This window comes from Poecile atricapillus, chromosome 6, assembly GCF_030490865.1.
Source record: "Poecile atricapillus isolate bPoeAtr1 chromosome 6, bPoeAtr1.hap1, whole genome shotgun sequence".
NCBI classification, from domain to species: domain Eukaryota; kingdom Metazoa; phylum Chordata; class Aves; order Passeriformes; family Paridae; genus Poecile; species Poecile atricapillus.
This window is the reverse complement of record NC_081254.1, coordinates 30208992-30318857: the sequence shown is the minus strand read 5'-3', so window position 1 is coordinate 30318857 and position 109866 is coordinate 30208992. Positions and strand designations below refer to the sequence as shown.

At 39.3% G+C, this 109866-nt stretch overlaps 4 protein-coding genes across 8 annotated transcripts; 1 reads left to right on the top strand and 3 right to left on the bottom strand.

Annotated features, from left to right (window-relative positions):
• Positions 1 to 7779: 7779 nt before the first annotated feature.
• On the bottom strand, positions 7780 to 40245 carry NHLRC2 (NHL repeat containing 2). The gene is made up of 11 exons (XM_058841371.1): positions 39890 to 40245; positions 37856 to 38008; positions 33797 to 34252; positions 31364 to 31485; positions 30140 to 30269; positions 20105 to 20204; positions 19441 to 19672; positions 18866 to 18988; positions 17587 to 17796; positions 16255 to 16480; positions 7780 to 15421 (listed from the first exon to the last, which is right to left on the bottom strand). The coding sequence occupies exons 1-11, from the start codon at positions 40050 to 40052 to the stop codon at positions 15156 to 15158; spliced, it is 2181 nt and encodes a 726-aa protein (XP_058697354.1). The 5' UTR covers positions 40053 to 40245; the 3' UTR covers positions 7780 to 15155.
• A 268-nt stretch (positions 40246 to 40513) lies between these two features.
• On the top strand, positions 40514 to 56557 carry DCLRE1A (DNA cross-link repair 1A). Its single transcript, XM_058842007.1, has 9 exons — positions 40514 to 41625; positions 43151 to 44620; positions 45953 to 46086; positions 47235 to 47353; positions 48869 to 49012; positions 49914 to 50059; positions 51039 to 51193; positions 54603 to 54744; positions 55383 to 56557. The coding sequence occupies exons 1-9, from the start codon at positions 41211 to 41213 to the stop codon at positions 55547 to 55549; spliced, it is 2892 nt and encodes a 963-aa protein (XP_058697990.1). The 5' UTR covers positions 40514 to 41210; the 3' UTR covers positions 55550 to 56557.
• A 7592-nt stretch (positions 56558 to 64149) lies between these two features.
• PLEKHS1 (pleckstrin homology domain containing S1) lies at positions 64150 to 81246 on the bottom strand. 4 transcript variants are annotated; one of them, XM_058841425.1, is made up of 16 exons: positions 81144 to 81243; positions 80652 to 80853; positions 79462 to 79596; positions 78949 to 79040; positions 78751 to 78857; positions 77246 to 77380; positions 76017 to 76092; positions 75253 to 75360; positions 74498 to 74593; positions 71360 to 71470; positions 70253 to 70368; positions 68770 to 68973; positions 68455 to 68556; positions 67935 to 68070; positions 67086 to 67176; positions 64150 to 65511 (listed from the first exon to the last, which is right to left on the bottom strand). In XM_058841425.1, exons 3-15 carry the CDS (start codon positions 79490 to 79492, stop codon positions 67108 to 67110), a joined length of 1383 nt encoding a protein of 460 aa, XP_058697408.1. In that variant the 5' UTR covers positions 79493 to 79596; positions 80652 to 80853; positions 81144 to 81243; the 3' UTR covers positions 64150 to 65511; positions 67086 to 67107. The 4 variants fall into 4 exon arrangements, with proteins under 4 accessions (XP_058697408.1, XP_058697411.1, XP_058697409.1 ...); XM_058841428.1 differs by having other exon boundaries at positions 71360 to 71467; XM_058841426.1 differs by lacking the exon at positions 80652 to 80853 and having other exon boundaries at positions 81144 to 81246.
• Positions 81247 to 82779: 1533 nt separating this feature from the next.
• On the bottom strand, positions 82780 to 104194 carry CASP7 (caspase 7). Of its 2 annotated transcripts, none has more exons than XM_058841962.1 (7): positions 104138 to 104194; positions 102840 to 102952; positions 87935 to 88083; positions 86948 to 87076; positions 86326 to 86501; positions 84851 to 84989; positions 82780 to 84333 (listed from the first exon to the last, which is right to left on the bottom strand). In XM_058841962.1, the coding sequence occupies exons 2-7, from the start codon at positions 102950 to 102952 to the stop codon at positions 84110 to 84112; spliced, it is 930 nt and encodes a 309-aa protein (XP_058697945.1). In that variant the 5' UTR covers positions 104138 to 104194; the 3' UTR covers positions 82780 to 84109. The 2 variants fall into 2 exon arrangements, with proteins under 2 accessions (XP_058697945.1, XP_058697944.1); XM_058841961.1 differs by lacking the exon at positions 104138 to 104194 and adding an exon at positions 103744 to 103791.
• Positions 104195 to 109866: the final 5672 nt, after the last annotated feature.

Here is a 109866-nt window from a genome sequence, read left to right as displayed (position 1 = left end):
TTATTTATTGTTGAGAGGGTAGGAAACTGATACATAATCACTAGAACTGAGTCCTCTTTTCTCCCACTACCATAAAGGACAAGACCTGACTTTGGCTCTGCTGTGTTTTATGACAGCTTTGGTTCTGCAGCCTTACATTCTTGATTAGAATATTAGTTGAATTAACCATAGGCTGTTTATTTTTTTTTAATCTGGAAAGGTATATATGTGACTCTCTTCAGACTGTAAAAGAAATACACTAAAGTTAGGGAATCTGGAAAATAAAAAGTTAAATCCTAAGATAATATCTTAATTTTTGTTGCTGAATTTTATGTGTCATAGATATTTCTTTCCCTAGTTAATGTCATGTATTAGGTGCTTTACACTTCAAGCTCCTCCATTTCAGAGAAAAAGATAAAGAGCACACTGTTCCTTCCAATATTTTCCTTAGATACACTATTACCTTAAAAGAAAAATCAGCTAGGGGAAGGTGTGAAAGAGTTAAAAAGGCAGCTTTTATTGAAGAGCTGAGCTCAGGATTCCACACATACTGGAAAGAGGCTTTGCAAGTTAGTTCTAATAAAACATCAGAAAACAAGGTTACAATATTAGACAGGAATTCTTCAGGATTAAAGGTAAAAATAAACCAGGCCAAGCAAGAAGATTTATATGTCATTGCAGAACTTCCCCCACAAAAGGGCTTTTGACCATCCATCTGTCAGGGTGGTTCCACTGGTGGTGCAGCTGGAATGCTCCCCAATTCCTCACTGACATGGAAGGATCACACAGTTCCATCTCAAGGCAAGGCTCTCCACCTCCTCTCATTGACCAGGAGACACCAAACCTGGCAGATTGCTGCTCTCAGAAATGCCTTTGTTCCCACCTGCCTGGGCTGCAGCTCTGCAATCCTGAAGGTGAAATCATCACTTATTCCATGAACTAAGTCTGGCAGTGACAGCAGCAAATGAGAGGTCATCACACCTTCCTTCCCTTCTGAGAAAGCTTCCCGTGGAAGAGAGCCCTCTAACTGGTGCTAACAGGGCTTTGACTTCTGCCTTTTTTCAGAACAACTGGCCTGTGGTCCAGACTGCCCAGAGCCTCTCCCTGCCAGAGGGAGCTGAGAGCCTGGACCACTCTGCAGGAGCAGTGGGAGCACAGGCAGCAAAGGTTATGGGAGTGATGGGAAGCAGCTTCTGATGCTGAGTGTGGAGAAGTGTGGAAAGAACAGCTTATAGAGAAGAGAAGGTCTGTGGCTGAGGAGATTGAATCCTTCTGCCTCAACCCTTCAAATTAAATCCAGGAAACTGTTTGTGACCTTCCAGATGCTCAGTGCCAAAAAGTCAGGTAGGTGTTAAGAGCAAGCATTGATCAGATCCTCACATAAGGGTAACAACCAGCAGTGCAGAGGACAGCCTGGTGCCTTTTCCAAAGCCATGGACTGTAGTTCTGTGGGAATTAAACACAGCCACAAAACTTGCCTCCCAAAGACTGCAAATGAGCCCTCTGCAGCAGCCCACAGAGGGAAGGCTCATCCCTTCCCTCACATGTGTAGGATCTGCTGTGTTTTGGAGGAAGTCAGAGGTCACATCACAGGATCAAACCCCAAGTGCAATGCTGCTGTGTTTTTTATCTGTTTTGATCAATTGTCTCCTCATGCAGTAGAGGAGAAGAAAAGCCAAGAAATATCATGAAGGCAGATGCATCTCTAGCCAATTTCAACATTTTTTCAGTATGTGATTAAACATCCCTATAAAAAGCATGATAAAAATCTTTGGATCCTTTAGGATTTGAACCTGGACAGACATCCAGCTCAGCTGAACTCCATGTGCCCTTCTGGAATTCCTGAACTAAGGATGAAATCCCCCCAGTTCAGGAAAGTTTTTTTAAAATTTATTTTCCTATACATTGCTTAAGCTTCAGTGGGACAAGCAATGGGAGATTTATCTACAAACACGTAGGCAAAATCAAGACATTGGAATGATGGAAGCAGAAATTAAAAATTTGTACAAGTCACCTATTTTATTCTTCTGTCTCCCAAATCGATTTAAAAAGCTGTTTTGCTAAGATTAAGCACTGCCAGGGAAATAAACCTGTCATACCAACTGTTATTACCATTTATATCACCACAGTTCTCAGGAAAAGCTCCATGGCACTGAGTGCTGTGTAAACACACGAGGAGAAGAAAGTCCCATGTCCATGGGAGCTTACACTGAGATTTTACAAATGATGGACACCACCAGACACCAAATGGCACAGAACAGCCAACAGCCAGAGTCTGACAGCAAACAATGAGATATTATTAGTGTAGGAGTGAGTGATCTTAGTCCAGGAGAGCCTAAAAGTTGATGACATTTTAGTGTTGTAAGAAAGGCTTTGCCAGTTCTGATGAGGAAATCCTTCTGAAAAATTAAGGGAAGCCTCAGAGCTTAGCTGTGCAATATTTGCAAGAACAATAGTGGATAATGATGCAGAAAGATTAAAAAAATCCCAGAGGCTGGAGTTGGTATCTTGAAATAGAATCTCACAAATAGGAAATGACCAGGCTGAGAGGCACAGTGAAATATGTGACTGATAGCAGCAAGCAGGGAGAGCCGGCACCTGGATTCTATAAAGTCACGTTTCAGTCACCAGCCTTTGGACTATGAAATCAACACCTGACAGAGTCACATTTGGGATAGAAAGAGCAGGCCAAGATTCTGTAACATGGTGTATTGTAGAAACTGAGACATCAGGTAGAAAACCTCAAAGGAGTGTTCAGATTAGAGAGAGCAGAGAAAAGGTGGGGAAAAAAAAATCTGCAACCACTCAGATACTGCCCAAATGCAAGGATCCAGTGTGCTGTTTAAACTGAATTAATGCTGAATGAAGGCTTGTCTGTAATCAGAATAATAAATAATCTGTAACCAGATTAATTGTAATCAAGCAAAAGATTGCTTGCAAAAGGAAAGGAGTAACATGAAGGAGTAATGGACAGATGATTAGGAGTTTTCAGGTATATTTGATAAAGTAGAAGGAAGATAAATGGTGAGACCTCTTTAGTAGAAGGAGACCACTCTGGGAGAGAGAGGGAGGACTTTGACTCCTCAGCACAGGTGGTTGAGGAACTTGGTTCCATCCAATAAAGAGACAAAATGTGCAAAGGGAGCAGGGAAAGAAGGGTAGCAGTCCACAGGAGCTTTCCCCAAAATGGAGATGGGAAAGAGGACTACTCAACTAAGGACATGATGAAGGAGCAGTGTCTAAAGTATGCAGAGTTGGAATAAAGGTAAGTACAGAGCAAAACAAAATGAAAATTTCAAAACTAAAAGACTGTTTGTGTGCATTGAAGGCAACTGGCAGGCCAAGAAGACTGAAGATGGCTAGCAATGGATAATTAGAAACCTTGCTGAGAGCAAATTCAGTGGTCAGCATTGAGACAGCCACATTAGTGGGATGTGGTATAGAGGTGAAATAGAGGAAGCAGAACCTCTTGCAAATAACACATCTCATGAGAGTAAAAAGAAAAGGGAAAGGGATGTACACAGTAGTAGTAATTTTTTTCAAATACAAGAGAAACTAAATTGCTTTTCTTTCGAGAGAAAGGAGCTACAAGCAGTTACTGGGCTGCAAGCCTTGGGAGAACTAATTACAGAGATGAATGGAGAGTGAAAAGGGTCATGTGATGGTCATTAAGAAAAAATCTCAGCAGAGATTAATGAGAGGAGCACAGCAATGCAGGGATAAATGCATCTATTTGCTGCCTGAGAGAAATGTATAAACTCCACTGCCCAGTTAGAAGCAGGAAAATTTATTCCACCTGAGGGTTCAGCCTTCATGTGGTTTATATCATAGAGTCAAACTTAGCAGTGAATTGAGTCTCTTCCCAAACTGAGGAGAGCTCAGTAGGCTTTAATGCTGAGATGTGCTATTGAAGTGCTGAGCTGGAACATAATTCCGGTGGATTTCCCTCACTAATTTCCTTAGCTGACAAAACCAAAAATCCTCAAACAAAGCCCAAACAACAACCAGAAAGTATGGGATTATAGAGTCATAGAATTGACTTGGGTTGGAAGAGACTTTAAAGATTATCTCATTCCAGCCCCCCTGCTATGGGCAGGGACACCTTCCACCAGGATCCATCACTGCTTACCATGGTTCTCACACTGTTAAGGTGAATAAGTCAGGATTGCTTTGGGATAACTTGATTCCTCCCTCTGAAAATTTCTTTGATTGACTGCAAACATTTCTGAGTTTAAAACACACAGGTTTTCTAGGTTAACTTGTTGGGATTTTTTGCAAACAGCTAATTATTTCTTTCTCAGGAGCACTTTAATTGTAAATAGAGTTTCCTATGAGACTGTGAGGAGTTGAGCATGGATTAAATCCTGGTAATATTTTGCTTGTCGCTGTACAAGGTAGTCCATAATCTTTCTGCAGGATAGGAGAAGGTGGAAAACAATCACTCTGACACATTCAGCTGGGCTAGGCTGTTCTTGGAAAACAGATGCATGTTGCTGTCAGGGGCCTGTAGCAAGGTAGTCTCTCTTATACTGTTGAGAAAAAAGCTGTGATATGCAGAGTCCCAGAGGGTGTCAGGGTGATCAGGCCACCACTGTGTGTGAAAGCAGGAAAGACCCTGTACCAAGTGTGTAAGAAAAACATACAATCTTGTGATTACAGCTGATGAACTCACATAGACCAGAAATGGGTCTCAAAGCTGCTGAGACCTCCATCCACTAACATTTAAACAAAAGTAGTTTTTAAAAATCAGCAAGCTTGCTATATATTGGAAAAAAAGACACACTTCTATACAAAATATACCATCTATCCTATTTCACTTCTCTTGGCTAAATTCTGTATTTTTTCTCTATTTTATGTACTTCCATGTAATCTAAGCCTCTTGTAAAGAGAATCATTCTGTTCAGCAGCCTCAAGTAAATAAGAATTTTAATCCCCTGCTAGTTTAAATTCATAACTAATCCAGTGATTATGATTCAGTAAATGTTTCATTTTACACTTAGCAGTGAATTTGTGAGGCAAATTTCTGTCACTGTCTGCTAGAGACTCCATTACACCCTCTGCATCTTCCTCATAAGCTCTCAGAAGTTCTGCCACATGCACGTCTGATTTGAGTCTATGATAACAACAGCACTTTATAGCACTTCCACTGCTAAGAGCATGGCAAAAATGCAAATTAAATCCATCTCCACTCAACTGTATAAAGGAAAGAAAAATTTAAATGATGGGTTTCTCAGTAGCCCCCAGCAAGTTTCCTTTGGATTTAACTGCCACTTAGGCATTGATGCACCACTGCTCGGTGCATTTCAATGTTATATTTCCTCCTGTGGTTGCACTTGCTGAATGTATTAAGATTCTGCAAAAAATGGTTACATCTCTCATTGCTGGTGATCTTTGTGTCTCAGTATCAACTCCAGATAACTTGGGAAACATCACAGCTTTAGTCAAGTGTGTCAGTGTGCACAAGCAGGGGGAAGGAAGAGGCACAGACCTTGATGAAACGACTGCTTACGCTTGCTGCTGACACACATCAATGCTTTCACCAGTGATAAATCATTATATCAATAAAAACATCATTAAACTGCTGACTCTGCTTTGCCCTGATTAGAACACGTCACACTTTAGGTGCTGTCATCTCAGACACGGGGTTCACTTCACTACAGAAGCGATGTGCTCGCCCAAGCCCTGCTGTCTAAAATAGATATTAAACCTGATGTGCTGCCTTCATGTTAGAAAATAAAGATGGTGTTAGAACAACTACTTAGTTCTCAAGGACAGTAATTGCAATGATAGCTTCAAAAATAATATTGCAACTCCATGGTGAATGGATTTCAAAAGTTATGCAGCACAAGGGTAAGTCTGACTAAGTATTTGGTTTTAGTGAAACAAAATCTTCATTAATATCTAATTACTCCTTAATACGACAGCTTTGATCAGTATTTGGAAAATATACCCAGAACTGACAGCCTGAGCTAGGAGCTCTGAGCACTGGCATTCCCATATACTCTGTTGGAGGAATGTCTGAGATAGTAAAATTATGGAGAGATTTAACTAAGGGTTATAACTTGCTAATGCTTTTCCAAAAAAAGAAACAGTATGTGCTGCTGTAGCAACACTTCAGAAAGCTACTCCTTACACGCAAAGGCTGAAATCCTCACCTCTGCTTTGATTTCTGTGCTTAAAGCAGAGGGCAAAGGAGCACAAACCCGCTCTAGAAATCCCAGCTACAGCAAGGGTGGAACTTTGCTACCTGCACTGGCATGTAAAATAGCCATCAGGTATTGCTTTCAGTTCTGGTGGGATTGTCTGCACAAAATACCAGGGTGACAGGCAGAAAAGATAAAATTCAGATGAGGCAGGAGAGCCGTGAGTTTGAACAGCCACAGGAAACTACTTCAGATGGGAAGGACAGGGCAGGGAGAGGAGCCATTTAAAGCCCCATTTACCCAATCTCTGCATAAATTGCTCTTGGCAGAAGATTGCAGAATCCCTTGCAATAACAAGAAAATATCCTGGTCCTATTAGTGACTTTAACATGAAAGGCTCCTTTGCCTTGCTTTTAGAAACAAACTAATTAATAGTTTCCTAGAGCAGTGACTTTGTGACCACAGAACTCTGCACCAGGCAGTGCCTCCTGGGGTTCTGGCAAAATGCACCAGCCCAGCTCAGTCCCACAAATGCCATTAGACACAAAAACACCCCAGCCTTGCTTGCATGTAGCATGTACAGGTCTGCGCTCACACAGGATTTCTGTTTTAAGAACATTTAGAAGTTGGGGGTAAAGGTGTCATTTCAGAGGTGACGACTGAAAGCCAGGCAGGGTTCAGCTTTGTGATCTGTGGCAAACACCCTCCAAGATGCTGAGAGATTGTGTGACCTGGCCTAAACTAGCTGAGTTTAGCTTGGCAGAAGCTTTTGATGAACTTTTTAGTAAAACAGAGAAATTACAATTGAATTTGAGCATCTGTCAAATCCAGACTTGCTGCATCAGGCTAAGCTGAATATATTGCATCTGCATGGAAATCAAAGAAAGTTAGCTGAGTTTTATAAGTAGTGTGTATAAATATTTTAAATATTTGAATAGATGAATAAACATGATGAATAATCTTTAGTGGGGTGGTGGAAATGACACAAATTCAACACAGTTACACTACAATTTATGAGGCTGACCTACAGTAGATATTCCAAAATTTTTGTCACACAGTACTTTCATTAATGAGAAATCATCGTATCAATAAAAATAAAACCAGCACAAATAAGAGACCATCTCTGTAGGCACGCTGGTGTCCATCTCCAATTGTACCAGAGCACATGACAACTTGCATTTTTATCCTGTACCCACAGGTTCTTGGTCAAAACTGCAAAGAAATATATCTGAGTAAAACAATAATTTTTAGACACTGCTGCTAAAATAGAGTTCAATCATAATTATAATTAAACAGGCACCCCACATGCTGCAAAGTGTGGCACAGTCTAACCACAGTAACAAACATTGCTTCAGGTGGAGCTCCATGCAGAGGGATCTCTTCCCGTAGCTAAATTTGCTCTGGGATCTCTGCAATAAACTGAAGGCTACAATCAGGCAGCCTGTGACTCATGCAATGCACCATTTCTAATGTCTTTTATGTGCAGAAATGAAAATAAAAGCAGATCTCTTGTTCCCAGAGCCCTGGAGGGGGGAGCCCTCACGACTCACACTGTTTTACAGACCCTTGGTCACTGAAGGGCCGACTGACACCCACGGCTGCAGAGCCTGTGGCAAAGGGAGTGGGAAACAAACAGCACTTCTTAACTCAAGTGTTTTATTCAAGCTGCAACCCCTCACAGCAGACACATTTCATAACTTCTAGATCTATGTTCACACAAAGATTGACAGAAAAAGCCAGCCTTGAAAGAAAACATGAAATCTTTTTAATGTTTATTTTTCCATGAAAAAGCTTTACAAGGAGAAAGAGGCTGCACGGGAGAAAGCGTACATTCTTTAATCACTGTTTATCTGTTGGTTTGATAGCCAAGGCTGACATTTCTTCTACAGTGTATTTATTTGTTCTCATAATATTACAGGACATTTACCCTTTATTTAAAAAGGATCATCATCTATGAATGTTGTTAAGAACAGCGAAGAATTTACTCAACCTAGATCAGCTGTAGATGCTTTCATTTTAATTCTTCTTATATTTTGTAACAACAAATGTAAACCACATTTTTAAAAATTCAGATATGTGAAAGGCTTTGCATCAAATGTAATGGAGAAACAAAGGTTTAGTGTCTCAAAGAACAGACAAAATTTTCCAATGCCTAAAAAACACCACTAAAATTCTCAAGGAAGAAAATAAAACTCCTGTCTTTCCCCTTAAACCACCTGGAGACATTTACTAAGGTGTTAAGTGCTCAAATGTGAATTTCCTCACTAGCATTGTACTGCTGGGCTTTTCAGATACCCCAGCACCAGAACCTAAATAAGTTACAGGTTTTCTGTGAGATAACCTGACCCTTCTTGACTGCCCCCCTACACACAACCTTCTGCTGTGTAAAGCATCTTTGCTGATCTGTAGAACAGATGAAAACAACTCCAAAGCAAAGACCAACTCTCCACCCCTCAAATACCAAGAGGCATCACCTCTGCCCCTTTAGATCAGTGCATGGATTCGCCTTCCATCTCGCTCAAACCACAATTCCAGCAAGCTGTTTGAAGTCTCCCTACCACATTTGTTCTGGAGTGTACAAAAGAGGTAACAATAGCTTCAGAAGTAAGCTCACAAGATTGAGAAACAACCTGTTCCGAAGTATTTTGTAAGAAATGGAGTTTGACAAATAAGCACCTTACTTTCAAATTAATTCAATAACATGATGGAGAAGGAAAACTCTTCACAGTTTCAGAATTAGTAGAATTAAATCCTTCTGAAGCTTGCAAACCACGAAGGTTAAATACATTATTTCAATCAGTACTCCAGTATTTCTGTAAAGAAACACTTTCAAGTATTGCTGCAAAAGGCACTGATTTTTTTTCTTCAGCCATCAAGATGTAATAAAAACACAGAATTTCTGTCACATTGGCCAAACTCCTGGCCCTAAAGATATTTGCCACTAATCTTGGAGCATCTGGATTTCACCCAGCCACTGTTCAACCACTACCTTCTTTTTCTTTATTGATTTTCTTACAAAAATCACATAGATCCATCACAGGTTTAATGATACAATGATTAATGGTACATAAATGGTAATGACAGAGAGGAGAACGTCTTAGTTGTTCTAATGCTATTTTAAAAGTGAAAATGGACACTTCTAAAGTGAAATATTCAATAGATAAAATATTTAGCAATTTGTTTCCCCACTTTAATACCAATTAATTTTTAAAATCTGGAAACCAGATTTGGACACCTGATTCAAGCAACTCTCAGGACAGATTCCTTCAATGTATAAACCTGGTATTTCAGTTTAATCAAAAGCTTGGAAAATAGGCTTCTTTTTTTTTTTTTTCCAATGGATTTAAAATCAAATTGGGAATTGCTGTTTTGCTTTCTATGAAGTCTGACAATGGCCAGATGGGTTGAATTTCTCAATCTGTAGTCAAAATGGGAAAGAATACACTGTGGAATATCTCCTGAGGCATGCTGAGTACAGAGCATTAAGTTAAGGCAGATGTATGAACAGGTTTTCTTCAAATGGGATTTCTTTAGCTCAAAATTGTCAATGTTTCAAAGGAACTAGGCAAGACTTACAAAATATTTGCAATTCTTTGGTTAGCCCTAGAGCCTGCGATTGGACAGAATTCCCTGGTATGCTTGAAAGCAAAGGACCACCAAAGAGGTAAATGAAGCAATATTTAATTATAGCTACACAAACATTCCTCAACTCACACCCAAGGCTTCCAGCTTCTCATCTGCAGCAGGAGTGCATTACCTGACAATAATTAAACAACCTGCAACAGAACAGCAAATTACATAACAGGTAAAATATTTAACCTATAGCAGCTAAAGTATTTAATCTGTAGCATCAAATATTCCTGAAACCAAGAGCCATCAGAATTCCTGCACAGGCTACTCAAGTTTGATGGGATGCTCTGAGACAGCTACCAATAACTTCAGGACCTCAGTGGACAGGGCCAGAGGTAAAACTCCTGACAGTAGCTGCATGAGTGCAAAGCTTGATGAAGCAGACCTGAGGACATCATCTTACTCTAATGCTATCTAGAATTACTTGCTGTTTACATCCCCATCCCTGAAGCAGGGGAGGGGCAAGGAGCTGGTGGAGGGAATTATTCCTGCTTGGATCCCTCCACGGTAGCAAGATATGGGCTGCATATGTTCACTGTAGAAACTACAGGAGGAAAGGACAGACCAAAAAACCCAGCTAAAATCCCCCACAATTATATAACAAAGAAACTAAGATAAACTTGGAAACTCAATCATAGGTGTGATGAGTCCTGAACAGGAATGAATCCTAATCCTAAATGAGAGTAGTGACTTTATCTATAAAAGTACAAAAACTATAAAATATAGATCAGCTGCTTCTAATGGAAGACAGTAGTCAGATTTGGTTACGTGAACATAATGGAATGTAAAATACTAGAATATTGTTTCTAAATTAATGATCTCTTGTTGAATGCAAAACCAGATGTTGTGATTTAATTAAAAAATAGCCAGGTCTCACATTTTCAAAAACTACCTCCATTGTCACCATTCCTATACTTCGTTTGCTTGGGGCAGAGAAGCTCCTCTAATCCCTGACAAACCAACTTCAATAAAAATTATAGTGATAAATTCTGAATACTAAATGTTGGCTAACATAAATCAGTAATATTAACTGATTATATGAACAAGTGACCTGGCAGATTTCAGTGGAGAATTTCTGGGGTTGACTGACGAGCTGCTGCGTGTGGAAAATTCTCCTTAGGTAGCACAACTGCAGCCTGGAGAACACAATGTATCACAGCACATCTCACACATTCTACAACAAAGAAAATTTAATTTTGAGTTCACACTTTTGTGGGAGTGTAGCCTCAACGTGTCCTTGAGGTAAGTCAATGAATACCAGTGATTTAAAAAATTACAGATCTTAAGAATGTACATAAATCTCTGCTATTGTCTGCTAAACTAAAACTATTTAAAACAAAATCTATCACTCATAACTCTACAAAGTCAGACATTTAAAGCTTCCATGTACATAGAAAACTTTTTTAGCAAACAAAAATTCAAGACAATTTGTGGTCAATAATACCTCCATCTTTGCTAAAATAAATAGTCAATAATTAAAGGAATGAAAGGACATAGCCCTACATAAGAAGGAAATTCTCTTCATTTTCATCATCCCCCTCTTCTGAGCAAGAGGTAAGGAATAATTTTTTCTTAATGTTCTCTCAACAAAACAGTTTTACCCATGGTTTCAATTACAATATTTTCCTACTGAAATAAAATCAGTGCATTAAGAATATATACAATATACTGGAAGCCATATGCACCTTTTCTCAGGATAAGCAGATAAGGCATTTACCTGATGCTATAAAACTACTTCCTCATGTTTACTCACCTGGTCTGTACTTGCTTGGTACCACACTACCACAGCATTATACCAACATAATGCTCTACAGGTGGAAGATAGGAGAGGCCAAACACAAACTGAAGAACTGCATCTAATAGAAAAGCTTAAAATTATGTAAGAAATACACAAAAAGAAATCAACTAAAAATATATGCATAAAATATGTGCCCATCAATAGGTTCACACAGTCATCATCCCTACCCTTCCTTCAACAGAAGGGAGCAAACTACAGAAAAATATTACTGGATTCAAACAACATGAAAGAGCTATTAAAACAAACTATCCTCCCTCTTCGAAACCACATAATCTTTTTTCTAGTCTAATAAAAAATATTATACTGCAATTGAATAAAATTATTAAAAACATCTCATGGAACTATTAATACATCCATTCAAAACCAAAAGCTGTCCCAGAAATGCAAACACTACAACTAAAAAACTTTAAATGCCACTGAACTTGTTTCCATTTTACAAATCAACCATGACCAATACTCTTTAGAGACTTGCTATAGTCTTTTAATGCTTCATTAAGGTCTGCTGCAAAACCTGTTAAAGCCAGTAGAAAGTTGTGTTTGGAAAAGGCCTTGAATTACAAACTTTTACTGTGAGACACAAATCTGGGAGTGCTAAGCCATTCCAATCTGCTTAGAATATTTGTATCAGGGAACATCAAAAAACTTAGCTCCCATACAAAGAGGTAGCTGTCATCAATATATCTGATTTTTTTTTATAGAATAATAACATTTCCTATTTTTCTGCATCATATTTGGATACTTTCTGGTACTTAAATTAATTTCTTGTAGTTTGTACATCCTATTCAGTTTGCCTGTCTGGTGAAATTTATGGCACTTGTTGCTTTGCTGTAAGAGCAGCTTGTAAACCCCGGAAGAAGAAATGGAAATAGTATCCCTAAATATCATAAGCTCTAAAAAAAAATCTGTGCTTTTCTAATCACAGAACATTAGAATATCTGTACACTCCAAGTGAAACAGAAGTAGTGACTCTGGGAATGTGCATCCATATTTCTTGGACAAACAAAACTTTATGTTAGACTATAGGATTAAAGGCCAATCACGCAGAACACAGAGACTGAGCAAGGAGAGAACATTGAGATAGAAAATGTAACTACAATATTGTAATAAAACATTATACACTTTAGTTAAATAAAGTGAGGAATACAGTCTTTCCCCTACAGCAATACATTAATTGAAAGTGTCAGTAACAAAACAGATTTTTGATTTTTTTCTTTAAATATTGGAATATAGGCAGAATTTGATGACCTGATCCAATTGAAATAGAAAAATATAATGTCATTCTAGCTGAAAGTTTGAGTTGGGGTTGTTCAGCCTGGAGAGACCTTCTAGCATCTTCCAGGACCTGAAGGAGCTACAAGGGCTGGACAGAGACTTTTAACAAGGGCATATAGGGATAGGACCAGGGGAACGGCTTCAAACTGAAAAAAGGCAAATACAGATTGGATACAGGGAAGAATTTCTTTACTGTGAGGGTGGTCAGACACTGGCACAGGCTGCCCAGAGAAGCTGGGGATGCCAGATCCCTGAAAGTGTTCACAATCAGGCTGGGTGCAGCTCTGAATAACCTGCTCTAGTGGAAGGTGTCCCTGTCCAACGCAAACCATTCTATAATGTGACAAAAAGATCCACCTGATGAATTACACATTCAAGGTAACTGTGACAGTTCAGTTCGGTATTCTGAACTTCTGTACCTAATGCCTGCTTTTTTCAGAGAGCAACAGAAAATCTGCAGGCTGTCTAGAAGCTGATTGAAGGTTTCCTGGCTACTATCCAAAGGTAAACAGACAAACAAAAAATTGTGAAAGACTGAATTTCACTAAAGTGTAAAAAATAATAAATGCCCAAATTAGTTTCTTTATCTTCATCCTTCCAACAGCATTTGCCATCTGTGAACAAAGTAGCAAAGCTTTTTCAGTCTTCAAAATGGCATGTGAGAATTGAGAGGCTTACACAAAGGGGCCGAAACAGTAAATTAGAAAAGTTGCTTGAAAACCAAACATAAGAAAAAAAACATTTCAGCCCTTGCTCTACTGACAGGTGAGATAACAACCATTTCTGGTGCCACAAAGAACTCTCAGCTAGACTGGCATTTCAATGGAAGGAAGAACCACACCAGTCCATATGGTTTCCTTAAACAAAAGCCTCTTGGGTTCATGACCAACATTTCAGTCAGCGCTTAAGTAAAAAAAAAGCAACAACTGACAGAGGGGATTTACTAACAGGTGTCAGGAGTAATTGTTTTAGAAAAGACTATATAAAAAAAAATTATTTCACTACTGCACTTTCTAATATGTGTGACAATACTATCCTTCAACTTAAAATCTTTACAGAACTGATCATCATGACCAGAGCACAGGGCCTAACCCAATTACCACTTAAGCATGATGGAAACTCCTCCAGCTCAAGTAATAAACTTCCACCACCACTATCACCCTGCCCCTACTTATGGCAAATGGAGGGAATTTTATTTGCAAAACACTTAACCACCAAGGACAGAGTTTTGCAAGAGAGTTTTAAAGCGTCTTACTCAAAGATTAGGCTACCAGTGTTCCAGCAAAAGATCAGAAGCTCTAAACATAAACGTTAATAATCCATTATCAAGTATACAATTCTGGTTCAGTGGCCACTATAACAAATCCAAGGACTAGCAGTGACTTCAAAAGACTCTGAATCAGACTTCAAGAGTGTAATATTCTTCATAATATTACGTATATGCAAGACAGAAGTCTTCAAAATAGTCTTTGCAGAGAAATCATAAAAATGGGAGTGAATCACCCTGCTTGAAATGGTTGACATTTAATTTTTGCAGTGTAGATATTCAACTATTACCTACCACTTTCTATAAAATGTAAATTGGTATGTATCAGAAAAGCTCCAGCATAGCTTTGTGGTGGTTATTTTATATACATATACACATTGCAGAGAGGCACATTCTTTGTTAAAAATCACCATGAAATTCTTCTGCAGGATCTTGAACGCTTCCTTTCACAGAAAACTTCCCATGAACCTTTGCTCTTCATGTAAGGCGGTCAATGTTGAGTTAAAGCAAAATACTCAGCTTCCATAAAATTAGAGCTGCATCTAGTTTAAGGTGTATTTTCAAAATAGTCTCATTACAGAAGAATAAGAAGAATAAGCAAGATACCTCTTTTATAGATGGGAGAAAGAAACTTCCTTTTGACATTCTATTAAAATGTAATAAGGGCACAGAAGGAATTTTGAAATGTTAGTCCAAAATTATCTACTATTACACCATTTACAGTGCAAAGATCTTACAGTAACATCACAAAGTAACACCAGCTCTTTCAAATGGACTCTAAAAATTGTTGCTCACTTCTTAAGAGTGGCAGACATCCAGTATGTTCACACTTGGCAAGAGTCTACAGTATTACAAAGTTATTGCTGCTACTGTTATGTAAAGAAATGAGGTTGTGATGATAAATTTTCCCATTAGACTGTAGGGAAACTACTTCATTTTACCAAGCATATTATTTCTTAGCATTGTCATAAGCTCCAGAAAAAAACAGAGCGAATTTATCTATTTGTACTTTCTCCCATAGAAATGGTGGATAGCAAAATAAAGTGTGAGATCAGCTGGCTTTGTGTTAGTTGGTTACAAAGGTGTGTATCAGTTCCACTTGAGCTGAGCTGCCTTGGTCTGTGCCAGTGACCTGCAAGGGCTGGCTGAAGGAGACTCCTGCCATCATACAGGCACTGCTACCTTTGCTGCAGTAGTAGAGGCACGCTTTGATGGCCAGGATGGCTTCAGCTGACACACAGCTCCCAGGCAACTGAAAAGGAATGACAGTTTGACAGGAAACATCCTTTATTTCTCCTGTCAGACACTGTTCTTGCAGCAACCAGGTGTTATCTGCAAAAGAAAAACAGATATTATCATTAGGGTATTTAACACCATGTCTGAAAGCTACAGAAAACACTAATTCTACCTGTAGGACAACAAGGACTTTCCACATGCAACATTAGAGGAAATTTCCTTCCTGATTTTTCCAGATGTGAACAGAAAAAAAACCAAAAAAAAAGGGAAGTAATTTACAAATGCTTTATCAGTCATTTAAAGAGGGAGAGATCCATGGCTTTGCTTCAGCACTGTATGTGTATCTATACAGTACATCTTATTTAAATGCAATGGAACTGCAATTACTCCTATACACTCTTTAAAGGATATTAAAATTTATTCTGATATGCACAAGCAAAACTTGTTAAATTAATGGCTACTATATATTAGCATCAGAGATCTAAAACACCAGGTATGATATCTGCCATAAATGCATTAAACTGTAGGTAAAATGATGGCATTTCCAAACAGCAGTGTTGGTTTTATAGGTGGGCTGGTGCAATTTAGCAATGCTCAGGCTGACTGTTAGAATGAAACTTTATTTAAATATTTGAGAGTATGTGAACTAAAAAATGACCTGTACACTACACACACCTTACTCATTGCACTGAGCCATGAAACAATACAGCATGTATTAATTCAAGCAAAAAGCAGTCTACCAGGTGTTTGGCTTTTTTGAATCTTTACACTCCAGCTGTTAAATGCATCAACTCTAAAAATCATGTACTGGATCACAAGGTCAAACAGGAACACAGGATGGGGAGGGACGTCTTGATTCATCAGACTGAGATATCTTGCACTGCAGGATGTGCTGATATCACCCTTCCCATCCTAACCAGGGACTTCACCTTCTGCTGTGATAAACCAGGCACTGGGAGCTTCTTCATTCAGTTTTGAATCTGGAGGAAGAGTCAACTTTAATAAAAACTGAATTGTCTGGCCAGGAGCTACAGTTAGTGAAGGAAGTTGAACATTTGGTGCAGATTTAGGCAGTCGTGGAAGGTTTGTTATTTTATCCTTTTTCACAGGCAGGTTATCTGGAACATCACATGCTTCTGGCTTCTGGATAGGCAACTATCAGTAGAAATAAAACAAAATATTTATTTTTATTAGTACTGAAAATAAATGGACTTTCACAACACAATCACAGTTTCAAAGTGACATCATATGGCTATTGGCCTAAAACTTTCTGACAGCGTGCAACAATACTAGGACAAAACAGAAAAAGGGAATAGAAAAAGGGAAGGACAAAATGTCTTCTTAAAATGAAAAAAGCCTGATTAAACCAATATAAACACAAAAAAACCAATATAAACACAAATAAAAGCAATATTTACTATAAAAGCCATAAAACCCACAACTACTTTAAACTATCCCTTAATTTAAAATCTTTACAGTTGGATTACGTTTTTGCTTTAGATCAACTGTAAATGTATTTCCTTTTAGTTCCAGTGTTAAACTGCATGCTTCACTAATAAAATCCAGGATTTTAACTACGCACATTGCACAGTAAAATAGAAGAGAATTTCCCAGAAAAGCCACCAACATGTTACATGATATGAAAATTTAAACACACACGGAAGCTGTGTATTATTAAATTCTAGAAACATATGAGAATATATTAGGATGATTATGTCATAAATATATGTATATATACATTTAAAAAAATCATTAAGATAAAGTGGCATTGTAAGGTGGGCATGAGCACAGATTTGTTTATTTACAATCAAATAAAGCTGTGCTCAATTTTGACAGTGGTTTTGATTTGACAGCTTGAAAGCCCTTTATATATCTTGCTTTAAGTCACTGACCTCCCAAAATCATCTCTTACAGCTTAATTACAGGGCTTGGTAATTGATTTCACTTCCTTTTTTTACTAAGTGAAAATGCTTTTGAAATGCTTTTCAAGCTGAAAAACTGGGCTGTACATTTTAATTAACCTTTTCTAGAGGGTTGCCACTTTCTGCTTCCCATGCAAAAGTTGTCTTTCTGAAGACTGAGGCTTTCAACAACTGTGCTAACAGGCAATGTTTGTTTGCCTGATCATCACAAAACATCCTCTGGATACAACTATTATACCCACAGTTAGCTGTCTCATTTTTATCACACTTGCTGAAGCCTGAAATAATAATTTATATCAAGAAACACCACTATCAGCCTGTTTAATAAGTATTACTTGCCATGGAAAGAATTTTTGTTTCCAAATCCAGCACTTTAATCTGATGATTATTTGTGTCTGCAACATACATCAGGCGGCCGTTTTCTTCAACACACAAACCTCCTGGTTCATTGAAAGCTGACTGGGTAAAGCTGGAACCAACAACATTGCCTGCTTCTCCTGTGCCTGCCAGGGTAGCACAGTTCTTCATCTTGGGATCCACAACCTTAATCTAGAATCAACAGAGGCACAGAAAGCTCCTCTGAGAAAACCCAGCTGGATTTAGATGTTCTCTATTATCTTATGTCCCACATTTCCAGTAGCCAGCACTGCTTTTTGAGTACCTCAGAATCCAGGTGTGCATCCTAGATGCTGTGTTGTCACTCTTTACCAAGTGACATGTCCCATCTTCCCCCACTCCCTCATGGATTTCACTTTTTCCTTTGGTTATCATTCAGGGTTTCCTTACATGATTTTGGAGGTACCTAACTCTCAGCTATAAAAGTATGCTGGATGACTTGTTTTTCTAAAGTTTGCTGCCTTTCTAGAAACATTTGCAAACAGTGAGAGAATAACAGAATTGGCAAGCTAACTTCTAGATTATTTTTCTTCTAAAAATAGATGGATTTTTTTTTTAAACAGAAAAAAGTTTATAATGTTTTATTCAAGATATGAAACAAAATATCATTTGCCTTAAAATTTCAATAAGCATTTAGTGTTATATAACTTACTCTTCAAATCAAACAGATTACTTCTCTTTCAATGCATGTAGTTAGCGTACAGTTAAAAACCTTCTAGACATGAATGTTTATATAACATCATATTAGAATAATCATGCAAAACAATGTCTCTTATGCCAGAGCTCCATGGAGGTAACCCATAATACTTCTCAAAACTTAGATGTCTTTTTTAAGGGAAAAACAAGTTCTTTTGTCCTCTCAGTTCTATCAAACATGCAATATTCCTGAAAAAGCCCTTCTAGCTCTTTTATTGTAGTTCAGCATCTTTGGGAAGGTACACAGAAAGTCTTTAGTCTGAACTGTAACTTGGCACTTCAAATTCACCTTCCCCAAGAGTACATCATATCAACACAGAAGAATGTGACTGCAAAACAATGGTAAAGAGAAGGACCAAGGAAGGAAGGAAGGAAGGAAGGAAGGAAAAAGAACCCACAAAGGAACTTGTGTAATTAATTTCCTCAGTTTAACAGGACCAAGCAAAATCTGTCTATGTTACTAAAATAACTCTTTGTAATAATAAAAATTTTCAAATCTGTATATAACAAGTTACTGTACACTTACCTTATGATTATAGGAATCTGCCACATAGAGCAGCTTCCTTTTCTTGTCCCATGTTACTCCCAAGGGATGCTGCAGCTTTGCATTTATGCCTGCTCCATCCACATCACCAAAAGCAAACAAATTCTGAAAAATTATTTTATTTAATTAATAGATTTGATTATTCAATGTGGACATGAATTTAAATGATTTCAATTAAATGGAAATTCACTGACTTTAAAAAAAAATCAAGATAATTTCAAAACAAGGATACTGAAACCTGGAAGCGTGGATCCTAACCACAGAAACAGAAACTCTCACATCTAAGTTATAAATATGAATCCAGCTGATTTAATGACCACACAATGCTGAATCAAATTGGCTATTTTAAGAATAACTGAAGTAATTTCTTATCTAAGGAGCAACAGTCTGCACTACAACCTGAGCATCACAACTGCCACACATTTGCATTCCAAGCAGTGAAGTTAAGAAATTGATGGCCATGGAAACTGATTTACCCTCTCACCCCAAAAGTGGTTCCTCCAGGTCAGGCTTGAGGAATATTAGTAGGGCAGTGTGGGGAAGTTTGAGGTGATTACCAATGGGTCTCTCTCTCCTCCTACAAGGTGCTTCACTGCCCCGTCCTTGAGCGAGATGGTTCGCACGGTGCTGCTCTCGCTGTCGGCCACGAACAGGCAGTTCCAGGGCTCCTCTGGGGCCAGGGAGAGCCCCGAGGGCTGGGCAAACCCTGCCTTGTGTGGGTAAGCGTTGTTCCTGTTCTCCTCGTTCCCACTCCCAGCAAAGCGCAGGCAGACTCCTTTCTTTAAGTCACTAAAGGCAAATAGCACCCAATTTCAATCATAAATTTGAAACAGCTCAGACAAGATGCATAAACAGAAGCTACAGAACAGGCACTTATGAGTTATAAAACCAACTGGAATGCAGCAGTGAGGAATTACTCAATGCCTTTGTGCTAACTTTTATATCACCTCAGCACATGATTCATTACTAGGTAACTCAGCAAATGCAAGGAAAAGTAACATTCAATTATATGAACAAACTTTACCAAGTCATAGCTGTATAGCTAAAGTAGCATCTTTCATTTCATCTAACACATGTGGGAAAAGGAGGCAGACTTTTAAGCATATAAACCTTTAAACTAAATAATTTTGAGTTTAATTTGATTGTCTCTCTCTTTGGGATTGGAAAGCTGTATATCAAGACAAGCAGCAATTTCACATTTCTCTTAGTCCAGTTGCTTACCTTCCCTTTGGTAGTTTTCCACCTTCCAACATCAGTGCCCATATCTGGTGAATGCCTGCCATTGCTATCCATAACACATCATCTTCCTGCGTCCCTGAAACTTTTAGAAAGGGACACAGAAAACCAGATTAAAAAAACCCCACTTTGGAAATGTTTTATAACATGAAGAAATCATCAAACCAATCTGCTATGTCATCCCCCCTGCCCCCCCCATCTTCCCCACAAGGGAAAAAAAATAAAACACAAGCAAAAAAACAGAGCAAGAGAGAAAGAGAGAAGTTCTTTCTTCTACCAAAACTTGCTATTTTTCTCCTTTTCTTGCTATTTTATTCCCAGGAGTTTAAAAATCGTGGCTTTAATATTCCTACCTGATAAAGGCAATGTTTCAAGTGAGATTTGCTCTTTGCAACATTTTCCTATTGTGTCTGCTTCACATGGTTTTTTTTTTATTCACACTAGCTAACAAATAAGTACCTATCTTTGCTAACCATGGCTTTGGGGGATGCAATCTTGATTTTTTTTTTGCTACACTAGTGACAAAATTAGATACTCCAAAAAACTACTGGGAGTTGTTTACAGGTTTTGAAAGAAATAACCGTGGCAGTACCATTGTACATTATATACAAAGGACATCATGTTTTAAGCTAAGGGTAACTGATGCTTGCCCTGGAGAGCATCAACTGCAGTTTATTCAAGCAGTAAATGTGACCTGGGCGTTTCTGAATTTCCCCCTCAAGTAAGCACCCAGTTTCCAAGTTGTTCTTCCTCGGCATATGTAAATGTGCTGTCACAAATGCAAGATGCAGATCTGTGGAACAGTGACCTTCTGATCAAGAAGTGTTCAAGCATGTGTCAAGCAGCTATTTTTTTTCAACTTGAAGTATAAAACTACTATTCAGCAATCCAAATCTATAAATAACTACACAAAGCTTGCCCAGATAATACTTCACAAAGAAAATTATACAAGTGGAAATTGAAGACAATATACACAATATACTAGTCAATAGCTTTAAACATAATCACAGTACAGAAATAAAAAATGCATGAAGACAGGTTGTGAAAGACAATGAAAAAACTCCCAACAACCCAAAACAAAAGAAATTTACATATCTTAGTCTTTCCTGAAAATCTTAAGGAACAGAAAGTTAACATTCAAAAACTGCATTAAAATGAGGACAGCATTATCTTTTTAACACTGTCCCATGTAGTTATAGACAACATCAATATGCTTTTTTCTGCATAAATCTATTAAGTATTGGAATAACCATCAGCCACTCAAGAGAAAAATAATCTAATTGCTCAGAGAAATTTTTTATTCACATGAACTTGTAAAACATTGTGCATCTCACAGCTGTTCCTGAAAACAATATCATGGATAATTCCATCCTCCCCACCCCCTCAAAAAAAAAAAATTTGGAGTTTCAAAATAAAAGCAATGTTACGTGAAATGCTTGCAAGCACTTTAAATCTGACAAGTTAGTCCAAAAAATTAAATTACTACCACTCCCCCAACTGAGATCCTGCCATTCTTCTAATCCTAAATCTTTTCTACACTACACACTACAAGAGGGGAAAAGTGGCATCCTTCTTTCTCCAGAATTAATTTCCTTAAACTGTGAGCCCTCTTCAGAACAATACTGGTATGATTTTAACAGAGCTTTTCTTCAGTATTTTCTGTTTCTTGGATCAATATACAAGTTCCCCAGACTGTTATCAAAATAACTCTGGTGACTTTTTTCTGCACCTCCCTGCGGCTCCATGTTTTTACACAAACTAGAGCTCCAAAAATGAAAGTCAAACTTGCAAAGTTCCTAAAAGCTTTTTCTTGATAAAAAAAAGGTTTGAAAATTGAGTTGCAAAACACACATTTTATAAATTATCAGAAATGCTACCTAAGTACCAACAATGCCAAAACCACTCCAGTATAAAAAATGAAAACAACACGTCCCTATCCCAATCATTTTTTGATTAGAGTTCATTTCTAAGAGATTTAAATTGAGAAAATGGATTATGAAATCATTTTGCTCTTTCCTATACAGTAACTTCTCAGCTTCAGGATTTTCTATTTCCATTATGCAGATTTTGCACTTTGAGATGTTACTATTCTAAGTACTCCAGAATGAAAACTGTTAAAATTACTGGTCTATTCAGAAAGTGAGCTTTTTTATCTTGCTATGCTATGCAATTCATTCTGAGTTATCTCAGAAAGTTAATTATTTAATATTCACTTTATCCACCAATTAAATGAAGGAGTAAGACTTGAACTGAGTACTGTTGAAAAATCTGTTCCATTCATCTATCCAGTTCCCTGATACCACAGACTGAAACTCCCCTGTGACACATGTATGTTGAAAAATTGAAAAGGCTTCTTACTCGAATTCTGCACCCAGCAAGATGTATGAAATATGAGACAAAACATCAATATTAAATTCAAATTTTACTGAATATGTAAGATTGATAGATCTCTTCTTCAACTAGAGAATAACGCAGTAAAAATGGGTAAGAGCTCTCTAACTGTCATAAATTTTAACACAAATATTTTCTACTGGATGGCTACTAGAACAAAGAGAATGGATGCAAACATGGAAACAGCACAAGCTCTTTGTGAAATTCAGAGTCAGAGCTTTAATAAAAAAATTACACAACCCCAGAAAATGAAAATGAATGCTACATAGCAAAGGTATTTTTTCACACAATAGTCCTCACATGGTTTAATGCTTTATGTTCTGACACAAATGACAGAAAAACATTTTCTTTCACGATAGAACAGTTTAAGAATATCACCATTGTCATCCTTGTACAGTTCTCACAGGAGAAGGGGGCCAGGAAGAGCCAGAATGCTAAAGTTATGGTAATGTCATCATTATAACAACTCCTTATCACCCATGAATGGAAAGTATTTATTTCTAAAGAATTCATTATAAAACAACACAAGAGAGCAAAGCAATTCTCTTACATTTATTCAATTAAACGCCACATTCCAACCCATCTTGTGCTGTTCTAAAAATGCAGAGAAGTTTCTCCTTATTAGGGTATGTGCTTTCTTGTCTCTGGTGTCCCTGTATGCAAGTGAGGTATGGCTTGTAAATGGGATATCCTCGTGTTTTACACATTCACTAATAGTGAGCTATAGCTCTGAATGCACAAACATTCCCCATTAGATGATGCCTCAGTTATTGTACAATGCTGCAGCTCCTGAATCTGCATTTGCTATATCTGCATGTTAAGAATTCACAGTACTGTCTGTACACAGGCACATCTTTGAACAATCAGAACACTGCTGACCATTACTGGTGAGTCAATCTGAATGCACAGAATTACTTTGGCACCAGTGAGGAGCAGTATCTGTTTGAAGGGATTCCATTCCCAGGACTACCCACACTTCCAGCTTCTCTGTCTGGGACTGCATGCTTACTTCCAGACTGGGAATTAAAAGCCTGGGAATCAAAGTTACATTGTGTGGCTGGCACCACTGACATTTTCTAAATAGACTGAAGTCTGAAAATATTATTCCTGTCTACTAATTTTATCTTTGAAGAAATAAAAAGAACCAAGGAAGAAGTCTGTTGGTACACTCATCCTCTGCAAATTCTCAAGAAGCAAAAGGGGCTACACACCACACCCTGCAGTTCACAGACAGGCACATGCACAGTGAATCCATGTCTCACCTGCTCTTCAGTCAGTAGAAGTTCAGCAAATTAAATGCAAATGTGACAGAAGAATAGAGAATCAGTGTTCTTCAGTGAGACACAAACAGCAAAGCTCCACAGGAATGCTTTATCTGTGAAGCCTTTACCACGCACACATCATCCTATCTGGATAACTAAAAATCAATATTCTAATTTTTTATTTTTTTTTTGTTTTGCTACCTGGCACTCTTTCACATAGTGTTGCATCATGCAAACAGCACAACCCTTTATGAAACAAAATGCTTCTGGAATTTTCCTCCTTAGTTAACATACCTTCCTTCTCATTAAGGGGAATCCTTGGATTTAGATACCAAGGGGGTTTCATACAGTGGAGGTAATAAGGAGCTAGAAATTATGACTGTAATGAAGTAATTTTTATTTCTTTCCCAAGTTTTCTAACTCAGGTCTCCTAACTGTAATGGCAGTAAATATTGTTTTTTTAAAAATCCCAAGCAGAAGAGATAGTATTTGCAAACATGAAAGAACTAATTTGGACATTATAACTACAGAAGGAGTCAAGTCTGGTTATGTGTTTTACTCATTCCTAATTAAGCACAGCAAACACACACACACACACACTTGAGGGTAGTTCAGCACCATGGTGTCCCTCTACTTCCAACACCTGCGTTCCATATTCAAAAGCACTTCCAGCCTCAAATGGTAAAAAGTTAAAAAATGTGTCTCCTGATCCCAGCATGCCTGACAAAGCCTAAAACGCGTTAAGACGGGTATTTTCAGCAGTTTTGCATCTGAAATTAAGACCTGATATACCAACTATTCTTTAGAAATTTGATTTGTATTTTAAGTTTCTTTATTGGTGAACATAAATTTGATTCATAGAATCAGACTATAGTCTGTGGAACAAAGAGAATGAGAGCCATCACTCCATGTAAAAATATAATACTTTTTTTACAGAAGGCAATTTCAAGTCATGAACTTCAAAACTATTTTGACACCTCTTAGCAAGGCAACTCTGCTAATCCAACTGCTTCTTTTTTATTGCAGAAAGTAATCACTATCATTATGTATTTTGTCAAAACATAGAGAAGTCCAACTTAGAAAAGCAGCCTGTCAAACTAAATTGAGTAAGATCACTGTTGAATACTCAGTCACTACTCCCATTATATCCTTATGTCAAGACTTCAGCCTTTGTGTCACAGGCATGATTATACTAAAATATTGACATAAGTACCTCATTTCTTAAGCTGTTTCTATAATGAACACGTGAAATACTAATCAATTTTGTTACTATTACTATTCAGCAATATTCATAAACCCAAAGTAAGATGGGGTAAGGCCCTGCTTCACTGCAATCCTGTCCTGTAACTTCCCAATTTCTTATTTCTCTGAAGACTTTTTTACCTAAAACAGTTCTTACACAGGAATAAAACCTATCATAACTCTTTCACTTTACTTCACCCCTCTCTTTAATGAAGTTACTTCTTTGAAACTCCAAGAATCTAAAATAAAAAATAATGGCTATTTACAAGGACTTTAGGATCCAGTTCAAAAGAAAAGAAAGACAATGCAGTTTGTGTCAGTGATGTCTCTTAACCATGATTTTCTGTGGAACTAAACTTGTACAAGGGCAAAGCCAAACGGGGTATCTTTGAATTTGCACTTTGTATACAAAACTGCTGAAGAGATGAGCAGGCTCTTTGCATTCCAAGTAAATCCACATTGCTATATCATGAAGTCATATCACATATGCAACAGATCTTTGGAAGAATTCTAGCTTTGCTTTGTCCAGAAAAATGGTTCCAAATTAAACCCTGATGATAACAAAAGCAGCTCCTTTATTTTCAGCTATTACCCAGGAAAATTCCTGCCACAGGACAGTGACGGCCAGAGCCTCAATGACAGAATGAGACCAGATTAGAAGGAAAAGGGATGACATGTAGAAGAAAGCATCCCTTCAAGATACAGAGTTCAGATATAAACACTTCATGTATGATCCTGAGCTCAAGCAGGAAGTGCTAATAGCTTACTGCTTAAGTGATTTTTAATTTTTTTTTTACATTATGAAAGAATCACCATGAGTAATACAGGAAAAAAAAGTGTTTGCTCTGGAATGCAGTGGTACCAAATAACCCCCTAGCAAAAACAAAGAGAAGGATGAAAAATATCTTACATACTTTTGCCTTTTAAGGGCTATAAAAGTTGCACCAGTATGATACGGTACTGTACTTTCATTTAAATCATATCTACATAATACTTAAATTGACGTAAAAATTTCCAACAAGTTTACTGAAAGCATGGTCAATACTGTACTCAGGAGCTTCTATAAATAGATTACAATCATGCAGTTTAAGGCCAGATTTTGGAATGTGAAACACACGGTTATGTCACCAAGCACAGGTCATTGTCTTGCTCCTTCCAGCAAGAATGCAGCTATCAAGAACATTTCATGCTCAAATCAACTGTGCATTAAAGTATCACTTGCTTTCAACACCCACTAAATAAAAATAGAAGGGCACAACAGAGAAAGCTAAAAAAGCACACAGTAATTTTGTAATGTATTTTTAAGCTGCTGTCCCTCCCCTCCTATTTCCCACACAATCTATGTCAATGCAAATTTCAGCACAACCTCAGCAAAGCCAGAATTTAATCCATGGAGTTCATTCAAGAATTTTAACAGGAAGGTAAAACACAAGCTCAGTAGCCACAACTAAAAAAATAAAAAAGATTACAAGGAAGAATACTCTGTCTGAATCCTACCATCTGTTTTGTCTCCATTAACTCCCCCACCTCAAAGGGAGACATTTGTGCCAAATTTTGTTTAAATGGTGTTTCACACTCACTCAATCTCTGTCTCAGATTTCAGTATTGGTATAGAACAGGGCAACAAAACCTACTTAGGAAAATATTACATAGACACTTAAAAGAATGCTATATAGAATAAGTTCTGTATATTAACTCAGAATATCCACCTCCTCAAAGTTTTTCTCAGTATTTTCCATTTCTCAACCACCTACATATTAAGGTTTTAAAGATTTTTTTTTTTTCAGTTGGTCAATATATACTCTAAGCCATATATAGGAGTAAACTCGAAATGTCAATGATGGTGGAAAAATCTTTCTCTCAAGAGGCAACCTTTGCCCTTTGAGACTTTGAAAAAGGTCAGCATAAGCTGTTTAATACTATCCAGTGTAGTACATAACCTGCTTAAACATTTCAGCTTCCTTTTTCTCCCTTTCATGCTTTGGATAGCAGGGCTTGGAACACTGAAAGGAAACTCCTGGAAGCATCACTTGTTTAAAAATTATTAAATCCATATTTAAAAAAAAAACAACTACAAATCTATCTTCTGAAACTGCACAGAGTTTAAGCTACTAAGATCTAAGAAAAATGGGAAGGTATGGTGTTATTTCCCACATGCCACACCAGCTAACACAAAAGCCAAACTTCTAAAACTAGTAATAATGAACCTATGTTCGTTGAAGTGCATGTTAGCTCCTGCAACTTGCACAGAGATATAGGGATATGTAAAAAAAGGGACACTGTTGTGTGGGTGCAAACAGAAATATTTGAAACTCTCATAAATTACTTCATCCATCCAAATGCCTAAACAAGACACTGGCAGACCAGTTTTAACATTTAACAACAGGGTATAAGCACTCTGAGAGGCACAAGTGAACTCTATACTGCAGAGTAACAGAAGATCCCATTATGCTCAAGCAAGTTGCAACTCAGCAATTTGCAACTCAACAATGCAACCTTGGCAAACTCTGCTGCATTGCTGACACACTATGATGATGTATATGAGAAACTATTTGATGTCTGGCAACAAACTTAAAGAAGTCACTGCAGCTTATGACAGTACAAAATGCTTGCTAGACATGCACTGCAGCCCTGGTTCCTCATGCTCCAGGATTGTTAACAGATTCCTGTTAACATTCCATTCAATAACTCTCCACTTTTACAACTCTCTCTGGCTATAGTTTTCTGAAGAATTTTAGAATTTTCTGCTATTACAGTAATGTATATTTTCCCTTAGTTTATCTAATAGGTTTATTACCCTCTCAAAAAAAAAAAAAAAATTAAATTTATTTAATCTCTGCTTAACTGACAGTTTATTTCATATTTTGTGGCAATCTAAGCAGACAACTGACTAATAGGTTCTAATTGAATATTAAAAAAGGCTGCACCAGTCTGAACAAAGTGCATTCAGAAGATCTGATTTCTATGCAAATGCTTATTAAAATTCAGCCGTCAGTGTTGAACAGTATGGATGACTAATCCTCTACAGGTGACTAACTCAGTAAATACTATGTTCATGTTGATAACAATTATCATATCAATTAACATTTAACAAGCAGAGCTCTCAAAACCAAAAAAAATCATCATATATTTAACTACTGACAGAAGCAGAAGAAAGCATAATGAAAAATTAAAATTATAGGATGCTTTGAATAGTTCTGTTAACCAGCTCAAGTTTCTGAAGCAGTGATCAGTTATTAGTCTCCTCTTTGTTGATCTGTGAAACAGCTCTGCAATAACATCCCACAGGGATCAGCTTTCTGGTTCAAGATCTCTTGAAAACTACACCATCTAGTCACACAAGAGTCCTGGTTCACGAAAGGAAAATCAGATTGTACCAAATTCACTAAAACTCATGTCTGCATTAGTAGCAGCTCACATCCAGTGAGATTCTCTTTCAGGTGCTCCTTCTTGCTCTTCCATGTAGGATTCTGTATGCTTACACAGCTTGTAAGGGTTGCTGACCTTTGAAAAAAGGCACTTTTTTTGTGCAAGACATGTTAATAGAAGTGTTAAATCTGAAAACATATCCCAGTTGCTCACTCAAGTACTCAAGGCTGCTGGTTGTACTCTGTCTATACTGACAATGTATTTGTACCAGAAGATTCTACACTATCAGCATTTCTGAATCAGCTTCATGAACCTGTTGGACCAAGGCCAGAGGAGGCCACAAGGATAATTCAAGAGCTGGAGCAGCACCTCTGCTATGGAGACAGGCTGGGACAGCTGGAGTTGTTCAGCCTGGAGAAGTGAAAACTCTGGGTAGACCTCACAGCATCTTCCAGTACATAAAGGGGCTAAAAGAGAACTAGAGAGGGACTTTTCATAAGAGCATGCAGTGTTAGGACAAGAGGAAACGGCTTCAAACTGACAGAGGACAGATTTACACTAGAAATTAGTAAGAAATTCTTGACTGTGATGATGGTGAGGAATTGGCACAGGTTTCCCAGGAAAGCTGTGGATGCCCCAACACTAGAATAGTTCAAGACCAAGCTGTATGAGACTTTGAGCAACCTGGTCTAGTGGAAGATGTCCCTGCCCATGGAAGGAGAGTAAGAAAAATGGTCTTTGAAGTCTCCTCCAACCCAAACCATTCTGTAATTCTATGTCTCCTTATATATCAGTGTCTTTTCCACCCTCATAACTGACACAATATTTTAACTAATGCTTTCACACTAGTAAAATGTTACTAAACTCACAAAGTGCCGCTAATTTCAAGATATTAGAAGTAAATCGTGCTCCTTCCCCACCCTGCTCATGTGCAGATTAAAGAAATCCCAATACTGGAAGTCAATTTTTCATGTCTGAGATACCAACCTAAGGGGTTTATACCACATCAAAGCATTGTTCTGTCATTGTTAATAAACTAGCATCTGCAACTTCTAAATTAGATTGAAATGGAAACATAAGAAAATTGTGTTTCAACTCACAGTCAGTAACAGCTGAAAACATGGCAGCTATGGGATGCCAGGCTCAGGTGTGTGCTAGGTGAATTGGGAAAGAAAGCTACTTAAGTCCTCAGGTGATTCTTGCATCCTATTATGCAAAGATTTATTTTACCTCCTGATGCTTGCTAGATTTGTGCTGAGATATTTCTCTCCTATCTGACTGACTCAATAGTGATCTTGAGCCTAATGATTTTGTGTCACCTCAACAGGAAGAAACAGATCCCAAACTAAAATTATTTTTATTTCCTAAACTCAAATATTTACAAGTGGTTGGACATGTCTGTATAGTCAAGGAAAGGAACTTTCAGGCAATGCTTGCTTCCTGTAAAATGTACCTGCTTCTTAAGTCATCCTGGCTTAAGGTACTGGCCTAACAAAAAGCAATCATAATTTCCTTCCGTGTTCGGATCCAGTAACTACATAACTTGATACAAAAGAATTTTTCTTCCATCAAGTAACATTTCAGGATCCAAAGCAGAACTGCAGTTACCATTTGCAATAGAAACTATTGTGGTTTAGACTCAGTTTTACAGTAAATCCTTACTTCTTCTATCTCAGATTAATATCAAAACAGGAAAATATTTAGCAAACAGTCACACGAGTAAATATGAGATGTTAAAGCTCAACTGATACAGTACTTGAACTTCCAAAGACCACATCCCACGGAGAGCTGATGGGCTGTTCTTCTCCCTTTGCTCCACCTTCCTTATCAACACCTTGTACCCCAATGCCTGCTACAGTGGTCACCATCTGCAACTCCAGGTCAATCTAAGTGGAGCAAAATGACACATTAAATGAACATATGAAATTAACTTGACCAAAACTGCAGGTAACTTGAGATAGATGTCCAAACCAGAGAAATCCTAACAAATATCAGGCATTTGGTTTTTAGGGGGAATAATCAATTTTACCACAATGCTTGTTGAGGGAGTATGGGTGTAGGGAAGCAGCAGACAGCATGAAAACCATGTATGTGGAACTCTATTCCATGTACAACAAAATTAACACTGCTCTGTCAGCATTTGCTCAACAGCTGTAGAAGAAAGCATCACAATTTTCTGGATAAATACCTAGATAAATAATAGATGTATTTTTTTATTTTAAACTCATAGAAGAATATGCTCTAAAAACTCACATACTGTCACAGTATTTCCCATCTCCGTATAAAAGAATCTGTACAAAGGAACCTCAGATGCATTAAGGGTGCACCTCCTCTGATCACAAATGGGATATTGGTGAGGACCTGACTCCAAGATCTTCTGAGATACACACAATGCTTTGAATAATAAGGCAATATTACATTGCATCACCAAACTAAACTTCTGATTATCCTAAATTTGACCTAACCTAATGTAAGATACAATTCCTACATGCTAAAACTTCACAAGTGTTTAATCAAAAAGAATACACATGCAGCCAATTCTGGTATCAGGGCAGTTACCTGGATTTGAGAGGCCCAGACAGCCAACGGAAGTTTGGATATTCACTGCACCACAGCACCACAATAACTTTAGATAAGAATCTGATACTACTGGAAGTGAAACAAAACCAGCTTTTGCTTCCAGTACTAACAATAGATATTTCTCAAAACAGGAAAGTAAGAGTGACTAGGAAAAAAAAAACCAAACCAAAACCCTGTTATGCTATAAGGAGTAGCCCACCTCATCTGCATTTGAAAGGAAGCACAAAAGCATATGCAGCCCTTAAAAAAACCCTGCACAAGTGCATTTCTTTACAAGATTGTGGACCAAATTTCCTTTCTGACATTATTTGGAGAGTAATTCATGTGGTGTACATTTTCACCTGTATAAGTAAAATACAGTCAAACAATTAAACTTTGAATTTCATTATGGAAAATTTACCTTTCTAATTAGGTGATTTTCTGTATCGGCTACATAAATAACATTATTTTTTATAGCGATCCCTTGTGGTGAGTTGAAAGCCGCCTCTGAAAATCTTCCATCTCTCCTTCCACTGTTTGGACCTACAAGTAAAACACATCAAACTCAAAATTTTGGAAAAAAGTCACCTTAAAAATAAAGTGTATACATTTAAATCTCTAGAAGAATTACATATTCCAAGAGCTGCTTTCACAGCACCTTGTACATTTTACATTATTACTATTTGGTGTAGTCTCATTTTAGTCACTGTGCTATGTAATCAAAATAGCCTGGTGCTATTAAATTCTGAACTCATTCTGCATCAAGTTCTCTGCTTTTTTAAGCTCATATTTTAAGGATAGGTCTTACTAGGGTTCTAAATTGCACTAAAAGACAACGGCAACAATGCACGACAAAAAATTACAGTTTTTTTTTATTCTTGACTACATCAAAGCAAGCCAGCAGGAAAAAAAAAATTCAAAAGCTCAACTCCACTGCATTGATTTAGATATTGGTGTAATCACAGATGAAACTAAGATTTGATTATCAACATTTTCTCATTAAGAAAACTAATTAGGAAAAAGATGATATGGAACTCATTACACAAAAAACTAAGAATGATGGAGTGACAGTCTTCTGCATACAACAGTCAGGAAATAGGAACATAACAGTTTGAAGGTAAGCACTGTACTTCAAAGCAGGTAGCATTTAAAGTGCTTCAGAAGGGTATGGCAGAATATATTTAGGTATGAGTTATGTGTGTACCATGATTTATGATGCAAATAACAATTTTAACCTTTGTGCATGCCCACATTTATTACCGCATTATCAACTTCATTACATTATTTTCTGCCCACTGAATCATTTAACTGAGTCACTGAAATACAAAAACTTTTACAACCTCCTGTCAGGAATCAATTTAGACCTCATCAGAGACAACGGATTGAAGTACTGGTGTGTCAGATTCCAGCAGCTCCCCTCATAAGTGAGAGGGTGCACATGCCCAGGGAAGGGAATAGCACACAATGCCACAGGAAGGAGGGTACCACTGGGACTTAGGACACTCCTGAATTCCTGTTTAATGACTGTCCCAGAACACTAAAGGGCAGCTTGTAGGCAGAGACTTCCTCTCACATATCAAGCAGAAACCAAATTCTCTCATATCTGTCATAAGAAGTTCTGTTTGCATATCCATATAGGAGAAAGGTATTTAGATTACTGCCTTAACGATAAATCAGATTTACTTGAATAAATAGCCTGTCTAACCAATGCAGTGTCACTTCAAATAGCAAGGGAATTTTTCCTCCTTTTTTTAAACAGAAGAGTATTTTTATGAGATTTTTAGGATCCTGCCCTGGGGCAAGCATTAGTCAATTCCAGACTAACTAATATAGGATACATCAGCACAGAGGTCCTGATTCTGAGACATAAACAAACCATTGTTTTCAATAATTTGAGGATTCGACCATTTCCTAAATCTGTCTATTATGGTTGTCCTAACAGTTACATACTTGCTGCACAAAGATGTAACTGACCATTTTAATAGGTTTAAAAAAAGAACAATTTCACTTGTAAAACAGTAAAGCATACAAAGAGTGTGCAAATTGTCTTTGTCTGCATTATAAAGTACATTGTTGTTTCACAAAAGCAACTATGGATGTTAGTTTTCTAAAGCTGAAATGTTACTTATATAAACTTTGCAATAAATATTATTATTTAAAATTTATTATTAAATAAATTTAAAACATTTTCACTATTTTCATAGCTTGTTTCTATGTTATCATCTCCATTTTGATGAGAACCCAGGTCTTTTTATATGTACAAAGGCAACTGCATTTTCAGGTTCCTGTGTACTTACTGGAATGCCACTGCTCTTAGTAATTCTCCTCTCTGGTTTTGAAACCAGAGATTCTAAACAGGAATGCTCTTCCACTGAAAAAACTCAACAACCAAACAAAAAACACACATGGAAAACCTCTCCTCACAACACCACCACAACAATTCAACGTTCACTTCTATTGGAAAGGAAGGCATTACAGTCTGGTCTTTTCCCTACCTTGATGCTTAATGTGGATGTACATCCTTTACACCTAAACCTATTTGCAACTCCTTCAGAGGAATACAAAACGCATTTTTGTAATTCATATTGGACATCACATGAAAACATGAACTTTAGTCAATGAAGCAATGAAAAACAATTAGGCATCTCCAACCATTGCATTAACAGTCTCCCACTGATGGTCTTACACCATATCCCCTCAAATAGAGTAAAAGTGATTTTAGTGCAAAACAATATTCTGGCAATGCTTACAAACTGCCAGGTCCTGTAGGAAAAGAATCAGCCCAGGAGGCACAGCAAACATACTCTACTCTTAAAATGAAATTGCTGTAAAAAACTTACATATACATCCTTACCTCCAATAGTGTGTAAAATTTGTCCATTTTTATGAGTAACCAAAATCCTGTGGTGTCCAGTGTCTGCTATGACCAACCTTTCTCCTGAATTGTCTACAGTCACTTTGCCAGGAAACAGCAGAGGAGAAGGTGGAAGGGAGTCTCTGTAAAGCTTTATTCCGATGTTGTTATCTTTGATTTGTCCTCTTTCCTTGTAGAATTTCAGTGTTATAGAAGTAAATAAAAACAATTTCTCTCTGTGTCCCTCTCCAACAAGAGAAAACAGCATATTTCCACGAGGCCCAAGAATGACCAGAGTTGGCCAGCAGGACACTTCTAGATCATGCCACAGTGTTGCATCTGCATCATTTACTACAGGGTGGACGATATTGTATCTTAGAATGGCACTTTTAATGTTATCCAGAACTTTTTCATTTGGGAATTTTGCTGAATGGACACCAACAATAACCAGACCATCTGCAAAGAAAAAAGGAAGTTGTGCACTGAAATACATGTGAATAATAAACAAATAAATTAATGAATAAATTAATTTTTTTAAAAAAATTGAAAAATCCAGTTATCTCATAATCTGACTGACTGCTTCCCAGAATGAGAGAGGACTTGAACAAACAGAAAGCAATTACATCTCAGTAAGAATATAAATAGTTATGTATAGAAAATCCTGAAACTCAGAAATAAGACTTAGGTAAAATTACCAAATTTTAGGACCCTTACTTCCCCAGCTGGCTGACATGAATTGTTCTCAGTTCCTGAACCTCTACATACTAAGCTAGAAAATACTTTAAAAATAAATGTGGGTAAGTTGTTGCTGTTCAACTGACAGTTTGGAGTTTTTTTAAGATACTTAGGACACCTCCTTGTTTTCTGATTCCTATATACAACCATGATGTTTTAGAAAATTCTTTTTCACAGTTAACTAGAAGCCAAAACTAACAGCAATTGTGAAATTCCATAATTACCTGGACATATCTACCCCTAGATAAACAGTAAAAGATATTATGAATAGGCCTCTGAAATCAATACAGTATTCTGTATTTCAAATAAAAATGGCAGCACTGACAACTATGACAAAATGACAAACAACAATCATTTCAAACAAGGCAGGTTTGAATATAACAATTTCACAATTAAAACGTCTGATAACTGATACAGTCTGTTGGAGCAGAACATTGCAGTACCAGACAGACGAAGTTGTACAACCATTAACTGCTGAAAACCAAACAGCAGGTCAAATATTTTAACTGTAAAGGGATCAGTGACAGAGCTTGTGTCTGTCCTTCAAAAACATCATTAAAGCTAGAAAGACAATTCTATAGTGAACACCTCAACAGCACAAGTAAGGTACAACATTCCCTCATGAGGAAAATTCCTGTGGAAATGATGGATGCTATGCTCAGAAATAACAATATGCACTCCATTTAAAACACTTTGAAGGATTACAGCAGAGCACAACACTGGATTTATGCCAAGCTATTTCTGAATATTAAAAAGTACTTCCTCTTATAGAAGTAATTTCTGGACTGCTGATAACATGAACTGAATATGCACTGGGGTTTAAAATAACTTTCTGAATGCCACTTGAAACACAGAAATAGCACCACTGAAGATAGCAGTGAGAGTGTATCAGATAATGACGCTGGGCGACATTCAATCCTATGGAAAGCAGTCTTCATTCTGAAACAGATCTCCTGAAGTTCCAGACAATAGAACTATGGGACATGTACTATAATATTTATAATGATTTATGATCATTAGCTTCTTATAATGTTAGCTGTAAACTTCTACTGTCTGCTGATCACACAGCTGAAGTTTCAACATGCTCCTTGTAAGGGCATTTGAACCACACTAAAAAAAAGTCATCAAAGCATTTATGAACAGAGTATGTATGTACACAATGTCAGCTAGATCAAGGTTTGTTCTTGTAACTGAGGAAAAGTAGGCAATATACCTTCAAGTATTCAAATGAGACTGGAGATCCAAATGCATTACGGGACAGATGCTTTACCCAAGCAAGATGTTTTATTTTCAAACTTTTATCTTTCTCAGCGTTCTCAAGTCAATAACTCTCCCCTCCCCTTTCTGCTAGTAATTAGTAAATCTTGTTTACCTTGGGTTAAGAAGATGCACACTGATATACTACCACGTATTGAAGAATTTTCTATGGCTTAAAAACCCGCTACCCTTCCTGCCTCATATATTTATATACATTACAGTAATGTTAAGATTTAGACATGTAGCACAGCGAAGAGACATTAAATAATCCTGAAAGGGCTGACAATCAAGACATTAAAACAGCAGTAAAGAACCAAAAGGAAGATCTACAGTGGAAAAACCCAATGTATTTTTCTTTTTGTTTGAACTATCAAGCACCTTAATGTCTTCCTAAATCCAACTGCTATCCTCTGCCTCCTAATGGTTTAAATTTAAGATTAATGCTCCACACACCTGTTCTTCTTTCTTTTTACCTCTACTCTCACCCCAAACATCTCTTTTCTCACTCCAGTTTCAACAGGATAGCTGAAATAAAAAAAGAAAACTTACAGGGGTAATTAAAATACAAAAATAATTTATCACCCATCAGCAAAGTAGTAACTCCTGTCACAAAAGTTTAATACAAGTCAAAGGAAAAAAATATGTCTCCAAGCAGACCTTTAATTCAGAGTGCTGCAGCCTCTTCTACACCAGTATAGAGATATTAAAGCACTTTTAGGAGAAAGCTTGTGGGGAGAGGTTGTTAAAATGAGTATTTTGTTATCAGCTGATTTAACAACTTAGCATTAAAAAACAGATTAAGGATATGATAGCTATCTTATTACACTCAAGTATACTATAAAACAGTTAACATTTAAAGGTATTATTCATTTTATGCCAATATAATCTTCCAAAATCTGTATCTAGAGCTTCTTCCCAACATGCTTGATTCAGAACAATCCCCTTATCATTTGCCATTCACCTTCCACGTAAAACTGACCCACTCACAAAAATTGCCACTAAGTTTTTATCCTTATAAGACAAAGTTCCTGTTATTTGAAATATTACCCTGCATCTCTAATTTCTCCAAAGCAAACAGCTAAGCTTTCCGAGGCAGAAAAATTAGTTTGAATCTCCAGTGAAGTACTAAGTAACCTATCTAAAGCACTATGCAAATTTCAAAGATTTTGCAATTTCTTTCTCCAGTGAAAAAGGTAACACATGAAAATAAACACTATCAAAATTAAAACCAATCAGAAACAGCAATGGAGAATCAAACATTATAATGTTATTTACTACATATATATTGTATTTAATACAATATTTTATGACTGAAACTAACACTGTTCTTCATCTTCCTGTTCAGTCTATTAAAATATCCCAAATAAGTGAGTAGCTGACAGACTCTGTGTAAGACTACAGCTTATCTCTGAAAGACCATCGTGAAAAGACACTGCATTCTAAATAGAAATTATTTTTATTTCATGCATTTGTATTCAGTCAGAGTGAGACAGATTTCATTTCAGATGTGACTTTAAAGACCATAATTCCCTCTCTAGAATACAGGGATATTAATGGTACACAACATGATATCAATACCAAAAAAATTCTGCATCAAGCTTACATATTTTGTTATTTCAGTTCCAATGAAAAAAAAATTAAAAAATCAATATCCTATTCTACCACCTGTCTATATCCATTTGACCACCTTTACTATATTTTTCTCAGAGCTGGTTCTTCAGTCAAAGGTAGAAAGTTACCTACTTATATTTATTTTGAGCCTATATCTCACATTCTTGAATCTTGAACTTTTTGAAAGTTGCCTTATTTATAGAGGCACCAGGTTTGGGCTTCAAGCACATATCCTGTTCGTGTAATTACACAGACACAACTTTATTTAACCCCATTTAAAAATGTGATGGAAGTACACACAGTCACCTTTTTTAGGCTACTTAAAAGATTAGAATACATTTTTAGACACCTTTGAAATACTGCCAGCAGTTTAGTAACCAGCAACAAAGTGACTCAGCTCCTCAGCCTGCAACAGTGCCAGGAAATTCTTTTCCAAGCCAGCCAAAGCACTTTTACCTTTATCAGAGTACTGGTGCTCTAAGGCGTGGAGGTCAGGCAGCAGGTGCAAGCAATTGATGCAGCAGTAAGTGAAGAAATCCAACACCACAACTTTTCCACAAAGGTCTTTGTGAAGAGAAATAGGACCTTCAGTGTTTAACCATTGCAAATCTGGAATTCAGAGAACAGTGATAGGCAGTTAGGGAAAGGGTAGGGAAAGGCACCAACACCACACAATGCTCCTGGTACTTTTAACTTTAAAAAAAGAAAAAAGAGTTTGACATCCCTTTTTATGCAAGCAGAAAAGCAAACAAAAAGTCTTTTATTTGTTCAACTCATCCTTATGTTCCGCAACTCTTCATAATTAGTAAATGAAAATATTATTAATAAGATTCACTGTAAAATGAAATTGTAGTTTATATCTTTACACAAGCACTTTTTAATTGAAAGAACATGTAAGCCTCAGAACAAATTTCATACATTTTAAAATATGACCTACATTATTCAACCCCCAACAACACCATTTGGGTAACAATCAATTATTTAAAATATAAAGGCTACTAAAAGTTTAAAAGTGTTTTACTGTTTTTTTCCAACAGTTTTGGAAAGAACTGATTTCAAAGATCATTGGAATATTCTTGTGCTTTTAGCTTTGATTGTGATTTTCAAAATTTGAAATGACAGGTATCAATTCCGTCACATGGGAAGAAACACAACTTTTTCAGATATGCACAACAGTACTCATGGTCATTTATTTTAACCACTTGACATAAGACAGGAAAACATTCTTTCCTCCTCTGATCCCTTCAAAGATATCAAGATAAGGAATAAATATCCTAGAATGTGATGTGCCAGTATTATCTCTTTATATTTCTGAAAACTGTAGAGGGAAAAGATAATTATGATAAAATGCAAAGCTAACTAGTTTTTGAACTTTCACTTTGACAGTTTCAGAAAACAAGTTCTTAAGGCTCCAGAAGTTATTCCAACTCAAGTCAGCAGGAGGCTTGTTTTGTGTTTCACTAAGAGGAGGACTGTTCTCTATCTCCATATATTTATAAACATAAATGGATCCATACTCATTTAGCTTTGATGAGAATAGTGAGAATAATTCAAGCACATGCATTACTCCCACAGTGTAAGAGCTTTTTCAAAAGAAAAGGGTAGTTTATATATTTCACAGCATTTCTCCCCTTTCATAGATGTTAGAAAATACCTTTCATAGATGTTGAGCTCTTTTTAGAGGAGAAAATAAAGCTTGACAGAACACTGAAACAATACAATGGCAAAAGCTAAAATTCCACTCAGGGCCCCAAATCTAGACAGAGAGAGCATTCCTTTTGCTCCACTGGTTAAAAATCATAATTTATTCCCAAGATCAGTGTGATTTTTAACCCTGAAGTTCACCCCCTGAGGTCTCTGTCTTGCAGTATGATGTGAGCTCCCACAGCTGCAGGGAGCCACTCACAGGTTAAAAAGACCCTGAGCAGGACTTGCAAGATCCTACAAGGCTTAACCTGTGATTTTCCTCTTGGCACAAGAAGAGACGTGGAAATGTGGGAAACCACCGCAGGAGGACGAATGACCTCTCCAGCAGAGTTTGTATTACCAGGGGCATGAAAATTGCCAAGCGCGGCTTGTCATGGGGACAGAGAGCTGGGGAACATTCTAAAGGATGCTCCGGGAAACCAAGAGAGCTCAGGAGAACGCAGGGAGAGTTAGCAAGGTTCTCACTATGACCGGAGGCGACACATATAAATATACAGTACAGACTGGAGGAGATTTAGAATACAGGCTTTACACAACGTGTTTTGGCCGCCAGTACCAGGGAGAGAATGTTTAAAGGGGCTCTGCCTTGCCCTTCGCTCCTAGTGCTTCCAGGAGCGGCATTTCCTGGAGGTACAAGTGCCATTTAAACAGCAGCTCACGGGGCCGGCCCTGCCCGGTCCCCGCAGGCAGCGGCACCTCCAGGCAAAGCCCACACGGGGAGAGCCGGGGCTCCGCCGCCTCTCCCGGGGACAGCCCCGGCCCCGCCCGGGCCGCGCCACCCACCTCCGCCGAGCTCGGGCACCGTCAGGTCCCGCTCACGGCTGTCCATTTTCTTCAGGTACTGGTAGACCAGGTTCTCCTTCTCCTGGGCAGTGTCAGCGTCGAGCAGCGCGTACTCGAGCTGAGTCTGGGCGGGCAGGAGCCCCGCCAGCCCGCCCGCCGCCATCGCCTCACCCGGGCGCTGTTTACCGGCCTGGCGCTTCACCGCCGCACATTCGGCACCGCCCGCGGCGCCAGGGCGGAAAACCGCGACTGAAAAAAGAAAAAAAAAGCACAAAGCACAGTCACGCAATAAGTCGTCTGTCTTAAAGATAGACCTCCTCACTTATTCGCTGTTTTTACGTATCCTTGGTATCCACAGCAGCACATTCCCAGAGGGAGCCCACGGTGGCGATTCCCGCGCGGCAGATTCAGCACAGCCCGTGTTTCCCGCCCGGCTGCTTTAGCGTTTTTAAGATGTAAAAATTGAGTAGCACCAGAAAAAGTCGAAAACAAGCTCCAGTAATTTAAACGATGGCATTTGGGCTTTTTTGGGGGGCATATAATGGGAGAAGCGGAGAAGTTGAGAGACAGCCGCGGTGACGAATCTGCGGAAGCGAATGCGCGGCCGCTGCAGGAAACGGGCGAGGAGGCGGCACCCGCGGAATCGGCGGGATCCGGACATCCCGGAGACCATCCCGGGACATTCGGGAGCACTGGAACGTCCCAGAGAGCATCCCGGACACTCGGGGACATCCCAGCGAACATCCCGCACACTCCGGGGCACCGGGACATCCCAGGGAGCATCCCGGACACTCGGAGGTACTGGAACACACCGTGGAGCAGCACCGGGACCCTCTGGAGGAGCATCACATCCCCCCCTCACTCCTGGGGGACGCTCCGGAGGAGCATCCCGGGACACCTCGACAACGATCACGTAGCTGAATTCTTCATCGTTTTGTTTGAAAAATCTTCCTGCTCGGGCAGGAATCTTTAAAATCTTCCTGTCCCCGCCGAGGCCGAGTGGCGTTTGCGATGCCGGGGGGAAGCTGAAGGAAATGGCCCACCCTGGAAGGCTTTGCAGACTCGGACCCCGTGTGACAGGAGAAATTGCAAATCTACAAAGAGACGCTCATTAAATTATTTTTGGGATAGGATCCACCATGCTCCTGTCCCGTCAGGGACTGCTGCTTGGTTTGTGGCCCAGTGTTGCTTTTTTGACATGGGCTTCTGGAGCTTTTCCTCAGATAGTGAAGAGTGGAGGGAAGAGAAAATATATTAGTAGGAGTAAAGGCAGGTCTGGGAACTGTTGCTTAAAAGAGAGCGGAGTATTTCATGTGTTGCCATGTCTGATGATGCTTTATTGGAAGAGGACATTTGGGAGTACAAATCCATTAGGAGACGAAAGCATCAGAGTAATTCACAGAGCATCTCTACTCCTGTGCAGGAAATAAGTGATGGCAAGGGCAGGCCAAAAAGAAAGAGAAATAGGAAAAAAAAATCCACAGAAAAAACTGATACACCTCAGAAAACCAAGCAGAGCTCACAGCCAGGTCAGGATGTGGATCAGTGTAAAGAAGACAGTAGTGTGCACTCCCAGGAAAGCGTGTGTAGCCTGTCAGAGCAGAGCTCACAAAATGCAAAGCGCATTCACGATGGATTCTGCCCCAGCTGCCAGATGCCTTTCTCTTTGCTACTGGTCCAGACACCTCAGTGGCATGTCTATGAATGTTTGGAAACTCCAGGACCCATTGAAAAAGGTATGAATAGGGTAAGAAAAAAGCCCTCAGAGAAACTTTGCAGACTTCTCATGAAACGTTGTTGCAAAGTTGGCTTTTTTTAATTCAGCTCAAAATCTGAAATGGTAGTTGGTATGATTTCTATCATGCTTTATTATGTTGTTGTCGATCAGTCCTATCTTTGTATGGAATTTTTGCTTCTTTGTGAAGAACATGGAAATCTAACATGAAAATCTCCTTTCAGAATCTAATCTCAAAACTCTGAGAAAGTTTCACGACTGTTTATCAAGTTTTAGTATTTCATTGAACAAACTGAATGTGCATGTTTAAGATAATGAAACCTGTTACAATTACTCGATGTCAGAAAAGAACCTTCAGGCACAAGGGTGCTACTTTTGAGATCAAGTTTCTCTGTAGATACAGATTTTATTATCGTGTATCCATGTTGATATGTGATTTGTTCAGTTGTGTATGGACATTTGGAAGCTGAAATATGCCAATTAGCTTGTGTGCCAGTATGGTTTAGAAATTTTATAGAGAAATAGAGATTAACATTCCTTTATCATAAAATAACTGTTTTCCTTTGAGCTCTGTGCAAGAGGAAAAAATTGACACATTCCAAATTCTAGTTTCATGGGGAAATACCATGTCTGAAAAGATTCAGGTATCCAGTTTATGTCCTTACCTCATAACTTTTGTAAAACACAAAGCATACAGTCAGGAAACATGAGTAAAGGCTGTTTTAGGTAATGCAACCACTCTCCTTTTTATATTTTGATAACTTTCCTAGAGTTTCAGAACAGTGAAATATAAGTCCTTTCACACTGATTTTGGCAGTGCTTTTAATTTAAGGCAGGTGTTTTCACACCTCATTTCCATCTTACTCCCATAATTAACAGGTGAAAAATCCTTCTAATGGGTCTATGGATTCACTTTAAAAGCCTGAAAAGTTAGGCTGGCAAGCTGTCAGTGGGAAGAGCTTAGGAAAGAGCTATGGATTTTTTTTCCTAGTATCTTAATGCTGAATGTTTTCTTCACATAGGCAAATACACAACTTTTTATTTTTTTATTATTTTCTTAGTGCATAATATCAGACAACTTGAAATAGAATTTCAGGTTAATTCAGATTTGAACTTTGGTTTATTTGTTACTTATGTTTGAAATGTACTGGCTGCTTTTGGTGCTACTTCTCTTGAGCTTGTTGCTTGAATATGAGACAGTTCTAAACAGGAAGCTGTGGTTACAGGAGTACATTATTGAAACAGGGTCAAGTATTCTTGTGGTTAGTATGCTGCATAGCTCAGACATAGTGCTGTTTGAGCAGCAGCAGTTTGATTTTAGGCTGGAAGTGTTCTCATTTCTCAGTGCAGAGCAAGAGGCCTTGGTAGCTTGAAAATTACTTTCTCCTTGTGCCTTTTGTCCTCCAACAGATGTACTTACAAGAAAAAGCTCCTAAATGTTATGTCACGTGTGATTGTTATTTTACCTGTGCCAACTATACTTGCAAAGGTATTAACATTAAACCTTTGTTTAACTCTTTCTATAGAGTGTCCTGATGGTTTACTGTGCACCTCCACCATTCCATCTCACTACAAGCATTACAGCCATTTTCTACTTGCAGCAAGCAGGGCAGGGGAGTATCTTGTGAACTCTACAGAAACCACTGTGGAGATGAAGGTAGCATGTTCTACTGCTGCAAAGCCCAGCTGTTCCCCAGGTTATGCAGCAGAAACCTCACGGAGTGCGAAACCCTCTACTGAAATAAAGCATGTCCCAAGTGATGACTGCGCATCAATGGTACGGAATTCAACGCAAATGAAGTCTCTAAATATAATTAGGGGGAGTACTTCCTTTTTTGCAGGTGTTGAAAAACCTCAACAGATGGCAGATAATTGTTGTAAATTTGAATTTTTTGATTTTGCATCCTCTCAAAAAAGTGAAACAGGAAAAGATCTGTGTATTGAGAAAAATACAAGTCAGCTAAGTCTGCTACAGTCAGGAGTGGACTTCAATGACTGTGAAATTTCTTATTCTCCACTAAGTACATTTGAGGAAAGTGAAGAGGAAGAGGAGGAGAAAGTAAAAGTATCACAGAATAAATTATTCCAAGTGCTGAACTCAGAAGGAGACTCTAGTTCTGTGGCATTTAAAACGTTGGATGGACCTCTCTTACAGAGGAAGCCTCAGTATGAGCATACAAAAACGGAAAATTTCATCGCTAAAAAAACCCTCTGTGAGGAAGAGAATACACTGAACCATCTAGATCAGCGAGGGGTGGTAGCCAGTGGGTCCTCTTTTGCTTCTAGTTGCAAGGAGGCTGAACAGCCAGAATTTATTTCCTCTGCTGGCAAAGCAAGAACCACAAAGTCAGAAGATGCTGGTGCTCGTGCTCTGGATTCTGCGTATGTGAGTTTTACTGAGACATCGTCACTGCTAGACAGAGAAGGTGCTGGTTCTCTTCTGACACAGAAGAGTAATGTTTTGAGGGAGCCAAGTAGCATTTTAACTCATGCTGATAAAATGACTGCCAGTACAATTGAAAAAACAGCTTGCCAGGAGAGTTTGCAGACAGCAGTGGAGAAAAAAGGAAATCTCAGTACAGCTGCTGTGTGCTTTCCCAGTCCCATCTCTTCTAAATCAGTGTCATCTCTTTCATTAGCATCTATGAACACTAAATCCAGTCCTGCCAAAGAACTTAAACAAATGGACATTGGTGTTTTCTTTGGGTTAAAACCCAAAGCAAAGGAGGAACACAAAGGAGAGCCATGTTTGAATGAGAAAAAGCAGATATCAGCTTCAATATCTCCTAATGGGAGGAGGCCCAGACAGCAAAAAAGGAAGGCTGAAGGGTCTGTGGAAGATGTGGAAGCAGTTACAGAAAGTTCAACTAAAAATGAAGCCATTGCAGATGTACCTTCTGGTGGCCAACGAAGGTGGAGAAAAAAATTTAAAGAATTGCCTGCTACAGGTGAAAAAACAAGTAAAAAACACTGCCCCTTCTACAAGAAAATACCAGGTGAGAGGTAGCTTGGTTTTTTGTAGAAGTTAATTTATTTTGGCTAAGGTGTTGTGGTTTGTCCTGATTTTGGACTTTGGTGGTTTTATTCTTGATAACTACTTGCTTAAATTATTTTGAAGATATATCTGGTTAATACATGCTCCTAATTCCTGAAATTAATTTTTTTGCATTGCTTCAGTTGTGCCTGAAAGTAGTGCTGTCAATACCAATCATTTCCTTAACACTAAGTTAAAACAATTGAATTTAATTTTGCATTGGAAATTGAATAGTATTAGGAATATTATTTATTTCAACTATGAAAATGAAGGAAACTGAGTAGAAGAGTTTAGTTAAGAAAACAGCCAAGAATTTCTCAGGGTCTCCTCACGCAATTAGGTAAATTAAAGGATAATGGTTCAGCATGTTAAAAAACCTCAGATGATCACACCACTAAAGTCAGTCTTGAGTCTGGTACCTCTCAAACACTTGAGGGGTTTTTGGTTAGGGATCTTTTGCTTAGATCAGACTGCTGTGTTTTTTTTGACTTCTAGCCTCAATTAAGTGTAACTATTTTTAGTTCTCCTAGAAAATCTGGGAAATTTGTGTAACATAAAACTAAAAACATTTGAATGCCACCAGCTGAATTAGTTCTGTGTACAGTTTGGTGGTTTTAAGAAAGTATAACCCAATGGAAAAGGACTGTTAATCAGTTTGTTTGCATTCAAAAAGAGGTATTTGCAGAGGGAATGGTTGTCTTCTATACATCTCTCTTTATGTAACATCTTTATGCAAACACTGAAAGCATATGATATCAAGTCAGGCATGTTTCATCTCAGCAGATAGGTTTGAAGACCCCAGCTTGCTTGCTTAATAATTGTTATTGCATGCTTTAAGAGAAAGATTAAATTTAGAATAATTGAAGAATTGTAGTTTGATTGCAAAATGCAATTCTGTTTAGTTGCAGTTACCTGGTTCTGCATTAAGATATTGGTATTAGAATTCAATCTATGTGAAATTTCAAAAATACCAGTTGAATGCAGATAAATGTGTCTTATTTTCTTAACCAGCTGCCATCTGTATAAGAGGGAAGCTGAACAACATATTTGGGAGGCCTTTGAAAGTATTTGTGAACACTTTGTGAAATTTTTATTTTAGTAAGTGTAAAGTCTCTTCTTGCAACTGTTGACTGGTACACAAAACAGGTTAATCTGTGAATGGCTCCTTCAATTGTATGCAGAGTAACTATTACCTTCTAGTTGGGAAGAAAGAAAACAGAAGCAACATCTGATTAAAAATTGGTTCTGAACTATGCATGTTTACTGACTGGCTTCTCTTCCCTCTTTGCTGTAGGAACTGGTTTTACAGTTGATGCCTTCCAGTATGGAGAAATTGAAGGCTGCACAGCTTATTTCCTTACTCATTTTCACTCTGACCACTACTGTGGACTTACAAAAAACTTCAGGTTTCCAATCTACTGTAATAAGGTAAGGTTTTTCAAGATTGCTAGATACCATCATGTGCAGCTGTAATCACTTTTGTACTGATGGAAGTAAATAGAAGATCAGTGGTTCTTTTATTTGGGTCAGTGGATATGTACATGGGAAAGTGCATTTTGTTTCTGAGAAAATCTTCCCTTATTTGACTGATCAAGAGAATTAGTGAAACTTCCCTGACTAGCTACCATGAAAAAAAAATAAAGTTTAGAAAGGCTCTCTAGAGGTCACGTAGAGTCTCCTGCACAATGTGGGTCTACCTTCAAAGTTAGATCAGACTTCAGGGAGTCTTTTGTCAGTCAAATTCTGAACATAGGCCAGATTTTACTATGTCTTCTTGCAACCTGTTGCAGTCCTTGCCTTTTCTGGTGTTTTTTCCCCTAATAATACATTTGAAATTTCTGGTTTTGCAGTTTGACATTGTAGATGGGTTTTTGGGTTTTTTTTGTGTGCATCATGGGGAATCTGGCTCAGTTTTTTCTGTAAGCATTCCAGTGATGGACATCTGAAATAGATTCTGCATGAATCATCTCTTTTCCATGTCAAACAAATGGAATTATTTTAGATTGATGCTTTGTGTCCTGTACAATGTGGCTGCTGAATGGCCACGACTGCCATTAGCTGTTGTATTTCCAACCAGCTCTTCTTTACTTGTAACATGGTAGGGCACCTTGCCTAATCAGCACATCCAGAGTTTGCATCAAAAAAACTATTTATGATTCATTCTGGAAGTTTCCTGAAATGCTTGTGTCCTGTGTTGCCCATGCAGTTGGAGTGACTTTAGTCCTCCATGATAAGATCCAGGGGCCTGTTACCTGGAAGCTTCTTCACTTGTTTAAAGAAGGTTTTACCCACCTCTTCCTCATGACTTGATAGTCTGTAACAGATCTTCTTCCCCCTTGCTTGACTCCTTTCTGATTCTAATCCATAGCCTGTTGACAGGCTTTTAAAAGTTTGCTATCTAAAGACAGCTTTTCTCAGTCTGCTTTTTGAGAAATAAATCCTGCTGAAAGGCTTGATTATACCCAGGGCCTTACAGTTTCTCTCTAAGCCAGACTGGCTTTGAGAGCTTTTATTTCTAAAACAAACACTGCTTCTTTTAGATTTTGTTCCTGTTTAAAATCCTTTCTGTGTTCCAGGTAACTGGCAATCTGGTGAAGAGCAAACTCCGAGTCCAGGAGCAGTATGTCCACGTGCTGCCGATGGACACGCAATGCGTGGTCGATGGGATCAAAGTGTTGTTGCTCGATGCCAATCAGTAGGTATCCCTGCATTTCTTGTGGAAAACTTCTTACAGGTAGTTAGCTTTTGAAATAGGTGAGTTACCTTCAAAAATGAAACGGGCTTTTTTGAATTTAATTAAGTTGTTTTTGTGTACATTGTGTTAACCACATGTAGTTCCATAATTTTTATGTTTATTGAGAGGTTGAATGATTTTGTAGTGGTCTGGATGCTTCCTGGTTTTTGGTGTCTAGTTAGGAACCTAGTAGATTTGATTATCAGATACATTAGGTTTCTGTAGCTGGAACTGATGATAGGGGAAATCCTGAGCTAAAGAAAAATGTGGTACTTTGGATCCTGTGAGAGACAGAACCTAGCTAACATTCTGAAACTTGAACTTTGAAGAAAAGGCTGTTGAAATCTGGACTGAATACTGAATTTTGTGATACAGGGTGAGATTTTGTCTTAGACTGGCACTATGTGGTAATGCTGGATTTAAAGTTCAGTAGCAGTTGACTTTCAGTCCTGTGCTCTTGTTGTTCTGTCTCTTGGTACTTTTTTGGCTGTGGTCTAGAGGAAGACTCCCTTCCCTACAGTACATATATTGAAATGCAGGACTGTGTCACAACTGCTTTGAACATTGCTTAGTGTAGGATGTGTTTATGCTTGGAGCAGTAAAACTGCATGAAGTCCTCTGAGAGCTCTCTCTAGGAATGAAGGAAGCCCTGCTGCTTATGTAATTTGTATACTTCTTATTTTTCCTGTTTGTCCCTCCGATTCTCTGCTTCAATTTAAAAGCCTTACTCAGCTACAAGTTCAGCTTCTTGAAGAGTTCACTAATTCTGTTATGTTAGCTGTGTTTCATGCCAGTTTTCCTTTTTTTTTTGAGATTTCATTTACCCTTTGCAGATGACTGATATCTAAATAGTTCCACTCAGGTTTTCCAGTCTGAGCTCTTGCCCTTCAGAGCACTTTGGCCAGCAACTGCAGAAGGCATGATGGGTTCACTGTCACCAGTAAGGGAGCTGTATTTATCAACAGGGAGTTCTGGATTTAGGACAGCATTTAAAATCTGCAAACTGAATTTAAAAGAAAATGCTCCAGTAAGTCCTGCAGGAAGGAAGATGAGTCTGCAGCAATACAATTCTGTTTCTCTTGAACAAGAATGCTGTTTCTCTTTGGTATGCTGTTTCCCCTTTGAATCAAATAGTAGGATGGTTGCAACTGAGGCAGGATCTTTGTTGTGCCTAGAAGGTGGGGTGTCCCAAAAAGTCAGTTTATGTTTGATTGCTTTACTGTTGATTTGGGTTTTTTTTCTTCTTCCCATCTCAGGTGGGAACACAAGTCAAGCTTGTGTGTGGCCATAGGCTTACCTGCAGAATTCCTTTAGAAATCAGGAATTTCTAGCTAAATTAGTCTGCATCGTAGCTATGATTTAAAATGCTACTCTGCACATGTTTCTACTACTGTAGTCTATCTCTTAAAGTAGGTTTTCAATATAGAGAGCTGACATAATTGTGGTTTTTTGTTGTTTTTTGTTTGTTTGTTTCAGTTGTCCAGGTGCAACAATGATCCTTTTCTACCTGCCAAGTGGAGCTGTTATTCTGCACACAGGGGACTTCAGAGCAGACCCTTCCATGGAGCGCTACCCTGCTCTGATGGGCCAGCAAGTTCACACTCTTTACCTTGATACCACGTAAGTTGTCTGGAAGTGGACTTTTTTGTTGTTGTTAATCTTAGTCTTTCCAGTTTAGTAAGGCTTTATATAAACCAAATAAATGAAAGTGTAAATGACATTGCTGTGGTAACACTTGTTAGTTCTATTTAGTGTTGAATAAAAGCAGATATTTATTAAGATCCATGTATGTGTCATTTGTTCATTGGTTATGCTGTTATATTAGAGAATGAAAGTGGGTGGTGGAAAAGATGCTGAAATATTTGCTTAGATCACTGTTTAGATTTTTTTATTATTATTATTTATAAGTGGTATTAAATTCTGGGTGTCAAAACTCATACATTCAATGTTCTGCTCTAAAACAAGAGGTCTGTGGAACAGTAATGTTCAGTGGATTCAACTCTGTTATGAAAAGAGGTGTGAAGGAATTCAAAGGTGAAAGAATGCCAAACGGCTGAATCAGTTTTGGGGATTTTCATTAGACCTTTCTCTGATTCATATATTTAAAATTGTTTTTGTGTGAATTATGACTAATGCCCAGCTGCAGACTTTTATTTCTGTTCCATGTGTTTCTGTGAATGAGTAATGATTTATATTATGGTTTGCGTGTATGACAAAAAATAGATGTAAGGATATAATCAGGATGGGATACAGATATCTAGCTTGCAAGAGCATTTGGTATTTATGAAGAAGAAAATGTAGAATTCAGTGTCAGTGAATAGTTGTAGAGAAAATTATATTCTCAGTGTAATTTTTGTTGCAACAATTTGGTCACCTCAGTGTTTCTAATAGACTGCGATTATATAGAAGAATAATGTCTTTTTCACTGACTGTGTACATGGAGTTTTGAGGGCCTTCATGGTAATTTCAGATGTCTTTTATCTTTTATAACAAAGTGATATATTTTGTTTCCATGCCCCAGATACTGTAGCCCTGAGTACACTTTTCCTTCACAACAAGAGGTTATCCAGTTTGCTGTTAACATTGCCTTTGAGACAGTGACTTTAAACCCACGAACTCTAGTTGTCTGTGGCACTTACGCCATTGGAAAAGAGAAAGTTTTCTTAGGTATGTAAAAGAAGTGTATTAGATTAAATAATTAATTTAATATATGATTATATAATAATAAAGCCACAAGATGGCTTTATTGAAGATATAAAAGGTTGTTTAGTCTGAATGTTCAGATATTGTGCAAAGAAATTAAATGTATTTAATAATCCTTCTGCTATTTTTTTAGTTTTCTAATCAGTAAGTTTTAACTGTCTGGAAGAAATAGTGTTCTGCTGTGTTTACAACCTTCCCCCCACACTGAATATACATGTGGCCCATTTAGATACTAACTCTATGAACCTCTTTAATTGATTGTGGTGAGAAAATTGCTAAGGGTGATTAAAAAAACTAAATAAATGAGGTCTTTATGACGTTTTTGTTGTTAATAATTTCATGCTGTGAAGAAACAACAAAGGGATGTTATTCTTAGACTTCTATTTTGAATTTTTCCTTCCAGTTTATATTATTTATCTTTTCTGACTAAATGAAGATCTTGTGTGCTACGCTTCACTCAGTTACAGCACCAGGAGCCAACATGATTGCCCAAATGTCTGCTTCAGAGCAGGCAGATGTGTACCATTTGTGCTTTTGTGTATATTCAAAATCATCAGTACAAGACTTACCCTCACTGAAATCTAGTCTGTCTTCAGTGTGGGCTGTATATCACATATTCCAAAACTGAAATGTTTCTGGTATCTTTGGAATAAATACCAGCTCACCTCAGTAGAAATGTGACTTAGAATTTATCAAGATACTTTTTCTTTGTTTTCAATTTGTCATACAAAATTCTGCTGCTAAAATGTGGGGGACAAATGTTTTTAGCACCCATTAGGATTCTCTTAATGTCAGAATACAAAACACTATATCCTGTTGAATATGGATTCCTTTTCTAATAGTCAAAATTATCTTGTACAATAATCAGGACTATCTCCAAAACAAGCCAAAAAAGAACTCTTACAATTTTCTTTATCTGATTTCTTCCTAATGAATCCTAAAGCAATTGCTGAAGTTCTGGGCTCAAAAGCAAGCATGTCCCGTGACAAGTACAAAACCCTGCAGTGCTTGGAGTCAGAAGCTGTTAATTCCCTCATCAGCATGGACTGGAAGGGTACTTTGCTTCATGTTCTTCCCATGATGCAAATTAATTTTAAGGTAAGTTCAGAAAACGGACTCTGTTGATGAACCTGCTAGTAGAATTTTCTTGACTCCTCCCAACCAGTGCTGTGTTTGGTGCTTTAACCTCTTGTCAGATTGTATTTATTTATTGGAGCTTTGACATGTAGCAATACATTGAAAATGAAATGCAATTAAACATTAATAACTTCTCCAAACATGATGTGGTGCTTGTACAAGATAAGGTGAGGCTTGTTCAAAGACCTGCTCTGTGCAGGCCTTTTTGAAGTAGATTTATGTAATGACTGCCTGATCTGTCCTCTTAGCAATTAATATATTGTGACGTGGAGTTCCTGTTTTCAGCTTTTTACCTGGTCCAGTGTAGGAAAAATCCAAAAGGTTTTTCTACCTGTGAGCCTCTGTTTGGAGGCAGCCTATGAGCATGGCTAACTACCAGTTCTCTAATATTTGTCACAAAAGCAAGTAAACCAGTTAATTTTAAAACATTATTTCATTTAAGTTGATTTCAAATGTACATTTGGTTGAGACTTGAGTTTTTGTTGTTGAGCATTTTTTCTGGGGAATTTCATAGTTTGGAAAGATGACTAATTCCTAGGTTATTCTAAATAGATTATAAAATACTTAAGGGCAGTAAGGTAAAGCAGCAGGCTCTAGATTAAAGGTAACCTGAAAGAAAGCAAAATATCAGTGGTTGTTTATGCCTTACAGGCTTGGATTCGTTTTCCTGTTTTGCTTCAGGCCTGCTGTGCCATCTCAAGCAAATCCTTCAGAGCAAGATGGTATTTAGCTGCAGGACTAGTCAAGGTCAGAGTTGACCTAAAAAGGAGTAAAAAATGCTATATGGTTTGGATGGAGCTGCAGGAGATGGAACTTAGTATCTTAATGCTTTAACTTTTTTCCATGATGTTTTCTGTGGTGGAGCAGAAAATGAGTAATGGAAATATGTATGGATTTATTTTTAGTGTGGTGTGTTGTCTTAAACAGTAACTTATTTTAGTTCCTTCTGCAGATTTCTGGGTTGCTAAGTCACCTGTCCCAGCATGCATGGATACTGACACAGCTGGACTTTCAGGGGGTGGTTCAACCCTCAAGGGCAGCTTTGCTTCCCAGAGGGAGGCAGTTGTCATGCAGGGTCTCACCTCTGAGATCAGGAGGCTCTGGACAAATCTACAATGTGACAAAAGCCATGCCTGGACCCTGAAAAGGGCCAGGAAAGCTGAAAGGCACAAGATCTAGTGGGTCGGAGTCCTGGTCTGACAGCAGGACCCTCTGTGCTGGGGCTGTGCCCTCAGGTGTGGAGTTGAGTGTGCTCTGTGCCATCATCAGTGATGTTGTGCCTGTGTAAGCTGGGGACACTCCCAGAGTGCCAAGCTGCCAATGAGGCTGCTTCTAGAGGAGTGCCTGGGTGGAATGGACTGTCAGTAAAATGTGGAGAATTTTAAATGCTTAAAGATGAAATCATATTGATTATTTATCTTACTTTTGGATTTGATCTATATTAAGAAAATTTAAAAAATACCACCCCAGAGATGTGGTACTTCACTGCAGTATTTGGTTTTACCTCAGTAAAATACAGGGATTGTTGTATGTGCTGACAAATGGCTGTTCTTGAAAAAGCCAGATGAGTTTAAATGGTGTTAGGGCTGGTGGTAAATTAAATATTTAATCATATTTGAGTCTTTCTCTACCTTACGGAATCTGTTTGTGTACACTGCTGACTTTAGTGACACTCTGAGTATCAGGCTGTCATGGTGATTGAAGGAGGTTGGTATAGCAGTGAAATATACTTTCCATTCAAAAGGATGAAGGTTTAGAACAGTGTTGGCTAAAGCAATAAATGAAGAAATTGGAATGTGTATTTAAAATGGACTTGCTGTGAGCAAATGCTGTAGTCATTTATTTTGGGGAAGGAGGCCATCTTTTCCAAAAATGCTTGTATGGTTCTTTCACAACAAACAGTTTTTTGTTACTCAAAAGTTGAGGCTTTTGGCTAATTTCACTATGCAGTGGAAGATTTCCAGGGAACTGAGTTCTGTGGGTCTGTGAATCTCTTCCACGTTGTTTAACTCAGCAAGGTCTTGTACTGGCATTGAGGTGAGACTTTCAGAAGTGCTTGTGATTAAAATGCACAAATTATTTTTTTGTAAGATTGAAATTGCATCCTTAGTGTGAATGTTACACACTTGATTGATAACAAAATTTAAAAGCAGATTAGCATTGTTAATATAATAATCATTGCATTTGAAGTCCTATATTTAGATTTCATTAGAGCAAGGGGAGCAAATATGTGAATAATTACCTTAATCTTTGTTAATCCTCCCAAAATGAAGTGTGAAGGAGAATTAGACTGCTACTGTTATAGCTTTAATCAAGTGAGGACTGAACGTTCACAGTGTATTCAAAGTCATAGCAGTGAGCCATAATTCCTGTTGCTAAATGAAATGTCTGCTGTGGTAGGGTTTTTAAAAATTCTTTTATGTACCTGGTTTGATGGATTCTATATGTTGCTACTGGACATTGTACTGAAGATGTTAAATACTTTTTGTTAAAGGGCACTTTTCTGCTGCCTTGTTTTATAGTTGTCTCGTGTCTGACAGGCTGGGTAATGTTCTATCACAGCCCGTCTATCCCCCTCTACCCTCCTTTTTAATCTGTTCTTATTTTGTATTCCTCTCTCTCCTGCTAATATAAAGTTTATGATTTTGAGTTCTGTAACCTTGTAGGGCTTTCAAATTAGGAATTTTCCTGTAAGATTTTATACAGGACACATGAAATTGATTTTCTATTTTTAACTTGAAGTAATACTGACTTTGGTGTATCCAGGAATAGGATTGTACATACTTGGAAACTTTTTCAAGGTAATTTTCTTTTTTGAGAAGGTGAGAGGTGGTTTCCTTCCTGTCTTGGAGAGGTGGTAAAAGATAGTTTAGTGCTCAGAGCAATACTCAGCTCATGCTGGCTTGCTGTAAGTTTTTTGGGGTAGGTTAATTGACTTTGGTTACTTCTGGGCATAAGCAGGTGTCAGGACCAGTGCGGCACTGCAAATTAACCAGATGATTTTGCACTCATGCAGAATTTCACCATCTTCTATCTCCACTCAGCTGCTGACCTCTAGTTTAGAAGCAGAAATTAATGATTTGTGGAGCAAAATTTATAAGATGTGATTATTCCTTATGTGTTCTAATCTGTAATGCATAGCTGTTCATATGTGCCTAATTCAGATGCAGAAATTGAGATCCTAAGGAACAAGTTGTTTTGCAAATGTCAATATTTATCATTAATAATTTCAAGGTAGACGATCATTAAAATTAAAAAATACCAGCACATGAAAGTAAAATGTAGACTGAAGCCTCTCCATCATGAGAGCTAATTTTAGTCTAATTAGCTATTTAATGGGATTAATTATATGCTATATTTTTTTCCACAGGGCTTGCAAGATCACTTGAATAGGTTTTCTGAGAATTTTGATCAAATTCTTGCTTTCAAACCTACGGGGTGGACCTACTCTGATTCATGCCTTTCTCTGGAGGATATCAAGCCTCAGACAAGAGGGAAAATCACTATATATGGTATGAGTGGCAAAGATTCAGTGCATTTAGTTTTGTGTGGATGCTTTCCCTATTTTTATTCTGGAAACTCCTACTGATTTTTGTAACTGCTGCTTTTTCTGGTGACTCATTGAAAAACTGAACAGAGCTTTTCAGGAGAGATCAGTGAAATAAGTAATCAAGAACACCATACATGCAGATTTTTGCATACATTTTGTACCTGTCCTTAACATGCAAATAAAGATTTTCATATGATACAGGTAGAGACTTCAGGGATGGAATCTTGGCCTGACTGATGCTGGTGGCAGTGTAGTTCCAGAGCTAAGATTTTATTGTCTTTTACTTGTCTCTGAGAGAGTATGTCTTCCTGTCAGTTCTTATTGGTGGGTGGAGCTAAATCCCTTACCATTCCTTTAACCAGGGAATTGATGTTTCTTAGCTTGCACTGATGAATGACTTGGTGACTTAATGCAAGGTAATTTTCCTAGAAGGGAAAACTGGAGGAGGGAAAGGGGTGTAGGCTAAGTTTCATCTTAGCTATAAACTTTAGATCCCAAAAAGGAATTGAAAAAACCCTTTTATCTAAAGTTTTTCTTAGCTGGAAGGCTTGGAGGAAGCTAAGCAGACTGACAGATGGCTGTGATTTGTTTTCATTTCAGGGATTCCTTACAGTGAGCACAGCAGTTACCTGGAAATGAAGCGTTTTGTTCAGTGGTTGAAGCCACAGAAAATCATCCCCACTGTAAATGTTGGTGACTGGAGAGACAGAAGCTTGATGGAAATGCATTTTAGAGACTGGATGACCGAGGGCAATAGGCATAAATAAATATAAGGAAGTATGTATATTTTAAAGGAAGTAGGCTAGAATGGGAATTGAGTTCCTATAACTTTTATTTATTTCCCTTTTCCACAAAGCTTTCTTTAGGGAGGACTAAACTGCCATTCATTGAAGAAAGATAAATTTGGGGAAAGAAAAAAGGCACCTTGCTTTCTTGTGTTTCTATTACTTGTGTTTCTACTACTTCTTTTTCCCCCCATAACTTACCATTTTTGTAAGTTCCTATTTTAGGTTATTTTTATTTTACTCCTTTTCTCCTCTTCTTAATTTTCCTCAGGTTGTGGAGATGCTCAGATGTGTAATGCTGGGGATTAAACAGTCTCCAGGGTAATTTCTGAAAATAAGTTATTGTAATAAATGAGACAATACCAAGCTTTTGTCACATGCTGTCAACTCAGGCTTCAGAGAAGCTCATTTCATGAGGCAGAACTGACTGTTGTGATTTAAATCTTGTCAAAAAAAAACCAAACTTACCTTGTGAGAGAGTATTGAGTTGGGCTCCTGCAGCATATGTACTTTAGACAATTGTTTACAAAAGACATTTCTATATTCTGCTCAAGATTTTCTGGGGTTTTTTTTGTTGATCTTTTTTAAAATAAAGAATACAACATATGCCTATTTGTTCTTTCTGAGTAAAATGCATTTCCTTTCAGTGCCAGAGTTGCTAACCTGAACAGCCTGTCTGCACTATCTTTGGTGCATGTGCTGTGTATGTTGCTTGTCTAAAGTTGCTCTCGTGTCCTCTGTAGTGCCAGTTCTCATCACGTGTTCAAAGCACAGCAGTGGTTCCTCACCATGTAATCTCCACTGGAGTTTGCAGGGTTGTCTATATACAGGTTTGTCACCTGAATTCTGGAAAAACATGAAAGGCAAATATTAGTACTGGCAGCAGAAAAGTAAATTTCACTTTTCATTTTTTTCCCTGATTCCTACCAGATTATCCAGTGCTGATTTTTCTGTATCTGCCTGGTGTTTATGTACTGAAGTATGTGGGTACGTGCAGGCGCACTAGTAAATTTTAATCACTAAAATAAAAATTGTTCCAAACTTCCAGGATGGAATCACATGTAAAGAATCATTACCCAGCCCCTCTAAGAGTAGCTTATCTGGACTCTTCAATGCTATGTCATGTTGTAAAAACTTTTTTCTTTTTTTTTTTTAATGATCAGTGTAAGTATAAACAGTTCTTTGTCTAAGTGACGAGCTCTGTAATGTGAAGTCACTTGTTTAATTTCTGTCCTGTGAGAGAAATAAATGGGAAACTAATGGCAAAAAGATTTTATACTAAAAGAATTGTGAATGAGCATTTCGCTGACATATGGCATTGTCAAATGCTTCCATTTAAATGAAGCAGTTAAAGGAATTTGAAGTTTTTGTTTTACATCATACATAGTGCTAGCTGGCTGTCATAAGAACTGCTGTCTGGACTGGGGTGCTCATTCCGAGAATTCCACTCCTTTTTGGAGGTGTATGAAGAAGTATCTTTTATGCCAAACCTGAATTAATGTCTTGTACAAATCAGAGCAAATTTGGGGATTCTATTTGGCAGGCAATTGTTTTTACCAGTTAAATAGTTAAGGAATTACACATGGTATTTTTGGCTGGGCTGATGCTGTTCCTGGTTTTGCAGTTCCCTCAGTCTGTGCCAGTGGTAACTCAGAACCCAAATAATTCAATTTTCAGTGCAGCATTATGAGTGTGAAGCAGCTGTTGCCTCTCTGTGACTCTTTACCTCCTGCTATCAGTTTCTAGCCTGTTACCCAGAATGAAGGGTTGGACCTTAATTCTTTGAAGAGCAAACTGATTTCTGAGACTAACCCCAGAAATGGTGTATCTTGGAAGACACTGGCATTGGCATCACCCAGTTAATCCTGCCCTGATGTGGAGCAGATGGTCATGGGCTCATTTCAGTCAGCAAAGCACGAGGGCTTTAGTGCTGGAGTCTTTTTCCAGTTCCCTGCTCTGCTGTAGGTGTTCCTGCATTGGCCCACGAGGTGCTTTCGTTCCTCCCACTTTCTAGTTTGTATTTGCACTTTCACCAGCTGTTTTTTGTGTGTAGATGAATTCTGCAGCATTTCATCCACCTTCATGGCAGGAGATCTCTATCTTTCCCACTTACTTGGCCTCCTTTTTATGGAAAAAAGTATTTTCAGGATCCAAACTCAGGAATAAATTATTTTTGTTCTCTTTATAATAAAGAAGATTAATAACAGGATTAGATGGTGTGGGAGGGCATACAAGCAGATGTGGAAAACTAAATACAACTAAAAAGAATTTTGTGGGAAGATGTGTGGTAAGACTTTCCCTTGTCTTGGTGGTTCCAAGAGCCATCTCTCGATCTCAGCGGTTTAAGTCCTTTGGGGAGTGCAGGCCTGGGGTAAACCAAATTTCAGTCATTAATTAGGACTTTGAGTCTGGCTCTACTTTTCCCAATGAAGAATTGAATTTGTTTTTCATTCTTTGTGCAGTGCTGGCATTAGAGATGGATGAATGAAAGCATTCATTATTTTGGTTGAGAGTGGGGCTTCTGACTCCAGCAAAGGTGCCACCTTTTCACACTCAGTGGATGGAGACTTGGATCTCTGTGGTGCTATATAAATATATAGGGTCCCCTGGCCAGTGGGGTGGAGGAGTCAGCCTGTACTGACACAAATACTACCAGATTTCACTAAAGCAAGATGGGCCTGGGAACATCCCAGAGGCTTTTCCTGTTTGGTGCTGACAGGCTCAGGGCAGAAGGCAAAGCAAATGAAAGGGCAGCTCTGACACTCGCGTCATCAGCGCCCACAGCGGCTTTCAAAGCCAACCCCTCGAAAGAATCACTTTGTATTTCCCATCAGGACTCCTGCTCTGATTACATATCACCCCAATAGGCAGATAAATGAGCTGAAAGCAACTCTGTTGGAGAAAGGGTGGCAGGAGGAGAGAGGGGAGAGGAGGAGAGCGGCTCCTGGCTGTGCTGCCTCAGGCACTGGGTTTCAGGCTGGCTTCGATGAATGAAAGCACCCATGGCCTGTGGCCAGCACTGGGGAGGCACTGTGGGAAGCACTACAGAATAAAAGCATATGGGCAGCTAAAGGGAACTTCAAGGTGCCAGTATCTCTTTAAACCTGATGAGAAATAACAATTCATAGCAACTTGGAGTGGAGAAAGGAACTGAGATGCCATTGGCATGGTTAAAGGATTTCTCTTATTTGATCAAACCTGTCTGCTCATATGAGCTTTGTGAAGGTTGCTAGGATAAATTGCCATTTAAGTTTGTTTTCTTTTTAAGGAAGCGTGACTTCAGATACATCCTTCATGTAATTAGGGATTGATTTTGATTGAACATGAATTTTGAATTTGAACTCTGCTTTGGGGGGGATTGTGGGATACTTATTTCCATGTCAGGGTAAAGAGGCAGTTTTTGCTTTTGATGTGTTTTCTGTGTCTGAATAATTCTTGTTGAATTTTCTTTAGTAGAAAAAAACCCCAGCAGGTGAGTTTTGAGAACAAGAGAATGCAGCCCAAACATTTCCATCCTCCTACAGAAAACCAGCTGCTTTTCATTTCAGAGCCAAAACAAATAAGACCATTACTTTTAAGGGTGGGTCACAGGCTGCTTTATGTGTTAAAGATTTATAGTGAAATGATGCAATTTGAAATTGTATTCAATAGCCAGCATTCCAAACCAAGTGTGTTTGCAAAACATTAAGTATTAATGTTTGTAAACCACACAGTATTAGTATCTAGTGGGAATTATGAGTGGGATGAATGAAATTCACAGGAAATACTGAAAGCTTGTCAGTACCAATATTAAAAATTGAAGATCTTGTACTTAAGTTTTACATCTTGGTAGAGATTATAAATGTGCATTTGGAGTGCTGAATTTCATGTTCTCCCCAGCATTACAGAGAAAAGCTAGAAGAAGATTTCAGCCTCTAACAGAAATGAAGGGATGAGACAGTCTGTCACTGTTTGCAGAGAAGGAAACAGCACGGGAGAGCTGACTGCTGCCTTCCCACTGAATCTAACCAGCTCTACCTGCTGTCTGCAGGCAGGGTGTCTGCTGGAGGAGCTGCAGCCCACAAAGGCAGAGCCCTGCACTGCCTGGAGTCTGCTTCTCTTTCTCCTTTCTACTCTGGACCTTTACCCACTGTTGTACAATGGCACCTTGTTATCGAATCTCCAGCAAATACTTTGGCAGGAAAGAGGGTTTTCCACTCTGTCACATCTGCTCTGGTATCTCAGAGCAGATAGGCACTTGTTTGTGCCAGTTTCCAATAAATTCTTATATAAACCAAACAGTTGTAAAAACCTCTAAGCTTTCCCATTTGGCATTTCAGTTAAACTTTGCTCACCTCTCCCTTCTGTACACTGTCTTGCTTGTTAGGGGTGGAAGAGGGAGAAAGTTCACCACCTCAGGGAAAAAGAGACAAGCAGGTACAAGCAATGGACCGGAGGGAAAGGTGACACGAGGACACAGATGCCAACAAGGGTGACTTTGGAGTGGAGTCCAGCAGGACCCGGGCTGGCTGTGGGGCTCTACATGTGCTGCCTCCTGCTGCCTCCCACCTCTCCTGCTTGTCCACCACGATCTTCCTCCCTGCAGAAGCCATGATTTCAGTGAGCTCTGTTGTGAGAAGCAAAGTTGAATTTTTTTCTGATCACTCCAGGCGTTTGTCAGCTCCTAGCAGAGACCTCCCCAAATACGGCACTGCCAGCAGCAGGATCTGACCCACTTTTCAGCTCCTGTTACAGAGAAGAGATGGATTGGAGCATTTATCTCAGCAGGGCTTCTTCAATCAGAGAAAGGCAGGCTGGATTTCTCTTGTTACTGAGGCCTTGTTATTTACTTGGCTCTCTGCCCTGCTCTCGGTCACATCTATTACCTGAACAAGGGAGGTAAAGCTGAAATTCTGTCCTTTGTTCTGTGACCCAGAGACCATCTGAGGAGCTGAGCTCTGCAGTGCAGCAGGGGCCTGCTTTTCCACTCACACCTTCATGGTCACAGCCCAGCTCCTTCCCTGGAGCTCATCTGTGGGGCCAGCAGCCAGGCAGGGGTGACTGGCATCCCACAGCCCTGGGGGGCAGTGGGCCATGGCAGGGCTGTTGTGGACTGTTGGTGCCTTCCAGGACATGACAAACATTTCCAGCAGCCTTTGAAGGTTCCTGATTTTCTGCCATGTAAACCCAAAGTATTCTGTACTTGACAGGAGTGGCGTGGAGAGGGATGAATGCAGCAGGACAGTGGTGCAGGTACTGACCCTCATTAGGAAATGATTAATTACCCAACTGCCTTAGCAGATTACTGGGGTGGGGCAGCAGGGATGGCTTATCTGGCAAAGGATGACTCACAAGACAGGAAAAGTCAGGCTGAGGATGGCAGGGTGGGAGGCAAGCAGGGAAGGACTCTGGGGGTTTGCATCCTCCCTGTCCACAGCAGCAGCACTGGCAGAGTGCACCACTTCAGCTGGAGCTACTCAGGGAAATGTCGTCATTCTAAACATTTCTAAACCTCCTTGCTGTGCACCATTTCTTGACAGTGTCGTGGCTTTGTCCCACCTGGAGGACCGGGGCAGGGACCTGCCATGAACTTCTGCTCCAGGAAGGTGCAGTTCAAGATGTGGCAGCAGCTCAGGAATCCGAGGGCTCTGAATGGGGCAGTGCAGGAAATCTAAGGCCCCTCATTCACCCTTTTTTCACACCAAACACAACCAAAGGGACAGCTAACATCACCACGTGGTGCCACAGCCCACTGACAGGGGTGGGTCATTGGTGTGGGTCCCCTTTGGGGATGACAGCAGTGACCACCCCCTCCTACAGGCACAGACATCCTCCTGTGTTTGCAATGCCAAAACACCCCTGTGCTATTCCCAGCCTTGTGGTCATCTGTGCCACTGGCAGAACTTAAAAAGACAAATGGATAGAAAGCTCCAGGATAACCAGACCACAGGGCAGGGGATGTTTCATCCAGGTGCCAGAGAGACTGGACACATATTTACTTTGGGTTATTTCAATGTTTTAGCTGACCTTGAGGGCAGGTGCTGCTTACTGCCACTTGTCTGATGCTAGGAAATAACCTGAAGCAGACCTTTACAATTTTTTATTTTTTTTAAAAAAACCCACCAAATATAACATAAATGTACTTACAACAGAGAACTCCTGTTTCACCATCTCTAACATATTTTTTTCCCTATCCACAGTCCCTCTTGCTGTTTATAGTTGTTCCTCATGACTGAGTTTTCCTTCCTCTTTGTTGTCCCCCCCAGCTATTTTTCCACTACTGGGGATTTCTCAGAAATGTTGCACTGCCAGAATTCACTTTTATTCTTAGAAACTGGAGCACAAGGGCAATTGTTTGGGAGCAAAATGACATCTGTGAAGAATGGCTCTGGACATTGAATAAAATAGAAGAGGGGCAAATTGGAGGACAGAAGGCTAGAATTCCTGTAGGGCACTTAGTTTAAGGACATTTAGCATATAAATGGGTTTATTTTGGCAAAAAGTGTCCTGGTGTAGAATATGTGTAGCAGTAGATGCTGCTGAGGAGCAACTACTCAAAAATATTGGCTTCTCCTGGTTAAAAATATTGTGCAACCCTCATCACTGTGTTTAAATCCATGGCTTTATGCTGTGTTTTATAGGCACTGACAGAAACAGATTTCTTGGGAAAACCTACAGAGGCAGGAAATAACAAAGGATGTAGCTCAGTGACGTCCCTACTGATGAACAACACAAACATACAACATTTTAAAAGAAGATTAGCACTACTGATAGGCATGATCTTAATGCTCCCACCAATGCTTCAATTTCATCCTCCACTGCTGGGATATAAACAAAACAAATTCTCATGCACAGATTGACTCAGGCACCATAGGATGAAAAACTGAACATGGCCAGATACTTGCTGTGGCAAATCCAGTCCTGCTGCCACCACAGCAGCTTAGACCCAAAGTGCTGGTCCTGCTGTAGGACAGAGCCACCAAGGAGCTGTCAGCAGCAAGCAAAGGGCCCCTGGTCACTGAGGGTCCTTGCAGTGAAGGCATGGTTTAACTCAAAGTGATTTTCCTGAATGAAAGATTGCATCAACCTTGTCTGGCTTCTCCAATTCAAGGGATGCAATGAATTAGAAGGTGATAAGGGGCCAAAAGGAACGTTCAAAATTCCAGTGGCATTTCTAGGAACTGCCTGGCATGCCCCAAGCTCCTGGCAGTGACTCTCTGGCCAGCCTGCAGGAGAGAAGTGGCTGGCTACAGCGTGGCACACACGTGGAAGAAGTTTTCATCCCTTGGAAACAGACCATAAAGGCCCTTAGAGCATCTCAGATGTCATCTCCACAGACCCAAAGGTAGACAGTCAGTACATGCACTTTCTAGCCCTTGCTCTGACCAAGGGAGCACCAGCAGGGAAGTAAATACAAGTTTGTAACTATTAGTGTGTCCCTTAATGGGCCTGAAATTCTGGATGAATCCATGTGACTGAGAAGATTTCCACAGTCCCTCGTGGTGCAGCTTTCCATGAGCAGCACAGATGCTGTGAGCCAGTTCCTTGCAGGGATGTGGGACCATCACCTAGCATTCCCTCACGAGAGGGAAACTTCAGAGACACTGAAGGGACTGAAGGAAGGCAGTTTCTGCAGGACATCAAGGATGGCTTCTCCCTTAGCATGGAACTGGCACATCAGCATCTCCCCACAGCACAGGGCATCGATGAACCTGCCTCCTGCCTCTAACACACAGCTCTGATGGAAGCTTTTCCAGGAATTTTCTGGGAGCTAAAGCAATTCCTAGTATTGAATGTGGTGCTGGAGATCACATCTGTGGTAAGAGACAGCATGATGCAAATGTGTCTGAAACCACTTGTAGAATTTTACTGAGTGTGTGTGAGGAAATGGCTCTCCTGAGGTCACCAGAAAATCTGGGGCAAAACACAGATTAAGCAGCTGGTGTCCCCAGCACACCACAGATCCATTCTCTCTGCAGTGTGCAGGGTATCATCACTCTCCTTTATTGCAGTTGCTCCTCTTTGAATCCCTTTGCAGAAATTCTTCAACCACACTGAAGTATGTCTGGCTGTTATTTAAATATCCCTATGAAATAGGTATTTATCTAGGTAACCCTAATACATATATAGATATCCCTCCAATCCCCCAGGCTGGAAGGACTCTAATAAGAGAATTAAGCATTATGCAGAGCTTGTCTCTGGCTTGTTCCAGGGTCGACATTGCACAGATAACTTTTCTTGGCTGGACTTGTTCTCTTGCAGGACTTGTGCTTTCTTGATCACTTTATGACTGCAACCCCAGTTCTCAGGAGTGTTGCCCTTGGGAGGAAGTGTGGAGGTTGTGTGGTCTGGTTTGTGCTTTCTGTTCAATGGGCTTTTTATTTTTCTTGACTTCAATGACCTCACGTCAATATAGAGACTTCCCTCACCGTTACTTTCCCCTCTCTTCCAGGACTTGCTTTTCTCCTGGGCAATTGCCATCTTCCTAGCTAGATGCTAGAGTAGAAAGAGCATGATTCATCCTTGGGAATCCAAGGGGAAATATTAGCAGCCCCTAATGACTGAGTGCAGCATAGGAATGTGCACAAATTAACAGCCAGGGAAACAACCTAAATCTTTATTTAAGTGTAGTTTTTTTTAAAGGGCTATCTAGTGACTCAGCTGCAGATTACAGAAGAAGTTGCAGCTAATTTTTGCAGGACAAGGAGGGGCCATGTTAGGAGAAAATGAGGTGTGTTGCAGCATACAAGGTGTTGTAAAGTGTTATCACATTTATTAATCATATGTGGGCAGACAACTTCACACACCCTAGAAGAATTTACTGTACCAATGCCATTTCCATATTGTATCTCTGTAAGTGTTATGAATCAGCCAATATGTGACATTAATTATCTGCATTTAGCATTGTGCAAACTGACATAATGATCAATTATGGAGTATCACATCTGTAACTGTTTACTGAAGCACAGAAGTAACACCCCAGTTCTCTAAAATATTCTGGAATTATTCTGTACATATCTAACCAAATCCTGGTTTTGTCCAAAAGTAACATCCTTCCATGGCTGAGAGGTGCAGCATGCAGTGCTCAACATCTGCTTCAGCAGCAGGTCCCATGGAGGTGGCTCTTCTCCCACCACCCTGGGGGATCTTCTTCACTGAGTCACCTCTTCTGACAAATGTTTCTCTACGGAATTCTAGGAAATTGCTTCATGTCTTTGGATTTCTTTTTGATGAAATTCTTTGTATTTCAATTTCTCACTTCCTTTGCTCATCCATAACTGGAAACACAAGGCATTTGTCTCGCAGTTTAGTGTCATGTGGCCATTTTCAGGAACTGTTTGAAAAAATGATGGAAGAATGCAGAATGTTTGGTCTAAGAAAAAGAGAAGGGAGAACAGGTAGAAAAAATACCTTCCATAATGAAGATTTCTCTGCAGACAGTGGCAATCCAAACGTTCCCTGTGCCCGCTGAAAACAGGGCAAGAAAAAATTTTCTGAAAAAATTGTCAAGGGTAAATATTAGAAAAAAACATTCCTGATTTTACAGAGGGATGTGTCTTGGAGTCCCAACTAAAATTTGGACTTTACTTTTCCAAAATTCAGAAGTAGAGCTCAGGCAAACTTTGGCCAGGAAAGACTGAGGATGACATCCTCAGTAGATGTTCTTGAAGTAGTGATTTTAGGATTCAGGCTGTGGGGACTGTCCTAGCAGACTGACAGAGTTATGGGGCTGGCAGAAGGGCTGTATAGTGACAGCCAGCCATCCCATCCCTCAGGGGCTCCTTAGGCAGAAATGGATTTGCTGTGCTCAAAGCAGCAGTGCAGAGCAAAGGACTCCCATAGCAGCTTTGGAGAAGAGTTCCCAAGGAATGTGTTTTCTTCCATTTTCAGCCTCTGTAGTTCCAGAATTGGGAGTTCCCTCTGTATTTATGCAGAATTCAGCACAAACAGGCCTTTGAACACCACTGAAACAGAAAAATCAAAATGTGATCCTTTCCACCTTGAGAAACAAGCATGTCCCAAACGCTCTTATCTCAAAAGCAGAAGTGACAGGCTGTGGGAACATTCAGTCTGGAAATTAATCTTTTGAACAGGAGCCGAGTCTGAATAGATTATATACATATTTGTGTTTGCCTGTTTTGAGTTACATGATGCTGTTTTCATCTTCAGCTGAATAAAATTCTATAATGATTTTTTTTAAAGTTCAGCACATTTGTCAAATTTACTACTGAAGTAAGTTGCACTTAATGCTGATTTTTAGTGAGTGTAGCTCCTCTACTGTAGTAGCCAACTTGGCCTAATTCAACTGGAGGCTGAATAAAAACCTCCTTTGAGCCAAATCCACCTCAATCAAAGCATATATAAATCGCTTAATATCAGTAATCCTGTGCCTGCTAAATCCAGTACTTATTTTGGTTGTATCTTGCAAGATAAAATTATCAGTACTCAAACCCAGTTTGTTGCCACATCACTGTATATTGACACTATCTATTTTACAGCAATATGTGTGTGCAAAAAATCCCACACAAAGTGTCCATTTTCATACAGGGCACTGTGTTACATACACATACAGTGTTTAGCCATGTCACACCATGGTGCTGCAAGCAACAGAGGTCACTCTAGGACAGGAAAAAGCTCCCTTTTGGCATCCACTGGAGCACTCCTGAAGGCAGTTCCTTATCAATTTCCTTTAGGTGTGCTACCAGCTGAAAATTGGTCATGTTTCTATGGCAGCAATGTGAGGAAGGCATGTACACAAATAAATATTTACAGGAAATATCCTTGCTTGGGAAATAAATAAGCACTTGCTCTGGAAATTCTGCTGCACCAGTGACATCCCTGTGGTACTACTTGGTAGCATGAAAACATTCTCTGTGAGAAACATGAACTCTGTGTTGTGGGGAGAGCACATGCCTTCTGATACATCATTTCTGTCTGTGGTTGTCCCAGCTGTCTTTACCAGGAGCTCCTTCAGAGAGCAGGCCAGCCCTTCTCTCTCCCAAATCCATTCATTCCTTTTTCACTGAAAAAGAAATTCAGGCCCCACTGAATCACTACACAACATTTTATATACCAGCCTTTCCTCCAACACTGCAGCTCTTCGCTCACTTCAGCCTTCCTGTAGCTAAGGGGAATCCAGGGAAAACATGGTTTTAGTCCAAATGCTGGTTGATTGTCCTCCTCTAACTGATTAGGAGTTCAGTAAAAAATCATTGTAACTCAGTGTAGAGAGGTGAGCAGAGGCACAAACTAGTATTTTCTGCTGAAATGAAAAGTATACACAGCACAGAGGTCATGTAAATTATCTGACCCTCATTTTCTTCCATGTAACAGAAATACATGCCAACATGAAATATAAGCCAAATACATGCCATTCATGCCACAAAATAAGTTATGAGGACATAAAACGAAATCTGCATTCTCCGTTCTTTGTACTTCAGCAACAAAAGATGTCTGGCAGCTCAAGAAGATAATTATCTCTATATACCATATATCACCTTCTCCTCCCTGATCTTCTCCCTTGAGTTTTGGCACTTACTTAATCATTGAGGTCTTTTTTTTCAGGAACATGAGCAGCCTTTAGCATGGAAGATATCTGAATGTGGAATCCTACACACAGTAAGTTTCACCTTATAAAAGAAAAAAAAAAGGACATTTTTATAGCTTGTTATATCTGATCAACATTTGTGCAACTATCTGACTTGTATTTGAACTAGCTGAATAAAAATTCCCCATTAAGAGAGATGAGTATTTTTTTTTGCCTTGCTGAGACTGGCTTTACTTTCTTTAGATGGCAATAGCATCTCCTGACCTCAACCCTCTCAGCAGAATTCAAATATGAACGTGTTTGGATATGGGTCATGAACCTGAATATTAAAATATGAGTTCAGAAACACATGTCATAGATCACAGTTGGGTTAAAGAACTCTTAGGAATGTCAAAGAACACAGTCTCACACAAGATGAGTAGTGCTCAATAAGCAATAGGACATAGAAGTCCAGGGCTCTGCCCTCAATGCCCAAAACCACTACAAGCAACCACACATCCACTGGAGGCAATGTTTTATTTCCCAAAACTTGCAATTTATATGCATTAGGCAAAAAAAATCCCAAGTAACTCTAGCTAATGTTTGCCAAATAACATCTCTTGGTCTTGCTCAAAATCTTCCTCAAGCTCTGCAGTGCTGGCCTTGCACTCCCCACGTAGCTCAGGAACAGGAGACAGCCACCACATCAGAATGATGCTGAGCAGATATTTGGTGCTGGAATTATTCATGCCACACTTAGACCAGAGTAAACTGGTTTGAATGGAGCCTCTTGAAATGCAAAAAGGGAAATTGCTTTCTCATTTGGCTTGATACCTTTGAGTCAGAGATAGTCAAGCTCACCTCCTTTCTCGTGGACCTGCTGATGAAGAAGTAAGCCTCCTCCACACCTTGGGGCTGCAGATCATTCACAGCCACCACGTGGTCTCCGTGGTTAAACAAACAGCCCAGTCTGTGGGGACCTGTCCACTGTGCAATGCTGTGGAGGGCAGACAATGAAGGAAACATACAGAATATCCAGTCACTGCAGTGGCTGGACAGGACTGCATTTATGGGGCTGCCCTCTGGAAATGACACACACGTTCCGTGACTTTGTAACCTTTTGATCTGGTTCTGGTTGAAACCATCACTAATTATTACACAGCATGCTGGATTCTTCAGAGGCCTTTACAACAGCATTTGAAACACAAACTCTAGTACACAAAGAATTGGAGAGAGCAGAAGGAATCACTAAAGTGCCAACAAGCACTGCCCCTGCCATGTTCTGCCCTGCCACAACTGCACAGGGGTGTCTATAGTCAAACACTTGTGCCTGTCACTTAGTCTCATCTCACAGGCACTATCACAAGACATCCAGACTTACCATATTCGTCCTGCTGCTTCAGTAAGTTTTAGGTAATTGTTAATATCAGCCAAGGGTACAAAAATATCCAATTTCTGCAGCTGCATCTCATCTGTAACTTGACTGTGAGAGAAAAACAGAATCACAGAACAGCTCAGATTGGAAGGGATCCATAAGGATTATTGAGTCCAGCTCCCTGCTCCTTGCAGACTCCCTAAAACTAAATGCTGTGACTAAGAGCATCATCCAAGTGCCTCTGGCACGCTGACAGGCGTGGCAAGATGAAACCCATGAACACATCTGTCTTCTCTGCAACCAGCTGGAGAAGACACTTACCTGAGCAGTATAGACAGGTGAACCACTGAGAGGGGTAATGAGCTTTGCCTTCTCTGGAGGGTTGGCTGCAGGCTGGCGCTGCTCTCTGGGAATTTTTTGTCTTTGTCTGCTCCCAAGTCTCTTGGACATGCACTGTTGTTCATGGGAGGGGATGGGAGCCCATCACGTCTGCACGTGAGCTGACATCTCTCATCCAGCAGCTTACTAGAGAGGAATGATGAGAAAAAATTAAGGGGTTTGACAATTCCGGGCACTCTGGCTGTGTTTGAAGCTGGATCAAGCAGCCCTCGATAAAGCAAAGAATAACAAGTTCTTGTAGAATATCCAGTGGACAAAATAAAATCTAAGTAAAATAAACAGCTCTTCTAAAAATGGACCATAAATCTCAAAATAAACGTTTTCAGTATGCAAAAACTATTTATTAAGCCTGGAAACATTTCAGCTAACAGCATGCCTTGACAAAGAAACTGAGTACAGATTGTTGGCCTTGGCTGTACCGGGGTCTGCAAGGATGTAAAGCTGTCCCTTGGGAGATGTGATAACTCAGAACTACTTGAACTCATTTTAATTTTATTTGATAAGCCTTTTATTGCCTGGAGCTGACTCCCCATTGTGCCCCAAACAAGACTGGGGTTAGCAACAAAAGCTGCTCTTGGTGTATTTAACTAAGATGGCATAACCTTGTGAGGTTTTTATAGTAATTCCCTCTGGGGGCTCCCAAAGATGCAGATGAGCTTGAATTAATCTATTGGGATTGACTGGTTAGTGGGTCTGCATTTCCAGCTGCCTCCCTCCATGGGGCCCGAGATCTGTCTGTAGCTGTCAGGCCACAGCTAACAGCTACTGACCACTCCTCTGGCTCAGGAGGAGCTTCACCCTGCAGGCACAATTCTCTTCAGTATTCAGTGCTATATTGTGGAGGCTGTAAAATTTCCTTGTGGCCCTACAACCGTGACACAAAGTTCAGGTCTTTCTTTGTGATGTGGCAAACACTGCACCTTCAAAACACACAGCAACAGAGACGTTCTCTGGATGGCAAAATGAAACTCACATAACTTCTTAATGGAAAAGTTGGGAGCTAAGGCCCCATCTCTACCTTTCTCTTTTAACCTCTAGATAACGCTGCCTGTTTTGGAGAGCACCTGTCTGGAAGGTTGTTGGAGTTTGGCTGCAGTGACTCAGTAAAGTGGCGAGCTGTTGTGAAAAAGTATGAGACAACAAAAGGTGCTGCATCGTATAGTCTGTGTAATAGTATATGTAAGTGCAGGAGCCTGCAGTGTGAGCTTAAATTTCATGTTGATGAGTTTGAATTTGACTCCAGTGTTCCCATGAGTGCTGAACTCTGTGAACTGAGACCCAACAATGACTCATTCAAACAAGATGCAGCCTCTAGATCTTGTTATGCAAATAGCAGAGATGTCAGTTCTATCTCTATTGCTATGTCACTTTTAATTTCCAAAACCTTAATGAAGTTGCAACTTACAGTGATTTCATTGACATATAAATGTTCTCCTTTACTGGGTTGCTCTGCACTGGCTTCTCTTGCAAAGGGACATCAGACTCAGCTGTAAGGTCAGGCTTTGATACTTCAGCAGTGCACTGTCAGAAACACACAGCAATATAAGACATTAATGACATTTCCCTGCCTACAGAAGAAACCACCATTAATTTCCTTATTTTGTTCAGTGCTCATGCTGTGTAAACATATTGACTAATATACCCTGGGTTTCCTCAATCAGTCAGTTCCCACAAAATGGAAGCTAGAAAGGTGCTTGAAACTTAAAAGTTAATGCTGGAATTATTGGCACTGCCAGACTGGGACATGACCAGCTATATTCTGAAGTACTACCACAAAAAAAGAAAAAAAAGAAAAAATAAATTGTTGCCTTTTAATTTAAGCAGGCTGAAAAAGGGGACTTATTCTTTGGGTGTGCTTGACTTAGAGCCCTTAGATTATATGACCACATCACCATTGTTAATGTCCTTTAGTCAGATGTACAGTCTGTGACTTCTGCAGAAAGCTGACCACTTATCTTCTCCTGACCACTAATTGCATGGGAAGTCTAGAGAAATTAGCCTCCCAAATTGGATGTCAAAATTTGTACGAAATTAACAGCGTGATTTCTCCTGCTGCCTGGTTTCACAGTGAAATGTAGATACCAAAATGTACTGCAGTGTTTTAAAAGCTGCTTTTATGCAGCTTACTGGTGCTTCAACAGAATTACACTTCAAAATATATTAAACTAATGTACTGTTACATTTTCTAAATGAAGTTTTCACTTTCAGAAATAAAACTAACTAATCCCATTATACAATAGGCAAAAGCCATTTACAATGAAACAGTCAATTTGGGGAATTTCAACAAAATCAGCTATGTTTTTGTCAAAATGCCACTTTGCACCAGGATGATCCTTTGAGTGAGTCTAGCATATTTTTTTCTTGTATAAATGAAAGCTCTACTGCTTTATCTATGTATTCCTTTTGCAAAGTACAAGTGGTTTCTTCTACCAGTTCCTCTTTGGCTCATTAAATGTCTCCTGTGTCCTTGGAGCTGTTAACAGACCAGCAGAACTCACAGCTGATAAACTACCTTTGCTAAAACGTTGCTGGGAGTTTGGTAATAATCTTCTTCATCCTTTTTGATGTTTTCCTCTGGATCTGACAATGGCAGATTTTCCTCACTTCCCAGAATTTTATCCTGCTGAAAGAATGGGTTTGTATTTAACAGGCTCAGTTTTACAGATTGGCATGCGTTTTTCCTTTCTGTGGAGAAGTAACAGAATCAGGAAATATTCACAGAAAACATGGTAAGATACATTTCTCCTTCAAGTGAGAGATGCTCAGAGCCAGCCTATTTTAGAAACAAGGTTTCTGTATCTGTACTGTCTGTATTTTTGAAATTCAATGCACACAGGAAAAACCAGCCACTGGTATTAGTATTTCCCATAGACGGATTAGTGGTAACCAGGCTGTTGCAACTGATTTCATATCACAACCTATTATTTTGTTTAAAAATCAAGGGTTCTAAACACTTTGTGTCTGAATCTGCATGAATTTAGGATCACTTGTGTGGAAAAGATTTTCTTTTTGCCTCCAGTTCTGAAGTCCTTACATTAGGAAGAAAATCTGTAGAAAATATAGGGATGAATTGGGATATATTTGTCCTGTTTAAGCAGCTTTTAACTGCTATCAAATAAAGAACGAATTTGGGATTTCCCCAAGTAATGAGAAATGTATTGTCTCATACTTCTCTGTGAACAAAAAGATACTGCAGAAGACTGGAGCTCTCACATAGAATCCTTTGTGTCCTGAGTGATAGTCTGCCTTCATAAATACCTGAAACATTAAGTTTGAGGCAATTTGGTACACCAAGGAGAAATTAATCCCTCCACCAAGTTTACCTTTTCAAGTCGCAAAGAGAAATTATTTATTTTTATGTCTCCTTGTTGACTTCACTATAGTGAAGAGTATGGTAATTAGTATTTAGCTGCCTCCCAGTTCAATTCTCTGAGCCGTGTTTGTGATGCAACTGTTTTTTATCTCTGCACTTACATCCTTGGTTTCCATGGTGATCATTTTAATAATTGCTAAATATGCCAAGAATATATTACTGTTTTCAAGGTAAAGTAAATTAAATTAATTACTTTCTTGCATGTAACAAGAAGAAACTGGCAATGAATATTAATTAAGGATAATTATTGCATTTTTTTTCCTTATTGGTATAGATGGCATTAAGATCAACTCATGCCATGGGAATCAGGAGAAACTTCAAGTGTCTATTGAACCATAATATGGATTTACATTGGAGAGCAGGTAGACTATGGAGAAAACTGGCTGTAACAAAAGATAGAAATGACACCTGGAGAACAACTGAGCCATTGTTACCCATAAGCTCCTAAAGGAACATTATGTGTTGCCCTTAGAGGGAGGAATCCCTCTTTCAAAAACCCAGGTGTGTAACAGATCCCAAGGGTGCCCTGCAATACAGTAATGCACAGCACAGGGTGATGCAAGGCACAGCTCCTAATTTTGATGTATTCAGATGTTGAAAGCCCTGTATCAAAATAGCTGATACTGAATTGCTGAGTCAGACCAGGTTTGGTAGCTCCAAAAGGGGGGTTGAGAAGGAGCCAGGTCCCCAGTTCCCTCCAGGGTCCCTGCCAACATGACTAGACCCACTGACACGGAGAATCCTGTTTGCATCAGTGACAGCGACTGAACAAAGAGTTTTCAGGATCTGGGCCTGGATGAGGGAACCACCAGTAAAAAGCAAAACACATCAGATGCTTGAAATGGGGAGTCACACTGCTAAAAGGAAGTAAATACAAGGGATTAGTTAGGAAGTCAGTTGTCTACACGTCACTGAGCAGAGAATAGCTCTGGAGATGTTAGCAGATGTTAGACTTATGAGGCAAGAGAAATATTTTTATCCAATGAACAAATCTTGTTTCTTGTTCTCTATACAGCGAAGTTATTTATTTTCAAATATGCCAAAACAGAAACATGAGCCCTGTGCTATTCCCTGTGCTTCAGGCTAAAAAGCTAAAATCCAAATTCCTTATCTTTGAACCCTCATGGTCAGCCTGTCCTAGCCTGAACAGCTGCATATAATACCTGCTCTCTGAGGCATCGTAAGTATGAGAAGAACTAATGAATAAGACAGAAAAGGTATGCACAAGGAAGAGACACAAACAAATTCTTGACATACACCCAGAGCAGGACTGGTTAAAATCAGACCAAGGGTTAACTAGGTGCATTTCAGAGCTCAGACTCACAACTGAATTACTACAACTTTATAAAGTACTGTGCATCAGCTGAGCTATGCTGATTGCCCATGGCATTGCAATGCAGTTTCAACTATTCACTTCTTTCCACTAAATTTAGCTGTATTATCTCATGCTTGCTGTCAGCCTATATACAAGGACTGTGATTGCAGCATGTGATTTACCACCCTGTTAGCTGTGATAGCAGAACAGATTCTTTGCCCTGCATCTCAGCCACTCCAGGTCATAGTTCAGTGCACAAACTGTCAGTAAAGATGGGTTTAAGCTTCAGAGTAGTGTGGTAGAGCCTTGGTTGTGCCTTCTGTCCTCTTGACTCTGCTGCAAAGGCAGCAATCCACGGCAGAGGAAAACTGCTGCAGGCACTAGTTCAGGGAACACAGGTCAGAACACTTAGCCAGTAATACAAGATAACATTCATCTTCTTATCTTTCCAAATCACTCCTGCTAGATATGGAAGTGAAATTACTTGAAGACATATTAATGCTGACAGAAGGTCAGTTCTAAGATGTGCCTCAATTTAACAAGCTCTTGTTCTGTAATTTAGTTACAGACTCGATTGCTACTGGCAAAGGCTGAAGAAATAAACCATTTAGGAACAACTGTGGCACAGCTGAGAAATGTGCAGGGAGGGACAAATCATCAACCAGTGCAAATGCAGAGCTTTCTTCATCAAGTTTGTGAAAGCTGCCACAGAAACTCTGAGGCTGTGACTCCAAAACCCCTAAACAAACACAGGTATTTCAAACAAGTTTTTAGAAAATAATTTTCAGTGGTAAACAAGAAAACAGACAAAATATTTAGGAAACTTTTATAGTGGAAGTCAACTCGATGTGCTAGGAAAGTAGGTGGATAATCTATAGTCACAAATACCCAGGTGAGATAAAAGCCAACATTCAATTCTGCAGACAGAACAAGGCAAGAGCTGTTTGATTTGTCCTGCTCACCAGGCTTGGAAAGACTCCTCTTGGTGAGTCACACTGAGCCTGATGGGGGCCAGGATCTGAATAAGGCCTGTTCTTGTCTTCTGAGGAACCATTCTCCTGTATACAAAGGAAAAAAGTTGACTGCTCATAAAGATACATTGGAGGTGTTTGACCCATATTCAGCTTCCTCTCATTTGCACAGAGCTTTGTGACTAAGAAACCCAGCAATTCCTTGGCTGCTATTTCACCCTGATACCTGGACTGCAATTGCTGTGGGACAGCAGCAATGTGTTCCTGGTCTACTTAAACATAGAGGGGAAAGCCTGAAAGGCAGAGAGGAATTGGATCTGAACTCTCCTCTAAGCTTTACAGCCTAAAAAGAGAGAGATAAATAAAAGCACAATCACAAATCAGGAGGAATGTGGCTAGCAGCTGCCAAAACAATCATCACATGCCTCTGCCAAGGCATGTCAAAGCAAATCTTCAGGAGCTTATTTAATGTCCACTAACATTTGCTGGTCAGTTGAGACAACCAGTGAGGACTGTCTCTCATTGCCTGTACTTACACGCAGACTTGCCCCAAAACTATTTCCCTTGTGGGAACTCTGTGGTGTTACCATCCAGGTCCTCCTCAGGATGCCCACCAGAACAGAGCACCCAGGTACCCACTGCAGAAACTCTGAACAACTTTTGGTAGAAAAAAACAACTATACAAAAGAAACTTCACAGTCATGCCTAGGCACAGACTCGTTATTAAGGATGGTTAATTTGTTTACCTTCTGGTAGCTTTGCCTGTCTGGAAAGCTGGTCATATCTATAGAATTTAAGAACAGTGGCAAAGAGGAAGGCCGGCTTCTGACTTCTGGATTAATAAGATCATGATTCTAGAAATAAGGGAAAAACAGTAAAAGAAAACAGGCACCTGTTGGATGTGGGCTAAAATGTACTGACACATTTCACTAGAGCAAACTTCATTTCTAATGGCTCAGGCATTGTCTGCATGGCATTTTTCAGGCAGACATAAATTTTCCCTGCTTGCCTTTTGAGCTGTCTGGAAGCTGCAGGGATGTGAGTGCTGAGTCTAAACTGGTGGGCCTGGCTGGCTGACAAAGTGCAGAAATTTGGGTCTGAGCTTGATCTACCAGAGCTTCCATCTGATTTCTAACATTGGCAGACTGATGTAAAACAACATGTAAATATAGCCGAAATGCACACACTAAATCTAACACACATTTTCACTCTGATGCCTCCAAGGTGTGGTTCACTGCAGCATAATATCAATCTTCCCTCATTTCCATATGGCTTACTCTTTAAAGAGATTTCTTTGAAAAAAAAAAATCAATCCCAGTGCAGACAGACTGTGCAATGCCAGCTTGATGCATAAAGCCAGGGTACAGGAATTTATATGAAAATGAATTTCTGAATAACCAAGGTCAGAAGCAACTTGCAAGGCAAAGATCAGGAAAATTCCTTTGTAGGGTTTTGTAATGAAAAAAAGAAATGTCTGTTTTTTCTAAAATAAAGTACAGTAACATGTCACCTGAGGGCAGCATCCACTTCTTTTGTCCTCCCTGCAGATTGAAGATATCAGAGTGACCCAGTCCTCTATTTCCTGCCTGAATTGGAACAAGAGGAAGGAAAACTTACTGACAGGTAACAAACAAGGGCAATCCTTTTGCCTACCTACTTCTTCCTGTGGGGGCCCAAAACAAAAATCCCTGAGATCAAGGGGAAAACCCTTCACATGCCTTTCAGGAAAGGGTGCTTGTGTGGTCACAGCCAGATGGCAAAGTCTGACTCAGAGAGCTAACAAGGCTTGGGAATGGATTTGGGCCATCAGGATGAGAAACATGCCGTGAAAGGACGTTTGAAGCTGTTTTTCATGCTTGCAGTGGATTTAGTTGGATTAATTCTGGAATGCTTCCCACTGAGTGTGGGCTGTGAGAGCCGCGCCCCAGGGGAAGGCACTGGGTGGCACGCTCAAGTAGCATTCAGGTATGTGTTTTTCTTCTTATCAGAATTTCACACATCAGCTGCTCTTCTGCAAAAAGGCAAAAATTCCCCTGACAGGCTCGTGACCGGGAAGCTGAAGAGGAGATGCTGGGAACCAGCAGTACAGGAGCACTGTGACAAACATCCTCCTCCCTCAACTAACTGAGCTTTGGCTGATCACCTCCACAGAAAGTTTCTGACCCTGTTCAGGACTCAATTCTAGCCTGAAAAAACACGGACTGCTGCAGCAAACGCCCCAGTTGGTGTTTCTGGGAGCTGTTTTGCCTTCAGTCTGCTTCCCTTGATTAATAACCTAGTTTTCAGGCAATATTATTCCTTGTGGTTTATCCGTGAGGAGCAGAACCTTTTCTAACTGCCAGGAGCTGCTGTGTGAGAAGGCAAAGGTCTCTGCTCTTTCTTGTCCCCTAACCAGCATGGTTTGAAATGGCACTGCCACTGCCATCCCCACTCCCAGCCCTGTGCCCCTGCTGCTTTCACGTGCTGGATGCTGTGACTGTGTAGTGCAGGGAAGGTGAGCTCACCTGCCTGAACCAGCAAAAAATTTATCCAGCCATGAGTAAGGGGAGGAAATGCCATAGAAAAAAGCTATTTTCCATTGGATAAGGCAGCTGAATCATCTCATCCCAGAGCTGTGCCATCAGTGGCTGAGACAGAAGGGCAGGGGGTGCCTGGGAAGGAGCAGGACCCTGCCCTGGGGTGGGTGCTATATTAGTTTAACAGCACTGCCACTGCTTCTGCACATCTTGCTATGCCCACCTGCTGTTCCCAATGAGGTAGTAACATCTGTTCCCAGTGCTGATGGACATCACCTGCTCAGGAAGGCATTTAAACATCTTCCTCACCGTTCCCATAATTTCAGCATTACTTATGCCAACTTCAGTACTTATGATTCTGTGAAGATAACCATACAAAGCATCCTATATAACTCTACACAGGTACAAAAACACATATATGTGTGCATGTCCATATTTTACTCTGAGCACAGAATAATATGATAAGATCTGCAAGGGAAAAGTTAAACATTTTTCCACAGGAAAAAAAAAAGTGCTCCAGAAAATAAACACACACTTTCAAAAGAGATGGTCTTTCAATGAAGAAAATCTCCAGGTAAAAATATAAAATTAACTTTTGCAAAATGCCCAGACTATGGATCCTCAGTTTTGGAAAAAGGGGCTTTTGGTTTAATTCAGAATCTTGAAAAGAAACAATAGTAAGAAAAATTTCTTGTGGAAGTTTTTTAACCACTAGAAAACAATATATTTGATTTGAAACTAATTGTATATTAATAGCATTTTAATGGAGGGGAAGAGGGGAAGAGAGAGAAGTACTCCTAATGGATACTTGAAGCACTTGGAGCACTACTTCCATTAACTTCCAAGAAGCCAAATTAATAAAGGTAATAGCAACAATAATTATGGTAATTATGTAACCACAGACCACTGAGCAAGCTGCTATATTTTTGAAAGCTTCACAGTGTAAATCCTGTTAATGGAAGAAGCACAACAGCTATGTGGTGAGTGACCTCCATGCCTAACAGTTCAGGGAGCCTGGAGTATTAACCTCTAGATCTGACAGGAAAATATTTACATTTTCCATTAAGCTTTCTGTTTCCCCTGCACATATCTCATACCACATGGTAGGACATGGTAAAGGTTGCCAGCCCAAAGCCAGTGACACTCAGTCTTGCTGCAGCAGGCACTGTGCTGACAGGAAGGAAATCACCAACCCAAACGAGCCGAGCAATTTCTTGGCAGAATGAGAAGCAGAGAGCAACCATAACCAGCCCAAAGGGCTATGAGAAAGTCAGGAGACCTTTGCACAAACCTGCAAAGCACTTAGTGAAGCTGTAAGGTGCGAAAGGGTGTGTGGCACGGTTGAGAGTGGCACAGCCTGTCCTTATTCCGATGTGAATGAATGCATAGCTCTGTCCTCACAGGAGGTAAAATGTGCTGTACTGCAGGAGCACAGCCTGTGGGAGCATGGAGCCAAGCCAGGTACCTCACTGGCAGCTACATCACAGCAATCATTCACACAAAGTAAATTAAAATAAAGCAATTCAGGATTTTCACTTCTACATATATCATAGTTGCACCCAAAGCCCACAAATCCCAAGGGACTCCTCTGTGGACTTCACTGGGTTTGAGTCAGGAGCCCAATCCTGACTTGTTCAGTCAGGAACAAATGCTTGTTCAATCAGTGGCCACTGAAGAGTGCTGATACATGACTTAAAATAAAAAAGATGATGCACTTGAGCTACATACTGATCAACAGCTATGGAGCCTTTTATGTGTTGGCCTTTTAGATACTTCAGGATGTAATTCCCTCTGCTGGATTTGGACAGGACAAAAAGACGCCTTTTCCAGGAATTCTGCCAAAGAGAAAGCAATTTGTCTCTCATTAAAATTCAGCATAGCAGGTATGAGGGATTGCTGAAATATAACTAATCTGTGCTAGTATACCTGTGAGCTGAGAAGTTGAAGAGGTGGGGATTTGATGAGGAATCCATGTTTGCAGACTCCACCTTCAGGGCAAAATGTATTTTGAATTCTCACTAATCAAAGAGAAATGAACAGCACCATTACTTAACTTGCTGCCAATTAATCTTTTTAAAAAGACCTCTTTGAACTGGAAATTGTTGCTTAGCACTGGGTTTCTGTGCTTAAATGGCCATAAGACAAACACAAATCAAGGCTATAAAATATAGAGCCAGGTCCTGCATCTCTGATGTTAATGCTGACAACTGGCCCAGACTGCAAAGTAAAGGTAGTGAAAAGGTAGAGGCTCAGAAGATATCATGAGCTGCTGTCTTATTTAAGATCTGATTTAACTTTTGGGGTCTGGTCTTATTTTGCCTCGTAATTATTGATCTGAAATGTACCCCTAAAGAAATTCATAGATGGCATTCAATCAGCTAAGGACAGATCATGTCACAGCTTTACTACTGACTAATTTTAGTAGGAGAAATTTTGTACCTGCAGAATTTCTTTTACTTGTAGAAGCCATCCTGATTGTTTCTTCCACCCACGTAACAAAAAGAGCAAAAATGTTGAAACTAATTCATTTCAGTTGGCTTTCTGCTGAGCAGCATTTCACTGCACACACAATTGCTGTTGAGAAAATAACAAAAATCTTACAACTGTTAATTTTCATACTGATGATCAAAATACATAAAATAGCCATAATAACAATTAATTTAAATATATTTATAAAACATTGTATCATATTAAATGATACACTATATGCTATATTTGTTATTTTATAATACTATTACAAATAACAAATATTATCCATTTTTATAGGCCAAAAAGATGATTTGCCTAGAAGGGATGAAAGCTGTCAAGGGAGCTTCATTTGGCTCTTTCTTTTGCACTAGTCACAACACCTGTAACCTGAGAATACTTCATCCATGTATGTTTCTAACACTGCTTTGCCAGTACCATCAGTCCTGTATAAAATTGGCATAACTTGGCCTAAAGAGTGTAAAATATGCATAGAAAATACAGTTATAATACTACAGCAACTTCAAGAATTTGCAAATTTGTCCTATTAATACAATGCCTTTTCAAAAGTTTCTCTTTGCCTTACCTCAAAACTCTCACTCCCTGCAAAACCAGATCTTGGCTGGAAGTTGTTTTACCTACAAGGAGGTTACACAGAGCCTCTCCTGGGAAAATCTGAAGGATTACAAGTGCTCCTCTCTGGTTCTTTACTGAGAATCCTGGCTGCAGTGAGAGATTTAAGGGCTTTTCTCCTTTTCTGTTTCTTTAGTGATTTACTCCATGGTGCCAAAAGTAATGGTACAGGCAGGAGTAGGGTGGTCAAGAATGGGGTGGGTTACACATGGAATTTTACCCCTGAGACACAACTAAAGTTATAGACTTTCATTCCTCCTGTTCTAGGCTGTAAATGGGAATGACCCACTGCAAACTTAGGTACATCAGAGGTTTCTGCACATTTCTGTCTGTACTTTTTTGAGGATTTTTTCAGGGAAACCTTTGCATTTTTTTTCCTTTTGGGGAGAAAGTACTACTGCCAGGATAAACCGCTACAAAATTTGCTTCTAGAGTTTTCATCTGTTGCCTACCAGAAAAATAAAAGGACAAAAAAGCAACTTCCAAAACTAAAAATGACTGTACACAAAGTCAATAGTAGGGGTACACACCTGGGGTTGCAATGAAAGGCAATGTATTGCTCTGCTCAATGTGACTGACAGTCACCTCAACTGCCAAACGATGCAATTACTACAAAACAGCGTTCCAAGAGTCTCTGACAGGATAAAAGTCTCTTCAGGATGTCAGTAAAAGTCAAGATTTGCACATGGGAAGACAAATTCCCATGAGATTAGTTGTGCTACCTCACTCTGCCTTTTGGGAAAAAAGTTTTTAATTGTTATATTTAATTGTCTTTTCAACAGTAAGAAACATTGTAAACAGGTTATGTCTAATTCAAAATAGAAAATGCCAATTCCGTGATTATACCCCCCCAGATTTTTGTATGCCAGGCATTAAGGGATTTGATTGCTTCAAACCTTTTGAAATGCAATGAGACACTTCAGTCAAAAAGCAAATAAAATGCCTCAAATCATTACAATGAAAGCTATTATAAAACTTCAAAAATTTCCAAGACAAGGAAAACAAACTGTGTTAATACTTACAAGCAAAATGTCTTCATGGTGAAGAAGGTTTTAGAGAAATACACCCTCAAGTAAATCCAGATTTCCTGTACTGCCTCCTGCAGCAAAACATGATGTGTCCTTGTCCTGCATGGTGACTGCCCTCTTATAGTCCATGTATAAATACAAACACCCTGAAATATGACCCACAAGGAAATTCCTCTTTCTGCATGGGAAACAAACTAAAGACTACTTTGGAAAGGGGAAAACCAGAAGATTAATATTCACTTAGAAGCAATGAAAAATATGCACATTTGAGGCAGTGATAAATGTCTCCTATACAGAAAAAAAAGCCTGGAGACAGTGTGGTTTTGTTGGTTCAGCTTTCTGAACAGTCCCGTCGTTTCCCAAGCTGTTTCTAAAGCACAATATCCACCCATGGCTGGAATATAAAGCAACAGTGAGAACCCTAAAAGATCATAAAAGTGCCATAAGCTGAAACCAACTTCAGATTTAAACAGCATTTAGTCAAACATGCAACGGTGAATCAGGATTTCTTATGCTGGCTATGTCATGACAAGGTAATTTCAGTGTTAGTCTTGGCTGTAAGTGAATTTTTGAGATTCTCCAGAAACATTCAGTGTCTCAGTAACAAAAGTGGATTTACACACTAAACCATCTGGCTAATCCTGCAGATGGCAAGGGAACTGATTTCTGATTTTAAAAATAGTCATAAATTTGATCAGGGAAAAAATCTAGAACATCCTGCAGCTTTTAAATCGCTATTCAGCATCCTGGCTCTGCTGAGTGAAAGGGTCAAGCTTCCTCACTCAGAGTGGGCTCCTTCAGGCTCATGGGCTGGCACAGCTCTCAGCTATGCCAGTGTCACTGCTCAGGGGTGATGTCTGTTGGTACACAATTTCCTTTTGAAATAACATTAATTTTTTCTGGACATGATCTAAAGTAATGCTAATCTAGCAGTGATCCTGGTCCTGACACAACAGGATCTTTTTCTCTCTTTCGTTTCTGAAGCTCTAAATTAATCTTTCCATGTCACTTTCCTCTCTGGCAGTGTATTCTGGTATTTTATGCTGATCTTTCTGTATCTCATATGTTAGAACTGGCCTGAAGGATAGTTCTGGAGACGGGGGAATATCGTTCATGGAAATTTAAAAACAGGCTAAACTTCAAGCAAATAAACACTAATGAATTATAAAGATACAAAAGAGCTTCCAGAGAAGTAACAAATACTGAAATGTTGGCTGGCCATGGTAAACCAGGAATATCTTTAATGCCAGTAAATAGCTTAAGATGGAGCTGTTTGGCAGAAGCAACAGGGAGCAACACTTTCACATGCACTGCGAGAGCACTGCACAATTTACTGCATAAAGGGCAAGATTAAGCACTGCTAGAACACGATGTTTCCAATAAAATACTTCCATTAACTTTGGTTTACTCCAGGAGAGGACGTGGCCTGTCCAACCCAAGTCACCCAATGCCAAATTACTTTTATAATCCACTTTTCCACTGACACTGTAAACGTCCTCCTGAAAAGATGCCAGAGACCACCTGCACTCCTTAAACAGAAAGGGACTGGGATATATCTTGGTTGGTTTTTACCAGATCAAGTCATAAACATGCAGATAAACAAAGGAAATTTTAAAAAAAAAGGTCTTTATTGATATCATGCTCAATATATCCATAAAGCACCATTTATTTACTTCAAGCAACTGTAAATCTGACATGAAAAAAATATATATATCTCACTATGTCACAGTATTTGTAAGAAAATAAACCTAAAAATTTGGTAACTTGGCTTTAATACCATGCACTTATTTTCTCAGAAGATTGCAAGGAGAGTACATTAACTGGGAAAAGTGTGAACAACTAATTCTTTATCAGTTTAACCAAATCATTAAACTTACTTTTTTGACCTAGCTACCAATTAAAGTGAATATAAAAAGTAGAAATATAAACATCACCAACATAACTCTAAAACACAAAATCAAGACCGTACAGTAACTAAGAAGGCACTTCTGGTTTCTGATTCAAGTAAGCATTTCCAGTTTTGGCAAAACTCCTCACAACTACAAGTTAAATCTAAACATCCATTGTTACTGGAACACATAATTCTACCTTTTCAACATTAAATTTTAATGTTTTATAATAAAGCCTTGTCATTTTCTTATGGTTCAAAAGTTCTGAATCAAGCAGACATTTTTATTTCTGCAAGCAGAAGAACAGCAATACCACCATTTCAGATTGTTCTCTCAGTCAACTGTCATTTGTAAGGCAAAATATCTTTACAATGGCACTTTAATATGGTATCATTCAAGTAAAATTTGCCAATTCTTTACAAAGATTTTAATTGTCATTGTTTGATTTATTACATTTCTGTAGTTTTCAGGTAAATAATCTAAAGTATTAATTTTTATACATTCATCTTATGCTAGAATGATGCCTAAGTAAACTGACTTCCCGATTGAGCACAGAGCAACCATTAGCCTTCATTAATAATGTTCATTAAAAGGAAATTAATATATTAGACTAAGAAACACCCTTTTAAATAGCTACAAACTGTTTTATTACTGGACATACCCATAATATGATGGTCTTTGGAAATTTCCAAGGAGGTTGTGGTTCCATGAGATAGCAGTGAATGAGAAGCAGTCTCAAGATTTTTGTTTTATTCTTAATTTCAATCTGCTTTCTGGGAAAAAACTTTATGGGTCAGGTAGCTGACTCCTAACATCTTCAGCAGCCATAAATCATGACAGTCACACTAAAGGAAACCAAGATACAATAATTAATAGTAACTGTCAGGCTGGCCCACAGCTTCTTTAAAGTATTGCATATTGTCCATCCATCAGTTACCCCATCTTATACAACATAACAATCTAGTTTTATTACATTTCTGTTATTAAAAATGTGTTACTCCTGTTTACAAACACATCTCCACCCAAAACTATACCCTGATCTTTCACCCTGGGCTGCATTAAAATGCACTTTCAGAAGTAAAGTTCCTTAGTGAGCATGGAGACCACGCAGGGAATCTGCTTCTTCTCACTGAAGCGGGGATCGTCAGACTGGGACTCAAAATTCGTGGCCACCACGTAGTTGACCCGAGTGAGGATCTGCATGATCTCAAGCTGCTTTCCATGCTCATTTAGCACAGAGCACAAGGACTGCACAAACCAGGAGCCTCTTCCAGGATTTCTCCAGGAGTAATAACCTGACAGGAAAGACAAGGAAGAAAATACATGGAGTTACATTTGCTTTTTTGTGTGGAATATTCTGGGAAAAGATTAACAATGCACAGACAGAAAGCTGAACTCTTAACAGTTGTGCCACATATCCTATTTCATTAGGGTTGAGGATAATGTATGTTAACTCTCCAAACCTCACACTGCTTAAGTACCATTCTACATTTTGGCATTTGGGAATCTGCAAGAAGTAAGATTACACAGGTTTTCTTTCTGAGAGTAAGTTTTGTACTGTAACTATTCCTGCCCTCATCACACATTCAATACACAAGGACATGGAAGGGCAGGATTCCCAGAAAATAGTACTGCTTTTGCCATCTGTAATCTCCCTTTTCCTCTTACAGCCCGTGATGAAGGGGTGGATACCCAATGCAGACTGGCCTTTGTGTTTTGTCCATCAGTGTATCATCAGTGAGGGTCCATCTCCAGTCCAGTCCCTATGGATTTTTCAGCCTTCTACCCCCATCCTGACCCTCTTTCCCTTACCTGGCACTGTGGAATAAGCAAACAGAAAATCTGCTTCTACTGGGATTTTGTATCTCGGGTTGGCATCTGTCTCCAGGGTGTCATTGGCAGGTCCAGAGTCAGTCTGTATACCTTCATCAAATTCAGAGCCTCTGCAGGCCTGAAAGCAGAGAATGTTTCCAATAAGCAGAAACAAAGCATTGTAACAACTAAACAGTTATTGTCCATCAAAATTTTTTAATGGCTTTGGTTCTAAGCAGTACTTTGCATGTATTAAAAGCAGAGATTCACTTCTGGGGGATATCTAACTGTTCAGTGATAAAGTTACTAGCTTGCCCTTTTAAAAATATACATCCTGTAAGCAGAGGGAGGCAAAGGCGTTGAGGCTGTGCATCTCAGTTGTTTGTCACTGTTGGTTTATTGTAACCAAGATTAATTTTACCAGTCTAAAGTCATTATCAACACTCAATTATTACATAACACCGTGTGCAGTGTGACTTCTGGACAATTTCTTGACAGTGGACTCCACAGGTGGAGACTCTACAGTGTGGACAACCCGTTCTAATGTTTGAACCCCCATTACAAGTATATTGCATTTTTGATATTTTTCCATTTATCTCTTTGAGTCTTAATTTTCCCTTAATCATGGGTTTAGCTAAAGGGCACACTGGGGCAATGGTCCAGGTGGGTAATTTTCAGCTCTTGATCAGGAGCTTTGACTGACAGCTCTTGCAAAAGAACAAGTCTGACTGGCTTATATAACAGGGATGGCTCTCTTTATTAAGATAATTTCAAAGTCTATAAAGTAACCATTCCAGAAGTGTAATTAGAAGAAACATCACTTTAGTACTATGAAAAGTCTAAAACCGTTTTCACTTTGAGGAGGAGGATTAATTGAAGGAATAGCCTAGGGAAAACCACATCTGCTGCAACTCTTACATATAAATAATACTATGTATTATGTAAAAAAGAGAATTCAGACCCATGATATTTCAGTTAATGCTGTTTGAAACAGTTGTTTTTAAAAGTTTAACTAATATACAATTAATTACATGCTAATTTAAAAATGCAATATAAAGTAGGCTACTGAGGAAAATAAAAATGTTTCTTTTAGCAGTTATTTGTAGAGACAGCCTTAATTCAAAGAGACCTGGACAGTATTATTCCTATTGAAAAACATGTACTGTCCTTAGCTCTGTCTGCACAAAGGTGAGTTTATCTTTCTGCTTTGAGGTTCATACATTACCAAGAGAAACCTTGTCGAAAATTACAATGATAATATTCTTTACACCTGTGAAACTCATATATAAATTATCTTTTAAAAACAAACAATAATTTTACCCATAGACAACTTCTCTCAACACATTTTTTTTTTCATAAAACCCCCAGCAACACTCAGTAAGTCAAGCTACAGGGTTTTTCTAGGGCAGACAACCAACAGAGCGTGTTCTCCCTGCTTCAGCAGTAGGATACTGTATTTACCTTAGAGTTATTACCTGAATGAAAAACAGTTTGGGTTTGCCTATAAGGCTTTTACACTTGTCTCCTCTGAACAGGGCAGTCAGACTCTTGATAGCCATGGGTCCATCTGTGCCATAGATGAGCCCTTCTTCCCCGTGGCTTAGGAGGATACAGGCAAAGCAGGCAGCATCACTGTGGTTCTCCTCGGCAGCTACATTTTAAATGGAAATTCTATTTAGCAAACACATTTTTCTGAGGCTAAATACACACTGGGCTATACTGTCAGGCATAAGAAGGAGTGGATCATCTTTTACAATGTCATGATGAGTACCTTGAGTTCATGGATGCACCCTCCACTTGACTCTGAGTTCAGCCCACTGGAATCAATGGGCTAAACTCCTTATCTAATATGACAAGGCTCTTCACCAAACACACAGCACAAGTGCTTCACAAGAACACTGTGCACTTCTGAACTAGTGTTGGGGCATGAGGTGGGGAATTAAGCCCAGTCCATTCAGAAAATAAATCCTTCCATACAGAAAATTGTGTGTGGGGCCTAAGCAATCTGCTCCACTTTAACCTGCTGTGAGCAGGGAGCAGATTCAGTGACTTCCAAAGGTCTGTTCCCCTTCCCTCTAAATTACTCTGAATTTTTACCTTGCTTCAGTAGTTTTTCCATATCATCACGGCTTCGGTCATTGTATGTAAAAACATCAAACCCTAAGTTTTTAAAACTCTTAGCAAGATCTCCAGCATCTTTGTCGGTGCCATTGCGTGTGCCCATTCCTGCCAGAAAACAAGAAACATGGTTGACTGCAAGTTACACAACTCAAAATGATCCACGTGTTCAAAGGCAAATGTTTAAAATTGATAAACTGAAACAATGTCTCAATGACATGTTTTTTAAACAATCCTCTAGCAGCATGGAGAACAAATTGTGAGATTTTAAAAATAATGCTACGTTCAGTGTTAACACATATCTTATCCTGAAAAATGCTGGCATGCCCCCAGCACCTTGCAACACAGGACCTCTAAGGATGATCCATCTCCTTTTGGTTGTGTAGTACAACACAGGCACAAAGCACCCCATGGAAAACCTGTTGAAAAGTGTCTCTATTATACCCAGTGAAAAGAACTGATACAGAATCTTTGGGGAAAACAACTTACTGCGTTTGCCAAGTGTACAGGAAAAATCCTACAAACCTGATTATAACACAAGTATTTGTCTACCTGGAAACCACATGTGGTCTGAAAAGTTAAATGCAGGAGTGAGCAGAACACACCTACAGCTATTAGCTTTTGTAGATCATAGCTGTAGCTCAGGGACAGAGAATTTATAACATGGATTGCAGATGCCAAAGTTCAAATTTTAACAACATAGTTTTAAACTCTGGAAAAAAGGTTTAGTTTGAAGTTGGTACAGCCAGGAGACATGGTGTTTGAGACATATACTGGAAAGATGTTGAAAAGAGCCACTCTTAACACAAGTGTTAGAGAACAGGAAAAGTTTTAGGAACAACTATTTATCAAAAAAATAGAAACATTCATTAAAAATCCGTGTCCTAAAAACAGAACACTTATTGATTAAAGAAAGTATAAAAATTCTATGGTCTGTAATGAGTATCATCAAGGAAAGAACATTACCTGTTTTGTCTTCAAAATTCTTGTTGTTTATAATAATGCATTTGCCAACTTTCTTGTAATCCATGTTATACTGGAATGTGGGTGTAACAATTCGGTATTGATTACTGAGAGAGGGCTTTGGCTGCTCTTCTTCTCCATTCTTCTTTTTTCTAGGTGATCCAAATGAAATTATTGTTAGTGACCAGTCACATGCATGGCCTATTTACTGTAATTCAAACCATTCATGCAGCCCTGCCCAGTGTTTCTCTTTCTCTAATATTTATTTCTTTTTTCATTTACATTTCGGATCAAGGCATAAAGATCTTGTGATTTCCATGAAGTGATTATTGTGTGCAGATGGATTCTGACAAGGTGAAGTAACTCTGGAGTGAACTGCAGCCAACAGCAGGACACACAGATCCTGACCCAGAGATAAAACAAATGTCCTGCATGAAATGAGGCTGGCAGTAACCTTCTGCAAACTGTTTCTGGACATATTTTACTTCTACTATAAGTAATTAATGTAAGAACAGACAATTTTCCCTTAATAGCTATTCCAGAGCCATGGAGATATGCAGTTAACTGTGTGATGAGATTTGTTTACTGAATCACCATCATCCCTAAATTTTGTGCAGATAAAGCCTAAGCAGCAGGTAGTTTCTACCGAAAAAAGTTATAGATGGGAACAAGTCATGTGTTAATTTGGTCTGCCAAACAGCACTCTGAACCTATGCAAGCACATTTCAATGTAGTCATTGATACCTCAACTTCACATCAAATACAACCTAAGAAAAAACAAATCAAACTACTATAATAATTATGTTATGTTTATATTAATAAATCTTCTCTGGTTATATGACTGTGTACTGATCTTTTTGCTGTGTTCAGGAGTCTTACATTGGATTAGAAAGAGATGCCAAGGGATAGCACAGACATTACTCACAGATTTAATCTAAATAAAGTGTTAACACCTAATCAATTACAGTCAGCATGCACACCTGATGTAGAAGCATGAGGAGCTCAGCAGTACTTGCTTTTAGAGGCAGACTTTTTGGTCCAAGCAGGTGGCTTCAGGTGTGGTTAAGATTTCCTCAAGCAGAACTGAAGCCAGTAAGAGCCTATAAGGAGTCTGATTCAACCTCAGAATCACAAGCAAGCTTTGGAGTCAGCCCACTTAAAAACAATGCTCAGGAAAGGGCAGAAGAAGTTATTGGCACCTGTCTCATTTGTTCCAGCATCCAGCTTCCAATTATTATTTATTGCTGATGTCTGAGAGGAAAACATAAATGACTTTCACAGCACAAATAACTGTATAATACAGTTTGGTTTTAACAAAATTAATTTTTCCTATAATCTCAATTAATTTAAGTACTTTCACTATTCTCATTCTGACACTGTTCTAAAGAATTATTAATTTATTTGCTTCAATAATAACCTGTAGACATGAGGTTCCTGTGAATTGATTAAATGTTTAGGTAACCTATTTTCTTACCTGCCTAATGTAACAACGGTTTTCTTTTAGCTTTAAGTGTCCTCTTTTTTATTACTAAGGGGCAAGACTAACTGGAATCTATAATAAACCTTCTTTAAATGATTCATCGTATAAATGCTACTGCAATTCAGTTTCAAAACAGCTTCGTCTTATCTTTGAGTGCTGTCACGTTCTACTATCAAGGGCCAAATTAAATAGTTGCACATGATAGGCTTTCATTATACTCTTCTTACATGTGACCATCTTAATATCATGTCCTCTTTTAGACTTCCCTTAGAGACTAAAAAACAAGATATTGAACTGTATCTACTTGAGGATTATGTGTAGAAATATAGGGTTTTTTTTTCCTGGCAAATTGCAACTATGGATATTCTCCTTGCGTATGCTTCTTGAGGGCTCTGAAAGCAATAATTAAATATGCTTTGCCTCAAGAAAAAATCTTAACCAATTCTTAACTAATTCTTTTAAAGAATTAGTCAGAGCTGTATGATGCTGATACTACATTTGACTTTCAAAAAGATCTTGGATTCTTTTTTTAACCTAAAATTCCCCCTGCTCCTTCATCACCAGACAGTTCTTTGTCAAAGAGAGAAGAAGAAATTTCAGAACAACAAATAACCACTCAGGCCCATGAAGAGGCTTTTCCTCAGCCCACAGATTCCAGTTTCTACAGATTTATCTGGCTTCAGTGATTTCCTGAAAAACTTGTTCAGACAACAGTGGCTGTTACACACACTAGGATATTTTCAAGGATATTGTGCACACATTTCTGTTTATGTCCAACCCATGAACAGCTGTCAACACTCAGGGATGGGTGCATTTGAGCAGTATCATGCTTGCACTGTCTGCCCTTCTAAAATGCTGGAAGTGACCTAACTCTAGGCCAGGAATCAGGCAGCCACATTACCCCACAAAAAGCCAGACTGGAAATAGCAGCAAGGGTTAAGTGGCACAGCAATGTGGCCACAAAACTTCTCTGAAACCACTCCCAAGTTCAACAGTTTGCACTCATTCATGCAGAAATACTCGTGAGTTTAAGGGATGTAATTCCTGCTGCTGGAATTCTCAAAAGCAGCCAGAAGCTCTGTGCCAGTCCATGGCAAATGCCACAGACAAGCCTTGGCAGCACATTTCCCCATTCCTTTACAGAGGACACTATGGTTTTATTCTAATGATTCCTCCCAAGCTGAACAGGTTAATGAGATACTAAAAAACCACAACATGGTTACACCTATCACTTCTTTACTGGCATACAATAAAAAGTTCCAGAAATCTTTTGGCATTAGTCCAAACTGAATGAATAAGGGAGCAAAGGCTTGGATTATACTTAGCCTGGACCTGCAAGTCCAGACAAATTCTTTTTTGAAGATTCTGGTTCCTGTGCCAACAGAGCACAATATGGGAACTGCCTGACCGGACTACACTCACAGTATAATGTCCAGCTTTTCAGATTCAACAAGCTAAATCAGACTTTGTAATTATAACTAATAAAGTTATAAATAAGCAATAATCAGGCCTTAAGGGAAATCTCCTGTCAGTGATAGGCTGGCTTATGAAAGCTTAAATCTTTTTTTCTGAACTTTGAACTGCACACCTGCTAATATAAATGTTGACTGCTGTTCTTACTAAGGTTTCTAGTTGCTGTATTTTCCAAAAGGGTTTCCACAGATTAGTTATATGCTTTATAAAATATTTTAAACTATGTGCCCTCTGCTTAATTTCTTTCTGCCTCTCTGATATCTAGTGTCTTTAATTTCCTTCTTTTGGGATTCAAACTTGCCTGGACTAAACAGAAAGTTGAATTTCATGACTGTTTATTCATTCTTCAGGTCTCAATTACAGCTGTGCCATTATTCCTCACTCCATTAGTGGTCACTGATCCTTCCCTAACACAGAAATATTCTCCCCATTATTGCTGTCATGTATTTCATGTTCTCTTCCTTTGGTCAAAAGTTCAGCAAAACTGAAACTCCACTCTGACACTCTTATATAGCTTGCACATTTTCACCCTCACTGTGTCTCTAAATCCAGGCCTTAGGCTTGCCAAGAGCGTATTTGGGAATGTAACTTCATCTAGTCTAGCCATAATTTCATCCAGTCATCCAGTACTGACTGAGTGTAGACTCAGTCAGCATCAATCCTGGGAAAATCATTATTATCAACTTCTCACTTTTCAAATGTAAAACTAAAGTTATCTATTCTGTTTATCATTTTGTTACTGAACTTTTAAATAGTAGTAGTAAAGCGTTTTATCAGCATGAGTGGCTAAAATTCTGTCAAAGTCAATGGAGATACCTCACTTGCATGAGGAGTAGACTTGATCTTCTAAAGAACTGCTACCCATCACAAGAAACCCTCTTTTCTCTTATACTTGGAATAAATTATTGTTTCAATATGGTTCAAGATTTCAACGACAACATTTAACTATACCTAAAGATTATTTAGAGAAAATAAAGCAGTGTCTCTTAGCAGCTGTGATTTTCTCTCCTTTGACTTCCTTTCTACTGGCACCTTCCTCAATTCCTGCTGCTACCATGTATTAGTGTGACATACCAACAGATTAAGAATCCATGTGCAGGACAAAGGCTTCCTTGAGCATTGTCTTTATTCACCTAATATTCATCTACTTATCTGCCTGGCTCTTCTTTTCCAGGGAGAGTTGTTCAAAATAAACTCTGAAAATGATATTATAGAGGGATATCTGGGTTTTTAAAAAAGCTATAGTTCCCTTCCCTCCCAGGAAAATCAGGGCCTTTTGTTGCTGAAAAATGTAAGCAGATAAAGAAAATTCTATAATTCTGTACTATTTAATTTAAAGGAGCTGACATTCAGAGTTGCATAGGAAAGGCCACACTGATTCCATTTGTTTTTATTTGAAGTAAAGCCACAAACAGAGAAAACTATGTCTTACACTGCTCTATGAAGTTCAGTAAACTTCACCTTTCCTTGATAAGGAACATCTCAAAACATTAGGACAGTTTTACTCTGGCTTCCTTCTTTTATACAATGTGCAATATAATTTTTGAATAACTGATAACATGTTTCTGTTAAGAAGAAAACTTGCCCTTAAAAACATGGTGTCTTCACAAAACACATCACTTCAGGATTCCTTCTGGAGTCCAAATGCTTTTTTGGCATTGGTGAATAGTTTTATTCTAGTTTTTGTCACATTCTCTTTCTGTTGGATCTAGGCAAGACTACTGCAGGGGACAGTAAAATATTCTCAGGTACTCCATCAACACCCACCAGAACTGTCATACACTTAAGTGTTGTGAGATGCAAGCTGTCTTAAATTGCAATGCTCTTTAATCTATTAGAAACAAATGAGATGTTTCCCTTAGGACTTTGACATTTGGGGACCTCTTTACAGGCTTCATTTGAATAAGTTTCCCATCATGTTACAATACTGTGGAGTGTGTGGGACAATGCATTAGTTCTAAGGCCTCTAAAGAAACTTTAGTGATTTATTTTTATGCAGTTTGTGTGGCTCTGTGCTGCTTTTGCTGTGTAAAAACCCCCACTCCTTCCACTGTTGCATGCACAGTATAAATTACATTTGTGACTACTGCTCATCACAAATGCTGTTTGCTCTCCTGGGGAAAAATCCTGGACTGGACTTATTTATTTAGAAAGATAGTGAAAGGATAGACAGAAAATGATGAAAATGCAAATAGGATTGTGTTTGAATTCACAAGGCATCACTAAGCTATGTGTACTAAAACTGAGTGTGCTGGAGTTAAGTTCAGAGTTATTAATAAAAAAAACAACTGAACGGGAAACAGAATTTATAAATTAGCTAAACAAGGTTCAGTATTTTGTTCTATGTTTCTATCTTTGCCTCAATAATTAGTGGTCTGATGTGGGCTCCATAATTCATATGTCTGAAGCTTTCTGATGATCATGCATTAAGATCTTGTACTTCTACATAAACCTTCTCCTCAAACTAGCAGCTTTAATAGCTTTATCCAGTCTGAATTCACTGTATTTAATACACCTCTAATTACACTCTCCCTACTTTGATTTTTTTTTTTTAATCTTGAACCCTGTTTGCAATATCAAGCAAAAGACACTTGTTAAACCTGACCAGAGCTTTTAGATCTTAAATTCTCTAAGCCAGACTCTTTGTTCTTTGTCAGATCTGTTTTGCTAAAGTCACACAGATTTAGAACTGCATGCAAATAACAGATTATCCTGTTGCCTTTTTTCATTAACATTGCATCAGGTTGGCAGAACAGCAATATTTCTGGACAAGAATGTGTCACCACCAAAATGTCTTTTATAAAAATGAATATGCCTTTACTGTTAAAAATCAGAAAGCATAAATTATATGGGATAAAGACTAAACCACAAGGTCTAGACCAGTTACTAAAACTGTATTACAATGCATTTGAAAGTGCATACTCAGGCTTTCAAATTATGTGCCTGTAGAGAAACTGAAAAAAAAAAAAAAGCTTAATAGTTGAAACAGAAGTCTCCTGAGGAAAATGGGGCAATACTAACTGTATAGGAGGAAGTTCAAGTAAGCATTGCATGCCTCCAATTTCCCTATTAGCAAACATTAACAAAGGCCTGCTGACTCTGACAGATGAGAGCCAACAAAATCACCAGTCCTTAGAAGGTTTGTTTAAAATATATTCCAGATAGATGTAAAAAGAAAACTGAAAAAAAAAAAATCTAATATTGAAGTTAGGACATTTTCCTAAACAAGTGGTCCTACAAAACTGCACGTAGAAGTTCCCCAAAAAGCATTTAAACATTATTTCACCTACATTGCTTACAATGGCCCACAGATGTCTTACACAAAATGCATGAAAACTGACAGTTGCAATTTAGAATAGCAAACATAAACAACACAATACCACCCACACATTCACACACACACACACAGTGTTCCTAGATTTCTGTTCCCTGACAGGATCTTGTTTCATCTGTTAAAGAAATTCAAAATTTCAGTGAAACATGCTAAACTGATAATACTGGAGTCTGAAGTTCGTATTTATTGATGATATATAAAGTCTGTGCTGTCCTTGCCTATTTATATATTGCTTTGCTGAAATGTCTAAACCTTGATTAGAGTTATTAATAAATAAAAAAGTCATTTTTGGGAATGGGTGGAAAAAAGGGAGATGGCCATTATGCTTCCTGGAACACCACAGTCCCCGATGAACACACTCCACTTTCCTCCTGGGAGCAACAGGATTGCTCAGGCAATAAAACAATGTAAATAATTGTAATTAATAATTGTAAGTGTTCTTAAGAACAGGGCCATAGGAATTAATTAGCCTTCAGTTTCTTTTTGAACTGCCAATTAGTTCATGACTTCTTAAGGGCATCTTTGGAATCAGAATGTCAGCTGACTAAACAGAGACAGTTTGAAAGCCAACAGAGGCAAAGCCTTTTCCTTGAGTGAACCTGAAGTTAGGAACCTGCTTGGACAACAGCTCTTGTTCATTTGGGAACTCACGTCACAGGCCCCTCAAATGATTGTAAACACAGTAATTTTGAACAGAAAATATTGCTGTAGCAGTATCAAAAGAAAGGAGTTAGGTAAACAATGAAATTATTTTCTTGAACTTATCAAGATAATACTAGAGTTGGGAAGGACTTAAGCTATCATTAAAAAAATTCTTTCCAAGATTGGACTGAGTTCATTCATCCAAAAATCCAATATTATATGACAAACGTACTTCTGTTCTTGATATGACATATGTAACAGCACTGTAACAGATTTCACAGAAAATATGCAAAATAAACCACTTCAATTTATTTAAAGAAATCCTGGCATTTCCCTAAATTTCCTAATATCATACCCAAGAGTACAACACAGAAGAAAATCTATTTATTAAGACCATATGCTAGCTATGCTTTTCCCAATTAACTTGATGAAAGGTATTAAACAAACCAAAATGAGTTGTGCTTCTGCTGTTGAATAACTTCAGGAAAGTAACTGTAAATCTTGGTCTTAGTTTCTCCATTACAAAATGAAATCTAAACAAACTTATTCCATAAAGCAATTGCAGATCATGTGGCTCCTTTGAGGGGGAGGGTAGTGCAAAAACTGATGCCCCATGTTCTAACCAACGGAGCCAATCCCAGTGGCAATCCTGTGCCCTGTGCTCTGGGATGACCCTGCTCGGGCAGGGAGGTTGGACCAGATGACCCCTTGTGGTCCCTTCCAACCTGACCCACTCTGGAATTCTGTCCAGTAAAGCAGAGAATAATTTTAGAATTTGTATTTTGTACATCTGTGCAATGTTTATGTCTAGAGTGTGTGGGTTAGCTTACTGACAGGTGCCTCCTGGAAAGAAAATGCATGAAACAAAGCCATTCTTACTGTAAAGCTACTGTTTACAGTCTTACTGTAAACCTCCACTGTGGGGGTTTACCGTGGATCTCAGCCCAGGAACAAATTCCTAACCTTGGTTACTGTGCATTAGCTTCCTTGAAGAGAGAACTGCTAGTGCCTGTGTAAGACTATTTAACATCAATTGAAACACTGAATACATTTTAAATTTCTCATAAGACATTTTTCAGACCCTAAGGTACTCTTGTAGCTTTTTTCCTCCATTCTAGTTTCAGAGCCATCCCCAACTGAGAGAGAGAATCTTCTCTAAAAACATGGAAAACAGAGAAACTCAGTCCAAGACAACTCACAGTATAATGGAAGAGTTGAGCTGTTTGAAAGAACAAGCCTCAGACTACAACTTCTGGCATACTTTGTAAATGTCTTTTGATCTTCTGATAGTTAATCTAAATATGCCTTCCTATCTTTTTAAGTATGTGTTAGTGATGGCTGTAACTAATTCAAATCAAAACCACAACTGCAATTTAACTTACTATATACAAATTAGACCAAATGCATTGGGACTAAGCCAACTGCATTCTGGACAAAAGGTTTCAGCAGACTAATATCAAATATTGTCCACATTTCACAGAAGTTAAAAAAAGACAAAATTAAAAAGAAAAGATACAGGTAGCAGTGCACTTAGTATTTTAGGGATCACTTAAAACCCACATGACAATTTTGTGGTGTGATGCCTGCAACACAGAGTTCTAAACTCAATCATCACTTTGTAATTAAGATTCAGCTTCCCAATTAGCTGCATGATATCTGCCATGCAGGCCTCACAATACTGTATGCAACATAATAGCCAAAAAACATCTGAAAGGTAAATTTTTACAAATAAAGAATTTTTATTGCTGAAAAGCTTTCTGCTGATTTCTAGAAAACCTGATCATCCATACCTTCCATGGGTGCTCTGGAAACTGAAATCTTACATGATCATACCCTAGGCAGTAAATAGGCAACTGATAATTATATGCAAAAAAAAAGATGAAGCTTCTTTTACCTTTCAGAGGTACTAAGAGAAATTAACAGGTACACATGGATTCCTTAGAAAATGACTCAAAATAAAGCAAGCCCTCCAAACAGTAATGCTCAGAGAACACTCTGGTAAGGATTAGCAATTGCAAAAAGCCAGTGGAGCTATGATTAGCTAAACTAAACTGTTTTAGGGTATAAACTCATGATTTTTCCAAACAGGGAGCAGAGAAGAAAGGAGGTGAATAACATTCTACAGTACCTTGGCTCATCATCAAATGGTACTCCACACTGCATCTGAAAACAGCTTCAGTTTGAACTCAGGAGCAGGTCTGATGTCTAGGAGCCCACCATGCTCGGGGTTACATTGCAGAGGGAAGCAGGATGCTGTGTGTGCTCAGGCCCCAGCACCCGCCTGTGTCAGCAGTGGGTCACGCTGGACTGTTCTGTGGGGCTATTCAAACCCGGAGCCATCACCCCGCCAGCTGAGGTCATGCAGCCCTGAGCCACCTTTGCTGACAAGCAGAAAACACGCTCCCATCACTCATTCTATCTCTGTTCCCATGTAAGAGTGCAGGAAAATAGATTTTGAGATGCAGGTGGGACAGCAGACCACTTTGTGATACGTCCCTCTTCCTTCTGGCAAAACCTGATCCACCATGACTACAATATTTACACAGTGAATGTTTCTAGCAAAATAATGCAAATTAACATGCATAGTTTACAAAATCTCTCTGTAATTTACCTAACAGAATTGTTTCCCTGCCATATTTACCTTTAAACAGTTTTAGTTTATTACAAATTTGGCTTAAATTTTTTTTTGATTGCTCTGAAAGCTTAAATGTCACATCACAAAATAAGTGTCCTCCAAATTCTGTATGCTACAGCCAAGAGTTTGTTGTAATGAAGGAAGTAAATTACTACACAAAAGAAATTAGGATACTTGACTGTGATTACTTCAGATACAGTTCCTGGATAACCCAGGGTTTGCTGTACTTCATGTTAAGAAGTATCTAAGGAGACTGGAAACAAATATTGACTGTGAATCAATAAGTTCTTGTAATATAGACTAGATACTATTTCAAGATACTTGGGCTTTTCCTATGAGGTACATCCAGTAAGTATCCAAGGGAAAGTACAAGCACTGACATGAGTTCCCACTCTTTGTTAAATACTCCTGCAGTGCTCTCCAGAAGTTGAGTTCCAGATCTAACAAAAATGGCTTTAACAAAACAACAACAACAAAAAAGCCCCCAAAACACATACTTACATAAACACACACACTCACACAAACAAAACCCCATCAAACCTTTCCAACCAAATCAAAAAAACCCAAAGAAAACAGACCAAAACCACCTCTGATTTAAAAAAGAGTAATACAAATTAAATATCCCTGTTGTTCCTTGTTACAATCTCTTAATTGTCTTTGCAGGAACTATTCCAGACTATAAATTACTTCTGAAATTTTATGTTTGGTGCTTTCAGGTGAACATAAACAACTAATATTTACCTTGTGCTAAGCAGAACAAACAAACTCTAAACAAAATTGAAATTATAGTGTGATAGATTTTGGAGCTGTGAAAGGAAAGATCACCACCCATTTACAGGACAAACTATGGGACACAGTGACTTCCTTAGAGACATTAAGGAAACATGAGGCTGAAACAGGAGGTCAGCTCAGATATCTGAGTTGCAGCCCAGAACATAACTTCAGATAATGATTCATCAGCTGTTATTTGTTTTAAAGTAGCCTTCTATTTTTAATCTGTCTAAGGATAAAGGAGATACTTTTCTTAGCAATACCTACTTCAAAAGATCTATAATATTCTGATGCTGAAAAATGTGTAACAGAATGGAAGGCTCTGGAAAACATATTTATCTGTATCACTATGAAGCTGTTCTTCATAGAAGTTCTGCTTGAAAAGCAGCTTCTTTTACTAATCAATATAAAAATAAGTTGTTTATAATCCCCAATAAGGCACTTATGAGCTGGGCTCGATCCTTGTGGACCCCAATTCAGAATGAATGGTACTGTGAAAAGTGGATGGAAAATAGATCCCCAAAAGACAGAAGAACCACAGAAAAGCTTAGCTGAAACAAAGACAACTTTCTACACCTGTCACAACTCCAGACCTGAGGTTCAGCTGAGGATGAATCTCAAAAATTAATATTTATTCTTTGAAGGACAAGGTTGTTTATGTTGAGAGATATGATTGTACTGAGACAAGGGTCATGAAGTTAAAATAGACAGCCTTTGGTAACATCTTCGCTTCCCCACTTGGATGTCCTGCAACCCAAATAAAAACTGTACACTTGAAAAGAAAAGGTGTATAGATCCATCAATCTTTTTCACCTAAGGACTAATTTACAAACATGGTAGATATCCTAACAATATAACTATCACAACCCTTGAACTACATAAGGCAAGATGTACACTGGCATTTCCAGGAAACTTTCAAATTACTCAAAAGTTTCAAACTCTAAAGTGGTGGGACTTGACAGAAATAAATATCTTACAGATATTTTGGATTTGCTATGCTAAACAGCTAAAAGATTCTTGGTGACTATGTGCCCCACAAAACCTCTCAAATTCCTCAGTGGGATTTTCTTACAATCCATTTCATGTGTCTGCTTTGAGAATCACACACTTTCACACTTTCATTTGTAACTAAGTATTTGTAAAGATTTTTAAATATTTAAATTGTGTTTTCTGTTTCCAGATGAGAAGGGGAATATTGACTGTAAAACAAGAAAGTAGAGCTAGAGCAGATAAAAGTAACCAGAAGACAAATGGTTCTATAAAATTAAATTAGGATAAAACTACTACTAATAACAAAACTCTTCTGCATTGTTTCTTCACTGAAGCCCACGAGCAGTCAGGATTTTTGACAGTGCAAATGCAAGTCTACCAAGCCTTGGGAATTTCTGGATGCAGCTTTTAAAAAAAAGCCCCAACTTTAACTGGCATTAAGAGAAATCTTAGCTCTACTTAAGACAGTGCAACTGCAGTTTTATTCCATTTCATGTAACATTAGCTTTCCTGGATGCTAACATGCATTTGCTGCTATCCATCTCCCTAATGGAGAACCCCAATAAAAAACAAAAGATACCAAATGAAGATATCGTATCATCCTGTGGAGAAGCAAGACTTTATTTAAAGCCTTGAAAGTGTAAAAGCAGCACACATAGCATAGTTAAAAAACCCCAAGCTTGTATGGGAAAAATTCTGCTAGTTAGATAAAACAATAAAACACACATTTGAAATCCTCAGATGAATCTTTCTTTAAACATGTTTTAAACTTCTTTTGGTGCGCCAGAATGCGCCTTGATTCTTGCCAAAATTTGTCCTGATATTTTTGCTTTCTGAAACATAACATTTTGCTCAACAGCCCGTGTTTTGTTCTTTTCGCGGCACACAAAATTAATACCCTCCTGCCATCTAGTGGCTAAAAAACAAAAACCCGGCGCCAAACACGGCTGGCAGATTTAATCCAAAACTTCTTCCAACTCTCTTCCCAACGGGACAGTTTTTCTCACCAACATTAGGTAAGTATTATCACTTTGCCAGAGAGAAGGAAATGTGTAGAAGATAATTCCCCTAAACTGTTGAGGTGTCAGAAGAATCTGCCCATCCTGGCTTGTTCTGAGCCTTGCGGGCTCCTTGGTAAAGCAGCCTCAGACTTCTCAGACAGAAATAAACTGTAGTGAGTAAGATTTTAATTTACTTCTAGTAAATAAACTGTAGTTAGTACGATTTTAATTTACTTCTAGTTACTGCTCTGACAAGGTAGATCTCCAGTCACAGCCAGAGAGTGACAAGCTGAAGCTGGGAAGCTACTGGAAACAGCTGGTCTTTCTGCAGAGCTTTGAATTTAGATTCTTACTGCGCTGTTCTCTCAAATTAAAATTAATGTGCTCATTTAACATCACAAGTTACTTGTTTTCCTATTGAGCTTGCATATGTTAAGCAATAGCACATGAAATTCAGTGAAGAATTTCATTGAGAATACTGCACAACTGGTAAAGACTGGGTTGATAAAAAAAAAAGGGACCATAAAACCTAGAGTAGTCACTCTAAAGTTTTCTAGATACCTTAGAATAATAGATGTATTATTTCATACTGCCAAAATGAAGCTTTAGCAATCAAGACAGAGAGCCACATTGGTTCAAGTAAAAGTAAATCTACCCTGGTACCTGGCACTGACTAGAAATGAGTCTGAAGTAAGCAAGCAAGAGAAAATGGATACAGAATGCATTTTTACAGAGACCTGACTTAGGAACATCTCCACCAAAGATGTAAGCATCTGGAATTTCCTTCCACACGTATATCTAGTCTCTTCTGAACTTACCTAAAATCTTCACATCTGCAAATCCTCTGGCTTTAGGTTCTATAGTGACATTATGCTCTGTGTTACAGTTACACCTTAACAATTGTTCTAAACCTACTGCGTGAACTTTTCATTGGGTATCTCCTACATCTCCTTGTGAGGTACAAAGAATGATCATTCTCTCTCCACTTTTTCCTTTATTACAATCATAGTTTTAGATCAGATCCCATCTTCCTTTATCCTCTCACATTACTCTCCTATCTTCCTTCTGGCCAAAGAGTTTTGGTTTCTGTAGGACAAAGATTTTGTCACCGTGCTTGGATTTTTAAGAACTTAATCGTCAAGCACCTCATTCTTCTTTAAGCAGCCCCTACTTTCTCCAAGAAACTGCTAGATTTCTCAAATGCAATTTTTTCTACAAAATCTAAGTTGGATTTTCTCAATTACCTCATGTTTAATCTGAGCAATTTTCCACTTCTGAAGAAAAATGTGGCAAATTGCATCTTCAAGGAGTTCCCAAAAGATGAATGCCACAAACTGATGACTAGCCAAATTATTTTAAAAATTTCTCATAGAAAAAAGTCATAAAAATGCTGATTATTGCCTTTTCTTTGGAAATTATTAACTTTGAGTTGCATAATTTAATAATAGTATTAGCATATCACCTCTTATAAAGAAGACCAAATATCAAAACACACATTTTATAAAGTTGAAAAGAAACCTTTGAAAAATACTTGACAAGATTTAGAAACAAATGTTACATTTGTCTATTTGTTAAAATTAATAATACACATGCACATCATGAAACATATTTGAGGAATGATAAAATGAGACAGGGAAAGTACAGTGATTTTCTTCACAGCACATCAAAAGTCTTCTAAGAATAAAGCATCTTCACTTCTCTCACAAATTTCTTACCCCTATTAAACTCATAGAATAAGCAGCAAAAAATAAAAGTATATTAGCCATGTACTCTCTGAATTATACTGCTCACTTTAATGTAAATTTCCAATAGTAAAAAAATCAAAACCACTCTGCAAATACATTAGACTTTGCATTAAATATCTCTTGGAAAATCTCACTAAATCCAATGTGAAGTAGCCATTTGCTGACATTCAGTAATATTTCTGGACTTTGCATGTTCAATTTTAATCTTTTGCATTTCCAATCACATTTATTCGGTGTTTTCAGGAGTACAGACGTGCAGTAAATAGTTCTTGCTTCCCACTGATTTAACGAAAGTAAGCTTATGCTTCAGTGAGACTACTGTGCTTTAAAATGAAAGGCTTTTAATGTGTTCTGTGAGGGGTTATATCTCTAGACTTGGTGAGGATTCTTTGTGCTACAACCTAGATGGCACATCCAGGCTTTAAAGTAACTTAGACACTCAGCAGGGATTCCAGTGATGCTGGAGATTAGCTGAGCTGAGCGCAGTAAAATAGATAATTAATGGCATATTCAATTCCCAGCTCCACCAAAGGCCAATGTTTAAGATGTGGGACTATAATTGATGCTAAATGAACTTGGTGGTCTCTTAGCTGCCAAATAAAATTTTATGGGTGATATTATAGGTTTCCTTATAGGGAGATACTCTAAAGAAATGCTTTAGGGTACAGGCCAGATACATTAAATTCATACGACATAAACCACCTTTCTATCCAGACCATCAATAGCATTGTGGACATGGCAAACTGAACACCAAATCAAGCCTTTTTATGTTTCTTTGATTAAAAGGGTACCATGGCAGCTGATACAACAAGAACAGGAGTATGAGTAGGAACTTACCTTCCAAAAAGTGAGAACCTGCTGCTTCTGTCTGGCCTTGCATCAACTACATCAGAGCCATCTTCATCACCTTCCTCTCCAGCAGGGAGATCACCACGCTGATCCTCCGACATCTACCAATAAAAGTACAAGAATGTAAGTGTCCCTCAGCGAGCACTGACATTTTAGAAATATTTCTGTGAACCAGGTTGTTTATGGTCTGGTTTATAGAAGACACATGTGAGGGGTTTAGTCAGTTTTATTGTATAATACTTCCTCGAGAAGGAGTGGCTACAGATTTCTGGTCCTGAGTTGCTGCGGCGTTGCACATGTTCAGCCATCTCTATTTTCTTGTGGCAGTTAATAAAAGGAACTCATCTAATACCACTCTCAAAAATGCAGATTACAGCAAAATTTAAAATAATTTTATGGTGAAAAATCACAGAATCATAGAATACAATCGTAAAATAGAATCGGAATATTCTGAGTTGTAAGGGACCCCCTGGGATCATCAAAGTCTAACACCTGGCTACACAGGGTAGTCCCAAGGATCCTGCCAAGTGCCCGAGTCCACTGTCCACATCACAGACGTAATTCCCACAAAGTTTTCTTTCTATGGTTTGGAAAGAAGTATATTGGGATGAAAACAAGGTGTTTTTATTTGCACGTACCCAGTCAAATGTGTGTAAGTCCTGTGTATTTTCCATGGGTGGTTATAATTTAATCACTAAGCAGTTGGGAAAGGACCAGAAGAAAGGACAGCACAAGGATCTGCACCAGCTCAGCAGAGAGAAGCTCGGAGCAGGACCTTCACTCAGGGTAGGATGCACTGAAACATCTGCTCTCTGCTTCCAGATTTTCATCAGGAAATTAGCTATCATTCCTGCCCCTTCCCCATAGTTAGGCAGATTAAATTTGCTTTTACCATCCATTTTCTGAGAAGGCCACGCGTTTTCATCGAAAACCACCCCGGACACCAGGCAGCAGCAGCCACCAGGCCACCAGGGCTCCACGGCTGCACCACCTCACCCCGGAGAGCAGGGCGCTGCCAGAGCTGTGGGAGCTGCCCAGAGTTGAGAGCTGCCCAGAGTTGGGAGCTGCCCAGAGTTAAGAGCAGCTCGCAAAGCCGGGTCTAGGCTCGGCTTTGAGAAGCCCAGAGCACAGCGCAGGCAGAGCGCGCAGGCCGCGGGCGGGAGCTGCGAGGGAAGCGGGCCTAGGCTCAGCAGGAGTGCAGAGGGAGGAGAGCGGGGCAGGGGCCGGGCAGCGGGCCCGGGGGAGCCGGGGGGCAGGGGAAGGCCTGCGGAGGGCCTGGGACTTGCCTTGGTCCTGGGTCCGGCCGGGCGGGAGTGAAAGCGAAACTTAAAGCGAAACTTAAAGCGAAAGCAGCGGGCGGTGCCCCCGGGGCGGCACCGGGGCGGGGCGGGCTCCGCTGGCGTGTCCCCATCCCTGTCCCCTTCCCTGGTCCTTGTCCCCGTCCCTATCCCTGATCCCATCCCTGTCCCCGTTCCCATCCTGACCCCATCCCTGTCCCCGTCCCCCCGGCAGAAGGTCTCGGGCACAGCCCCCGGGCCCTCCTCGCTCCCCAGGCAATGACGGCCACATCACAGCGGAACCGAAATTACCACTTTTTAATAACTGTGCTCCGGCACACCCCCGCAAAAGAAGAGCCGAAAGTTTCATGGTGACACGAGATTGTCTAGATCTAAGGAAATTTTTCCCCTTATATAAACTTCAGTGGCATTTCCTTATCCTCCCAATTATTCTGCATGTTGCATCTCTGCTAATTACGACGTCCCACTGGGTAGCCGTAGCATCAGGCCCAGCAGTCCAGTTTGTGGACTGAAGATTGGCACAGTCTTGCTAATTACTCCTGGATGCAGGCTCCGATCCTGCAAAATCATACACCTACCCAGCGGTGTGTGGTGTTTAACATTCACTACCTGAAGAGATTTACATCAAAGAGACATTTTTCAGTGTAACTGCCTCCTAATTGGCACAAAACACAGGCACGGTAACAAACAGGCTTTTGCTTCCCGACAGGTCAGTGCCTCGATGTGATGGAGGAGCTCTTGCTGTGTCTGCACGCTGCTGCTGGGACTGCTCCCTGCTTCCTGGGATTGTGCCTGTGGCTCCTGGCTGGATGCTTAGCCAAAGTTTTCTCCTAAAACTCAAACTGACAGAATCCCATCGTTCCTCTCATGCCATCTGTTTGCTGCTTCTTTTCAAGAAGACAGTATCGCTTCCAAATTTATAATGTAATCCACCATGGATAGCAGAGACATTGGAAATGGATGGATAGAGTGGAGAGGAGAGGTTCGGAGAGGAGAGGAGAGGTTCGGAGAGGAGAGGAGAGGTTCGGAGAGGAGAGGTTCGGAGAGGAGAGGTTCGGAGAGGAGAGGTTCGGAGAGGAGAGGAGAGGTTCGGAGAGGAGAGGAGAGGTTCGGAGAGGAGAGGAGAGGTTCGGAGAGGAGAGGAGAGGTTAGGAGAGGAGAGGAGAGGAGAGGAGAGGAGAGGAGAGGAGAGGAGAGGAGAGGAGAGGAGAGGAGAGGAGAGGAGAGGAGAGGAGAGGAGAGGAGAGGAGAGGAGAGGAGAGGAGAGGAGAGGAGAGGAGAGGAGAGGAGAGGAGAGGAGAGGAGAGGAGAGGAGAGGAGAGGAGAGGAGAGGAGAGGAGAGGAGAGGAGAGGAGAGGAGAGGAGAGGAGAGGAGAGGAGAGGAGAGGAGAGGAGAGGAGAGGAGAGGAGAGGAGAGGAGAGGAGAGGAGAGGAGAGGAGAGGAGAGGAGAGGTTCGGAGAGGTTCGGAGAGGAGAGGTTCGGAGAGGAGAGGTTCGGAGAGGAGAGGTTCGGAGAGGTTCGGAGAGGTTCGGAGAGGTTCGGAGAGGTTCGGAGAGGTTCGGAGAGGAGAGGAGGAGAGGAGAGGAGAGGAGAGGAGAGGAGAGGAGAGGAGAGGAGAGGAGAGGAGAGGAGAGGAGAGGAGAGGAGAGGAGAGGAGAGGAGAGGAGAGGAGAGGAGAGGAGAGGAGAGGAGAGGAGAGGAGAGGAGAGGAGAGGAGAGGAGAGGAGAGGAGAGGAGAGGAGAGGAGAGGAGAGGAGAGGAGAGGAGAGGAGAGGAGAGGAGAGGAGAGGAGAGGAGAGGAGAGGTTCGGAGAGGAGAGGTTCGGAGAGGAGAGGTTCGGAGAGGAGAGGAGGAGAGGAGAGGAGAGGAGAGGAGAGGAGAGGAGAGGAGAGGAGAGGAGAGGAGAGGAGAGGAGAGGAGAGGAGAGGAGAGGAGAGGAGAGGAGAGGAGAGGAGAGGAGAGGAGAGGAGAGGAGAGGAGAGGAGAGGAGAGGAGAGGAGAGGAGAGGAGAGGAGAGGAGAGGAGAGGAGAGGAGAGGAGAGGAGAGGAGAGGAGAGGAGAGGAGAGGAGAGGAGAGGAGAGGAGAGGAGAGGTTCGGAGAGGAGAGGAGAGGTTCGGAGAGGAGAGGTTCGGAGAGGAGAGGTTCGGAGAGGAGAGGAGGAGAGGAGAGGAGAGGAGAGGAGAGGAGAGGAGAGGAGAGGAGAGGAGAGGAGAGGAGAGGAGAGGAGAGGAGAGGAGAGGAGAGGAGAGGAGAGGAGAGGAGAGGAGAGGAGAGGAGAGGAGAGGAGAGGAGAGGAGAGCTCTATAATCACCAGCAATCACTGACTGGCAGTGGCACCTGAAATTCAGAACATCCAAATGTGCTTTTCTGATGATGTCTATGGTTGTTACTGAAGAAATACAGAAACTGTTTGCTTCTACATCTCGCTGAAAATGTTTATCCATTGCCGTCTGGTCACCACAGCCAAATTAGCAGACCTAGAAATGGCTTTTTTCAAAACATCACTGTATTGCTATCAAAAAAGTGGTCTGACAATGCTTGCTAACTTTCAAGAGTTTACTATTAGAATTGGTTGTGAGGAATTTCTGACTCAAACTGTTGATGAAACATCTATTTCTATTTTCTTTTCATGTTGAATGCTGGCATTCATAAAGAGAAAATTTGATTCCTCGGTGTGTTACAATACCTTTCTTAAATACATGTTAATTTTAATGCAGTACAAGGTGCTAGATTTCATTTTCAGAAAATCTTGCTTGTTTTCAGTATGGAGAAAATTAGAAATATAGTAGAAATAGAAGGAAGTACCTTGCTTCAGGGCATGGAGTTTTTGCCACCTAGGAAAGGGTCAGGAAGGGAAAAAAATCTTATGTAGAATATGGCACAGCTTGGTGCATGCATTACTGGGTAAGGGGAAGAGCCAGCAGTGTGATACCTGGAGCATGACTATCCTTTGCCCTGGAGACTCACTCTCCTCCTTAAAAACATTAATAATGGAACCTTTGACTGTATATTTGCATTGGGGAAAATCAGTGTTTAACCACTGCATGCAGCTGCAGGATGAAAATGGGGAGTGCCTTTGGGAAACTGAAAGGTGAATGGTACAAACTAGAAGGCTCGAGGCAACTGAGTAGTACCTGTATGGAATAATAACTGTGTCCTGTGTTCTGCACAACATCTATGAAAACAAGGCTGGGGTTTTGTGAGACCTGGGAGCAGGTGTGGGGATACTTTTAGGATGGAGGATTTAAGTGACACACAATGAGTTCCCTTCTAAACAACAGTGGTTAGCTTTCCATGTATTTTGCAAGAAAGGATGGATGGTTTTGATATGCTGTGAGGAATATGAGGGTAGGGCAGGGTGACTGGGCACACCACAACTTAATGGAATTCTGCAGAATAATGCATCTCAGTTGTTTTGATGCATGGGTTTGTTGGGATTTCTCTGTAATCAGGCAGAGATGATCTGTTGCACACACTATGAGTTTTAAACTTGAGTCTTATTTGTGTTATGATACACAACAAATGGGTATATTTGGACAGTGGTGCTCATGTGGGCTATGCTCTGCATGCTTGTCACACTTTTCTTCAAGCTTTTAGTTTAGATTGTAGCACATCCTTACCAGTTCTTTCTCTGCTCTGGAACAGTGGTATCTTCTTGGCCCCTTGGTTGTTCTTTCGATTTCTCTCTTACTTTTTCTCACTCTCAGAAGCGTTTGCAAAATCCCTACACTCACAGGTTTTTCTGACACTGGCAACAAGGGAAAAGTGTAAGCGTAAACCCTTTAATCATGAAATGTAAACAGTTGTTTGTTGGTTTCCATAACAGCAAAAATGGAAAAAGCAACTGTACAAGAAGTTGGTCCTTAGGAGTTTTTATTAAAATCTTGGGAGATTTTGGTGTTGATAAATCTTGTCCAGTTTTCTTGCAATATTTCTTCCAAGCTGGATTTGCTACTATGCTGAATTTGATTAGCATGGAGAGACTGTATGAGGCAAAAGGCCCTGAGCCCAGGTAACTAATTAACCACAGGGTTCAGAGAAGGTGAACACAGATAAGGCTGGCTGAGTGCTTGAAATTTTACAGGCAGCTTTTACCAGTGGATAAAACTCCCCCTTTGTGTAGTGAACCAGCACCTTTGGGGCTTTTTTACAAACAGAGGGAAGATAGGCTTGCCATAATTTGTGCTGTCTGGCTTCCTGTTCTTCATGTGGTTGGAAGGGCGCAGTTTCAATTCAGGAGTGACAGAGGAGATGACCCTGACTTGAATGTCTCTAAAGAGGTTACTTTGTGTAACTAATATGTGCTTTTTTACAATCAGATTGATGATGCAGATGTGCTTCAAGTTTTCTGTGCAGTTAATTCACTGAATTTAAGGAGGATGGAGAGGTAACAATGTTTCTTCCCACTAATTTGCACTTTCAAGGTACTGTCTCCTTGTACTTTATGTGTAACCACAGTACTTTTGAACCACATTGATTAAGGTTCTACTGTTAAGTAAAGCCTTTTAAGATTTTCCTTGATATCAAAAAGCCTTTATGAGGCCTTACTAAAGGAGGAAAAAAGCCACAATGAGCTTTTAACTGAAGAGAAAATGTCTTGCTAAGATTTGTCAAGATAACAAACTTGCACTGGTTTTGTGATTTAATTCCTTGCATGATCAAAATGCAGTGCGTACTTTGTAATGAGACCATTCAATGTTTATTTTTTAATAAACTCCCTTTTCTGTTATCAACTTGGCTTTAATCCAGGGTGGTGAAGAACAGGACAGTTTTGGGGTCCTCAGAAATGGGAAAATCTTTAAGAGACACCAGCAGAACTGGTGCTCAATGGATGTGGGGGGAATAGTATGACTGGGAAAGAGAGTAGCTGTAGAGGACATTGTGTCTTACCACACTTCTCTTGAGCATGCTGTGACTTGGGAGAAGCAGGAGAACTTGGAAAATGCATTTGCTGACTTCCAGCCAAGCTGGTAGTATCTATCACTGAAAAGAGAAAAGCAGGCTTTGTATGTCTTGAAATGAAGTAGGATTTGTTTGTGAAATAAAGGGCTTTACCTGTCTGAGAGGCCTCTTGGAAGGAACACATGATCTCATTCCCTTCAGGGATGTCTGTATGCTCTGTGGGTGATGATGCATGCTGGAGTCCTCTCCAGACGATCAATGCTCAGGTGACTCCTGGATGAATTATTTGTTCAGTAATTGCCAAGCCTTTATGGTTTTGTGTGGTTCAGGGATGCCCTTCTTTCACCACCTCTCTGAACTCATTTCAGGAGGGTCTTAAGCAAAGCAGGGACAGGAGCAGGTCCTGCACCCTTATTCTTGCTGAAGTGTGAGACAAGGGCTCCAGCATGGCTTCAAACAGCACGGAGACAAAGACTGTCTAGAAAATACACAGTATGGTGACTCTTGGAGAAGATGAACACAAAGAGGTGACAACTGGTAGTGTGCCAAGTGCTAAATAAGGAAGGGACCACCCGGCCAATGTGACCCTAATACAGGTCACTTGCATAAACAGAATGGCAATCTGGGACAAGATGCAAAGCTGTGTAAGAGGGGAACTGGAAGCCTTCCAAACTATTTTGGTTCACAGGTGTGAGCAGGATAATTATTATTGTGATGTAACTTGGTAGACATAAGTCTCCCTTGATCCCAAAAAGAATAACATGAGGTAATTCAGCAGTTATTTTAATATAAGAAATTATGTTCTGGGGACAT

What these genes read in the sequence shown, in the direction of transcription:
- PLEKHS1 (XM_058841426.1), bottom strand. Translation starts at nt 79,492, where the DNA reads ATGGCTTCTACAAGTAAAAGAAATTCTGCAG. An exon ending in TTCAACTTCTCAGCTCACAG is followed by an intron (nt 78,858 to 78,948) that starts GTATACTAGCAC and finishes TCTCTTTGGCAG; the next exon opens with AATTCCTGGAAAAGGCGTCT. An exon ending in GCAGGTCCACGAGAAAGGAG is followed by an intron (nt 67,177 to 67,934) that starts GTGAGCTTGACT and finishes TTCTTTTATAAG; the next exon opens with GTGAAACTTACTGTGTGTAG.
- NHLRC2 (XM_058841371.1), bottom strand. Translation starts at nt 40,052, where the DNA reads ATGGCGGCGGGCGGGCTGGCGGGGCTCCTGCCCGCCCAGACTCAGCTC. An exon ending in GCACCAGTACTCTGATAAAG is followed by an intron (nt 34,253 to 37,855) that starts GTAAAAGTGCTT and finishes TTTTCTTTGCAG; the next exon opens with ATGGTCTGGTTATTGTTGGT. An exon ending in CAGATTCCTATAATCATAAG is followed by an intron (nt 17,797 to 18,865) that starts GTAAGTGTACAG and finishes TGTTGATTCTAG; the next exon opens with ATTAAGGTTGTGGATCCCAA.
- DCLRE1A (XM_058842007.1), top strand. Translation starts at nt 41,211, where the DNA reads ATGTCTGATGATGCTTTATTGGAAGAGGACATTTGGGAGTACAAATCC. An exon ending in TCCAGGACCCATTGAAAAAG is followed by an intron (nt 41,626 to 43,150) that starts GTATGAATAGGG and finishes CTCTTTCTATAG; the next exon opens with AGTGTCCTGATGGTTTACTG. An exon ending in TTCCAATCTACTGTAATAAG is followed by an intron (nt 46,087 to 47,234) that starts GTAAGGTTTTTC and finishes TCTGTGTTCCAG; the next exon opens with GTAACTGGCAATCTGGTGAA.
- CASP7 (XM_058841961.1), bottom strand. Translation starts at nt 103,776, where the DNA reads ATGAAAACGCGTGGCCTTCTCAGAAAATGGATG. An exon ending in GCCTTCTCAGAAAATGGATG is followed by an intron (nt 102,953 to 103,743) that starts GTAAAAGCAAAT and finishes TTTTATTGGTAG; the next exon opens with ATGTCGGAGGATCAGCGTGG. An exon ending in GAATTTTGAAGACAAAACAG is followed by an intron (nt 87,077 to 87,934) that starts GTAATGTTCTTT and finishes GTTTTCTGGCAG; the next exon opens with GAATGGGCACACGCAATGGC.